Source organism: Brassica napus, chromosome A5, assembly GCF_020379485.1.
Source record: "Brassica napus cultivar Da-Ae chromosome A5, Da-Ae, whole genome shotgun sequence".
NCBI lineage: Eukaryota > Viridiplantae > Streptophyta > Magnoliopsida > Brassicales > Brassicaceae > Brassica > Brassica napus.
This window is the reverse complement of record NC_063438.1, coordinates 6,601,508-6,740,949: the sequence shown is the minus strand read 5'-3', so window position 1 is coordinate 6,740,949 and position 139,442 is coordinate 6,601,508. Positions and strand designations below refer to the sequence as shown.

Below are 139,442 nucleotides of genomic sequence, written 5' to 3'. Positions count from 1 at the left end.
TTACAAAGAGAGGCAGAGATCCTCTCGTCGTTGAGTTCTCCCTATGTGATCGGATACAGAGGATCAGAAACCAAGAGGGAGCTAAACGGCGTCGTCACGTATAACCTTGTGATGGAGTACGCGCCGTACGGAACGTTGACCGACGCGGCGGCGAAGAACGGAGGCGGGCTCGAGGAAGCTATGATCGTGAAGTACACGCGAGAGATGCTACGAGGGTTGGAGTATATTCACTCGCGGGGTGTCGCGCATTGCGATGTGAAGGGGAGTAACGTGGTTGTTGGGGAGAAGGGTGAGGCCAAGATTGTTGATTTCGGGTGTGCGAAACGGGTCGACCCGGAAGTTGAGTCGGAGCCGGTGGTGGGAACGCCGGCGTTTATGGCTCCGGAGGTGGCGCGTGGGGAGAAACAGGGGAGGGAGAGTGATATATGATGAATAAAGAAGACCGAGTCTTTCGGTGTTTGTTTCAAGTATTTCTTGTTGTTTAAGTTATTTGAATAAGTCTTCCTCTGTTATAGGAAGTGGTTTAGTTGTTAACGAGTTTGTAGGAAGTAGTTGTACGCTTTGTTATTTAAGCAACGCTTACGTTGTCTTTGTTGAATAAGAGAAAACAGAAGTTTCAGTTTATAAAGAGTTTCAAGTGGTATCAGAGCTCTGACAAAATCTGTTGTGAGTTCTAGGTGAAATCAAAGTGAGAAGAGATGACTGAAAAGGAGTCCTCGTTGAGAATTCCAAAGCTTGATGGAGATTATGAGCATTGGGCAATGCTCATGGAGAATTTGCTGAGATCCAAGGAGTGGTGGGAGCTGATCGAGACCGGGATCACTCAGCACGGAAGAAATGTGACGTTGACGGAAGATCAGAGAACCGAGCTTGCAGATCAGAAGCTCAAAGACCTCAAGGTGAAGAACTATCTCTTTGCCTCCATTGACAAAAATGTTCTGAAGACGATCGTGAAGAAGGACACGGCAAAGGACATATGGGAGTCTCTGAAGGCAAAGTATCAGGGCAACACAAGGGTGAAGAGTGCACAGCTTCAGAGGCTGAGAAGAAACTTTGAAGTGTTGGAGATGAAGGAGAGTGACTCAATCACGGACTACTTCTCCAGAGTCATGGTGGTGTCTAACGACATGCGGAATCTTGGAGAAGAGATGTCAGATGAGAAGGTAGTCGAAAAGATCTTAAGAACACTTGTGGAAAAATTCACCTATGTGGTCTGTGCGATAGAAGAGTCGAAAGATATCAAAGACTTGTCGGTGGATGAGCTGCAGAGTTCACTACTTGTCCATGAGCAGAACCTGAGTAAACACACTGGAGAGGAACAAGCACTGAAGATGGAAGGAGGAAGAGGACGAGGTGGCTATTCTAATGGACGAGGGGGATATCAGAACAGAGGTAGAGGCAGTTACAGAGGGGGTCGTGGAGGACAAGACAGAGGAAGTGGAAGCTTTGACAAAAGCAATATCGAGTGCTACAAGTGCCATAAGTTGGGACATTTCAAAAACGAATGTCCTAGCTGGGAGAAGGCGGCTAACTATGCGGAACTGGAGGAGGATATCCTGTTGATGGCTCAAGTTGAGACTGAAGAAAGACATGTGTGGTACTTGGATTCCGGATGTAGCAATCACATGTGTGGAAACAAGGGATGGTTCTTAGATTTTGACAACAAGTTCAGACAACAAGTGAAGCTTGGAGATAATAGGCGGATGCAAGTGGAAGGGAAAGGCAACTTAAGGTTGGAGATTAATGGTGTCATTCAAGTGATCACTGCAGTCTACTTCGTGCCGGGGTTGAAGAATAATCTGTTATCTGTCGGTCAGTTGCAGCAGAAAGGGTTGAGGATAATAATCGAGGAAGATACGTGTGAGATTTGGCACAAACAACAGCGCAGGCTGATCATGCACTCTGTAATGACCACAAACAGGATGTTTGTAGTAACTGCTGTCGTCAAGGAGCCCAAGGAAGCACTAGAAGCAAACCAAGTTCAGAGTATGGTGGAGACGTTGGAGGAAACTTGGCACAAACGCTTCGGACATCTGAATCACAACAGTTTGCTAACGTTAGCAGATAAGGCAATGGTGGAAGGTCTACCAAAGATCAACATCAATGGGACAGTGTGTGAAGTATGTATGAAGGGGAAGCAGATTAGAGAAAAGATACCAAAGAAGAGTCTATGGAGAGCAACACGACGACTGGAGCTGATTCACAGCGACATCTGCGGGCCTATCTCACCCACATCTGAAAGCGGCAAGAGGTACATAATTAATTTCATTGATGAGTATAGCCGAAAATGCTGGACCTTCTTTCTTGCTGAGAAATCAGAGGCGCTGAGAACCTTCAAGGAGTTCAAGAATGCTGCAGAGAGGGAAAGTGGGGAGCTGCTTGTCTGTCTCAGAACAGACAGAGGTGGAGAATACAACTCCAAGGCGTTTCAGGACTACTGCGTGGAACACGGTATCAAACGGCAACTGACAGCCGCATACACGCCCCAACAGAACGGCGTTGCGGAAAGAAAGAACAGAAGCATCATGAATATGGTGAGGTGCATGCTGTTTGGTATGAAGGTACCGCTCAGGTATTGGACAGAGGCAACACAATATGCTGTTCACATCCTCAACAGAAGCCCAACAAAGAGACTAGGAGAAGTAACGCCAAGTGAAAGGTGGAGCAATCACAAGCCGACTGTAGAACATCTTCGTGTGTTTGGCTGTGTAGCTTATGCGCTTATACCTTACGAGAAGCGTGTGAAGCTAGATGAGAAGAGCGTGAGATGCGTCATGTTTGGTGTGAGTAAGGAGTCGAAAGCTTATAGACTTTATGATCCTATTGGGAAGAGGATTATAATAAGCAAAGACGTGAGGTTTGACGAGGAGATGCAGTGGAGTTGGGAAGGTAATGACGATGAAGAAAAGTTTGTGGAATGTTTGGATGATGAAGCTGAAGAAGAGAAGAGTCAGGGTGAGAATCTGGAGGCAGAACCGGTAGCAAATGAAGAAATGGTAGAAGAAGAACATGTTCCTGCATCAGAAGCGGTAGAAGAAGAAAATGTTCCAGGAACAGGAGAGAGATCAAACACAGGCAGAGCAGGAAGGAGCAAACTCAAACCAGTCTGGATGAAAGATTACGTAGTTGATGGGAGGGGTCTGATTATGGAAGAAGATGGTGAAGAATTGATTGCCATGTTTGTCTCCGGTGATGATCCAGAGAAGTTTGAAGAAGCGGTCAGATATGACATATGGAGGAGAGCCATGGAAGCCGAGATTGAATCGATAGAAGAGAATGAGACATGGGAGTTAGTCAGTCTACCTGAGAACGCAAAGGTGATAGGCGTAAAATGGGTTTTCAAGACCAAGCTGAATGAAAAAGGAGAGGTGGATAAGTATAAAGCAAGGCTTGTGGCTAAGGGATTTCACCAAACCTATGGAGTAGACTTCCATGAAGTCTTTGCACCAGTGGCCAGATGGGACACAATCAGGTTGATACTTGGTCTTTCGGCTCAAAGGGGATGGAGCATTTACCAACTAGATGTGAAGAGCGCGTTCCTGCACGGTGAGCTGAAGGAGGATGTTTACGTGGAACAACCCAAGGGGTTTGAGTCTCAGGAAGATGGTGAGAAGGTTTACAAGTTAAAGAAGGCTCTATATGGTCTGAGACAAGCTCCTAGGGCCTGGTACAGCAGGATCGAGAGTTACTTTATGAGGGAAGGCTTTGTGAAGTGTTACTGCGAACACACATTGTTCGTAAAGACAGAAGGAGGGAACTCGTTGATCATCAGTCTGTACGTCGATGATCTCATCTACACCAGCAACTCGGAAAGCATGCTTGATAGCTTCAAAAAATCGATGCAAGAAGAGTTTTCAATGACGGACTTAGGGAAGATGAAGTACTTTCTAGGTGTGGAGGTTGTACAAGATGAAGCTGGGATCTTTATAAGTCAGAGAAAGTATGCTCTGGAGACTCTGAAGAAGTATGGGATGCAGGATTGCAATGCTGTGAGAAATCCGATGGTTCCAGGCAACAAACTGACAAAGAGAGGAGCTGGAGAAGAAGTGGATCCAACGGCTTACAAGCAACTTGTGGGAAGCTTGAGGTACCTAACAGCTACTCGACCTGATTTAATATATTCTGTGAATGTGGTCAGTAGATACATGGAGAATCCAAGAGAGGAACACATGATGGCTGTCAAGCGTATCATGAGGTATGTGAAAGGGACTGCAGGTTTCGGAATTCAGTACTTGCGTGGTGGAGAAGAAAAACTTGTGGGGTATGTGGATAGTGATTATGCAGGCGATGAAGACGATAGAAAAAGCACATCAGGTTTTACATTTATGTTTGGAGGAGGAGCTGTGTCCTGGAGCTCAAAGAAACAGCCCATCGTTACTCTTTCTACCACGGAGGCAGAGTATGTTGCTGCAGCAAATGGAGCTTGTCAAGCTGTATGGATGAGGAATATGTTAACTGAAATCGGGTTTGATCAAGGTGATGGTACGGTTCTTTTCTGCGACAACAGTTCAGCTATCAAGTTATCAAAGAATCCTGTGCTACATGGAAGAAGCAAGCATATACATGTGAGGTTCCATTTCTTAAGAGAGCTCGTGAATGAAGGTATCATTTCAATGGAGTATTGTTCAACTCATGAGCAATTAGCGGATATCATGACAAAACCGGTAAAACTTGAAGTGTTCGAGAAGTTGAGGGCAGACATTGGAGTAACAGTGAAGGAAGGTTAAACTTGAGGAAGAAGTTCAAGTTTAAGGGAGGGATTGATGAATAAAGAAGACCGAGTCTTTCGGTGTTTGTTTCAAGTATTTCTTGTTGTTTAAGTTATTTGAATAAGTCTTCCTCTGTTATAGGAAGTGGTTTAGTTGTTAACGAGTTTGTAGGAAGTAGTTGTACGCTTTGTTATTTAAGCAACGCTTACGTTGTCTTTGTTGAATAAGAGAAAACAGAAGTTTCAGTTTATAAAGAGTTTCAATATATGGGCGGTTGGGTGTACGGTGATTGAGATGGCCACTGGGTCTCCGCCGTGGACGGAGGCGAGTTCGGGTGAGAGTCCGGTTTCAGTTCTTTATCGGGTCGGGTATTCCGGTGAGGCTCCGGAGCTTCCTTGTTTGCTTACGGAAGAAGCGAAGGACTTCTTGGAGAAGTGTTTCAAGAGAGAAGCGAAAGAGAGATGGACGGCGACGCAACTCCTAAACCATCCGTTTTTGATAACTAAACCGAACACTGAACCGGTTTCCGGTTTGGTTTCGAGCTCACCGACAAGTGTGATAGATCAAACGTTTTGGACATCGGGGGGTGAAGAAGAAGAAACAGAGGAATTACAGGAGGATTCAAGAAATCTAGACCGTTTAAACTTGTGGGCTTGTCATTCGGAGAGGATCGGACGGTTGAGATGTGTTGGTGGGTTGGATGGGTCCAGATTGGATATGGAAGGTGGGGGCTGGATCACGGTGAGGGTGAGTTGTGAAGGAACAATGGTTGGTGGGTCACATGAGGAAAATATATTGGGGGATGGGGGGACTGTAAATGGATTTGGGTGTCATTTGTGTGAACTGTAGAAAGTATAGGGGGTTGATATTAGTGAAGATCTCCAATTTAGATCAATGTAGTAGCTTGTTAGTCTCCGAATATTCGACTGATCACATGTATATAATTGAAATCACCATTTTTTCAGAAACCAAATCCAATTCATCTAAGTTAGCAAAAATATGTTGATTCATATGGAGTTTCAAGGTTGGTTGGCCTGCATTGGAGAAAATGATGAACTATTGTTAGTTGTTACATTAAAATCTTGTTATCCCACGTTTTATGACTGTTTCTATTTGACTACTCAGTTTTAGTCGTGAGAATAATATACTTTAATTGTAAGCTTTTACCAATGTCTCAAATGTCTTCTTTGTCAACTATAGTTTCGAATGGTAACGTACGGAATAACTGTGGTTCTAATAATAGCGAAAACGTTTAGAGATTTTTATTATTATTAATTGTGGTGGAGGTAAAGACGTTACCATTCAGAACCTACATAACACATTAATGAGAGTTGTGGCTTATATGATACATGATGTCAGTTCTAGTAAACAGTGTGTGGATCCAAATTTAACTATTTAATACTTTGTATGGGAAAGTAAGACGTGAAGGAAAGAAGAAAGCTTCCAAACACACTTCAAATAATTGTTGTAAGCTATGTAAACTTGTATTAAGTTTCATTCAAGAATCTTCTGATCTTCTAAAGACTAAAACATTATTACAACAACAATCTTGGTGAAGATAAGGTTAAGTAATGAGATATAATAGATGAAGATAAGAATACTTTGCTTGTAAGGTAAGTTCATGTCTGAAGAGTTATCTTTTTATCTTAGAAGGTGAATAACGAATCTTCTGTTTTGTGGTTATGACTCTTTTTTGTATAAAGTCATAAATAACCATAAATAGTATGGTCACTTCCCACACGAATGCTTAACTTCGAAGACGGTGGTGAACATTCTCCTTTTGTTTTCTAATTGATTCGGCTAGCTTATATGTCTTGGTATTAACTTATTGAACTTTTTTTTTTTGAACACCATAACTTATTGAACTATTCTCGCAAATGTCTGGGTAAATACACATAACTAATTTTTAATCAGATTTTTGAATTGATTTTGTAATTTTATATTCTGATGATTCCAAATATATATATTAATTAAAAGAAACTAATTTTGATCAGATAAGTATAATTTTGGTTTATTTTAGATTATATTGTAGAATACAATTTTTTTTTTAGAAAGTATGCTCATAATCCTCCATTTTATTTTACATAGTGTGTCTTGAAGCCACACATAATTCTTTTTCTTTTTAAAAATTTGAACTGAAACTTAGGTTGTGATTGATAGTTTGTGGAGTAAAATGAAAAATAAAAGTAGAAATGAGAATAAAAATTAAGTGAGAAAGACAGAGAAAAATAATAAATTAACGCAAAATTTAGTTTACACAGTAACAAGAGTAAATGGGAAGAAACACAGTTTCACTTTCACCTCATTGGAAATTTGTAGAATAATTAAGGATAAAAGTTTTTCCACCATTAGAAGTTGGGTTAACAATGCTAAACAGTCAAAGCTTTAGAGTAATCTCAACATATGAAGGATTAGATTATTCATTTATCATGAAGCCAGTTATCCAATATGTTAGTGAAAGCAAATAAGCTATCTCAATCCCACAACAAAAACAGCAACCAAAAGGAATTCTCTTTTATAAAAAAAAGAAGAAGAAGAAAGCTAACAAAAAAAGCTTAGAACAACCTACAATTAAGAGAAATTATGAGAGATCACACTTTTTGCAATTAAAGAAACTGGAGTATTAACCTTCCTGTTAACCAACTCTAACTTCCATTGATCCATTGCACTCAGGAAAGACAAAATCTTATTGCTTGAAGGAAGGCCAAGCAAGAGGTCTATTCACAGCACCTAATAAGTTCTCTCTATTCCTTTTGATGTAATACAAATTGTTTTAAAGTAATTTTCAATTTTCTTTTTTAAAAGTTAGAAGTTTATCAATTTCATAGGTCATCCAAATTGCAATTGCGTTTCCTAATCAAATATCCCCAAATATGCTAGGCCCCTAAAGCCCAAAAATATCAATATTAAGTTTGTAACAAGGCCCATTACACAACTATTTCGAAAAACAGGTGAGACAGAGATGTGTTGCTAGCTAGTGTAGAATTGAATCACATCCACACACCCACAGAAAAGCCAAACCACACCACGACTCTGCTGTTTTCCTCATTTTATCTTACACAATGGCTCCAATCAAACACCACTTCACCCCCAAAACTCTCCACCACTTCTCACGAAACCATGCTATTAAACATCTCATCTCCCCCAATCTCTCATCGAAACCCTCACTTCCTCTCCCCTCTCAACCACCTCCCTCCCCGATCCAAAACCCACCTCTCAAAATCCCACCTTTACTCTGCTTTCCCCAACCAAACCCTCAAAAACAGAGCACCCTTCGGAAACAAGACCCCCCCGCATGGAGACCGGCTCCGTCTCAGACCAAAAGCTCTCCCCGGGATCGACTTAGGAAGCTTCGAGTCCGTCCTAGAAGCCACCGCCGTCCTCACCGCCATCATCGTCGTCCACGAGTCCGGCCACTTCCTCGCCGCCACCCTCCAAGGGATCCACGTGAGTAAGTTCGCTATCGGGTTCGGTCCGATTCTCGCTAAGTTCGATTTCAAGAACGTTGAGTATTCCCTTAGGGCGTTCCCTCTAGGTGGGTTCGTTGGCTTCCCCGACAACGATCCCGACAGCGAGATTGCAACCGACGATGAGAACTTGCTCAAGAACAGACCGGTTTTAGATAGATCGATTGTTGTCTCGGCTGGGATCATCGCTAATGTGATCTTTGCTTATGTTATAATCTTTGTGCAAGTGTTGTCCGTTGGTTTGCCTGTTCAAGAAGCCTTCCCTGGTGTTCTTGTCCCCGAAGTTAAGACCTTTTCTGCTGCTTCCCGTGATGGGTTGCTTTCTGGTGACGTTATCCTCTCTGTTGATGGTGCTGAGTTGTCTAAGACTGGTCCTGACGCTGTCTCTAAGGTTGTTGATGTTGTTAAGAGAAGTCCCGAGAGTGATGTGTTGTTTAGAATCGAGAGAGGGAATCAAGATTTGGTTGTTCGGGTTAGGCCTGATAAGAACTTCGATGGGACGGGGAAGATCGGTGTTCAGCTCTCTCCAAACGTTAGAATCACTAAGGTGAGGCCGAGGAACGTTCCCGAAGCGTTTAGGTTCGCGGGGAAGGAGTTTATGGGGCTGTCTTCGAATGTCTTGGACGGTCTGAAGCAGACGTTCTTCAACTTCTCTCAGACAGCGAGTAAAGTGGCAGGACCCGTGGCGATCATTGCGGTGGGAGCAGAGGTCGCGAGATCGAACACCGACGGGCTTTACCAGTTCGCGGCGCTGCTGAATATCAACCTGGCCGTGATTAATCTCTTGCCGCTGCCTGCTCTCGACGGCGGGACGTTGGCGTTGATACTGTTGGAGGCGGTTAGAGGAGGGAGGAAGCTTCCTGTAGAGGTGGAGCAGGGGATCATGTCTTCAGGGATCATGCTTGTGATATTCCTTGGATTGTTTCTCATTGTCAAGGACACACTTAGCCTTGATTTCATACAAGAAATGTTGTAGTTACATCTCTTTTGCCAAAAGAAAAGTGTTTCGAGTACTGTGATACTGAATATGGAAATTGATTTGTGATTGGGTGTATAACGACGGTCGGTCTTGAACTCATGGCTATTAACTCTGCGTAGATGGCGATGCTCTCTCAACACAAGGTTGCCATTGGTTTGCATAGGCATGGGTGTTAAGAGTTTTGGACTGGATATTTCGGGTCTTCACTCATATGTCCCGTCCCATTATAATATTTTAGAGTAATTCTTGGGTTCACCAACCAATAGTGTTTGAGTATTTGATATTTGATATCTTTTAAAAAAGGAAACAACATTGAATTTCCAAATAAGATCTTTTTTAAATAAAACAATAAAAATACATAAAAATAGTTACAAAAAATAAATAAATAAATATTTTTAAGTCTTCAGCAAAATACTAAACCCTATACTCTAAATCTTAAACCCTAAACTTTAAACTTTGGATAAACTCTAAACGTTTGAAAATCTTAAACCCTAAATCATACAATAAAAACTAAAATTTAATAACACTAAACCCTAAATCCTAATCACTAAACCCTAAACCCTTGGGTAAACTCTGAACCCTTGGATAAATCATAAACTCTAGAGTTTAATTTTAAATATTTTTGATTTACAGTTTATGATTTATCCAAGGGTTCAGGGTTTATCCAAGGGTTTAGGGTTTAGTGAATAGGATTTAGGGTTTCGTGTTATTAAAATTTAGTTTTTAATGCATGATTTAGGGTTTAAAATTTTCCAATGGTTTACGATTTATCCAAAATTTAAGGTTTATAATTTAGGGTTTGGAGTTTAGGATTTAGGGTATAGGATTTAGTATTTTGCTAACGGTTTAAAAATATTTATTTATTTATTTTTGTAACTATTTTTATGTATTTTTATTGTTTTCTTTTAAAAATATAATCTTATTTGAAAATTCAATGTTGTTTCCTTTTTTAAAAGATATCAAATATCAAATACTCAAACACTATTGGTTGGTGAATCTAGAGGTTCACCCTAGGGGGTGAACCCAAGAATTTCTCAATATTTTATTAGTACATGTCGAATTCAGACAATAACATTTCTGGTTTGATTTCAAATTTATATTGTATCTTAAAGTTTATAAAGTAATAATATATTGTTCGGATTTGAGTTATATCGGTTTGGTTTGGTTCGGATGTATCTGAAGTAAAAAACAAAATTTTAAAATAAAACATAAGAAAAAAGATTCTTAAACTAAATAAAAATTAATCTAACACACATCAAATTTGTAAATAACAATAAATACTAAAATCAATCGTGAAAACACATCGTCTGTAAATAATATGCATTATCTTATAGATATAATAAACTTGTTACTTCAGTCAGTAAATTATGAAATATTTATTTATAAGCAGTTGGGTGTTTAAAGTATTTATTTAAATTTTAAAACTTATTTTTATATATCATATCAAAATAAACATTAAATTGAGTATTTGATATATTATATATGTTTCAAAAATTTATATTGACTGATAATTTCAGATTTTTTTGAGTTATCCGATCCGTTCGAGTTCAGCTAAAATATGACCTTATAAAATTCATTCTTGTATTTATACATTTCAGATCAGATAACATATCAAATTTTTTGGTCCGAATCTCGGATTCCGAATTCTATGCGCCCTAGGTTTCCATCTCAAAGTTGATTAGATAGATTTTTTTTTTGTTTTGTTTTTGTTTTTGTGGGAATTGTGGTTACTGGATCTAGACCCAAATCATTTATCAGAGGTTAAAAACGACGAATAATCCAATTCCATTTTTAAATGTGGTATGTGGCATGGTTTTATTTTGACAAAACAAATGAAAGCTTAGGTTCTTGCATATATTCAGTATAATTTTCGACCTAGCAAGAGTATCCAACCTAATCTTACTGAAACTTGCTTTAACTTGTTCTTCACTCTTGAAACCGTTTAGATATTTTTTTGATATTTTTTTTATTTTTGTGGAAATTGTGGTTACTGGACCTAAACCCAAATCATTTATCAGAAGTTAAAAACTACGAGTAATCTAATTTCATATCTTTTAAATGTGGTCTATGACATGGTTTTATTTTGACAAAACAAATGAAAGCCTAGGTTCTTGCATATATTCAGTATAATTTTCGACCTAGCAAGAGCATCCAACCTAATCTTACTGAAACTCTTGATTTAACTTGTTCACATGACTCTACTTAACTTGGTATATGAATATTGGAATGTGGATTATTAAAAGTTATTAGCTTACCGGTATTTAGTTGGCGTTCTTGTTAAGGGGGAGAATCTAAGTTTTTTTTGTAACTTAACCCAAACTATATTGCAAAGTGTCATTTACAGATAAAATAATCAATTAACATAATCTCTCTCTCTCTCTCTCTCTCTCTCTCTCTCTCTCTCTCTCTCTCTCTCTCTCTCTCTCTCTCTCTCTCTCTCTCTCTCTCTCTCTCTCTCTCTCTCTCTCTCTCTCTCTCTCTCTCTCTCTCTCTCTCTCTCTCTCTCTCTCTCTCTCTCTCTCTCTCTCTCTCTCTCTCTCTCTCTCTCTCTCTCTCTCTCTCTCTCTCTCTCTCCAAATCAAGCTCTAAGGTAAGAAATAATATAATAATATGGTTAAATGAACGTGGATACATATGGGAAGTACTCCAAGGTAAGCCTTATTGATTTTACGAATTTGAATGAGTCCAAGTGTTCTAAAACGCGTTATTCACTCGTTATGCAGTAGTAGATGAACCTTCTGCGCCTGTCCGTATACGAAGACGTTTAAACAGATATATGTTTTTACATAAAGTATAAATATAATACTAATATATATACATTAATTTAGAAAAATGAATATAAATTATATTTCAAATATAATTTATATATCAGTGTATAGTTTGACATATATAAATACTTTTAAATTATGAAACAATAAATCATGTTTGAATATATAAGATGATCAATTTAGAAATTTAAAATTATTTTGAAAACAATTGATCTAATAGCTTTAATCATATATATACATAAAATAAGTAACAATTAAAATAAATAATAACATTAACAAAATAAATAATAACATTAATAATATTAACAAAGTCTGCATACACCACATAAAATCCACTTAAATGCTATTATGCGTTTGAACCATATAAATCCGTATACAAGTACGTATATGAAAACAATATAGTTGATTACCGTATAACGCCTAAATGCCGCCTAGACGAACGTCTATACCGTGTTGAATCCAACAAATGGGTTAAACCGAGAGATTTGACATTGAAATTCGTTGGTATATATCAAATTACTTCTCAAAAATCAAATCTAAAATACATTCAAAACAATCATTTTCTTGAATTATAAGCAGAGCCGTGCTTACATGAAAAAAACTAAACATTAGCCTAAGGCATCAAATATTTTTTTTCTTTTTGTAACTTGGCTTAAGGGCATCTATTTTAAAAAAAGTGTTAAAGCACTTCTTAAGATTTATTTCATTTAATTATATATTATAGAAAACAACTATAAAACATAGCCTCGTTAATAGTTTTATGTGTAAGCAAAAAGCTAAAAAACAGATATTAGAATGAAAAATGCAAACTATGGAAACAGTTGTTTTTCTCTAGAAATTGGGTAAATTATTTGTTCTATGGTTCTTTTACATTTTAGATGAAAAATGATTTGTTCTATGGTTCTGTTACACTAAGCTAGGATAGCTTTTATTATTGTAGATTCATATAAAAATATTTTCTATCGCTTTGGGCAGGTATTAGTGCTCGCACGGTGTTGATTATAAAGTGCTGATTATAAAGTGAGTTTTATGTAGTAGAACAGTATATTACCAGTGATACTGTTTAATATTTAATTTATTTTAAATAGAAAAATTAGTAAATTATAATGCTAACTTAATCAATATGTTTAGATTATCCTTTTGATGTAAAAAAAATTAATCAATATGTTAGGAAAAGCCAGACACTATAATTATTTATGTAATTTTCTCCAGACTATTTAATATCTAAATTATTTTCAAGAAAGATAATTATGTGCTTTAATAACTAGATATGTATAGAATCATCTACATGTCTTTTAATAAAATATATAATATCTTTTCCACGTAAAATCTTCAACATTGAAATAATTTCAAAACATATTCAATTCATTCTATATTTTATACAAAAGAGGTACTGTAGACATTTATATTTTGGCAACTAAGATATTTAAAATCTAAATTATTTGTAAATATAATAGTATATGCATTCAGTGATATTAGTATTTTAGAAGATAATAAAGTCAAGCATGTGTGACTAAGTAAATATGTACACTTACTTCTGTGAGTTAAAATGACTAATATTAAAATAATTAAAAATAAAATAAATTAAATATATAAAGAAAAATTAAATTAAAATTTTAAATTTATAAAAAAAAGTTGACGCTTTGAAACAAAAATTTAAGTAAATTTAAAATTTATGATAATATTTCCAGCAACATACATTCAACACTAGTTAAAAACAGATGGGTATAACTCCTGAAATATATGAATATGATTCCATCTATATTTTTAGAGTTTCAATTATTTAGTATAAATAATAGCCTTCATCGTTAATTAAATATATATATTAGAAAATAAATATCAGGTACATTGTTTTCAAAAAAAATATCAGGTACAACATTTCTAAAATAATCATTCATATTTTACCAGATAAAATATTAAAATTTAATTATTTAGCATAAATAACTAAAATGACTTAATTTTAAATAATTATATGTTTTATAAAACAATAACAAAACTTACTTCTGCAAGTTAAAATGATTAATATTAAAATGATTTCTAAATAAAATAAATTAAACGTATAAAGAAAAAATAAATTAGAATTTGAAATTTATAAAAAAAAATTGACGCTATGAAACAAAAATTTAAGTAAATTTGAAATTTATGATAATATTTCCAACAACATACATTCAACACTAGTTAAAAACAGATGGGTATAATTCCTGAAATATATGAATATTATTCCATCTATATTTTTAGAACTTCAATTATATATTATTAAAAATAAATAATAGTCTTCATCGTTAATTAAATATATATTTTAGAAAATAAATATCAGGTACATTGTTTAAAAAACAAATATCATGTACAGAATTCCTAAAATAATTATATATATTTTACCAGATAAAATATTAAAATTTAATTATTTAGCATAAATAACTAAACTTATTTAATTTTAACTAATTATATTTTTTGACAGCAACTAATTATATATTTTATAAACAAAATAACAAAACTTTTCGCTAAATATAGGTATATGTTTTATAGGTAAAATGTCTAACACTTAAAATATATATATATATATATATATATATATATGTATACCATTTGAAATTTGAAACTGTTGATGAACATAATTAGTTAAATTCGTTTAACACCAATTAATTTTGCATTTAAAAATAATATTTTGTAATTCATAAATATTTATTTATATTTTTAGTCAAATATAGATCACTAAAGCTATTTTTACCATCTGTAATTTATTAAAATTAAATTGTTTATAAATAGAATTAGTTAAGTGTGTTTAAAGCTTAATAGTTTTATAATTATAATATAATAATGAGACATATGAAATCCTTGAAATATTTATGTATTTTCAGCTAGAGTGAAAAACACTAAAATTTATAAATAAAATTATTTATGTGCATTAAATCCTATAAATCTTAATTTTTTAAAAATAATAAAAAGATACATATAAGCAACAAAATATGCATATATATCATTAGTTAAAATGTGTAAGAATAAAATTGCATATATATATATATATATATTTTTGAAAAAGGCTTTAAAATTGCATATATTAAATCCACTAGTTCAAATGTTTACAATTAAAATTAGTTGTACAGAATTAGTTAAATGAGTTTAATACTAACTAATTTTATATTTTAAAAAACAATAACGAGATAGGTGTAGTTTATTAAATATATGTATATATATATATCAAATTTTAATGAATTATATATATATGATTTTCAGATAATTTTTAAAAATTTAAATGATTTATAAATAAAATTAGTTAAAATGTGTTTAATTATACCTAATTTTATATTTTAATAAAAATTAAAAATACGGGTAAATGATACTAATTAATATGTGTATATATTCTCGAGCTAAACGTTATAACAATAACATTATATACTTTAAGTAGCTCTTTTTAAATTTAAATATTTATAAATATAATTAAATAACTGTGTTTAATGCTATTTAATTTTATATTTTTTTAAAAAGTAACGTATATTTTTAAAAAAATAACGTAAAGAAACATGTGTAACTAAACAAAATAGGTATGTATATTTATAGCTAAAATGAGTAATATTAAAATTATACCGAAACTCAAAACAAGAGAAATCAGTGTTGACTACATTTATTTTTATAAAACAAAAAAAAGTCGTGTAACTCGTGAGTTATTTATATACGACAAAATAAACGGAAAAAATCAATTAAAAATATTTTTATTACTTTTTCTTCTTTTTGTTAAGGGCTATTAATTGCTTCAAACTTATCTATTGAACATATCATCATTAACTCTTAATAGAGCTTTGATGAAAAGTTGAGAATATTCTTTAAAGAAGAGTGTTCTAACAAAATTTGACACCTTAGGGGCATTTTTTCTGTAAAAAAGAAGTATTTGCTTATAAGACTCAAACTCCTATGATGAAAATGTGCCCATATGAAATTTGATCATGCCAGCGTAATTTTGCATGAAATATCGCATAAATAACCTTTGAATTATCTTTATTATCCTCTATCCTAAAGAAAATATAATAATAAATCATTACATTATTTGTTTTGGACATTTAAAAAACGAGAAAAGGACAGAAAATGCGTGGGAGGAAAAGAAAAGGAGCAAGAGAAGAAGTAAAATAAGAGAAAATCGGGTCTTTGAAGAGAACGTCCCATTCCATAAGGCATGCAATGCGCGGCCGTGAAAGAAGCTCACTCCTCTCCTTTTTATTTATTTAATTATATTACATATCAAAAAACAAATATTACATATTTATCATTTTAATTAATGTTTCTACCATGGTTATTACTTAATTCGAGTGTTTGTCTATTGTTTCATAAGAGTTTATTAATGGTTGTAACAAGTCATTTTCCATTAGATTCTCTGTTCACATTAAATTAATGGCTTTGACTACCTAATATGGATAATTTAACATTCATTGTTTATAGAGAGCGACTTATAAACATTTAAGATTGAGACACTAAGAGGTGATATAAATTTTTTTCTTAAAAAGAACTTCTCATCATTACCACATCACAACATCTTATTTTTGATTTATCTCCAATTGGTCAAAGACAGAGAGTACTTATCCTATCTTTCTCTCAACTCCTTCTGTAATTTCTTGAAACCTCTGTCTTTTCTCTATTGAGAGACCAAAGAGACGATAGAAAGAGACAAAAGAAAGCATTAATGTTTAAATAAAGCACGTAATAACAACACATTATTACGTAATAATAATTAATACAAAAATAATATCACCTCCAAATATACACCAAACATTCTCAAAATGAAAGTTCACCCTTTCTTCCTTTCTCTATATATCTAGATTCATAACACACAGAGAAATACTTATATATACAAATATATATACACCAACACAAACATCGTATATATCAAGTCACAGAGAGAAAAAAACCTCCTCTGTTTCCTCCTTGATCGGAGGGTCTCCGTCTTCCATAAGAAAATGGACGGTGGTGGAGAGACGAGGGTGACGGAGGCGAAGGTGAGAGGGATGAAGAAAGGGCCATGGACGACGACGGAGGATGCGATCTTGACCGAGTACGTGAGGAAACACGGGGAAGGTAACTGGAACGCGGTGCAGAAGAACTCAGGCTTGTTCCGGTGTGGGAAAAGCTGCCGTCTACGGTGGGCGAATCATCTCCGGCCAAATCTGAAGAAAGGATCTTTTAGTCCTGATGAAGAGAAGATGATCATCGAGCTTCACGCTAGGTTGGGAAACAAATGGGCTCGCATGGCTTCTCAGGTTATTTTTTCTCATAAAATCTTTTTTTTTTCCTTTTTAAAAGATTATAGCTTTGCTTTAATCTTATTTATTTGTTTCTTGAATTCTACAATTAAAGAGCTTTGAATTTTTATATGCAATTAAAAATTTCTAGTTAAACACATCATTTGCATGTTGCAATGTGTTTTGAATCTCTCTTTCTTTTGGCATATGATTTTTCTTGCATCTATATTGTTTTTGTGTGATCCTTAATTAATAATATAAGATTTTTTTTTTCTTTCCATGTTGTAGTTACCTGGACGAACAGACAACGAGATCAAAAACTATTGGAACACAAGGATGAAGAGAAGACAACGCGATGGTTTGCCTCTATACCCTCAAGAGACTCAGCATCAAGGGATTAATAATGATGACGAGTTTGAGTTTAATTCATTTCAATTCCAAAACCAAGACCATGGTAACCACCAAAACATGTTTCAATACTCCTCTAATACTCCATCATCCTCGTCTTCTTTCTCTTCTTCGTCTTCTCAACCTTCAAAGAGGTTGTGTGTAGATCCCTTGATCTCTTCTAATCCTGGCCTAAACCAGATCCCTGAGTCTCCCATGAATTTTTCAATGTTCTCTCTTTACAACAATAGCCTTGAGAATGACCATAGCCTTGAGAATGACAACAACCAGTTTTTAAAATACTCATCCTCATCGTCCAATGAGTTTTGCAATCCAAACCAACTTCTTGAGCTACCATCCGAGATTTCGGACACAAACAATACGAATAAGAAAGACATTGATGCTATGAGTTATAGTTCATTGCTTATGGGAGATCATGAGACAAGACCGAGTTGTTTCCCTTTCGGACTAGACAATGCCGTCTTAGAGCTGCCTTCATCATCCAAAACACCGACCCATTGGTTCACTTCGAATACTATACTTGACGATGGTGTCCCCCTTGATCCACCTGCGGGTAACAGTGGACTGCTTGATGCTGTCTTAGAGGAGTCTCAAGCCTTGTCTCGCCGTGGAAACTACAATGACTTTACAGTTTCTTCGAATGATCTAGGTGAGGATCAAGACAAGAGAGTGAAAATGGATTGTGCGAATCGGTTGATAAATCATAATCCTTCTCATCTATCATCATTCGGTAAGAACTTATATATGAATTTAAAACCATTTTTACTTATACATATTTTGGTATACCCATTAATTGATACTGCACATGAGCCTAGTAGATATGTTTAGTCAGGATAATCAGTTTGGATTTTTTGGTTTTATAAAAGAGTAACCATAGTTAAACAGAAACAAGTATAGATCTTGAATATTAGATAATATGGAAAACATGTATTACTTTTTTTCTTTTGTAATTGATGTATTCATCTTAACTAATGTTCAATGTTGAATGAACAGGAACATACCCTAATTTTTACAAGAGATACAATGAGCCAACAATGGAGAAGGCAATAGTGGATGATGACGACGACATATTGATGAGCCTTCTCAACAACTTCCCTTCAACCACACTGTTGCCTGATGATTGGTATGGGACGAAAGATATCCAAACGGGAGTCTCACAAAGCGGAAACCATCAAGATAACAAAAGAGTGGAACTACACAAGGCACCGCCTTCCCCCAATACTGTAGATCCTCTGGCCTCGTTGGGTTCATGCTACTGGGACAACATGCCTAGTATCTTCTAATTTGGAGCTCATGAGCAAAATCATTTATTTGGTATTCGTAAAAAAGGGGAAAACTAATTGTGAGATTTGTTTCCGTTTGTGTAAAATATTTTGAAGTTATTCAGTTTGGGAATTGCTCTGGATTTTATGTTAACATATTTTCAAGTGGCTAAAAAAACAAAAGCAAGATTTAAAAGATATGGGTTTGAGCTTATATATTTTTCTTTGTTAACTCATATTATTCTTTTACTTAGTTCATTTTTCGGGCGAATCCTAATTTTGGATTTGATCATCTAGATTTATCAAACTTCTTTTATAAAACAATAAAGTTTACCATTTTACAATCAATTAACATTAGTGATTAGTCCATAATTTTTCTATACTACAAATTATATTTGTCTTTTGAACACAAAAATCAGCCTTTTGAATACAAAGCCCAATAACCCAAAAACTTATGGATTATTAAATACTATATTTGTACGTCTTGATTTTTAAAGAAATTAGAATTCTTTATCTCTAATCAAACTTTTTGTGATCCACTATTAGTTTTAGAAGATTATTGTCAAATTAATCGACAAATAAATTCATTATTTTCGGCCAAAAGCTCATGCTTTAACATAGCTTCTTGCCAATGTTTGACTACAAAAAGAACAATATCTCTTGAATTCAAACGTGACATTTTAACAATGTTACTACCATAAACCCAAGTAGTGTACAACCTTAAAACCTACATCATGAGGATCACAAACTAGAATAAACAGGGACGATTAATGCCATTTGTCAGATTATATATAATTTGAGTTGTAATAAGGACAAGAATTATTACCCACGTTAGGAAGAGATATTACGTCTCATGAGTAATGTAATTGGTTGCGAGACGACTTCGCTAGTTGCATACACTGCCATTTGCTTATGTCATCTGCAAATTATTCCACACTCTTCCCATAAATAACCTCCTTAGATTTCGGCAACTCAAGAAAGAAAAAATAAAAGTGAAGATAGATAATAATGTACAAGTAGTGAATGTATATTGTTCCTGATGTTTATATACTTGCACCTTACCTGAGTTCTTACATCACACTATACTATAGTTCTTAGGTCAGAGGTCTCTTTAATTCCTTCTACATTTCACTTTACTTTATTTATTTTATATGTCACCCCAGATGACCATAAAGCAAAGAAAATGAAACATTATCCTGAGATTATACAGTGAAATCTCTATAAATAAATTAATAATGTTGAAACTATACCAAAACTATAATTTTTTTTATTAATTTATAGAGATATTAATTTATCGATATACTAATTGAATCAAAAACTCAATTTGAAACTATAAAATTATATTATTTTATAAAAATTTATAATGTATATTAATTTATAGAGTATTAGTTTAAAGATGTTATACCGTAGTTCTTTTTCCGGAGGTATAGTTTTTTCTCAAAATTTAGTTACACTTCTGTAAATGCCATGTCATATGACAGTGAGTCAGTATCATGCGAAAAAGACTATTTTTAAAAACTAAAAATGCTCCATTTCCGAGATCAAGTATTAATATGCAAACTACAGATTCTAGATTTTTCTCTGGTCTAATTTCTGACATAGCTGGACTTGTATAAAATGATTTTTTTTAAAGGTATTTGGTAGTTTTGAAGCTTGGCCAGGCCTACAAATGAAGAAAGTTTATACGACCATTGAAAAAATCGTATAAATCTAAAGAGAATATTTCATTTAAATTAATATAATAATAAAAAAGATGTAAGAGAAGAGAGTGTGATTTTAATCTTAAAACTTTTTAGAATCTAATTAAACCCCCCCCCCCCCCCCCCCCCCCCCCCAAACAACTATGTGGCATTTGTTAAGTAAGTCAAAATTTTGTTGCATAATTAAAAATATATAATTTTTTTGAACTTTTTAAAAAACTCAATGGAGTTTACCCGTTTTTTTTTTTTTTTTTTTTTTTTTTTTTTTATTTATTTTGGACATGACCCGAAGTCATGTAGTTTTTTGGTAACCGATTACAGAATTAATGGAGCATATAAAATGAACCATAACAACAATAGGAGAACACTTTCCTATTGAGTAAAACGATCATAACTAGAAAATCTAGCTACGTCTACCACGGTTCCCACGACCCCGATTACCCCGTCCACGGCTTGTGGGTTGAAAATGCATCTCCCTAGCCTTTGTACTTGGTTTAACCGGCCTTTCTCGAAGGATTCTTTTCCCAAGTGGTGTCAAGTAATCCATTGACTCTGTTTCATCAGATTCCACTGTATCTTCTCCTTCCTCCTCCACATTAATCAAGGAGGCAAATTTGTTAGAACCTAAATCAGGTTCAAAGATACAAGCACCATCTCTGGCGCCTGTAAAGATTTTTTGAGAAGTTGAAGCGGTTGATATCTTTTGGGCAAGCTCCGGAGTTGGAGTCTCAACTGTGTCATTGATGCAGATAATTGAAGGAGAGTTACACATGTTCTCAAGTTCTGTGATTGACGCTAGTGAAAACACGTCAATTGTCGGGGAAGAAGATGAAACTACTGTTGTGTTAAGATCTGTGACTACTGGTGAAAGTTCCTCAATCGCAGCAGAGTTGACAAAAGAATCCACTTGGCAGCGATTTAGCTCATCCTCATTAGCAGCAGTTTTGACCAGAGATCCACCTTGGCTTATGGTAGTATTCGTAGCTGAGACAACAACCTCATTAGAGATTGTATTGTTTTGCACTGAAAATACCTGAACCTTCGACGGATTAGTGGTAGGAGTTTCCATTAGAGAAGGAGCATCAACAATTGTAGGAGATGCCAAAACATCGACAACCACCGTTCCATGATCCTTAGCTGGAGTAATTTGTTGAGATATGGACAAACATCTCTTCGCCTTGTGACCAAGATGACCACATTTCTCACACTTGGAAGGAAGCCAAGTGTATTCAACATCGATCATGGAGTAGTTCCCTTGCTTATCCCATGCTGCGATTTTTTGAGGAAAAGGCTTATCAAGCTCAATCTCCACCAAGACTTTTGCTTCTCCTAGCATAGTAGGATCTAGCCATGGCTTGTGAGACAACATCGGTTCTCCTAAACCTGAAGCAATCCACTCTAATGCAAAGATAGAATATAGCTGAGCAGGAATGTTTTTAAGTGTTACCCACAGAGGAATGGAGGTGATTTCTGGAAGAGATAAAGATTCATTAGAATTCCATGCCGCTACAAACATTAAGCAGTCATCAACATGCCACAGACCACGCTCCAGAACCCATTTCCGTGTATTTTCATCCGGAATGTGGAAGATATAGGAAGAATCACTTATCTTCTTGACAAAGATGTAGCATTTTCTACCCCAAATCTTATTTAAAACCGCATGAACCAACCCACCAGATGGTACTAGACAGCGAGTGAACTGACCAACCACATACTCTTTCTGATTTTGCAACCCATTAAGAAGTACATGATTTGGAATTGTTACCTTCGGGGTACCATCTTCCATGTACTCTGGGATAGTCACTCGATGAAGGTTTCTTGACTTCGGATTCAAACGAGCAGTCCAAGGAAAGCGTTTTTTATCAGTTGGAATTGCTTTAGTAGGTGGCGGTATAGCATTGGTTGAAGTATTCCCCGCATTCTCATTACTATAGACCTGTTTTCCCACAGGCTTTGATGACAGAGCAGGCCAATTGACTGGTTCTGGAGGCACGTCGAACTGAGCAATTGATTTCCTAACCCAAGCTAATGGTTTGGCCCAGGCTCCAAGAGGAGCAGCAGGAGAACCAGTCAGCGGGTGTAAATCTGCAGGAGGTTGCAACGAAACATCTGAAGAGGCTTGGAGTGTCGGGGATTCTAGTTCCTTCTGCTGGGTCGGGGATGAAGTAACGGCCATGTCGGTATCTAGAGTTGGAGAACTTTCGGAGTCGGGTCTGTCGATTTGAGTTTGCGCCTCCTTCGCAGTGTCGACGTCAATATCGCCGCCGCCAACATCCTCGTGTTCAGACTGAACCACAGTCTCGACCATGACGAAAGGGCTCAGTGGAAAAGAAAAAGGAGAGAACAGGAGAGGATCCCACCGGCTGTTACTCGATGAGTCACCGGAAGGTGAAGACGGAGACGGCTGAGCCGTCGAGTTTGGGATCGAGATTTTGTTTTCGCTCTCTAGGTCGCCGAAAGAGGGGCGCGTGTTAACAATTCTATTTCTTCGAGTTTACCCGTTGGAAGTGCTCTAATAGTAATAAAATAACAAAAAGTTATAAAATTTATTTCATTCACAAAGATTTTTCAGGACAAATAATGAGAACGAAAGCTGATTCTTGGATTTGAGGATAGATTCTCAAAATGAGGTAGTAAAATATGGTGCGTCCACTTCGTTTTACTTTTAGCAATATGCATGGTCTTCATTGGAACATGTTGGTAAAATTGACTTAGGCATCTCATATAATGCTACGTAAAAATACTTTGTTTTCTCACAGGAAAAGGAACGAAGTAGATATGTTAACTTTGCATGGAAGATGAAATTACGGAGAAGAAGATCAGACCAGCTCAGAAGAGTTGGTTCTTGGAATAACCTTCCCATCGGATAGAACTTGATCTCATTGTATGAGTAGTTGACAAAATTAAAAAGCTAATATAATTCATGACAAAGATGTTGCCTTGTGGCTCTATAAAGGAGGCATAATACATGATGCAATTCTCCTCAAAAAGCTACCTGGATGCTCTTATGAGATGAGAAGCCAGTATGTAACTGGAGTAGAGGGGTTCGGTTCATTCATGCAACCCCAAAGTAACCTCAACACATTACCACACATTGAGAACGAAGACAGCATTTAACATAACCAACTAAAAGCTCCACCACCTCTCCTCGCGGAGAAAATCTCAGAACAGTGGACTCCAAGACCTGAGTGACTATTGTTTGAATATTACAGACTTTAAAAACCTTTTGTCCCGTCTTATCATATGATTTATTTTTAAAAATTGTTCACACTTCTTATATAAAGAGATTGATTGATAGTTTTACATTTGGCTCTAGATTCTTAAATGTGTTTGATTTGGTTTGTTCTCTTCGGCATTGAATCGCATCAGAATTAGTCAAATTAGAAAGTATACACAACGTCAGTCACATGTATCAATCAAATAATACCATTGTATCTAAGATAAGATGAAAACCATGGTAGACAACTGAGAATATTCATTCCGAGAACTGAAACCTAATAACAAAAATACAAAAGCAGTAGAAAGATAAGGGGCTTTAATCAAGACCACATGATATACAAGACAAGAACTTAAGAGCCAGCATCCGCTACAAAGTCCTAAAATCATTGCATAAGCTTCACGTCCTCAACATGGTTCAGAAATATGCGAACTCCAGAAGCCTTCTCAAACGCTCCCATTCCTTGGATTTCAACTCTCTTTATAGCTTCATTGACGAAATTGTAGTAGTGAATATAGAAAGGTTCAGATGAACAGAAGGGCTTAAATACAAATTCATTTGTATCAGTCACTCCAACAAAGTATAAAATCTTCCTTGGAGCTGCGTCCGTCCAGAGAGGAGGTAAATTGAAAATACGTTTGGACCATTCATGTTTTTCAGGGTCTTCTAGAATCCACATCTCAAAACTTCTACTTGTTCCACTAACAACAAAAGACTCTAAGGACCTTACTGAAGCCAATTTACCTTGGAAGTTTATCAGAGTTTCAAAACGCATTCCTCTTTCCATAGATTTAACAAAGCTGAACTTCTCAGATCTGAGATCAAAGCAAATTATCATATCATCAACATTGGAAGCCCCCCTATCAAAGTAATAAAGAACACCATTGATGCATACATATACTCGCCCCGGAGAAGAATGGGGTACGTCGCATTCAATCAATCTCCATGTCATATTAATGTAAGAACCTGATGGTCCACAACGCTGTTAGCATCTAGTATTGTCACTGACAACACCTTGTATTGACGAGATCGATAGGGATATTCAGTAGTAATACGTCAGAAGTAAGTTGTGAGCTGCGTCTGGTTTGAGTATCCTCCGAGACCATGTGCCGCAGTAAATCCATGGTGGAGGGAGACGCTTGCTTCTTCAATCGTATGATTGATTAACCCATCCCACTGTAAATAAATATGAAAGGTACACTTCGTGCCGTTTTGGTTTTATTGAAACGACACACATGATATCAGTTTGCGTGTCGTTTGTACATGACAAAACGGTGCAGCGTTTTTGACTTCAAAAGTTGAGGGTTTTTTTCTTTAGTTTGGCTTTGGAAATATCTCTGGACTCTGGAGTAGAGGGGTTCGGTTCGGTTCATTCATGCGAATACCATGCATTATTATTATACATTATGATCTTATGTTAAATCACTTCGTAAAAGGAGTGTGAATGTGAATACATCATTGATCTTATGTTTATACCACAATGGAGATACAGAATCATCATTTGTTATTCACATGTCAATTTTCTGCTAAGATATGACAAGATCTTGCGCAAGGGATAATGAAAAGAGATATATATATATACTGATGACTGGAAATCCATAAAACAATTTGATACATATATTTTTAGTAAACATAATCAAACCAAACCGGTTTGGATTGAGTTCAAAGAGAAGCAAGCAGCTTATACATTTGGTAAGGGACCTACTAGTTTGAAGATGATTTTACAGCGCCGTTTTGGTGATTCTTGCCAAGCAATTATCCTTGGGTCTGGTGTGAGGCAAAAACATCACCGGACAACCAGGATTGCTCCTCTCCACCCTGCATTTGGAAAACAAAACATTATGAATCTGCAGCTTATAGTGAAGAGTTTTAGAAATATAAAGCTAAGCTATATGCAAACATAGAGAGAGAGAGAGAGAGTTACCGGTATTTGAGGAGGAAGTGATGAAGAAAAATGGAAATCTCGAGCTTGGCAAGATCGTTTCCTGGACAGAGATGGCTTCCTAAACCAAAAGGAAGGAATGTGCCTGCCTTTGGTGTGTATCCCTGTACAAAGAACCAGACCATGTTTCAGTTTCTTTCGACGAGAGTTTTGTAATTGTCCAACGTACGACAACTCTGTTTATCTTTACATACCTCCCATCTTGAAGGATCAAATTTTTTTGGATCAGGGTAGATCTCAGGATCCAGGTGAACGTCCCTGAACCATGTCAGAACCTTCCAGCCTTTTGGTATGATATAGCCTAAATACAAAAAGAAAACATGAGAAAATGAATATACAAAAAAGGTCTTAAAGATAAATTAACAGTGTTCCATGTAGGTGATGAGTATATACTATGTACTGACCATTCATTTGGACATCACTCTTTGCTTCCCGGAAGGCCGTTAAAGAGAATGTTATTACTCGAAGTGTCTCATCAATAACCTGTTTAAAAATGTAATGTGTAACGAATCATACAATCTTATAAAACCAAAAAAATTGTGTTGCAATGAGGCACCTGAGAAAGATACTCCATCTCACGTGTCTCTTTAAGAGTCAAACTCTGTCCCGGTGCTCTCTTTTTAACAATCCTCTCTTGTTCTTCCTATGATAAAACCAATATCACAAACTCAAGATTGTAAAATGAAATGGAAAAGAGGTATAAAAACATAACTTCTCATATTACCTTTGCCTTTTGTAGAATCTCAGGGTGTTCCTGAAGGAAAATGGTAGCCCACATAATGGTGTGTCCAGAAGATTCATGACCGGCATTAAGATACATTAGCAAAACGTCTATAATCTCCTCATCCTCTAGAGTTCTCCCGTTTTCATCTTTAGCCTCTATTAGATTATCCAACATGTCTTTCTTATTGGTTGATACATTCTGCTTCCTTTGGTTTCTTCTGTTAGTCACTGAGGATTGAAAGGCAGCTACAAGTTTTTTCCTCGCCTGTATAAATTAAAAAACACTAATCCTTTAAGTCCCTAAAACTATGCACAAGAGTTATCAATGTGTAAACTTGTTTGTTTACCTTAAGTGCTTTATGATAAGCAAAGCCAGGAATATTAATAGCCATTGCTCTAACTCCATAGTTAAGGTTAGTATACTCCCTTTCCAATGCATCCATAACATGCTCACTCTCTGTGCTCATAAATATGTACATGATGATCCTAAACGTTAGCTTGCGCACATGAGTCAAGAACTCGATTTCTCCCATCTTGGACCAGTTTTCTAGAGCGGTAACAACAGTTTCTTCAATGTACTTTATGTAGACAGAGAGAGCTTCATGTCCATTGACAGGAGCAGCGGTCAAACGCCTGAGCCGCTTGTGTTCTTCAAAGGAGATACCGATAAATGACTTCTTGCCAATGAGTTCCATGGTGGATTTGGGCCAGCCTGGCTGGAAGCAGTCATCATCTGTTAGAACTTTCCGACAAGTCTCCGGTGTTGTTACTATTACACTTGGGTTCCCAAACATGTGTACTTTATAAACACCGTTATGTCCATACCTGCATCATTGAGCAAACATAGACATGTCTTAGTTAATATGGAGAAGCAAGAAAGAAAAAATAATCTCAACTTTAACCTAGCAATTAATATGGAGAAGCAAGAGGTACCTTGTGATGTAGGTTCTGATGAAGGAATCAGGATCAGATGTTTTGAAAGCTCTAAGAAAGGGCAACATGTTGCCTATGAAAGGCCATCCCAAATCTCCTGGTGGTAGATAGTGTCTCTTCTCCCCAAGTTTGGACTCATAAATCCAAACATTCACTCTCTTCAACAACCATTTAAGAACAAACAATCCCATTACTACCAAAGGTAACCACATCATGATCCAAACCGTTTCAGTCATAGCTTCCCCGTTACAAAGATTCACTCTTTTTCACCTATTGTATCCTCTGGATGTTATATCATTATTCTGAAGATAGATAGATATATAAACACATGGAAAGAGCAAGAAGATATTAAACAACGTTTACCTTGTAGTAAGAGAGTTATTTTCTCTAGAAAAGGAGTTTTCTCTCAGTTTACAAAGAGAGTAAACGGACAAAACCAAGACATCAATGGAACAGTGTTGTTGAGACAAAGACATCACCTAGAACAGTGTTGTTGAGTCTATCAAGGGAATGATACTTATCTAGACTTTAAAACTTAAGAAACTCTGACCGCTTGTTTCTATCTACTTTGTTTGGTTGTTGTTCACATGTATAGTGCAAATTGACCATACTTCCATTTTCCCATTTTAGCTCTATATATCCTTCTCTAAGTATATTACTTTTTTAAGAAAGCAAGTTATTTACCAAAAATATACAAGTTTATACATATTCTTTATCACAACAATCACATTAAAACTTTTATAAAACTAAACAACATACCTCTCAAAATCGTAGTAATTCACAGATACAGAGCCACTGAATTCAAACGCAGACCAAAACTTTGCATGGAAAACTAGTGGAGTAGGAAAGGTGATTGTGGTGGAGAAGAGAGACTGAAAAGTAAATGTTCAGAGGAATACAAAAGCCCCTAAATTGCGGTGAAGAAAACAAAGAGCCACATTCCCAACACAATACATCAAAAGCAAATAATTTAACAGAAGAATCCAAAAAATGGAACAAGGACACATTAACTCCAATGAATATCTCGTGAATGAATCACTAAAAGACGGAAACAACTTTATTTCTTGTGGTTCAGTTTTGCTTTCAAGCGTTACTTTTATTTTCTCTTGTTGCAACTCTTTTGTTTAGCTTCCAAGCAGAATAAATATGGAACCAGCGACAGAGACTAAGTGGCACATACAGAATAAAATAGCATTCATGTTTTAATACTTTGATCAGAAAAAATAAAAAAATAAAATATGAATGGTATTTTATTCATATTTATTTATTTGTAATAAAGATATAAAACATTTAATTCTTGAAGATAAAGTCTGAGGTAGAAGACTTTAAAACTTAAAATCTTTTTTCTTGTTATTCAAAATCGTAGCTCCATAAGTCAAATCAATAACAGTTTGTAAATTGTACTAAAACCCACAAGCTACTTCACTCCAAAACAATAACATATAAAAAAAAACAGAAAGAAATAAGTGCGTTTGCTGTAGCTGTTGCGGCTGTGACTGCGACAGGTTTTCTTCTACTCTATCGGAAACTCTTATCGCAAAACGCTAAACTTTCAAGAGGTTCATATCCTTATCTTTCTCTCACTATAGTCCTCCCTTATGTAAGTAAGTAACTATGATACAATTATTACAAAAGTAGATAAATCTCAAAGAATATTGCAGAAGGAGAATTATTTTCTGCATGACCATTTCTTTATATGTTGTGGAAAGGCCTCAAAATGTAGCTTTCCAAATAGCGTTCTCCGGTTCACCACATCTCCTGTGAACCTCCTTTATGCGATCAGCGGATCTGCAGATACCGCTACATGTCCAGTCAAATGAAGCAACACATATGTTCCCTGCTTGTGCCTTCCATTCACAATCTGCAATTCCCTCTCAAGAATAAGATTCAAATGTTACAATGAGGTAAAGGTTTAGTGTCACTACAGATTTTTGATAGTCTTTTGGTCTCCTTTTAGCTTTAACTTAAAGGAAACATTCTAGTTAAGTGCATAGAGCTAGCTTTTCACTACTCTACAATCATCTGAAACGTATTGAACTGAGTGTAGAAACCAAGAAGGTACCAGGAGGAGTGCCGCAACATAGTCTTCTGTCATCGATATGGGTGACATCAAGACCGATAAACCAAGCACCCAATGTAACATCCTCATTTGCGTATTTGTGCAGAACATGCCTGGAGAAGCATTATATCAACACCAATGAGTTAAAATGAGGTACAAAATACAAGACACACAAAAGAGAAGTTCCAAGTCTTACTGATTAATGGAAATATAAGAAGCCAAGTCTCTTGAAATGGCGTATAGCTGTCCAGTAGCGTGACGGAAGTACTTGTTCCCGTTCTCACCAAACTTCCAATACTCTGGCTCGTGGTATCTAACTCCTCTGCTCCAGAGACAAATACAAAGGTCAGTTAAACCAAAACTGAGAAACTGATTCAAGAAGAAGGAGGCTGAGAGAAGTTGGATATTTACTTTTGAGATAGTACTGGACCAGACTTCATGCAGCCGATATAGACTCGAGGTTTTTTCCTGTGTCTAACAAGAGTTTCTCCAAGAGTTGCTGTTGATATTCCAACAAAAAAAAACTTATTAAAATGGGGAAACTGCTGACTGAATCTTTAACATTTTTTTCTGCTAGAAGGTTTTTGTAGAGCTTACCGATATTTACATGAACATCATCATCTACTTTGATATAGAAATCTGCATCCCACATTGAGAAGGCTGTAGAAAAATATGTTTTTGTTTTGCCTGATAACTCTAAGTATCCTTCAACATGGTCCTGTTAAAAGCATCAGGAATATCACAAATGAAGATAAGAATAACAGCTTTGGCCATCAAAAACTCATGTTAATTTAAGAAAAGAGAAAAATACCAATCTCATGAAATCTCCATGCTTCTTGTCCTCTGCTTCAATGGATCGGTCTAGGATTCCCCCAGCTGTGGCACTAAAGAAGCAAATAACAAACAACACTGGATATAAGGAAACTCATCTCAGAAACTAAGAAAGAACATAGTGATTGATTACATATCTGACATTTATACTAAAATGTTTAAAACTCTTACCTATGACCAATCACAAACCGGATAATAATTCCCTTTTCTTCCTCCAATTTCTTTCTTTTTTCACCTAAACAACCATCAAGTAACATATTTGATATGAGCAAGTTGAAAGATAAAAAGGGAAGCTAGAAAGTGAGTGGTGTTGCCGTGTTGGAACCTTGAGGCATCCAAGTAGTTCGAATAGAATCTCTTCTCTTTCGGCTACTAAAAGCAGTGTTAATCCCCACAACCATCAAATATCTTCTTTTCTTCCCTGGTGATTGGTTCTTCTCCACATCATTAGAAACAGGAGCACCGTTCGTTAAAGACTCCTGAGCTGATCTAGCTGCGGCCAACTCCATCTCTAAGCTTGAAATGGTCTTATCCAATGTCCTGTAAATGAAACAAAAGAAAAAAAGTTTTTAAAACACAGAGACAATTAAGTCTTGTAAGAATCTGTAATTTGATTACTAATATATTTTTTAATCTTACTGTATAGCGTTATGAGTCTTGGAGACTTCTCCAAACAAAACCTGGGGGTCGCGTTTTACTTCTTTCTGGTAAAGCTAAAAAGGATTAAAACCAATCAGGTCATTTTTAAGAAGTCTTCTAACTAACTGAACCAAAAGGAACACATGACCTGACATGACACTTACTGTTTTAGGACCACAGCCTTCGGAGATAAGCTTCAATCTTTCAGCTTCTGTCACGGATGGTCGAGCCATGTCGTTAGACTCTGGAATATTCCACATCCTGTAAAAATTCACACCAAAATGTTTTGAGACAAAAAGATTTGATATAATCTCATGTTAGCTTAAACCAGAGTTATTAAACCATAATCATATAAAGAGATCAGAGTTTGAATTTTTTCCATATCAAGAAACTTCAAATCCGTAGACTAAGGTATGAATTACGTAACGTTATGTTCAAAGAAATAGACTAGAACTGGCTTATAATCGCTTCTTAAGACTTATGGATTGATTTGAAACTATGAGAAACAGAGTATAATACAGATTTAAAAATAAAAGAACTTGAATTTTCAAAAAAAATTAAAGTAATAATACCTATCGGTGAAAAATATCCCGAAGCAGAAACTTGCAAAACAGAGTAGAAACGTCCATTTTCTTGATACGAAGCTTCTAGAGTAAAGATTCTCTCCTTTGATCTTTGGAGACATTGTTTTTTTTTTCCTTCAACAAGACCAGAAGAAGAAGAAGAAGAACAGGGTTCCAAGAAACCAAAAAATATCTATTCCATAAGATGAATCAAGCTCATAAACCAGCTACACACACAAAGGGAGCAGCTCAATCTTCAGAGCTTCCGAAACAAGAATCTGCGATTTCAGAATTAGTACTCTGTAATTTTTTCCATAAGAGATTGTGCTAAAGAGATTTTGGTTCTCTCTCTCTCTCTCTAGGAACAGGTGGCTCTTTAAATTCGCAGGGACGTGAAGTGGAAGAGAAGGGGACGTTGAAGAGAAGGAAGAAGAAGCAATAAGAAGACGACCTCTTAACCGTCCGGTTTACTTATAACTAATTCACGGCTGAAGTTGCCCGAATTTACCCAACTATCCCTATCATACCGTTCTTTATTTATTTCCCAATAAACGAATTGCTCTTTTAATCGCTTTCTTTGAAGAATATATATAAATTAATTAATTTCAGAGAGCTTTTTATTTGCAAAAATTACAAGTAAATAGTGTGTTTTCTGGTGAAAAAGTTATACTAGTAGTTTACTAAAAAACTTTAAAACTAAATCTTGACCCGAATCATGCGTATGAGATTGATGTAGTTGTTAATTATTTATTGAACATAACGTATACAAATAAGTTATTTATATTAAGAAATATATCTTTTTGTGTCTATAGAATTAACAAATATGATCACCACTATATCAGATAGTGTATACGAATTAGTGGTGCTATAAATCTATAATATTTCCAAAATCTGTCTTTCGCCCTTTTGTGTGTGTTTATATTTATATTTAAATCTGTCTTTCGCCTTTTTGTGTGTTTTTGTGTTTATATTTTAAGTGTTTCTAATATTAGATATATCTATATATAATCTGATCATCATAACTTGAATATAGATTTGAGTATATAAATCAATTTTTGGGGATTTTGTTTTGTTTCGGTGTGTAACGTCGGTCGAGGTTGAAAGAATAAAGGCAAAGATGAAAGGAAGCGGTTGATGCAAAAGGTAAGGTGGTCCTCAGCTTTTTCAGCAGATAACACATGATCTTACACGGCACACACATTGATAGGATTCGTTATTTAACTACCTTTCTTTAATTGATGATGAAAATATTAGTTACACCATGAATATCATTTCCATTTACAGCCAAGAAGTCTCTGAGTTGGGGTTTGGATATACCTAATTCCAATAGTAAAGAAAAAGTAAGGGACCATATTCGATCAAAAGTTGGTTCTTTTTCTAAAGTAATCATCATTTGACTTTTGCAAGCTTCTACGGTACTAAAATAAATCTACTTGCTCTCTTGTTGACAAAATAAATGACGTGAGACGATTGGCTTGTCTTGTTTCTTATACTATATGACTTTGCACGTCGGCAGATTGTAGCTAATACTATTATGGTTACAACTTCAAAAGCTCGCAACTATGTAAAAATGATTTGAAATTCACATAAGCCAAATCGACAAAAAAAAATGAATGGGGGAAAAATGAAGTAGAAGAAATGACAAAAATGTCTCGTTCGCTTATGCTTATGTTTATTTTTATTTTCCCCGTTTTAGTTCTATGCTCTTATTTTTTTTCTTGCCAACATTATTAAAATATTTTCTAAATACTTTGAAAAAATCTAGTTTAAATGCTAGCAAATTTTAATTTTACAATTTTCTTTTCACACATTTTTTTGATATAGACCGAGTTACTAGAACCGGCTAGGTAGTATTGAAAAGTAAAGTCCGGTTGGAACGTGTTTATTACAACTGGTTGGAACTTGGTATAGTAGAACTGAGTGGTGATACAAAAGAGTGAGAATGTTGTAGGCTTGTAGCAGAAATAGAATACAATAAATGATACCATAATAGCTATATTAAATAAAAATATCAGTAAGAGAGAGTGGTTACAAAAAAAACTGATTGGTGACAATCATTGTTGTAAACTCTTAACACTCTTTAATTATAAACTTTCTAAAATTAGTTAAACAAAAGAAAAACATTACAATATTTGAGTGGTATGTGTCATCACTAGAATGACTTTTAAAATATTTAGAGAAATAAATTGGTTCATTTAAATATATATTATACTTTTTACTAAACTAACCATAAAATTAATTTGTAATATATATAAATATTATTCTTTCTTTCCTTAAACAAAAAACTAGGGAATTACATTATATGACTAAAATATATATTCCAATTGATTTTGAATAATAAAGATTTGATATAAATTTGTGTATCCTCTTCTTTTTGTTTAATTTATATTATGAAAATAAATTTAACTATTAAATAAATCAAATTTAGATTTTTGTGCATAAAATATTTTAAATTTTTAAAAATGAATATAAATTTTTTTAAAAATAAACTTTCACATTGAAATATTTTGTGGTCAATGGCTTTTTTGAGCAACTGTGGTCAATGACTTAAATGTTTTATAACAAAATACAAATGATCATAAAATCATATGATTATGAAATTTCATTTAATAGATATTTATAATAAAAATATATGTTTTTAATATTGTTTAAATTAAACTATATAATATTTTAAAATATATAAATAATTTGATTTCAAAACTTAAGAAATATGTATTATACTTGAGCTGATGATAAATACATATATTTTTACAATTTTAATTTGATCCAATCATTAAAATATATTTTACATAATTTTACATATGTTTTTGTTACTACATATATATATATATATATAAAATATATATATATATATATATGAAATATCTCTCTCCGCGCATGGCACCGATTATTACCTAGTTTGATATTATAATAGACGCGAGTGAACTGGAAATGGTGATTACTAAACTCATAATAAAGTCGACTTAGGAAATAAAGCTATACACTGTCTCTCTATCAGTTAAGAGCTTAAGATGCACACATAGATGCACACATAGATACAGTGCGGCCCGGTTAGATTTGAAGTCGTACACAAAAATAATCATTGAGGTAGCATGAAATGATTTATCCCATCTATTTGACTAAAACAATTAATTTCTTACTGAGAAGAATAATAGTATAAACATGTGACACATGACTTAAAGCGTCCAAGCCAATGAAACTTATGAGTGATTAGCAACTACTCCCACATGCATTCCCAAGTCGTTTGCATTGCTTTGGTTGGTTAATGAACGACAGTTTTCATTTATATATCACCAAATCATGACTATAGATCATAATTAAATTTAAAAAACGCTATACTCCTCACTTGTTTTTGTGTACCAAGAAATTCACATTTTATTAAATTCTTATACATGCATTTCATTTGCTATAGAAAAGTATATACGAATATTAACTTAGCAATTATTCATCATAATTTTAGAGAAATACCTTTAAACCATATTAACCTTCAGAATATCTTACGATTATCAGTTGAAAGAAAATATATAAAGTGTTAACAATTACAGAATTACTAATATATGTTTATTCGAGCTCTTGTTCAATGATATGATGATTAGAATTTATAATCAAAATAAACTATAATATGGCTTACTTAATTAAGTTTTACCGAGAAGAGCACTTCATCTGACCATGTTTGTTACATAGTATATTTACAATATTGCTCAAACACCTAAACAAGAAGAATCATGTAGGCTTAACATTTCGACCAAAAAAAAGAGGAAGAATCATGTACTTGACGGAGTGACGGGAGGGGTACTTGGTCAAAAATATAACTCCTTTAAATTATAGAAGAAAAAATGCGCTACTGACGGAGTGACGGGAGGGGCACTTGCGAGAGGGGACGGTCGGAATAAAGTACACGTGATGGGGTCTGTCACTTGACATGTGTCGTTATCTAATTGGGAAGTCAGTTGATTAGATATTGCTCAATCATGTGATGCTTTTCCGTTTTCCATCACGTGTCAAGCGTAAAGTAAGAGCACGTGGATGGTTCCGACATCACGAGTTCATGCCACGTGTCATATGATGATGTTAGAACTATTATTTTTGGTCACTTTGTGTGTAAACTTGTATTCCATCTGTTTTTGAACGTAGGATGTTTTAAATTTTTTTAATATTTCAATATATAAGATATTTTCATTTTTTTAGGTAATTTTTACTTTATTAAAAACTATGCAATCAATCATATTTAATAATATATTTTGTAATTTGTTGAATATTATTAATTTATAGTTTTAATGTTGTATTCTAGATAAAAATTAGTTTTTCTTAATATGTGTGTTTTTAATATCATATATTTTAGAACAGAGGGAGTATTCAAAAACAATACCACATGACCTGAGCTCATAAAATCAAAATAGTTCGGTTTCTGCACTTTTTGTTCTATTTTATAGTAACTAGAATTCTTGTCCGCGCTACGCGCGGATTGTACCTTATAAACTTAATTTTACATCTTTATTATTATTATTTTTGAAACTCATTTTACATCTTTATATATTTGAATATTTTATACCATTTTACTTTTCAAAAAATTAAAATGTCTAAGGTAATGTGTAACATATGGTGATCAATTTGAGTTTTCGTTGTGATTTTTTTGAACTGATAAATTTCACTTTGTTTTTTATTTTACATTTATGTAATTTCTCAGCTGTTATTTTTTTGATCTGGTGTTAATTATAAATATATTGAATATTTTAAAATAGGAGAAATAGTATATAATAGTGTTTGGTAAATGTTTCATCCAAAAAATTGTATATCCATCAAATATAAAATATTTAAATTTTTGTTTTAATCCAAATTTTTAATGCTCTTATACTTTGAAAAATAAACTGTTTTAAATTAATAGTTTGATTTGTTTTTTTTAATTTATTCATATCACCATACTACTGAAAACAAATATATAAGTTTAGTTTTATTATATATTTTATGTTATCTCTTCGCTAAGATTTTACTATTTATTTTATAACATTTTTGGAATAAATTATTTGTATATGTTTATACATTATTTGATTTTTAAAAACTATTTGTTTCATCATTGTTTTGTGCCAATTTGAATAAATGATTCATTAAACTTTTTTAATTATATAAGATTTATGAGGACTATTGATTTTTCTTTAAACTGTAGAGAAAGGATTCATGAGGACTATTGATTTTTCTTTAAACTGTAGAGAAAGGATAGAGAAAAGGTATGGGAAGGTGAGGAAAAATATTGGCTGAATAAATGTGGATCATATTTAATCTCTTGAAAATTTGTTGTTTAAAGAAAATAGATTTCGTTGTAATATGATTAGAGAACGGATTTCGACTAAGGTTGGATTTTATTTAAGCTTGTTAAATGTGTAACTTTGATTGGATACAAATATTTTTGCTGATGTGGCATAGCTTAGGAGTCTTTAAATTAGTTTCTTTTATATAGTAGAGATGCCAGTACCACGCTATCCATTTACCATTATTCATCTTTGTTTTTTTCTTTTGGGTTTTAAACTTTTATAGAATTTATTTTGTTTTCAGTGTCATATTTGCTTGCTAGTTTGATTAGCTATTCAGTAAAAGGTTCTCAATCTAGCTTCAGCCAGTTAGCCAAATGTATAAGCATTAATTACTATTTTAATATAAATCCGAGATTCATTTGCGACCTGAAAAAAATAAAGAATGAAGTAAAACCTCCAAGATTGATGGTACTTTAATTTGGTACTCTTTTGGATACATGTTAATGGGACTTATGTCCTAGGGAACACACAAACGTTTTACGAGATGATACATGACAGTCATTAGATGTCATACTCATTTATTTCTGGACCCCTTTTAATAAGTAATTCTTTAATAAAGACTAGAATTCTTGTCCGCGCTACACGCGGATTGTACCTTATAAACTTAATTTTACATCTTTATTATTATTATTTTTGAAACTCATTTTACATCTTTATATATTTGAATATTTTATACCATTTTACTTTTCAAAAAATTAAAATGTCTAAGGTAATGTGTAACATATGGTGATCGATTTGAGTTTTCGTTGTGATTTTTTTGAACTGATAAATTTCACTTTGTTTTTTATTTTACATTTATGTAATTTCTCAGCTGTTATTTTTTTGATCTGGTGTTAATTATAAATATATTGAATATTTTAAAATAGGAGAAATAGTATATAATAGTGTTTGGTAAATGTTTCATCCAAAAAATTGTATATCCATCAAATATAAAATATTTAAATTTTTGTTTTAATCCAAATTTTTAATGCTCTTATACTTTGAAAAATAAACTGTTTTAAATTAATAGTTTGATTTGTTTTTTTAATTTATTCATATCACCATACTACTGAAAACAAATATATAAGTTTAGTTTTATTATATATTTTAAGTTATCTTCTTCGCTAAGATTTTACTATTTATTTTATAACATTTTTGGAATAAATTATTTGTATATGTTTATACATTATTTGATTTTTAAAAACTATTTGTTTCATCATTGTTTTGTGCCAATTTGAATAAATGATTCATTAAACTTTTTTAATTATATAAGATTTATGAGGACTATTGATTTTTCTTTAAACTGTAGAGAAAGGATTCATGAGGACTATTGATTTTTCTTTAAACTGTAGAGAAAGGATAGAGAAAAGGTATTGGAAGGTGAAGAAAAATATTGGCTGAATAAATGTGGATCATATTTAATCTCTTGAAAATTTGTTGTTTAAAGAAAATAGATTTCGTTGTAATATGATTAGAGAACGGATTTCGACTAAAGTTGGATTTTATTTAAGCTTGTTAAATGTGTAACTTTGATTGGATACAAATATTTTTGCTGATGTGGCATAGCTTAGGAGTCTTTAAATTAGTTTCTTTTATATAGTAGAGATACTCTCATGGACATTTCTGAAGTTAAAAAAATTCATGTTAGTAAAATATTACACTGATGCATGTGCCCATTAGTCATAGCATCTGTTCACTGGAGTTCAATCAAAATTTACTTAGATAAACAAACTGACTGGAAAAATTGAATTTGATTGGATCAATGCTATCCAAATTTATTTTAGGGTTTCTTTATTTTATTCCACTTCAGATCTCTCCTTGATAAGTGTTCTCCGGAGCCCGTGGAATCCTAAAATATTTATATGTTTTTTTCGTCTTTCATGGATGCACTACTATTCATTTGTATAATTATCTTAAATTTTATTTATTAATACAAAACAATTTTGAGTTACCATAAACCAATCAGTTCGTATATGCAGATAATATATATAATTTTAAGTATTACGAGCAAGTCAAACGAATCAAATTGAAATCGCATACCAAAAAGTGAAGTAGAAAGCTACGTTACATATGCATAAACATGTGCATGCACATCATACATGTATTTTATATGTATACTATTATTCATACACATGCTCCAATAATTCAGGTGATGTAGAGTGTCATTTAAGTATGTACAACGTACATATGCACCAACGTATGCACAGACTGTCAATTTGTTAAAATCATTCATGAAAGGTACGCCTTGTTCTTTTATGTGTTTTTATTTTATTCTTTTATCCTGATAACCCGGTTACGCTTAATTGATAATGTTATGGAATGTCCATTCTCACCATTCACTAACCAATAATAATGTGTTAACCGGTTTGGTTGTTCAAGTTATTGGCGAGTGAACATAATCAGTTACCTCGTTTACTACACAAACCATGGTAGGTAGTTGAAATTGGTGTTAGTGAATCCCAATATCGAGAAGAACCAAAATTTGTATCAAATTTGGATTATTAAAGCTGTCAAAATAGGTTTACTACGGTAGGTGAGAGTCTAAGAGCACCATTAACGCCATCTCTTAGCGGCGTGTCTTAGGGTAATTAATAATAAAAAAAAGAGGAAAAATGCATTAAACCGAAAGCACGTCTCCTAATTTGGAGCTGGAAGGGACGGTTCCAACGTGTGACGTGGCACAACGCTATTGGCTAGAGGAAAGCGGGAGGAGAATTATTTTCTTTCTTTCTCTCCGTTCTCTTTTCTTTTCGTTTCCTCTGGCGATAAAAATGGTGATTTCTTTGGTTGACGTCTCTATGGGTGTTTCTGGTCGACGATGAAAAACGGCGAGCTCTCAACCGGTGGTGATCCTCGACGAAGGAAACGGCGATTTCTCTCCCGTGGTGGCTATCTCAGACGAGGGAGAGTCGGCGATTGTTTCTCAAGGGAATCGAAAGGTAAAGCGTGTCTTTGATTCTCTCCTCTATGCATGCCTTCGATTGATTCAACTATGCATGTCTTTGATTGTGCCGGTTCTTGTTCGTGAACCGTTAAAAATTGAAAAACTAATTTTTTTTTTTGTTTATGTCTTTGTGTGAGCATGATCGTGGATCGTATCAAGGTACAACAAAGGCATACGACTGTTCAGACAGGTAAAACTTTCATCTTTACTCTGATCCTGTTAAATAAAGCGTTGTCTGTATTCATTGGTTGTTTGCGGTTGATTATGTTGTTATTGATTCTTGTTTGTATTCGTTGGTGGTATTGAATCGTTGGTAATATGGATGGTGTAGTGTGATGATTGCGTTCAGTTAAGCTAATACTTTGTCAACAATGGTTTTATAGATATGGATTGTTTGAATAAAACCTTTTTCTTTCCTATGTTTGAATAAAAACTCTGTTTGCGTTAGGTAATGGTTCTGTTAAGATAATAAATAGAAGTTATGGTTTGATAGATATGGATGGCTTGATGATAATAAATTGTGTTAGGTTATGGTTGTGTTTAATGTTTTAGATATATGTCCACTCAGATAGAAAGCAAAGGTTGGTTTGTGATCAATGCATTGCTACCTTCTTCAGTGTATAAAAAAAATGTTTCCTTCTCATCTGTCCTCTATCCGTTTTCTTCTCTTCTCACTTCTTCATCATTGTGCTTTTCTTTTCTCTCTTGTTTGAGCATCCTGTCGAGATGGATTCTAATCCATTTATACAGAGTTCAAACTTTGTTGAGCTTCTTAGCCAACAAAGTATTTCATTTGCTAACTATGAAGATAGTACACCATCTTCATCTCGAGTTCCTCCTCTACGCACTGATGATGTCGGGAACGTAGGGAACGATGTTGGCGAACGTCGGGAACGAAGGACGTGGACACCGACTGATGATGTTGTGTTGATCAGCTCGTGGCTTAACACGAGTAAGGATCCAGTGGTGGGTAACGAGCAAAAATCAGGCGCCTTCTGGAAGAGAGTCGCAGCTTACTTTGGGGCAAGTCCGAAGCTTGCTGGCTGCGAGCAGAGAGAGCCTAGCCACTGTAAGCAAAGGTGGCACAAGATTAACGACGTGGTGAGCAAGTTCTGTGGGTGTTATGAAGCCGCAACGAGAGAGAAGGCTAGCGGATGCAATGAGAATGATGTCCTGAAGCGAGCCCATGAAATTTTCTACAATAACCAGAAGAAGAAATTCACCCTTGAGCATGCTTGGAAGGAGTTAAGGAACGATCAGAAGTGGTGTGACCTTGCCACTGCGAAAACTGATGGAAGCTCTAAGAAGAGGAAGTGTGATGATAGTGAAGATTCATCAAGCTCGCAAGCTACTGGATCCAAGCGTCCAGCGGGTATGAAGGCTGCAAAGGCCGGTGGTAAGAAGACTATGGCAGAGGAGGAGCAAACAAACAAATAGTCTTGTCGTGGACCGTGTCAAAGGCAAGGCAAGTAGTGGAGTTGTCGTCTTGTGTCACGGAGTGGAAGAGTTGTGGAGCAAACAGAGTTGTCGTCTTGTGTCACGGAGTCTCGTTCATGCATGAGTCTTGTTTATTTTTTCACGCTGCTTCTGTAATCATGCTGTAGTATTGTTGTAATTTGGTGTCACGGGATGAAGTTTGTGTCACGGGATTTTTTTTTAATGGTTTGACGTTTGTGTTTGTGTTTCAATATAAAGTCTCCTTCTGTGTTTGTGTTTGCTCATTCTCTCTTGCTCAGAACGGTCATTTCTCAATCGCAATCTCTTTTTTTTTTAAACACCAATTTGAGTGTTTGATCACAAACTCAATTTCTCATTTCTTTTCCATTTTTAAACACCAATTTGAGCGTTTGATCACAAACTCAATCCCTCATCCTCGTAAAAACAAAGATCATTTGTTTTTTTTTACTTTCCAAAAATGGCATCCTCTTCTCATAATACTTTTGATGGATCAAATGATGATGCTTTTGATCAATATTTCGATCAACGCTTTGATCAATATTTCGATCAATATTTTGAGCAAACGTTTGAGAATTTATCCATTCAAAATGGTGTTCAAGAAGAAAAGAGGAAAAAAATAAAAAAACGAGTTTATATCGAGCGAAATCGTGAAGAAGGCGACGTGCGTTTATGGAATGATTATTTCAGTGAAACTCCAACCTACCCTCACAATCTATTCCGACGACGATTTAGAATGAACAAGTCACTGTTCACGCGTATTGTTGATCGACTCTCCAATGAAGTTCAATTCTTTCAAGAAAAGAGAGATGCTCTTGGAAGACGGAGTCTTTCTCCACTTCAAAAGTGTACAGCAGCCATTCGTGTCTTAGCCTGTGGCAATGCGGCTGATGCGGTCGACGAATACCTCCGACTCGGTGAAACAACTACACGGTCATGTTTGGAAAATTTTGTGGAAGGAATAATAAATTTATTCGGCAATGAGTACCTCAGAAAACCAACACCGGCTGATCTTCAACGTCTACTTGATATTGGAGAGTATCGAGGATTTCCCGGGATGATAGGAAGCATCGACTGTATGTACTGGGAATGGAAGAATTGTCCCACCGCTTGGAAAGGTCAATATTCACGTGGTTCGGGAAAACCAACAATCGTTTTAGAGGCGGTTGCTTCGTATGATCTATGGATATGGCATGCGTTTTTTGGACCTCCAGGTACCTTAAATGATATCAATGTTCTTGATCGCTCACCTGTTTTTGATGACATAATTAATGGTCAAGCTCCGCAAGTCACCTACACTGTGAATGGAAGAGAGTATCATATGGCTTACTATCTCACCGATGGTATTTATCCGAGATGGGCAACTTTTATCCAATCCATTCCAATACCACAAGGTCCGAAAGCGGTTTTATTTGCTCAACATCAAGAAGCTGCCCGAAAAGATGTCGAGCAGGCTTTTGGAGTCTTGCAAGCTCGCTTTGCCATTATTAAAAATCCCGCACTTTTTTGGGATAAAGTCAAAATTGGAAAGATTATGCGAGCATGTGTCATCCTCCATAATATGATAGTGGAAGATGAACGAGATGGATACACTCATTTTGATGTTTCAGAGTTCCAACAAGCCGAGGACAACGGAAGTTCACATGTGGATCTCGCGTATTCTACAGATATCCCTACAAATATCGCCAATATGATGGGTGTTCGAACTAGAATTCGTGATAGACAAATGCATCAACAACTCAAACATGATTTGGTTGAACATATATGGCGAAAATTTGGAGACAACAACTGAGCTCAAATGTTTCGTTAAATTATCCTACTTTATTTTTAATCTATGTTTTAATGTTTTTATTTTTAAATATATGTTTAAAATGTAATATTTTCCTATATTTTATGTAATAAATTTTTTTAAATAAAATAAAACAATGTTTAATAATTTTTTTTTTTAAGAACCCGTACTTAAGAGATTACCATTGCAACCCAAAAAAGAGGGTGCCTCTTAACAATGTCTCTTAACTAACAATTAATATTAAAAAAATCATTAAGAGACCTTAAGTGGGTATATGCGTTAATGTTGCTCTAAGGCGATTAGGTTAGGTGCTTTGCTTGTAAGAGAGGAGACTTTGTGCTTTTAGAAACACCTAATTTAAATGGTTGGTTTGGTCTCCATAATGTTCAAACGAACCCCAGAGACTTTCATCTCCAAATATAATACCTTTTTTTGTTATATCGTATAATACATTTATACATATCCGGTTTTTGTTAGTACGGGAATAATAAAAATTCAAAACCATAAACTTGATATAAAAAAGTCAAGCAATGTTGTCCGTGATTTGCTCTACAACTGAAACAAAGGTAGGCGCTTTAAAATGCCTCCTACGTTGTCTCGGATATTAGTGTTGAAACGTAAAGATGAAACAAAGTTGTTAAAAGATTTGATTCTTATTAGATGTACGTGCCAGTGCCACGCTTTTAGAAAACCAAAAAACGATCACCAAATAAATTCGATGTTTATATCGAGCTCCCTTTGCTATCGATCACCATACGGTGTTTTAATATTTTTATATAAATTAATACCTCAATTAAATTGCTCGTAAATAATAAATACTAAGCTAAGATCTGTATTTTGCGCGGAATAATCATATTATATATCAATTTAATTTTATGTATTATGTATTTTTTTACATATTATGAAATAATAAATATATATTAAATAATTAAAAATCAGTAACTATTATATATATAATTAAATTAATGTGAACATATAAATCAATTTTATTAATCAAAACAATATTTTTTTTTATTTGATAGGATATACTCCCTCCGTTTTTTAATATAAGTCGTTTTACAGCTATGCACGTAGATTAAGAAAACCATTAATTTCATATATTTTCTAAACAAAAACATCATTAATTATTTACCTAACCACAATTCAACCAATAGAAAAATATAAGATATATTACCATTGGTCATACAACATTAATTATTAATAAATTTTACATAGAAAACCGAAAACGACATATAATTTGGAACAAAAAAGTTTCTCTAAAACGACTTATAATAAAAAACGGAGGGAGTATAAATAATTTTAAATGATATTAACATACATAATATATTTTTAATATTAGTGTCTATTAAATGATGCTTTCTACTCATATGATTTTTTGATCATTTGTATCTTTTATAGCAAACATTTTAAATTAGTGACAACAAAAAATTTATTGTGAAATTAATAGTTTTAGTAATTTATAATTTTCTAAAAATTAAGTTGTCAATGTTTGTTCAAAGCTTTTATCAAAAACAATTGTTTAAAGTAAATTTCAAAATTAAAATATTTATGTGTTTTACATGGTATAAATTTTTATTTTTATTATATATATATATATATATATATATATTCGAATCTTAATATTTAATTAAATTAGATTTTTTACTTATATGATTTTGTAATCATTTGTATTTTGTGTTAACAAAAATTTTAAACCATGGAACACAAAATTTGAATGTGAAACTTTTAACAGTTTTATTAATTTATAATCGTTTTAAAAAATCTAAAATATAACATATACAGAAAAATCTAAATTTTTATTATATGGTTAATGTGCTTGTTTAATCTATATTAATAGTTTAAAATTAAACAAATATGATAGAAGATACTCTAATTTTTTATCAAATCTTTATTATTCAAAATTATTAATTAATATATATACTTTAGCCATATTAGGCAACTTCGTACCTTTTGTTTAAGAAAGTAATAAAAAACATTAATAATAAATTTATGGTTAGTTTAATAAAAACTTATTATATAACTAAATGAATCAATATATTTTTCTAATGATTATAAGAATCATTCTATTGATGACACGTGACTACAAAAAAAAATTTGTAATGTTTCTCAATTAATATACAAGGGATCGCTGACCAAAAGTTTGGACATACTATACCTTTCTAAGAATAGGGAAAGTTTGAAAATTTATAAATAGCGAAATTTATATAAGTAGTGGGTTGTTGATAAATACAACATGAGAGTAGAGCATTATTCATTATCTCCGATTCAATACTGTGACTTTTATTTATAGCAATTTAATGTACAGTTATAGGGGTGAGCACTTTATCCGATATCCGAAGCCGCACCCGAACCCAATCCAAAAAACCCGAACCGAAATTCGAATCGAAATAGCAAAATATCCGAATGGATATTGAATTAGGAGAGATTGGATATCCGAACCCGAATGGGTATTATCCGAACCCGAGTGGATATCCAAAGATAACCGAACATATGTATAATTAACCATATATTTCTAGTTTACATCTCTCAATTTATATAAAATATTTATATTGATACTACACATAACTTTAAGTTCATATGATATATATAGAATTACGGAGAAATGATTTGCTACTCACTTAAAATGCATGTCAAACTTTTTATTTCAAGAATTAACAAAAAGTTACATCCAAAATTCAAAAACAATAACCAAATTAATGTATTTTTAGTTTCAAAATATTACGTCCAAATATATTAACCATTCAATCTATTAAAAATAAAAAAATTAGTTAAGTGAAAGTTATATTTTTAAATACAAGAAATTTGAGAAATAAAAAATTTAATTTTTTTTTCAAAATCTAAATATCCGAACCCGATCCAAAATAACCGAACCCGAACTAAAAATACCCGAACCGAAGTACAGAAATACCCGAACGGTTTTTATACCTCTATACCGAGATATCCGAAAATCTAAAATATCCGACTCGAACCCGAGGTCCACCCCTATTAACAGTTCAATACATTTTCTCTTGGATGTCGATGTCTTTATATTTCTGATATGACAATAAATATGAAACCTAACAGGTATGGAGTCCATTGATATAAATAAATAATAACAAGTGAAGGCCCATAAACTAACCATAAACACTCACCTCTCAGTGTCAATGGCCCCGAATTCCTTCAACTCTATTTTTAATGCTTGATTTGTCGTATTTAACATATTTCCATATCTGCGTCAACATGTTGATAGTGTAAGATGATTATTAAAGAATTATACACATTAATATCGTCTGTCGATTCAAGTGTTTCAGAAAGAGCTTCATCGTAGAATTCTTATCCATGAAACTGTTCATCAAAATTGCATATATTGCAGATAGTTAATCATCATATGTAATAGAATTATAGATTATATGATGATGTAAGATGTTACCCAATATTAAAAAAAGAGTTATAGACATTTGGCATTCACATACTTATTTTATTTATTTTGGACCCATCTGGATTGGATATTACTTTTAGTTACTAATGGTGTTCCATGAGATGTCCATTTCATTTGTGTAAAGACTAAAGAGAGCTTAGCACTAAACTTCAAAATGTATGGTTGAATCTATAGATGGACTTATTGTGGCAATATAAGTTAAACATCAATGAATCTCACTCTTATATTTATTTTTAACGTTAATTAATTACGTTATTACTGAATACATAAACAATCATATAATTTAACATTTTATAAGAATTCTCGTCTACTTACACCACCACTTACACCACCGCAAACCATTTTTATAAAGATATACACATAACATTTTTCTTACAATTGAAGGTTTTTTAAAAACATTTTTCTATTAGTTTATATAATTCATCTTTTTCGATTAAATACAAATTTCCTTATGGAAAAATATTAATAAACCATCAGTTAAACCACCAGATCAAGAAGCTTTCACGCTATATCATATACTTCTCTCTGCTATATTCTTCTATCTGCTATATAATACATAGCGATTCCCTATTAGGGAGGGGATACAACAGTGTTTGTCGTTGAATTCATTAACTTCTAAGATTTTTGGGCCAACCAAACACATGTGGGTTCAGTTTTAATGGGCCTGTGCTTAATTTATAACCCAAGAAACGTGTCAGATCTGCACGGGTCTAAGATTGAAACACGTGTCAAGATCTCAACGTACATCTTCCGCCATTGTCTGACAATGAGAGATTGAAAGTACAAAAAGGCTTTAAGACCGAACTGGTTTGCTCTAAACAAACAGTAACGAACAGTTTGAGATTCGAAGATACATGCATGGAGGTCAATGAAAAGGTCAAAATCGTAATTACTGTAGCCTCTCTTGTGGCGGCGACAGTTCTGCTCGTGGCGGAGTATCGGCGGCGCCGCCACGGTAGGAAGCAGACATCTTCTCCGAGCTCGTGTTATCTGCACTCGGAGACCAAACCGCAGTTCGGTTTCAAACGAGTACTTGCGGATAACTCTTACTCTGGATTCAAACACATGAAGAAGCTCGACGATGTGTTTTCTTCCTCCATAGGTTGGATTTGATATAATATCTCAAGTTTATTGCATGTGTGTCTTTGATTTGTAATGTTTTGAGTTCGTAACCAATGCAGAGAAACCTAACAACTCTCATCCGTACGAAACTGAGATCGCTGTCTTGTTAGAGAATCCTCGTCTTGATGAAGTTGAGTTCTTGAGGGGAGAATGTTCACTGGAGATGAGTGGTTCTTATGTGTGGGTTGAGACGGAGTATGAGTTGAAGAAGCTTGCGGAAACATTGGCTAAAGAAAAAGTCTTTGGAGTTGATACTGAGCAACATAGTTTGCGATCGTTTCTTGGTTTCACTGCTTTAGTTCAGGTAAGTGCTAAAGATACGTTTTAAAAAAAAATAATGTTAGGATTATTTAATATATTTCTTTTGCAGATTTCTACAGAAGAGGAGGATTTTTTGGTGGACACGATTGCATTACATGATGCAATGAGTATACTCCGTCCTGTTTTCTCCAATCCTGATATTTGCAAGGTACATTTTCATCATTAGAATCTCTTCGCTTGAATTGTTTCAGATTTATATAATTTTGAAATAATTTTGTTGTAAGCTTTTTTGTGTGCTTTTTAGGTGTTTCATGGGGCTGACAATGATGTTCTCTGGCTTCAAAGAGACTTCCATATATATGTTGTTAACATGTTTGATACCGCCAAGGTACAGCTTTCTATGTCCTCCTGCACTAATTAGGATTAAGTTTGTTGTTGTTGTTGTTTGGTGAAAGTAAAATGTTTTTTGTTAATATAATAAACCAGGCGTGTGAGGTGTTGTCAAAGCCTCAAAGGTCACTGGCATACTTACTTGAGACAGTCTGTGGAGTGGCTACTAACAAATTGCTTCAGGTTAATTCTTTTAACATTAAGGATTAGTATGTACTATGTGTGTATATTTTCATTATCTATTCTTATATTTGCTTAACTTCTTAAATTCATGAAGCGTGAAGATTGGAGACAGCGTCCACTGTCTGAAGAGATGGTGCAATACGCCAGAACAGATGCACACTATCTACTCTATATTGCCGATAGGTTGACTGCTGAGCTCACACAGCGAGGCACTGGTGAGCACCTTTCACTATAGATCACCATTTTTTTGTATATTCTTGCAAATAAGTTCTAAAATATTAGTGTATCAGAAGATTCATCTAGCCCGGATGACAAGTTCAGTTTTCTTCTCGAGGCTAGTAGACGATCAAACATGATTTGTTTACAGTTGTACACTAAAGAAACATAAGATTTTCCTGGGAACGCTGCTGCTTCCTCGTTAATTTATCGTCATTTAAACAGCCATGGAGATAACTCTTCCATCTCCTTGGATGCAAAGGTACCTACTTCACTCTCACTTCATTATGTGTATTAGATATCAAAGCATGGGGTTGATGATGTTCGCCTTTCAGTTTCAGGAGCTTGTAAGGGAACTATGTGCATGGAGAGACTTAATGGTAAGTTAAAGGTGTTGTAGCTGATAAATCATATGTTTGGTATAATTTCACAATATTTAAAAGTATAAGACACCCATTACAAACTATGTACCATCAAAAAACTATTAAAATCCTTACAAATCTATACTATTAAATTAGTCCAAAATCTGCTAGATAAATCTCATGTTTCACCGACTCAACTAATGTAACTCTTATAAAATGCGCACAAAAAACGTTAGTAACATAAAAGTTTTTATGTACATATATAAAAAATCTCAAATAAACTAATGGATGAGAGTACTTGTTGGAGCGAAGTTCGCCCTAGAGACACTGCTCTCTCTGGCACGAAGACCAAGACGGCCGCATCTACAGGATGAGATCCCCCTCCGACGTCTTTTCCGGTGACAGCTCTTTCCTCTGAAGCTTCCGTCTCCTCTTCTTCTTCCGTGCCGTTCCAGAGTCTTGCTCCGATGGTCATCTCCCCACCTTCTCTCCCAACACCGATGACTCAACGTTTGCAGCTCCAACCAGGGTCTTCTCCTCGGCGAACCTCTCTTCTCCGAGACCTCAATCCCCGTCCACCTCCGGAACCTCCGGATCCACCGGATCGAGTACCTCCGCATCGTTGTTGCTCAGTGTTCCTCCGTTCAAGTCCAAACTTTATGTCCATCGGAACTCCGGTGGTCCTCTCTGGGTTGAAGGTCTCTTCCACTGTTTTGTTCTCCTGGGAATCCCAGACAATAAAGCTAGTTGCTTTCCATGCTCGCTGTATCACCCTTGCCGGCCCGCTTCCTCTACGTTTCAGATCCGTGAGTCAAACTCTCAGATCTGTACATCTCAACCTTTCGTCCTCAGTGGTTCTCCGGCTAGAAGATCCATGCCATCAACCACCGCAAATATACCTTCTCTCACAACTGTTGGCGTCCGATGTAGGTGGGAATCCACTCCGGCGTCCAGCTCTGAGCCATATGTTTCTAAATCTGGCGACCGATGTAGGTGGGAATCCACTCCGGCGTCCAGTTCTGAGCCATCAAAAGCTAGTAAGGTCATGTTGTCGGCGCACAACTCTCACCTCCTCCTCTGTTGTGGAGAGTACTTCACTGCCATGTCTCCTTTCTATGAATGGAGAAAATTTCTCGGATTTTTTTCCGAGCTTTAGTTTCAGTTTACTCACCGGTTTGTTACCTTGTGGAGCGGTCTGTACGGGGCCTGAAGGTGCAATCGAGATTGCTTCGGTTTCTCTCGTTGGTGAGAACTGTTTCTCAACGTCACTTGTGACTATCTCTCTGCTATCCGACTTTGTCGTGAAAGCTTTATCGACGCATTCAAGCTTGGCTTTGAATTCGCTGTCAACTTCATATGAAGATTTATCATGCTTAGTTCTATTTACTATTGTAGTTCATGAATTGTTTTCAAGAGGATGTTTAATTCCCTCTTGGCTTTGTAGTCTTTAAATTTGAATCTAATGAAAGTTCGTGTTTCAAAAAAAAAAAAAAAAACTAATGGATAAATTATATAATTGTAAACAAAAAATAATTTCATTTTTTCGATATAATGCGACTTTGTAACATAATAATAATAATAATGTTCAACAAAACCAAAACACTCATTTATATCAAATATTGTTCTTAACTGGAAAAAAACCGTGCTTTGAAAGCGCAAATCAAAATCTAGTGGCAAGTTAAAGATGTTGTAGCTGCAAGACATTTTCCCTCCTTGTAATTCGAATCAACATATCTCTTCTTTTGTTCAGGCAAGAATTCATGATGAAAGCACGCGATATGTTCTGTCAGACCAAGCTATTATTGCTCTTGCCTGTAAGAATCCAACAACAGCTGAGGAAGTACATCATTCGATAGCTCAAGCTGATTTGGCTACAGAGTCTTCACCAAGCTTGAGTTTATCAAATCAATCTCCATCTGATGTTATCTGTAGTCATTTGAATGATATCTATCAAATGACTCGGGACAACAAGTTACCTAAACTGGATGCTCTTTTACCACTAGTTCTCGAGAAATGTTTGGGGACAGATGGAACATGTCCAGTTTCTGTCTTCAACTACTCACTTTTGATAAACTTCAAGACAAAGCTCGCTGTCCACTCAGCTCCCAAGCAAAACGAACACAAGAAGAACTGCAAGGAGTTCACTCGGAAGTCATCAAGAGATCTTTTCGTCAAGAAGTTCTCATGCAAGGCTCCTGTTTATCACAACTGTAGAATATACGCAAACGATGGACGGTTGCTATGTTACTGCGACAGAAAAAAACTCGAATGGTATATGAACCGTGGTCTTGCGAAGCTAGTTGAAGACGAACCACCCGCGATAATGCTTTTGTTCGAACCTAAAGGACGTCCTGAGGACGAAGGGAATGACTTCTATATTCAGACCAAGAAGAACATATGTGTTGGATGTGGAGAAGGGAATCACTATCTGCGTTACAGGATTATACCTTCTTGCTATAGAGTTCATTTTCCGGAGCATTTGAAAAGTCACAGGTCTCATGATATAGTTCTGCTCTGTGTGGATTGTCATGAAGTTGCGCATGCTGCTGCTGAGAGGTACAAGAAACAAGTGGCTTCAGAGTTTGGGATCCCTCTTTTTGTTCGGAGAGTGGTGGATTCAAAAGAAGCAGCATCTTCTGTGGAGTGTGATGAATCAAGGGGTGACGTTAAGGATGTTGGTGTCTCTCCTTTGCATCTTAGGACAGCTGCAATGGCGCTGTTGCGACATGGGAACAGAATGCCATCTAGTCGCCGTGAGGAGTTGTTGCAGGTAATAAAATGGATCATTATCTTATCCTTGCAGGTAACTGATATAAACAAAACATTCTGATTTGTAGACTGTAAAGATGTATTATGGGGGACGGGACATATCTGAGGAAGATTTGGAGAGAGCTTTACTCATTGGGTTGAGCCCTCACGAGAGACGAAAACTGGAAAGAAAGAAAGGTGTCCCTCTCAAATATTCTGCAGAGGTTGCTCATATGAACAAACAAGAAAACAGTAGCAATGGTAATAATCATATGATATATATTGTTGTCATGGTTTTGTTTGATAAAGGCTAATGCATATGATCTATTGTTGTATTGCCCACAGATACTGATGCAAACAGTTTTGTATCTTCGTCAGTTGGAGAACATGGTGAGGAAGCTCCTGGAGATTCTGAGAAATATATGAATGAAGAAAGTAGTATAGTTGCAGATGATAGTGGAGGAGATGGAAATACATCGCATCAACAGAATTCGAAACTCTCCTTGCTGGGACATGGACCGCACGGGAAACAGGTAGTGGAGTATCTCTTAAGGGAACATGGAGAGGATGGTGTTCGGGATTTCTGCCAAAGATGGAGACAAGTGTTTGTTGATACTGTTCATCCTCGCCATTTGCCTGGTGGCTGGAATGTTAGTCACAGGTAAGTAGCAACACTTAACCCACAGTTGTCTGGTTAACTTTAAGACAGACAACTTTGGTGTCAAAAGCAAATATTGTTTGGACCTTGGTTCTTTACAAAGGTTTGATTGTTTTGTTGCCAGTAGAAGTGTCAACTGGGCGGGCTGACCATGGGCTAGCCCAGTCCAATTCATTTTGGGCGGGCTATGGACATGCCCAATTAATAAATGGTCCAACTGGACAAAAGACCAATTGATACACGGTCCAATTGGGCGAAGACCAAATGGACAATGGGTGTCCATGGGCTTCTTAAAATATAATTTCATGAGTTTAATAAAAGAAAACATAACTTTACAATTTAACCAAAAAAACAGTTTTATCGTTAAAATAAAAAATTAATGATTTTGACGGAAAACGTAATTCACAGTTTTGACGGAAAAATGTATTTCATAAATTTGGCGGGAAAATTTAATTTTTCGGTTTTGGCGGAAACACACACAATTTCTCGGTTTTGGCGAAAAAACGCAATTTCTCAGATTTTGGCGGAAAAACATAATTTCTCGGTTTTAGCGGAAAAATGCAAATTTGCAGTTTTAGCGAGAAAACACAATTTTTCGATTTTGGCGGAAAACGCAATTTCTTGGATTTTGACAGGAAAATACAATTTTTCGGTTTTGGCGGAAAAATGTAATTTCTCAGATTTTGGCGGGAAAATACAATTTCTCGGTTTTGGCGGGAAAACACAATTTCTCGGTTTTGGCAGGAAAACGCAATTTCTCGGTTTTGGCGGGAAAACGCAATTTCCCGGTTTTGGCGGGAAAACGCAATTTCTTGGTTTTGGCGAAAAAACACAATTTCTCGGTTTTGGCGGAAAAAAACACAATTTCTCGGTTTTGGCGGAAAAATGTAATTTCTCGGGTTTGGCAGGAAAACGTAATTTTTTTGATTTTGGCAGAAAAACGTAATTTCTCGGTTTTGACGGAAAAATAAAAAAATATCGGTTTTGGCAGAAAAACGCGATTTCTTGGTTTTTGCGGAAAAATGAAACTTTTTCGATTTTGAGAGGAAAACATAGTTTTACAGTTTTGATAAGATTAAAATTACTTTTATAATTTTGGAAAGTAAACATAATTTCAAAATTTTAAAAATAAAATCTAAACTAATAATTAAAAAAAAATTATAAATATTATTGGGTGTCCATGGGCATGCCCATTTGGACATGGTCTCTATTGGTCTTGGACATTTGTTGGACCATTGTCCAATATGGACCACCCATTACTGCCCAAAATTGAAATGGTTCAAATGGTCATGCCCAATAGGGCCATGGACGGACCATTTGACAGCTCTAGTTGCCAGTGGCCGGAGAGACTTTGGCGAATTCAGCGTTTATAATCCCTCAAAGAGACACTCAGCCTAGTAACTCAAAACCTGTCTGTTTTGGTTACGTCTCTGTTCTTTTGCCAATTTTGTTATCAACCACAAGACAAGTCCAGTCAGTTGCTTGTTGTATTCTTTTGTAAACCTCTGCACTTTGTTTACGTTAACAATCTGGTCTTTTGACCTTACTTTGGAGACTATAGCATATGATTTAGCGTTACCAATCAGTAAGAAGTAAGGCTAATATGTAACACGAGCTCTTCGGTTTTGAAACCGCGGCTCAAGAATCAAAACATACATTTCATCAGGAATTCCAAATTGTTATATGGAGAAATGAGAGCTCTAATCAGTCTGGTGCAATGGCACAAATGAAAACTCCAAACTGTATTTTAAAGTACCATTTTACAACTCGAGTTGAGGATAAAAGTGAAGTTGGAGTTGTCAGTAGCCACCAGTAGTCTCTAATAAGAATCTTCTATAATGTCAATGACTGAGAATTGTGATCAATGCCGTTGAAAACGAAAGTTCCCAACATTGGTACAAACTGCTTCGTGATGAGCTGCAAAACATTTGGAAAAAAAAACATAAAAAGGTAAGACGTCTAGCTTCAAAATCACACATCTTGCGAGGCAGGGATATAAACCGAACCTTGATTACTTCTTGAGATGCGATTCCTCCGATGAAAGCAGCGACCACATGAAGCTCTGCAGCGCCAAATCTGCACATCTCATTGCAAAGTTCTTCCGGAAGTTCATAGCCGTCACAACTCATTTCATTAATAAGACTCACGGCAATAGCTCTTAACCGAGATGCGTCCTCTTCTCTATCTCCACTGTAAAATCAATATGTTAATAATAGTCTCACAACGCCAAATTTGCTCAGGATACAAAATCAAATTTTGCCAGAATGTGTTCTCTTACCCATCAAACTGTCCAGGAAAGTTCTTATAAGTCGCAGCAAATCTATCAACAGCTCTAAGAAGAATATAAAATCCAATTGCGCTACTGCGAGAAGTAAACACAAAAAGTTGTTAGAGCCTTCAGGGCTAACAACAACATACTGAAAAGATTAATTTCGACAAAGACATTCGCACCTGTAATCCTCACTAGCCAAACACTTTTGTAGTTCTGCTGCAGAAGGGTTGCTGAACTCATCCTCTATCGTACGATATCTGCATACCTACAAAGTTTCATATCCCAATGTGTTTTTTACTCTATCCAATCGGTTTTAATCATACAACAGCAGTACAAGAAGTTCCAGCATTCTCACCTTCAGTTTTCTTGCATTCTTGCAAAAGCTCTTGATAGTTTGTTTTGAGATACTACTTGGATCACGACCAACTTTAGCTAGAATGTCTTTCACTCTTTGCTCCATGGATAGACAATCATCTTCAGCTTTTGTATGGTAGATTTTCTGCAAATTGATGTAGTGCCTGCAAAAGATAAATACAGCTAGAGATTATTATCAGCCCTCCTCTGAAACGAAAGAACAGGAGAACTAACTCTGTGGAAGATGTCATATCGGGCATGGAACCTTCAAGTGGTGCCTCACCATCACCTTCATTTGAAATGAACTCCTGCAGGTGATCCATACAATCAATAGCGTAAGTATTCATATCCATGAGAAGCAAAAGAAACCAACATATATCAAAGAATTAATCTAATAAACTAAAATCCCAACACACGCTCTCAACTATTTTCCAGTTACTAACCTTGAGAGCTGCTACCATTACCCAAAAAGCTGAGGAGTTTGAGCCAACTTCAGCATAACGATCATCAATAATATCTTGGATCTCTTTGCCTGGATTATTAAAAAACAACAAGGTTGGTTCGATGTGAGAAATATAGAAAAGGGATTCGGAAACCTTTTTCTGGTAACTACTACAACACTGAGTCACTGACTTCACATATTAACTCTAATGCTAAATGCTATAAGAGGTATATGGAATGATTAGCAATCAATCATGGTCATGAAGATAGTTGAAAGTTTTCCACTTGGTTTTTCTTGGTTGTCATACCAGTTTCATTATAATTTATAACCAACATATATTCTTTGATCAAAAAAAAAAAAAAAAGCCAACATATATTGTATAGAAACGGTAGATTTAATGGCAAGGAAGATGTATACACTCACTGATTCCTCGAGGAGCAAAAACTTTGAAAGTGGCTTCAACAGCTTCTTTGTAGTTATCTTCATCCATCGATACCATCTTGGACTTAACTAAATCCTAAGATTTAATAGGGAAAAAGGAATAGATTAGGACAGGGACTCACAAGACAAGTAAGTCTTTGCTAACTGTTTGCTTAGTTACAGGAAGTACGGATACCTTAAACTCCCTTTTCTCTTCCCTGGTCGAGGGAAGGTTGCTGCTATGAGTTTTAGCCCATTCATCAGCCATCTTGACAAGAATGACCACGTAAGGAATGTGCTTATGAGCGATGGGATCTGGTGTTTTTAGATCAATGGTCTCCACAAACCTGCCGGTCATTGAATCATTAAGTTTCCATATCATCGCCATCAATTCACAATTTGGGTAAAAGCGAAACTCCATATTACGTACAAATCACTTCACAAGGTTAAAGGATGCCAAAAAACAACAAAATGACCGAGTACACTGAAGCAGTGTACCTCTTGAGTTCAGGCCAGGGATTATTCAAGCGGAGATCATCAAGAAAATGATCAGGCTTCGAATCGATGATGGTGTGCTCCTGATAAGCGAGTAAAGATATGACTTAGCAGACTAACCATGAAAAATGCTCAACAGTCAACACTTGACCACAAGAGAGCAATACATTTTTTTCAGACACATAAGCTTACCTTTACGCTGATACGAACAAGACCAGTAAGACCATAGGAGCGAGCAAAAACCAGCATGACTTTTGCTCCTCGGCAGATTCTATCTAGTTTCACCATTGAGTCTTCAACTAGCTACACTCAACACACGGCCAACTAATAAGGAAAGCTGTTTCAATCTAAAAACAAAATCTCGACGTAGAAACTACCATGCATACTAATCCTAAAGATAGGACCTGTGACTCATCATAGATGGACAATGCAAAGACAAAAAGTATACTTCAGTGCGGTCTCTGATTTAGAATATAAACTCTCAAGCTGAGAGATCCCAAAAACTAAAACTTTGCAGTCTAAAGTACACACACTTTCTTGTAAGAGAGGTCAAACATGCTGAAAGAATACAAACCATTATCAAACTATCAAGCTGAAAGACCCCAAAGGACCATAAAAACTAAAACTTTCTTGTAAGAGAAGAGTAAACAAGCTTAAGGAGGAGCAAGAACACATCTTTTCTTTAGTTACCTGAGTGGCGACAACGAGAGTGAACTGAGAGAAGAAAGACGGGTCTGTGAGTATCAAAGAATCCGGATTCTCCTGAACAAAGTTAGCCCTCACAGCGTCGTTAAGCTCCTGAAGAAAGGCACAGACAGTCTTGGCTTTTGACTCACCAACACTCTTCTTATCCACTTTCAATCATCAAATACGCCAAAGTAAGTTTCTCAACACATTGCGATGTGAAGGAGAGAGAGAGTCAAGTAAATACCCATGAAGTTGTTGCCAAGGTCTCCAATTTCAACTTTGGATCCGTCGACGACGGTGACGCTTCCGATTCCACCGAGGACGAGATTCTTGAGGGCCTCGGAGCCAGTAGGGCCGCAATTGAGCAAACAGATGCTCGCGTTCTCCAGAGCCGCTTGGCCTACTTCTCCCCAGATCCTAAGAAACAATCACAAGAATTAGACTTGGAGCGATCGGAAACGGAGGGGAAGTCAAGAGCTGGAGGGTTACCTGAGTTGACGATCGTACTTGGTTTTCGTGGGCTCAGACATTGTTGGTTCCCTTTCCATCAAGGTTCTTCAGTGGTTCGCGTCTCAGCTACACAGAAAGACTCGAAGAGAAGAGAGAGAGAGAGAGAGAGGTGTAGAGGGAGGAACAAAAAGGTTGAGGCTTTATGAGAATCTTTGCCAACTTGCCTCTTTTCTTTTCTTAATTCCCTAATATAACAATATTTAGAGAAATTGATTAAAATTATAGTTAACATACTCAATTATTCACTTCTCTACTAATAAAAGGGAGCTTTTAAGGCTCCATAGGGCGTCCACATCAGCGGAAAAAATTTCTCCCGAAAGATGACACGTGGCATAAAATATAGTTTTACATTTTAATATTACTTATTTTCGAAAATTGTAAAAAAATATGTAAACATACAGCATAAAAAAATGGAAAAACTACATTAAACATATGTAAGATTACTATTTTTCACTTAAAAAAAAGATGGTTTATTTCCATAATGTAACATTACCGTTTTATAAAAAACATTATATATAATTTCGAAAATAATATATATATGTAAAACATACAACATAAAAATGGAAATACTACATTAAACATATGTAGACGCCATTTTACATTTAAAAATAAAAATAATATGTAAATATACAACATAAAAAAATGGAAAATTTACATTTAACATATGTAAGATTACCATTGTTCACTAAAAAACGGTTTATCTTCATAATGTAACATTACCATTTTATATAAAAAAAAGAAAAAAAAGACATAATATAACTATTTGACTATTTGTCCAAGTTCTTCTATTAAACATTGCCGTTTTACATTAAAAATGGAAAAATACGTAAAGATTTAAACATCTATCTTAAAATATTAAATAAAGACATTAACTAAATATAAAGTATAAGAAAGCAAAATACTCAATATATAGAAAAATAAATAATAATTAAATATTATAAATATATAAATATACGAATTATATATACAATAATAAGTAAATGAACAATTTTTAAAAAATGGAAAGAGTACATTAAATATTAAACATCTATCTTAAAATGTAAAATATATATATTAAGTAAATAGAAAGTATAAGAAAAAGTACATTAGTATTTAAACATCTATCTTAAAATGTAAATCAATCTTAAAATATAAAATTATTAGTAAATAGAAAGTATAAGAAATAGAAATACACAATATAAAGAAAAATAAATAATAGGTAAATATATAATATAAGTAAATACCAAATTTAAAAAATGGGAAATTACATTAAGATTTAAAAATATATATTAAAATTTAAAATATAGATATTACGTAAATAGAAAGTATAACAAATGGAAATATACAATTTAAAAAAAAATGGAAAACGTACATTAAGATTTAAACATCTATCTTAAAATGTAAAATAGAGATATTAAGTAAATGAAAGTACAATAAATGGAAATACATATACACGAAAATAAATAATAAGTAAATAATGTAAATATATAATATATGAATTATATATGTAAGAATAAGTAAATACACAATTTTTTTAAATATGGAAAAAGTTCATCAAGCATTAAGCATCTATCTTAAAATGTAAAATATATAATATAAGTAAATACACAATTTAAAAAATGGAAAAAAGTACATTAATATTTAAATATCTATTTGAAAATATAAAATATAGATATTACGTAAATAAAAATATAAGAAATAGAAATAAACATTTTAAAAAATGGAAAAAGTATATTAAGATTTAAGCATCTATCTTAAAATGTATTTCTATCTTAAAATGGTAGTAAATTATATAAAAAATGGAAATACCACATTAAACAAAAAAAAATGTATAGTGTTACATCAAGAAAGTCCCTATAAAATTTATTATTCCATCCACATCAACCTCACACTATTAAGGAAAATTTCAAAAAACTCGAGCAAAAAAATGGTTTCACCAACAACTCTTGCCGTCCCAGAAACCTTTAATGACCTTGAATGATATTTTTTTATAACAACAAACTTTTTGTAAGGTGGATTCATTGTTGGGAAACCCGCAACTTCCAAAAGTCAAACTTATTCATGGGAATTGAATTACTTTTCATAGACTCAAAGGTATTCTTACAAATTTAAATTAATCTAATCCATAATTTTATTGTTAATATTCATACTAACTCTTTCATGATCAAACCATTTCAGTTAATAACCATTCAAGCGTTTATTCCGAAACACTTCCTTCCTCGCCGAATCAGGTATTGGTTCATGTTGGTTTAATATCGTTTTTGGTTTACTAACCGGTTTAGGATGGTCCTATTGTAAATATAATTTAAGTTGGTTTAGCATATATTATGTTTAAAATAACTTAAATTAAATAATAATAATATTATGCTTAAAATATAATTTTAGAGAGTTTTCAAATATAGTTTACAGAACATTATAGGTGATGAATTTAATTTATTAAATTCGTTTATTACTTAAAACTAAGTTTTTTAAAAAACATACTGAGTTATAAATATCAATGATGGATTGGTGAGTATAACATGAAAACAAAAATATAAATATCTGATTTTCAAGATAAGAAATTTAGCTTTTATTCAGATACTCAATATATAATATCTTAAACAATTTTTTGAAAAATATACATAATTTATATATGTAGATTAATCTTCCAAACTTAAACTATTATATTATATATGAATAATGTTTTTAAATAAAAATAATTTCTGATTTAAAATAAAAATAAAAACAACAAATGGTTATTTTCAAATAATGGATGTAATTTACATTATACTATCATTTAACAAGTATTCGATGCGTTTTGATATAGCATTATTTTCTATTTTCAGAAAACAATAAATTGTTAAACATCAATATCATCTAGGTTAAGTATACGAACAACACAAATTCAAACATCACAAAAAATATTTACATAACCATTATAATACAATAATTTAATCAAAAAATACAATAAAAAAATATTAAAAAGAATAGTTATATACTTAATATTTGAAAATAAAAGATATTTTTGCTAAATCTGTACTTACCTGACCAAGGAGATCGACCATCCTTTTAAGGATCGATCGAATGTTGAGCATGTGGTCGATCCGAAAATACTCTGCAGTTTAATAAAATCTCTAAAACATTTATTCCAACACTCAAAAGATAGTTTTGCTAAATATGATAACTAGATAGCCAATAAAATTACAAAAAAATATTTAAATAGTAAAAAATATGTTAATTTAACGTGTTAAAATTTAAAAATAAATTTTAATTATGACAGGCATTTTAACATTTATATAAATATATATCATAGCCTAAATATAAATAATTTAACAACTTAAATTAGAAAAAAATAAAAATTCCGGGCGTAGCCCGGGTTAATCCCTAGTATCTACTAATAATAGCAATCCCAATCAATTCCAAAGGTTGTGTGTTTCTATAAGAATTTTAATTTTTGTTAAAGGTTATGTCTTTTCATTATATATTAAGATGTGTCTTTTCATTATTTGTTTCAAGAGTTGCGTATTAATTAGTGCAAAGAGTCATGTTTTCCTTTGTAAAAGATTTTTTTTTTAAATTCATATGGTTGTGTCTTTTTATTATAACTTTACTCATACCTGTTTATTGTATCTTCTCATTTATAACCGTTTGCGGTTACTACAGATGTTTCTTTTCGTTATAAAGTTGCATCTTATCGTTATAAAGTTGTGTCTTTTCCCTTTATGTCTTTTGAACTCTATATAATTGTGCTGTTCACAATTTTTTGCACCATCAAATTATCATAATCTCACTCTCACTAATATGCATATCTTCACTCTCAAGAGATTATCTTCAAGCGACTATTAAATAATTTTATTTTTATTTTCAGCCGAAGTTGACCCCAACGCTGATTGTTTTCTCTTTTTATTTACTCTGATTTTAATACATTTAGATCTCTGATTACTACCATTAAAATCAGTGGAAGAGACTTATAATTCACGTGGTTTATCTTCATAATGTAACTGTAACGCTCCGACCCGCCCACGGCTAATGGGCCACCCACGCCCGCTCTTTCGGCCCGTGGGCCCCATCCCGTCTGACGGTCGGTCCGTTAAATTTTCCAAAGGCTCGAAATCATTGTTTACTGACCCTGCAATCACCACCCGACCTTTCCCCGTGCTTTGGCCTCACTCGCACGCTATCGCGAATCCTTCCCGATAGGTCACCAATCCTTCCACTACTCCAGCTCAAGCACGCTTAACTCTGGAGTTCTTTCAGGATGTGCTCCGGAAAAGGTAAGTCAACTTTGGTGACATAGGTAGCCAAATCAATTCTCTTAAGCCTTTTCACATATCACAACTCGGGATGTTACAATTCACCCCCTCTCAAAGAACGCAACGTCCTCGTTGCGCTCCACGACAGGTCTCAAGACGCCTCTCAGGTCAGAACTGAGACGACTAACCAAGGAGGTTCAGGAGCTGACTGGCACAATTGCTAGTCTCAGATTGTGTGCAATCACTTCGGATGGGGAGACAGCTGGTCTTGATGTTTTGGAACAAGCAGATTTACTATGGAGGATACGCAGAGTTCAGGATGATGATGAGGCTTTGGTTAAGCAAATTGAAATCGAGAGTATTGGATATCACACAACTTTGAGCGGGATGTACATGTACCGAAACCGAGTTTGTGTGCCAGATGATAAACTGCTACGGAAGGAAATTTTACAGCAAGCACACAACTCACGTTTTTCTATCCACCCAGGGAATACCAAGATGTACAGAGATTTGAAGCGTTATTACCATTGGACTGGTATGAAGAAAGATGTTGCTACGTTTGTATCGCAGTGCCAGACATGTCAGATGGTTAAGGCTGAACATCAAGTGCCTAGTGGATTATTGCAGAACTTGCCATTGCCAGAATGGAAATGGGACATGGTTACTATGGATTTTGTGACTGGACTCCCGACAACCTTAGGAGGGAGGAATGCTATTTGGGTGATTGTGGATAGACTCACCAAGTCTGCTCATTTCATAGCGATTAAGAAAACAGATGGAGCTGATCAGTTGGCGCAGATTTACCTTAGAGAGATTGTGAGATTGCACGGAGTTCCTGTGAGCATTGTATCGGATCGAGATACAAAGTTTACATCTGCTTTTTGGAGGGCCTTTCAGAAGGCTCTTGGGACAAAAGTCCATATGAGTACAGCTTATCATCCGCAGACAGATGGGCAGTCAGAGAGGACTATTCAGACTTTGGAAGATATGCTCAGGGCTTGTGTTTTGGATTGGGAAGGAAATTGGGGAAAGTATCTACCTCTAGCGGAGTTTGCATACAACAACAGCTATCATTCGAGTATTGAAATGGCACCATATGAGGCGCTTTATGGTAGGCCTTGTCGTACACCACTTTGCTGGACAGAAGTGGGGGAGAGACGAGATTTAGAACCTGCAATGGTTCAGGAGACAGTAGAACAGGTGGAGATGCTCAAGTCTCGGCTTAGGGAAGCTCATGACCGACAGAAGAGTTATGCGGATAAGCGCCGTAAGGATTTAGAATTTCAGGTGGGCGACCTGGTATATCTAAAAATGAGAACATTTCAGGGAGGATCTAAGACTCGAAAGCTAAAGAAGCTTAAACCGAGATTCATGGGCCCGTACCCTATTTTGGAGCGGATAGGAGCAGTTGCCTACAGATTGGGACTATCAGCAGAGTTATCAGACTTTCATGATGTGTTTCATGTGTCAGTTTTGAGAAAAGTCGTGAGAGAGCCAGAGCTCATTCTGCAACAGCCACCAAGTGACCTTGGTAAAAACTTGTCTGCACTTTGTCAGCCAGTACAGATTTTGGACCGGCAAGTGAAAGCGGTTCAGGGCATGATGACTAGTTTTGTCAGAGTTCGTTGGGAGAGAGATGGGATCCATGAGGAGACATGGGAGACCGAGACTCAGATGAGGATTGATTACCCAGAACTTTTTGAGGATGGTATTGGACAGTTAGTTCAGGAGCCGAATTCGGGGTCGAATTCTTTACTAGTGGGGGAGAATTGTAACGACCCAATTCCCAGCCCAATCACTTTGGCCCGTCAGAGTCCGTTAGTGTTGCAGGAAACCCTTGGTGAGTCCAATATATAAACCATTATTGCCATTATTTTATTCTCCAGAAACCCTAAGCGTTGTAACTCTACAGAGATTGAGCCGTCACTCACATCTGAGATCGTACCGCCGCCACCACCACGCCCAGAGCCGAGATCGACCAGTTCACCGCCGATCCCAGCCGAAGGTAACCGGAAATCGCCCTTTCCGATTTGTTTTTAAAACGGCCGTTCATTCAATCGATCATAACTCACTAACCATTTGGAATCTCGTGATTTCAAGACCACCATCGTGATCGTGACGTCGAGACGAGTCCGGAGCAGGAAGATCAGCCGGAGATTCGCCCAGACGCGCCGTCACGCGCATCTTTTGTGCCGCGGCGTTCCGCGCGTGTATCCCACGCGCCACCGCAACCCGCCGTCGTCCATCGCCGCCGTTGATTCCGGTAAGCCGCCGTCCTTTTACCGCCGCGCGTGACCGCCGCCGGTGACTCGGCCGGTGACTCGGCAACTCGGCCGAGTCGACTCGGTGAGTCAACGCGGATCCGGTCAACCGGTTAGGTTAATTGATTTCGTTTTGGTTTAGGTTAACCGGTTATTTATTAAATCGATTTCTAGTTAAAATTGATTTAATTTCGGTTACGGAAAACCGATTTGGTCTAATTGAAATTGATTTTGGTTTGGGTAAACCGATTGGTTCAATTCGATTTCATTTGGTCAATGGTTGACCGGCTTGGGTCAGAGTTGACCGGGTTGACCTTTGACCAGCGGGTTGACTGTTTGACCAAGTCGCCAGTTATCCGTTTTTAACCGTTCGAAGGGCGTTCTGACTCGATTTTTCGCCCCGATTTCAGATTTGGAGTCTGTTTGAGCAGTTGGAGTTCATAGCTACTACTTTTCCACGTTGCTAAGGTGAGGGTCTTTTCCCGAGCTTCTCTTACACGGCTTAGGACCTCGAATAAGTATAATTTATTTCTAATGTGTTTCCGTTTGCGTGAAATTGAGTCTGTCATTATTTTGCTTAGTTTTAGGTTCTTTGCTTAACCGGAACTAGGGTGTTAGATGATTCAACAATGTTTGTTCATTTGTAATTGATAATATATATATATATATAGTATATTGATGTGATTTGGTTGATAGCCGACTATGGATATTTCGGCTGGAGACAGTACATTGGGTGTGGTGTTTGCTGCGGCACAGCGTAGTCGACCTGTTGTGCCAAGGCGTGGAGGTCGATAAATCGTCTACGGGCGTGTGTTACCGAGCACATATTCGGTGGTGTTTTGGCCTGTTAGTGGGCAGCTTGTTAGATCTCTGGGTACTTTAGGTACCGTGTTTTGCAACGTGTTAGGATTAAATTATATTTATTCGGAGTGCTCTGTCCGGGTCCATGGACTTCGGGTTTAGTATCCCATACCTCACTGGGTAACTCCCCTGTTACTCACCCCTCATTTGCCCCATGAAGGTGAGACTGACGACTAGGAGATTGATCGGACAGCTGGTGCTTTTAGGCGTTTTCCTTTATTTTATTTCTCAGACTTATATCTATTATTTCGACGATTATTTCAGTATTTCGACTATGGGATTTATGGATTTATTTCGGTATTTATATGAAAGTCGACTTTCAGACTTTTTTTACGGATTTGAGATATAAGTTGTTGATTAGTAGCACGCCGGGCTCGAGTGTTAAAGAGACGGGTGACAGCTTGTCCTGTGGGAATGCTGTTAAAGGGTGAGGTCCTGGGTTCGAGGCTCACCAACAACCTAATTATGGAGTTAGAGAGAACTCATAATAGAGGGGTTGGGGTCGGTGCGCTGCAGCGCTGTGAGCCTGGGGCCCATGGGCGGGTAGTCCCACGGGGCGGGTTGTCACAAAAAAAGTCGACTTTCTTGTAACGCTCCGACCCGCCCACGGCTAATGGGCCACCCACGCCCGCTCTTTCGGCCCGTGGGCCCCATCCCGTCTGACGGTCGGTCCGTTAAATTTTTCAAAGGCTCGAAATCATTGTTTACTGACCCTGCAATCACCACCCGACCTTTCCCCGTGCTTTGGCCTCACTCGCACGCTATCGCGAATCACTTCCCGATAGGTCACCCATCCTTCCACTACTCCAGCTCAAGCACGCTTAACTCTGGAGTTCTTTCAGGATGTGCTCCGGAAAAGGTAAGTCAACTTTGGTGACATAGGTAGCCAAATCAATTCTCTTAAGCCTTTTCACATATCACAACTCGGGATGTTACAATTCACCCCCTCTCAAAGAACGCAACGTCCTCGTTGCGCTCCACGACAGGTCTCAAGACGCCTCTCAGGTCAGAACTGAGACGACTAAACAGCTCTGATACCACTTGTAACGCTCCGACCCGCCCACGGCTAATGGGCCACCCACGCCCGCTCTTTTGGCCCGTGGGCCCCATCCCGTCTGACGGTCGGTCCGTTAAATTTTCCAAAGGCTCGAAATCATTGTTTACTGACCCTGCAATCACCACCCGACCTTTCCCCGTGCTTTGGCCTCACTCGCACGCTATCGCGAATCACTTCCCGATAGGTCACCCATCCTTCCACTACTCCAGCTCAAGCACGCTTAACTCTGGAGTTCTTTCAGGATGTGCTCCGGAAAAGGTAAGTCAACTTTGGTGACATAGGTAGCCAAATCAATTCTCTTAAGCCTTTTCACATATCACAACTCGGGATGTTACAGTAACATTACCATTTTATATAAAAAAAAGAAAAAAAAGACATAATATAACTATTTGACTATTTGTCCAAGTTCTTCTATTAAACATTGCCGTTTTACATTAAAAATGGAAAAATACGTAAAGATTTAAACATCTATCTTAAAATATTAAATAAAGACATTAACTAAATATAAAGTATAAGAAAGCAAAATACTCAATATATAGAAAAATAAATAATAATTAAATATTATAAATATATAAATATACGAATTATATATACAATAATAAGTAAATGAACAATTTTTAAAAAATGGAAAGAGTACATTAAATATTAAACATCTATCTTAAAATGTAAAATATAGATATTAAGTAAATAGAAAGTATAAGAAAAAGTACATTAGTATTTAAACATCTATCTTAAAATGTAAATCAATCTTAAAATATAAAATTATTAGTAAATAGAAAGTATAAGAAATAGAAATACACAATATAAAGAAAAATAAATAATAGGTAAATATATAATATAAGTAAATACCAAATTTAAAAAATGGGAAATTACATTAAGATTTAAAAATATATATTAAAATTTAAAATATAGATATTACGTAAATAGAAAGTATAACAAATGGAAATATACAATTTAAAAAAAAATGGAAAACGTACATTAAGATTTAAACATCTATCTTAAAATGTAAAATAGAGATATTAAGTAAATGAAAGTACAATAAATGGAAATACATATACATGAAAATAAATAATAAGTAAATAATGTAAATATATAATATATGAATTATATATGTAATAATAAGTAAATACACAATTTTTTTAAAAATGGAAAAAATTCATCAAGCATTAAGCATCTATCTTAAAATGTAAAATATATAATATAAGTAAATACACAATTTAAAAAATGGAAAAAAGTACATTAATATTTAAATATCTATTTGAAAATATAAAATATAGATATTACGTAAATAAAAATATAAGAAATAGAAATAAACATTTTAAAAAATGGAAAAAGTATATTAAGATTTAAGCATCTATCTTAAAATGTATTTCTATCTTAAAATGGTAGTAAATTATATAAAAAATGGAAATACCACATTAAACAAAAAAAAATGTATAGTGTTACATCAAGAAAGTCCCTATAAAATTTATTATTCCATCCACATCAACCTCACACTATTAAGGAAAATTTCAAAGCACTCGAGCAAAAAAATGGTTTCACCATCAACTCTTGCCGTCCCAGAAACCTTTAATGACCTTGAATGATATTTTTTTATAACAACAAACTTTTTGTAAGGTGGATTCATTGTTGGGAAACCCGCAACTTCCAAAAGTCAAACTTATTCATGGGAATTGAATTGCTTTTCGTAGACTCAAAGGTATTCTTACAAATTTAAATTAATCTAATCCATAATTTTATTGTTAATATTCATACTAACTCTTTCATGATCAAACCATTTCAGTTAATAACCATTCAAGCGTTTATTCCGAAACACTTCCTTCCTCGCCGAATCAGATATTGGTTCATGTTGGTTTAATATCGTTTTTGGTTTACTAACCGGTTTAGGATGGTCCTATTGTAAATATAATTTAAGTTGGTTTAGCATATATTATGTTTAAAATAACTTAAATTAAATAATAATAATATTATGCTTAAAATATAATTTTAGAGAGTTTTCAAATATAGTTTACAGAACATTATAGGTGATGAATTTAATTTATTAAATTCGTTTATTACTTAAAACTAAGTTTTTTAAAAAACATACTGAGTTATAAATATCAATGATGGATTGGTGAGTATAACATGAAAACAAAAATATAAATATCTGATTTTCAAGATAAGAAATTTAGCTTTTATTCAGATACTCAATATATAATATCTTAAACAATTTTTTGAAAAATATACATAATTTATATATGTAGATTAATCTTCCAAACTTAAACTATTATATTATATATGAATAATGTTTTTAAATAAAAATAATTTCTGATTTAAAATAAAAATAAAAACAACAAATGGTTATTTTCAAATAATGGATGTAATTTACATTATACTATCATTTAACAAGTATTCGATGCGTTTTGATATAGCATTATTTTCTATTTTCAGAAAACAATAAATTGTTAAACATCAATATCATCTAGGTTAAGTATACGAACAACACAAATTCAAACATCACAAAAAATATTTACATAACCATTATAATACAATAATTTAATCAAAAAATACAATAAAAAAATATTAAAAAGAATAGTTATATACTTAATATTTGAAAATAAAAGATATTTTTGCTAAATCTGTACTTACCTGACCAAGGAGATCGACCATCCTTTTAAGGATCGATCGAATGTTGAGCATGTGGTCGATCCGAAAATACTCTGCAGTTTAATAAAATCTCTAAAACATTTATTCCAACACTCAAAAGATAGTTTTGCTAAATATGATAACTAGATAGCCAATAAAATTACAAAAAAAATATTTAAATAGTAAAAAATATGTTAATTTAACGTGTTAAAATTTAAAAATAAATTTTAATTATGACAGGCATTTTAACATTTATATAAATATATATCATAGCCTAAATATAAATAATTTAACAACTTAAATTAGAAAAAAATAAAAATTCCGGGCGTAGCCCGGGTTAATCCCTAGTATCTACTAATAATAGCAATCCCAATCAATTCCAAAGGTTGAGTGTTTCTATAAGAATTTTAATTTTTGTTAAAGGTTATGTCTTTTCATTATATATTAAGATGTGTCTTTTCATTATTTGTTTCAAGAGTTGCGTATTAATTAGTGCAAAGAGTCATGTTTTCCTTTGTAAAAGATTTTTTTTTTTAAATTCATATGGTTGTGTCTTTTTATTATAACTTTACTCATACCTGTTTATTGTATCTTCTCATTTATAACCGTTTGCGGTTACTACAGATGTTTCTTTTCGTTATAAAGTTGCATCTTATCGTTATAAAGTTGTGTCTTTTCCCTTTATGTCTTTTGAACTCTATATAATTGTGCTGTTCACAATTTTTTGCACCATCAAATTATCATAATCTCACTCTCACTAATATGCATATCTTCACTCTCAAGAGATTATCTTCAAGCGACTATTAAATAATTTTATTTTTATTTTCAGCCGAAGTTGACCCCAACGCTGATTGTTTTCTCTTTTTATTTACTCTGATTTTAATACATTTAGATCTCTGATTACTACCATTAAAATCAGTGGAAGAGACTTATAATTGAAAAGACGATTCAGAACGGTGGAGTCATCTTTACCCGCATCTTCATATTTCTTCATGTGTTGTTTCCAGAGATTAAGAACTACGACTACACGGTTTTTAGATTTTCAGATTTCGTCACGGCGTTGAGTACTCTCCAATAATTCACGTGGTTACTTTTAGTACTTGTCTTTGATGAACACATGCATGGTTTATCATTATGGTTATTCGCGGGTTTTGTCCGGTAAATGCAGTGGGTGGTGACTTTAAGTTCTACAAAACTGTTCTCCGGTGTTTTCCCATTTTCCAATCTTGACAAAGGGATTTGGAATGGAGTTTCCATTGTTTTTATTATTTCTGGAGAATTCACTGGTTATATGGTTCAAAAGATCGTATCAAAGTTTGCTTATGAGGCAGAGGAAATGAAAAAAAGGTTCGAGATCGGAGGTGGCATGTTCCTTCATGCATTTGGAGGACCAACTATAAGATATACTTTTATGATTTTAGTTATGAAATCTACCCAAGACCAAACTAGATTTATCTTAATTCAACCCTAATAGTTCTATGAGAAGGAGAAAGAAACACTAACCTTGATCATGCTTGATTAGACTTAATATAAATGCAATTTTCATCAATTGATCTTCTCCTTTCTTTGGCCTTCAATCCTTTATGATTCCCTTTGATGAACCAAGGAATCTAAACCCTTCTATTCACGTTTATTACGGTGGCTTATACGTTTCGTAATGGTTTTATTACCGACAAAAACGTAACTCTTATTGCATATAAGAAAAGTCCGTTTTCTCTCTATATTAACCACCAACACATGCGAGCATATACTATATGTGTTGTTGTGCCTTTTCGATAATCACACCTTTTCCTTTATACTCTTTCAAGCACAAACAATACTTTCTATGTGATTATCATACGCACACACACTCACAAACACACACATATATATATAGCACCATTATAGAAGAAGTCATTAATATCGTTTTTAATATTAGAATCTATAACTTTAATGTGAACTTGAACTTTATAAGAATATACAATATAGGTCATATACGAATATAAAATATTCTTACACCAACTTCCAATTCTCTATAATCTGAGCCTTGTGAGAATGAAGATGCATGCTTTGACAAACCTTGCTTACTAATGTTAGGAGAAGTCGCAAGTGACACAAGATCTTTCAGGTTTACATCAAAGCAGTTCAGGATTTTGATGTCAGGATGATGTTAAAAATGTTTACGCCTTTTTCGGAATCACGTCGAGTACGACATGATAGATTGTGTTTTGAGTCAAAAATTAATTTCACCGGAAGGGTTACTTTATCACCAAATACATTGGTACAGACTAATTGGCAGGGGAGAATCCAGAATATATTATTAGTGGTTGCACATTTTAGTAGATAGATAAATTAGAAGGACATCGTAAGTGTATAGTACTAAGTGGGGCATAAAATATTTTCAATGGGTGCATAACTCTGTTTTGGTTAAAATTATGGCAAAATTTAAACAAAATATATAATTTTTAAAAGAGAGGATACCCTTGCACCCATAATTCTTCACCACTGCTAATTGGTATCAATATACTTTCACGGAACCAAAATTAGAAGCAATGGGATCAGTTATGCGATTTTGAGTTTAAAAAACGTATGAAAAAGAAGGTATGGTAGCAAAATGTATATTATCCTCAATAAAAGAATAAAAGGGGATGATAACAGCTTATATAAAAAATCATTTATATGGTTTTGTTAATAACCTTGGTAATCTTGATTAGTATAAACGAAGGTTTAAGATGTCAAAAAAATTCATCATAATTTTTCAAAGCCCCAAACTATTACAAAAGATAAGTTTTAAAAAACATTCTGTTAGCAAATTATAACAAACTCATTGTTCATTTTCAAATATCACACTAAAATAAACTATATTGTCTTATTTAATGATTAAATATTTTATAAATTTTCTCTAATATACTAATTTTATTTTAAATTTAATGAATTTTTTTTGTTAAATTTTTTTCATTGAACTGTAATTTCTTAGGAATTAGATATATGATTTATTAGTTTAATTACAGAAAACATATAATAGCAAATGCATGTGAATTTTAAAACTGAAAAATAAAAGAAAATAAAACATTGTTATTAGAGACTTTTTGACGATTTAATATTACAAACAAAATGTTTTGAAGAGTTGTATCACTTTTAAAAACGACTTTTCTTTTGCTATATATATATATATATATACATTTATTCATACTCTTTAGTAATATTAAACCAAAATATATTAGTTGCGCAAAAAAAAACCAAAATATATTTAAGACATTGCATCGTTTTATCATATTTTATGCTTATTTAATTTTTAATAATTTAAAACTATTTTGAAAATATATTTTTATTTTAACTATATTAATTATAAAAATATTTTTTTAACTTTATTTTTATTTTATTTTATATTATCATTAATATAGATTTTTCTGTAACTTTTGATATTAACCATTACAACTGTTAGCTAACCATTGCAATGTTTAGCTATCAAACAGTGTAACTTTTGTCATTTATATAAGAAGTTGTAGGCACTGACAAATCATCAACACACTAAAAATGTAGAAACTCACTAATAAACAATTTTAAAAAATCTTTGAAGAAACACATATAAACATCAAAAACTTTTTTTTGTTGTTCTTCTATTGTAGCTTAAGATAGGAAAATTTGATTGAAAAACAAATAAACTTTTAAAGTATTTATATTTCAATACCACATCGAGTTCAAAAATACTATTTCCTGATTTAACAAAAGTCAGCATGATTTCAATAGTGAAATCCATAATTATCAATTTAATTGATTTTGTTTAATTATTGTGTTAGTTTTTTTTTTCTAACAGCAACTTTATTATTAAAATCAACCTTGTACATAATCTTCATGTAGAAGATTTGTTATACACGTAGGAACATAATAAAATCATCTTATTGTGTTAGTTTAATATAATAAGTGTTAGTGTTTTATAAGAACTCTCTTAGAAATTCAAGATGATATTATAAATGAAAAGGTCATATATATCACCGTGAGTCACCATATATTTTTTCTCTAGAAATAAAGCCGGTAAATAAGTATGTATAAATAATAACTGTTTTACTAACATACAAATAATAATTTTTAAAAAGAGTATAAACTAATAATTTTAATATTATCTCTTAGATAGCAATTTTATAAAACATTCATGCGAAAATAATTGAATTTTTTCAAGAATTGGTTGGAGCTAAATATCATGTTAAAATTGTAAGAAATCTTTTTAAAAGATAGAAACGAATTGTATATATATATTTAATACTTTGCAAATCATATTTTAATTATTAAGATTAATTTAATTATTTATATATTTTGATTATTTATTAAGCATATAGATTTATAAATTATAGATTGTATCATATTAATGAGTTCCCGTGCGATATCGCACGGGTTCCTTACCTAGTATATATATATACAAACTAAAAAATCCATGATATAAATCATAGTTTTACATTTGCTAGATTAAGATGTTTCACTAATTGCAAAACCACCATGTGTCCAATTTACATGAAACCCATCATAAAAATATTCTACTAACATAGGTTCAAAAATAAAATTATACTTTATATTTATATCAAAGTGTGTTTAAATATGGCATTTAGTAAAAGAATACACATCACCAAATTAAATATTATTGGAGTGATAAAATCTCATCAGTTGTAACTAGGCGTGGAACTTTTATCCGAGATCCGGATTCGATCCGAATCCGATCCGAAAATCCGGATATCCGGAAGGGCCAAATCCGGATCCGGATAGTAAGATGTTGGATCCGTCAAAGCCGGATCCGGATCCAGATATTTTAATTTTTTAGTCCGGATAGAAATAATTAAAAACATTATATATACTTTTATTTTTAAATAATTGTTAATATTTTATATATATATTGATATTATTTGTTATTTATTTTAAGGATCCAAATCCGGATTCAGATATTACAATTTTTAGAAGGATATTTGACATCGGATATCCGAAAACCTCGGATCCGGATAAAAATAGTAAAATTATGGATCATCCGGATACCTTAAAATTGCTCGGATATCCGATCCGTCTCAGGCCTAGTCGTAACAATAATTGATTTTACTTGGATATTTTTTAAATCAAAGAATTTATGGGATTTCCACAGCATTTTTTTGCCTTGCCAAGTGACATCTTATCTGCCTAATTACAAAAAAATAGCACAAAATAAAAATAAAGAGAAATACCTTAGGATAATATTAAAAAAAGTCATAAATATAGACTTTAAAGATCAAATGATCAAAATATTTCATTAAAGAAGTAAATATACACTTATACCCCTAATTTAACAATATTCAAACCTTAGGGTTTAGAGTTAAGAAGTGAAAATATGAGATTAAGTTTTAAAATTTTATAAAATAAAAAAATTATTAAGATTTTGAAAATAAAAAAAAGAAAAAATAGTTTCAAAAAGTATTTCGAATTACAAAAAGAAAATTAAAAAAAAAAGAAATTCAAAAAAAATAAAATTTATAAAAAGTTTGAATTTGAAACATTTTGGTCATTTGATCTTTTGAGTATTAAGTTCTAGGGTATTAAGGTATTTTTACCTATTAAATAAAATATTTTTATTTATTTATTTATTTATATTTATATATCTAGGATATTAAGATCTTTTTACCAGCTAAATGAAACATTTAGGGTATATTTTGTGATAAAAATTTGAAAATGGTCTATCTAGAAGCATTTCCCCAAAATAATATTTAGGAATATATTAACAATTGAGTCGATGATACGACAAATTCTCTAGGATAGCTGTAATTTTTTTTTTGTCATAAATATAGTCTCTAAAATTAAAATGACCAAAATACTTATTAAATAGGTAAATATATCACATATGGTTAATTAATATAGATTTTGGATTTAGAGTTAAGGGGTATTGTTTTGGGAGTGATGTTTAAATTTTGAAAAATAAAAAATAAATATTAAAAATTTCAAAATATATTTTTGAAAATGGTTTCAAAAACTATATTAGAATTTCAAAAAAAATTCAATTTTTATATAAAACTTCAAATTTGAAAACATATAACTCGAAACTATAAAAAAATTAATTAATTAATTAATTATTTGTATTTAATATCTAGGATATAAAGACTTTTTGCCTTTAAAAAAATGTTTTGGTTATTTTGATATTGAGACTTTTTGCGAAAAAAACACTTAAAAACGTGAATCTGAGAGAATTGCTCCGATGATATTGATTAAAATTCAAAATAGATTAAGAAAACACTGAAAGAAAAGAATGATTAACACATGTCAATTAGATTTTATCTATGGGGTAATCTTAATCAAAGCTTAATAATTGGGCCGTTAGATGTGGGCCTACAGAAATGGGGCCCGCCAATTACAAACGGCTGCGTTGACTGTACACTACGGATAGGACTTCACAGAGTCTCTAACCAAAACAAGAAGCTCTCTAGTCACACGTTTTTCTTCTATTCGATCTGTTACGACAAGCAGAAGAAGAAGATGACTTTCTGGGTGTGATTCGGTCTCTTTTTTCTTCTCTCTCTTTAGGAATCTGGCTCTTGTCCAATTATGGGAATTTTTTAAACATTTCCTGTTAAGTAATTCGTTGCTTTTGTCGTAAAATTTCCACTTTTTCCAGCATATATGCCTGCAAAGTGTTTGCATATATTCCCCAGAGAATCTCAAGCTTGCTAGAGAAGATAAATCCTCACTGCTGAAATGATTCTTGTCGGGTAAAAGCTTTGTCTTTTATTCTTACTCTTTACCGTCTCTGTTTCGCTTTGCTTCTTAGCTTTTTCTTAGTTAATTCCTCATCTTGATTCAGTTTTCTCCTTCTCAGTAATAAAAGTGATTCTATAGGTTAATATTGGGAACCTTACTTTGATTATTTGATCTCTCTCTCTGTTTTTTTTTTTTGACTAGGTTGGTGGATTGGTCCCTATACATTGAATCAGTAGAGATGGTTATAGTTTTTACACAAAACTAGCTGAACTGTTCCTTAGTTTGATTGCATTGCCTCAATGGGATTTGGCATTGATTCATCTGTTGCTATAACGGTACTGATTGTGGCCATTCTGGTGGTTCCAATGGGTTGCCAAAGACCTCAAGTGGTGAACCTCGGTGCTGTTTTTACTTTTGATTCGGTTATCGGAAGAGCTGCAAAAGTAGCTCTCGAGGCAGCTGTCTCCGATGTGAACGCTGACACAAGTGTCCTCAAAGATACGGAGCTGAGGTTACTCATGAAGGACTCTTCCTGCAATGTCTTTCATGGGTCCTTTGGAGGTACAATGACTTTTCTTCTAGCTTTTTTTTTTTGTGTTTACAGACTTGTGACCCTCATCCATGGTCCCATTAGAATCTTTCCAATTTAGGATAAACCGTCTTTTTGGCTTTGCTTGGTGTAGAGTTTTTGTTCCGATTTCCGAAGTAGATTACTCCTCATTTTATCGTCTCAAAGGCGATTCATACAAATTTCTACATGCCAGTAGGATCTAATAGAGTTAGTGGAAGAAGAGCACCATTAAAGTGACCTTTTGATTATCTCACACAAGAAAATATTACAATCATGTTTTAAATCAGTTCTTGTCGGTACATATTTTGGGTTTGAAATGCTATTAATGCATAGACCTCAGGCCCAATAAAGGCGGTTCCTTACCTGTGTTTAAAATAGCGACGCCTAGGCGAGCCTAGGCGTGAGGCGAGGTCAAAACTGGGTTTCTCGCCTTGAGGACCTGAGGCGAGGCTAATTCATGAGGCGCACGCCTCTTCACGCCTTGCACGCCTTGCACGCCTCAACGTCTCAACGCCTCAACGACTTGTAGTTAACGGTAAGATTATTATTTCTAATTTATTTGCCTACTTAAAACAAGCAATTATGATTAATATAAAATATTTAGTTTCTTTTTATGTTTCCAAAAAAACATTCACCTAAAATCTAATTTAATGACTTAACATTTTGATATATGGTCACGCTTGACGCTTCTCTTTCTTTTACGTCTGTCTTGTTCTGAGACAAGAGTCTCTAAATCTTCTGCTTCTTCTTTCTGCTCTCTTTCTCCTAATCTCCCACTCTTCTCTTATCACCATGTCAACTCCTTCTAAACAACTTGATCCAGCACACAAATATGCAACACCTGATCCTAAGAAGTATGGCTGTTTTCATTGTAACTTTTGTGGTAAAATCACAAATGGTGGAGTCTCACGTGCTAAACATCATCTGGCTGGAGGCTACAATGACGTAACTCTCTGTCCCAAGGTTCCAGATCACGTGAATGAAGAAGTTAAAACTTTCTTGAAAGGCAAGCAAGATGCAGTGAAAGCCAAAGCCAGTGTCCGAATGATGGAACCAGCCTTTGGTTATGATGATGAAGAAGATGACGTTTACCCAACTCAGCCTAACTTGAAGAAGCGTAAGGGTCCTATGGACAGGTTTGTTGCTCCAACTCCCCCTGATGTCTTGAAAGGAAGAAAAGATAGAAAAGAAGTTTTTGGAGGAGTATCTGATAAAGAAAGTAGAGACAAAGCTTGTAGAGCTATTGAGAGATGGTTCATAGATGCTGGAATTCCTTTCTATGCTATTACTTATGACAGTTTCAAAGAGGTGTGTGAGCTTATAGGGCAATATGGTTCTGGTTTTAAACCACCAAGCATGTATGAACTGCGAGTGCCTCTCTTGAAAAAAGAAGTGGAAGAAGCTGAGAAACAGTTGGTGGAATACAAAGCTGATTGGGTTGCTAAAGGTTGTTCAATCATGTCGGACGGATGGCGCGATTCAGTGGTTCAAAAAGACATCATCAACTTCCTTGTCAACTCTCCAAAAGGATCTGTTTTTCTGAAATCAGTTGATGTTTCAGAGGTTGTGAAAGATGCAAATCTGCTCTTTAACATGCTTGACAATGTGGTGGATGAAGTTGGAGAGTCTAACGTCGTCCAACTTGTTACTGACAATGCCTCAAATTATATTAAAGCTGGTATGTTTTTATTTCTATTCAATCTTATAGTTTCTGTTTTTTAGTTCTCTTGTTGCTAATCTGATAATATTTTGCTTATTCGCAGGGAAACTTCTAATGGCTAAGAGACCACATCTATATTGGTCTCCTTGTGCAGCACACTGCCTTGATCTCATGCTAGAAGATATAGGTCAGATTCCTTCAATTAAATTGGAGCGTGTTTCAGCATCTCCATACTAAGAAAAGGAATCGTTTGACTCAAGAACGGTTGAACAGCATGGTCTTTGTTAAGTACAACCGAGCTCTGAAACGCCGTTACGATTTGAAAGACACGATTGATCCTGTCCTTTTAGATGAAATTGATGACTGTAACGAGTGGCTAGTAGGAAGAATGGAAGGAGATGATTCTGATGAGCATGTTGATCTAGTGTATGGAGATGATGATCTCACATGGGAAATGGTTAGCAGAGCTTCTGGAGCTGAGGAGCCTAGTTACCCTACTAGAGGATCTTTAAGTAGGAGTGAAAAAGGAAAGAATTCAGCTGCAAGCTCAACTCCAAGCCAAAGAGCTTCCCAAAGGCCATCATCATCATCATCTCCATTGGTGTTGATTGATGAGGATGATGAGAATGAAATTGAAGAAGATGTTGGAGATGTGGGGAATGTGTTAGCGGAAGAGGATCAGTACAATCAGTACGAGAACTTTCAGGAGTTGGACTTTCAGATTTGAAGTTTGTTTCTGAGTTTATTTGTTTCTGAGTTTATTTTTATGACTTTGTTTTGAAGACTGAAGTTCTGTTTGTTTCTGTTTGTTTCTGAGTTTTATGATGACGTTTTTTTTTACTCAGTTATTTTTTCTATAAGATTTGAACGTTTAATTGCATGTTTTATGTTTAGTTTTATACAGATATGATTATTTTTAATTTTAATGGTTTAGGATAAACATGAATGTATAAATATGAACAGATAACTACTAATCTTGCTTGTATTGTGTAGGTGGTGCGTCAAATCCTCAAGGCGAGCCTAGGCGATCGCTATAGCTAGAGGCGAGATTGACCTCTTCCTCGCCTCATGCTCTGAGGCGCTATTTTAACCACAGTTCCTTACTAGAAAATGTGTTTCATTCTTGTGACTGGAAGCACAACTTTGGGTTTTACCAGTAACGGCCTGGTCTAAGTTCAAGTGGTTGTTGTTTACAGCTTTTGAAGTGCTTGAGAAAGAAGTGGTGGCTATGGTCGGTCCACTTTCATCCTCCGTCGCTCACACATTGTCAGATATTGCCAAAGGGCTCCAGTTTCCTCTCGTCTCATTTGCAGCAACTGATCCAACTCTCTCTGCCCTCCAGTTTCCCTTCTTTCTCCGGACTACACCTAATGATGCCCACCAAATGTCTGCCATTGTGGATCTTATCAGTTTTCATGGATGGAAAGAGGTGATATCAGTGTACTCAGATGACGAGCTCGGAAGAAATGGAGTTTCTGCACTAGACGATGAGCTGTACAAGAAAAGATCCAGAATCTCCTATAAAGTGCCGCTCTCAGTCCATTCTGATGATACATCCATTGCTAATGCGTTGAACAAATCCAAGTCCCTCGGTCCTCGAGTCTACATTCTCCATTTTGGTCCCGACCCTTCGCTCAGAATATTTAGTATAGCGCAAAAGCTGCAGATGATGACCAATGAATATGTGTGGCTCGCCACAGACTGGCTCGCAGTTACCTTAGATTCTTCTGTGAGTGACAATAGTACTTTAAAACGCCTTGAAGGAGTAGTGGGGCTTCGTCAACACATCCCAGAATCGGTAAAGATGCACCAGTTCACACATAAAATGAACAGCAATAAATCAATGAATGCCTACGCGTTCCATGCCTATGATACAGTGTGGATGATTGCATACGGCATCGAGAAAATGCTGAATGACGGAGTCAATATAACATTCTCTTACTCCGAGAAGTTAATTCAAGCACAAGGAGCTAAACTGCACCTGGAGAGAGTCAAAATTTTCAACAGCGGGAAGCTGCTACTTGAGAAGCTTCTGCAGGTGAACTTCACTGGCATAGCCGGCCAAGTTCAGTTTGGTTCTGGTCGAAATGTCATCGGCTGTGACTACGATATCATCAATGTAGACAGAACAGGTGTTCATACTGTGGGTTTCTGGTCGAAACATGGAGGCTTTTCGGTCGTAGCCCCAGAAACTCGACATACACGGAAGAAGTCTGGTTTTGCTTTTGAAGAAAAACTTGGAAACATAACCTGGCCTGGTGGTGGGCGTGAAAAGCCGCGTGGTTGGGTCATTGCAGATGTTGCCAATCCATTGAAGATTGTTATCCCAAAAAGAGTGAGCTTTGTCGAGTTTGTGACCGAGGAAAATAACAGTAGCCATCGTATCAAAGGATTATGCATCGACATCTTCACTGAAGCATTGAAGTTCGTCCCCTACAGTGTTCCTTACATATTTGAGTCTTTCGGGGATGGCCGTTCAAGTCCTAATTACAATCAGATGATTCAAATGGTCGCGGATGGTGTAAGTATCCACTTAAAAAGTGTACAAAACTGATTTGAAAAACCTCAGAGATCACTGTTTTTGATTCCTCTGTTTTTCAGGTATATGATGCTGCTGTTGGGGATATTGCAATAGTCCCAACCCGGTCCAAATTAGTAGATTTCTCGCAGCCATATGCGTCCACAGGCCTTGTGGTGGTGACTCCGGCTAACGACGACAATGCCACTTGGATCTTTCTAAGACCCTTCACCATCGGGTTATGGTGCGTTGTTATAGCTTCATTCTTCTGTATTGCCATAGTCATCTGGATCCTTGAACATCGGATCAATGAGGATTTCAGAGGGCCACCCCGGAGACAACTCATCACAATGATCTTGTAAGATTTCAGCTCGTAATATTCACTGAACTTGATAGCTCATTATTGGAGTTTTCTCTGACTTTTCTACTTTGGTTTGTCCCTGCAGGTTCAGCTTCTCAACTCTTTTCAAGAGAAATCGTGAGTAGAGTTACATTTCTGGATCTGCCTGATACATAATTGACTCTAGATTTATTTTCTCTATCAACTAATATCTGCGATCTTGCTGTTAATGTCAACAGAGGAAGATACGATAAGCAATTTAGCGAGACTAGTGATGATTGTATGGCTCTTTCTGTTAATGGTTCTAACCGCAAGCTACACAGCGAACCTCACTTCAATCCTCACAGTTCAACAGCTTCCTTCTGCCATTACCGGCATTGACAGCTTGCGGGCAAGTGAGGTGCCTGTCGGTTACCAGTCTGGGACGTTCACTTTAGAGTACTTAACCTACAGTCTTGGCATGGCTCGGTCTAGGCTGGTCCCACTTGAATCGACTGAGGAGTATGAAAGGGCTCTAAAACTAGGACCAACCGCTTTTGGAGGCGTAGCTGCCATTGTTGACGAGCTCCCTTACATTGAACTGTTTTTAGCGGAACGGCCGGGTTTCAAGATTGTCGGAGAGCCCTTTATGCACCGTGGTTGGGGATTTGTAAGTATTTTTCTTAATCAAAAGAGCTAAAGTAATCACAAAAAGAGTTGAGAGTTTTCTTTCTGTTTATCAGGCGTTTAAGAGAGATTCTCCACTGGCTATAGACATGTCAACAGCGATCTTAAAACTCGCCGAGACGAGAAAACTGCAAGAGATTCGGGAGAGATGGTTATGCAATACGAGTTGCGCAGAGAAATCAAACTGGAACCCAGAGCCAAACCAGCTCCATCTCAAGAGCTTTAAAGGGCTGTACCTTGTCTGTATTGCAATCACGGTCTCTGCCTTTTTGGTGTTTGTTCTCAGGATGATACGTCAGTTCGTGCGGTACAGACGGATGGAGAGGACAAGCTCGCTGCCGCTCGCGTCTTGGTCTTCTTCTCCTTCGATGCGGTTAAGGGAATTGGTGTTTGGTTTCGTGGAGTTTGTGGACGAGAAAGAAGAAGCTATCAAGAGAATGTTCAGAAGGAGTGATGACTCTAGCAACAACCCATCCCATGTTGTGGAAGTTCAAGCTGATTCTGAGGTACGACAAATTTGATTAAGTAAATTCCACTTTATAGGAAGAAGATTGTATTGTAATTAGATATGAGCTAAGATGTAAGTCAATCAATATTTTAATCTTTGTTCATTAGATATGATTGTAACTAAGCAACACAAAAAATGGTAAGATCCAATGATTATTACCATGATTATAAAGCTATATATATATAGATTTTCGAGTTGAGTAGCTTTGTTGTTCATTTAAGAAACAAACAGTGTTTATCATCTTCAATACTCGCATGAAAAAATCTATAGTTAGTATCTTCTGGACTTTGTGGGTTTATCTGACAGGGGTTGGTACTAAAAATGAACTCCCAAAATTTCAAAAAGTCAACATTCCACATCTGGATATTTGTTTTTTATTTTATATGAAAAGCTTGTATCTTTATGTGCGTATGGGTATATGTACCCATTAGATTCTATAATAATTGCCACGTTCTGTGAAGTATGAACTCATGAACTTTTTTCTTTTATCCAACTTGGAGCTTTATCTTATTATTGTTTTGTTTGGTATGCTAATTTGTTCCCTAACCAACTCTTTGCTATTTTATTGATTTATTCCCATCATTCATGGAGTTTTGCTCAATGAACTGACTTATTAATTCATAGTTTCATGTTTATTTAATCCCTTTCTCTGAACCACCATCTCTATGATGTTGTCAGTTTTGTTTCTTATGTGGGCACTGATCTATTGGGTACCGAATCCAAGATACATACATGTCAAATCCAAGTCTTTGTCTCTTGGTTCGATCCAATGTTCAGCTATATTTTACGACACTTTTGTCTTTTTATTTGACTAATATTTCCGCTCGAGGTTGATTGTTCATGAGCCCGTAAAAACCATTCCTTTGGGTTCGAAAATCTACTTAAAAGATGGAACTTTTGGTCGTGATTAGAGCTGTTTCCATGGGATTTGTGCTCCTATGTGTATCTGGTTTGTGGTTTTTGCCAACGGAAGGTGCTGGTAGAGAAAGTTTTTCAAGAAACTCTTCTTCTTCCTCTCGGCCACGCTCTGTCAACGTCGGTGCTCTCTTTACTTATGATTCTTTCATTGGAAGAGCAGCTAAACCGGCGTTGATGGCGGCCATTGACGATGTTAATGCTGATCAGAGTATTCTCAGCTATGTTGCACCGGGACGGATACGGGGACGGATACGGGGGCGGGGACGGGGACGGGAAACGGCCAAATCTAAAATTTATGGATACGGGTACGGCATGGGTACGTCTATATATATATATATATATAAATAAATATGTATATATAAATATTAAAACCAAAGCATAAATCTCATATAAAATAAAACACCATAATAATATCTTAAATAAAATAAAACATCACTATAACTGAATAAGAAGTTGAAATCACAGATACGTACGTGGTGAAACAAACCATAGCAAACCAATACTATCTAATACTATCTACTTTTACGTGAGAATTGACAAACCAAAAAACAGGATTTGTAATCATACTTAATGTGTTTCCTTTGACGTGAATCAATTGAGAGAAAGAAGATGAAGTGAATAACTGAATAAGAAGTTGTTTAAGTTTAAGAGATGATGATAAACTTTGTAACCCTAATTGTTTATATAAGTACGTGTTTCCTTTTTTCAATTGTTTTACAAAACTAAAAAACATCAAAAAAAAGTAAATAATCAATTTTTTACAAAACTATACGGACTTTACATAAGAAACGTTTAGGAAACGTCCCCGGAACCTAACCAAGCCGTCCCCAAAAATCTCTGCCGTCCCCACCTCTTCTGAAACGTTTTGGAAACGTCCCCACGCCGTCCCCGCGCCGTCCCCGTCCCGGAAACGCAGCTGGTACGGGAGACGTCAAGCATATGCCGTCCCGGTGCTTCATAGATTCTCAGGAGAACCAAGCTCAATATTGTTTTCCATGACTCAAACTGCAGTGGATTTGTTGGCACCATGGGAGGTACTTTTGACTTTTCATATACTTTGTAGCCAATAGGAACAGCGTCTTAGATATGCCTCAAAGTTCCTTGTCAAAATGCCCCAACAAAGCTGTGGGTTTAGTAGTATTTGGATATGAGGAAGGAGATTGGTGATATGTTCTCTTATTGTGTAGCTTTGCAGGTAATGGAGAACAAGGTGGTTGCAGCCATAGGTCCACAATCTTCAGGAATTGGTCACATAATCTCCCATGTAGCTAATGAGCTCCATGTACCTCTCTTGTCATTCGCAGCAACTGACCCGACGCTTTCTTCGCTACAGTTCCCTTATTTCCTTCGAACCACACAGAACGACTACTTCCAGATGAATGCTATCGCGGATTTTGTATCTTATTTCCGGTGGAGAGAAGTTGTTGCGATCTTTGTTGATGATGAGTATGGTAGGAACGGGATATCTGTATTAGGCGATGCTTTAGCCAAGAAACGTGCCAAGATCTCTTACAAGGCTGCATTTACACCTGGTGCAGATAACAGCTCGATCACTGACTTATTGGCTTCTGTTAATCTGATGGAATCACGCATCTTTGTTGCTCACGTGAATCCTGATTCGGGTTTAAACATATTCTCTGCTGCCAAGTCTCTTGGAATGATGGGCAGTGGCTATGTCTGGATCGCTACTGATTGGCTTCTTACAGCTTTGGATTCTGCGGAAACAATGGACCCAGAAACTATGGATCTCTTGCAAGGAGTGGTTGCTTTTCGCCATTACACACCTGAGAGTAACAAGAAGAGACGGTTTAAAGAAAGATGGAAAAGCCTTAGATCCAAAGAGAGTTCAGGAGGTGCTGATGGCTTCAATTCTTATGCAATGTATGCTTATGATACCGTTTGGTTGGTAGCTCGTGCTCTTGAAGTTTTCTTCAGTAAAGGCAATACAGTGACTTTCTCCAATGATCCGAATCTGAGAAAAACCAACGATAGCAACATTAAGTTATCAGCACTCAACGTTTTCAATGAAGGCGAGAGATTCCTGCAAGTCATTCATGAGATGAATTACACAGGTCTGACCGGACAAATCGAGTTTGATTCAGAGAAAAACCGGAAAAATCCAGCATACGACATCCTAAACATAAACAGCAGAGGTCCGCAAAGAGTCGGCTACTGGTCGAATCATACAGGCTTCTCAGCTGAGCCTCCGGAGACATTATACTCTAAGCCTCCAAACACATCTGCAGAACATCAACGTCTTAAGGAGATCATATGGCTAGGGGAAGTAACAAAGCCACCTCGGGGTTGGGTTTTCCCTGACAACGGAGAGCCGCTCAAAATCGGTGTGCCTGACCGTGTGAGCTACAAAAACTATGTGTCCAAGGATAACAACTCGCTTGGTGTTAAAGGCTACTGCATTGACATCTTTGAAGCTGCTATTCAATTGCTTCCATACCCTGTCCCACGTACTTATATAGTTTATGGAGATGGGAAGAGAAATCCTTCTTATGACAATCTCATAAGTGAAGTTGCTGCCAATGTGAGTACTTTCATATACTCAATCAAGTACAAAGATGCTTATACCAAACTGACTTTTTTTCCTTTTTGTTTTATGTCTCTAGAATTTTGATGTAGCTGTTGGGGATGTTACTATAGTTACAAACAGAACTAAGTTTGTAGATTTCACGCAGCCATTTATGGAATCAGGGCTTGTGGTGGTAGCTCCAGTGAAGGGGGCCAAGTCTAGTCCTTGGTCATTCTTAAAACCATTCACTGTAGAGATGTGGGCTGTGACCGGAGCTTTCTTTCTCTTTGTGGGAGCCATCATTTGGATTCTCGAACACCGCTTTAATGAAGAGTTTCGTGGACCTCCTAGGCGTCAGATCATCACCGTTTTCTGGTTAGTTCCCAGTTCCTTGACCTTCCTGACATAAGATGTGACAGACAAAGTATGTACTAAGGCACTAAAGCTTTGCCCCCTTCCTTTTTGGTCTTTAACGTTGCAGGTTTAGCTTCTCAACGATGTTCTTCTCTCAGAGTATGTACTTGGAGCCTACAAAACATCAAAGTTTTCTCTCTTTTAAATGTTATTTACAAGCTTTCTTTCTTGATCTTCAGGGGAGAACACGGTGAGTACGCTGGGGAGGTTTGTGCTACTCATATGGTTGTTTGTGGTTCTGATCATCAACTCAAGCTACACGGCCAGTCTCACTTCGATACTCACCGTTCAACAGCTAACATCTCGGATAGAAGGAATGGACAGTCTAATAGCAAGCAACGAACCCATCGGAGTGCAAGACGGTGCATTTGCGTACAAATATCTGGTCAATGAACTTAACATACCTCCATCAAGAATCATTTCTCTGAAAGATGAAGAAGAATATCTCTCTGCTCTTCAACTTGGTCCCAGAGCTGGTGGCGTGGAAGCCATAGTCGACGAGCTTCCTTACATCAAAGCTCTGTTGTCAAACAGCAACTGCAAGTTCCGTACTGTTGGACCGGAGTTCACCCGGACAGGCTGGGGATTTGTATGTAAAATAACGGTTTCAATCAATTCTTCTTCTCGGTTAAAACATTACTTACCGGATCTTGATTGTTGCAGGCGTTCCAGAGAGACTCTCCACTAGCAGTGGACATGTCAACAGCGATCCTGCAGCTGTCTGAAGAAGGAAAACTGGAGAATATCCGCAAGAAATGGCTTACCTACAGCCACGAATGCTTAATGCAAATTGCAGACAAAGAGAACTATCAAATCTCGGTACAGAGTTTCTGGGGGCTGTTCTTAATCTGTGGCATCGTGTGGTTCATTGTACTCACCCTCTTCTGCTGGAAAGTTTTCTGGCAATGCCAACGGTTAAGAACAGAAGAAGAGGGCGATGAAGTAAGAGTGAGTGAAGAAGCCAGTTCTTCTAGATCAGGGAGAAGTTTGAGGGCGGCGAGTTTCAAGGATTTGATCAAAGTTGTGGATAAGAGAGAAGCAGAGATCAAGGAGATGCTTAAGCAGAAGAGCAGTAAGAAACTCAAAACTAGCCAAAGCTTAGGTGAAACTCCATAAGAGAAGAGTTTAGATACATAGATGATGAGAAGAGTTTACACAGTTGGTTTTAAATGACTACAGATGTAACATTACTTACAAAATGTAAATAGATTTATTCATAAGATTTTGTAACGGTACCATAACCCAAATAAAACAATGGAATTGTTTATTCTTCCCACATGAAATGCAAAAACCATCAGCAAATGAACTGAATTATCATGAGAGAGATATTTGAGTGTTTACTATGTTACCAGGTGCTTGAAGATGAGGTTACTACTATTAAGCAACACTAACAGCTCACCTTACCAAACATTCTACCTTGGTTCTAGGCGAATCACAACACTAGAAAGATTAGCAGCTTCTACCCTTTTTGCCTGGTTGGGTTTGGACCAAACCGTTTGTTTAGTACAAAACCATAGCCAAGGCAACAGCTAAAAAAGCTCGTTGCAATCTCTCTTGAAAAACAGAGAAGACTTGCGAAAGAAAAGCTTTGAAACTTTCTAAGAAACCAAACTTCCAAGATAGACAGCGAAAGAAAATAAAAAAAGATAGAATATCCAGACCACAAAAGAGATTGAAAGCTACCAGAAACAAAAACCAAATTTGAAACACAAATAGTTTAAAAGAGAGTATTCAAATATTTTTTGTCAACATGAAACACAAAGAGAAATGAGTTGAGAAAGTTCCAACATTCAGAATGAAACAAAGTACTTAAAACATAAATGACGGAAAGTTTTTAGCAAAAGTTAACAAGGAAGTCAATACCCGAACCTCATTAAGAAAACCATTCAAGAACTGAACTGTTTCTTGTCAGGTTCGTTCTTGACTCCTCCCCTTTTGAAGCTTTCTTGAAAATAAAATAAAAACACACTCTCTCTTGATTCCTCCGCATCCCCTTACACTTACTTTCCTGCAAAACATAACATAAAAGTCATTAGCACACCAACGCGTTGAAAGTAACAATGTTTTTAAGTATCTTTACTGAAATGGATTCAGTGATGTTACCTGTTCAAGGAGTCTGCTGAGTAAAGCAAGCTTTGATCTTATTCGCGGCTGCTAGAATCAGACTCTCAATGGTTGAAACCGAGCTAAAAGTCAGCGAACCCGAAGGGTATGAGTCAACCAGCATCTGAAACGCAACGTTCACGAGTGACCCTCCTGCTTTTCCAGGCTGAGCCGTACCATCTGGTAGTATAGCAAAACCTGATGGAAGTAATGGCACATACTTAGGGTCACCTCCATTGAGAACTTTCTCCATTGACGGAACACTAACAGGCGCATAGACCAGGAACGAAGCTGCTGGCTCAGTAGAGCTCTTTTCAATCATCATCATCTCGCTTTGGCTAGTGTTTGGGCTCTAGTAACCAAAAAAAAACAAAACACATGTAGCATATTAAAAATCGAAAAGAATGCAATATAAACATAACCTCATGTAATAGATGTAAAAAAGAAAACAATAAAGTTATGTTATATATACCCGGAGTAAAGATACACAGTTCCTATTGTCCCTCCCATTAAATATATGTGTCAGCTTCTGAGGATTCCCTCCAAGGAAGAGAACATCCCACTGCAAATAACATTTCAAAACATGTTAGGCAAAACAAAGATAAGCTATTGTCCCAAAAAAAAAAAGAAGGTACGAACATTGACTCGGTTGTTCTCATCTCTGAGGTAGTCAAAGACAGTGGTAGGAGGAGCCGGGACCCAAAACGAATGGGCTGCACAGAGAATGAGTCCTTCAGGTCTTCCTGGATCATTCAAGCTCGTCCGAGTCGTCACTTTCACACTATCTCCTGTATAACCACCCAAGTTCATCCATATATCTGCATTAGAAGTTGTCACTCCATCAAAGAAACCTCTAGACATCCGCTCAACTAACTCCAGCAGGCTCTGCTTGGCATTGTTCGTTACCGCTGCACCATTCAACAAAACTCACAAATTAATGGTTAAGGAAAAAACAAGAGGGAGCGTTTTTATTTTGTGATTAATTTGAGATCATAAGGAGTAGTAAATACTTATTTGACCACCAGGTTCTATGGATGGAATGTTTGGAGCCATCATGATGGCTAACCGCTCGCACTGGCGGTCCAATGCAGAAAGCCAGCGGTTAGCACCTAAAGCTTGACCAGAATTGAGCAAGTGCTTAAACATGGCATGAAGTTCACCTCCGTCATCTACCTCCACATGCTCAACCCAAGTAACCTTTTTTCAAAACAAACAAAACATAACTAACTAGAATATTCCTACACAAAACCATAAGAAGACTATTAAACATAAAGTTTTAGTTTATACCCTGGAGACTCTATTTGGCATGTCTTGAATCAGACATCCAGATGGTCTTCGCAGACACTTAGGTTCCAGGTTTGGAATGAGATGGTCGATGGATATATCGACCACCCCCCATAAACCTTCACCGTGCTGCTTACAGTAGCGGACGAAGTAGCATTCACGGTTTGAGACTAGCGGCGATAGAACTTGGAATTCAGCAGTCATCTAATGAAGTAATAACAACAACAATCTTGGTTATATTCAATGTTAAAAGGATTTAGGCTCTAAGCAACGGTGACACATCGCTTAGAACCTAGAACAATATTAGTTCTTTATATTAATAATATTTGTTTCATATCAAAATGATATTGTTGTTGTTTTGTTATAAACTCCTCTTGCATATATTATATAGAAAAACAAAGTGGAAAATTTACCAGATGGATAGTTCCGTCCAAGTTTCCTTGGCGTCCAGTCAAGAGGGTGTCATGAGTTATGGCTCTACCAACCATTCCAGCAAACATGGTCGACCATAGATTCTACAAATACCACGTTAATTAATTACAAAACCTTACAAAAAGGCTTATACAATTTTTATCATAATTAGAATGATTAAATTAACTTACCACATCCATTAGCCTGTGAACAATCTCCATATGGCGCATGAACACAATCGCGGTTTCTCTTGATGCCTCGGTTCTAAACCCGACTGGTTTAGGCCCGAGTCCGTTTTGTAAATTTCTTGTGTATTCATTCAAATCTAATATCATGCCATGAACTCCTTCCTTCCACAGCGGTTCATTCATTTGAGCCAACGCTATAAGCTCCGACATGGCTCCAACTGCTAACTCTATGAGCAATGGCTTATCGGCCTCTTTCACTGATCCGAGACTTCCATTAGTTATCATCGGGGGCTCGAAAGGTGGAGCTTGATTAGGAGTAGGCAGAACAGGATATCTCATTACAGCTTTGCCTGTATACTTCGCCACCTCAGATAATTGACGGATCTTGAAACCCAAAGAGAAATACAAAAAAAAAATAGTAAGTAAATTTGAAGTAACTGCAATATGTAGTAGTGTCTTTCCTTTTAAATCCATATAATGTATGTTGTTGGTTGAAAAAATGTTGTGAGGTGTTATTGAAATGGTTATGAACTTATGAGACCAATCGTATATGTGTGTTTGTCTTACGTTTGACATTAAACAAAACATTATAAAGGTGCATTGTTCACTTATTCATCATCTAGTACACACATCAAGTACGTACCTCTTCGGTTAACTTAGCATTTTCGAGGAGAAGATGATGTTCTTCGAAAGACATTTCGCCAACTGCGGTAGGACCTCCGCAATTAGGACATGAGGCATTAGCGAGACCTTCACGAAAGTGGTGGTTATCAGCTCTAAGCCTAGTGTTCTCCTCACGAAGTTGTAAGTTCTCATGGCGCTCTTGATGATTCTGCAAGAAAAAAAGAAAGAAAAAATACATCTTAAGAAAGTTGTAAACGAATTGAAAAATCAACTTGGTGGTTATTGGTTTCTTTGGAGAGTGTATGAATAACAAAGACGGCGATGTTTTTGGTTCAGACGTGATTAAAGAATTTACTAAAAGAAGTAATGAATATTAATAATTGCGTTTCATACAACATTGCTTAGACGTTGTTGTTACATACCATGATCAAAATCAGCTAATGTTCGTCACAAACGTTAAATAAATAAATATATATATATGAAGTATTATGTTTATACCTTGTTCTGGGTGCGTTTGTTCTGGAACCAGAATTTGATCTGAAGATGGTCTAGTCCCAGTTGACGGCTAAGTTCTTTCCTCTGATTGTCATCAGGATGAGGACACTCTTTGAAGAAGCTGCTCAATAAATAAACAATTAATTAAAGATGTGAAAGTATTCCATATATTTTTACTGATATATAATATATATATATATATATATATACAATTATAAAATGGAAAGCTAAGAAAGAACTAATTACTTTTCCATCTCCTGGATTTGCTGTTGAGTGTGACGATGATATCGCTTTCTCTTAGCAGCACGAGGATCTTGAGTGTTTCCATATTCTTGATTCTCACTGTCGAATTCCTCATCCCCAAAACTAGCACCACCATTCATGTTGTTGTTATTTTCGTTTTCGTTGTTATCGGTCTCTCCATTGTTGTTGTTGTTCACATCATCCACTGGTTCCATGTAATTTGGCAGAGACATATTTGCTATTCTGGGAGATCTTGAGAGTTAACAAACTAAAGTGAGTTGCTAGAAATTGAATTCAAATAAGTAATATGATCATTCTTACACATAATATCTAGAAATTAGGGTTTACAAGATTGTGCTTTTTCTTTTCTTGTTTTCCTTAGTATCTAGACAACACACGCGCACACACACACTCTCTCTCAGAGAGAGAGAGAGAGAGAGAGAGAGAGAGAGAGAGAGAAGAGAGAGAGAGAGTCTCTCGAGAGAGAGACTCGAGAGAGAGAGAGAGAGAGAGAGAGAGAGAGAGGAGCTCTCTCGAGAGAGAGAGAGAGAGAGAGAGAGAGAGCTCTCTCTCTCTCTCTCTCTCTCTCTCTCTCTCTCTCTCTCTCTCTCTCTCTCTCTCTCTCTCTCTCTCTCTCTCTCTCTCTCTCTCTCTCTCTCTCTCTCTCTCTCTCTCTCTCTCTCTCTCTCTCTCTCTCTCTCTCTCTCTACCCACAAAATTCACTACAGCAAAAAGTTAGCTTTTCCAAGTCAACTACTTTTTCCTTTCTTTGATCTCTTTTTTTTTTGAAGATCTTGAAAATAAAAGAGAAACCGACAACAGTGAGCTGACAACCTAGAAAATGAAACTGAGGTAATCAAAGGACCCACCAGTTGAAAATAAATACCCGACAACGCATAACATCACAATCAGAATATCAACAAACAATCAACACATATTGAATTTCATATAGACTCATGAAACAAGTTAATTTACCCAATTTTTTTTTTGTAAAAGAAAATGAACTAAGATTATAAACAAACCTTCTAAGAAGCTGACTGATGGTCATTGTATCAATCCAAGCAGAAACGAAAAAAAGGAACAGGTTTTACTTTGAAGTTTATTTGGGTTTCTAGTTTATTTCGGTTTCTCCGTTTGCAATGAAAAAATGGAATGAAGATCGAGGCTAAATAAGTATTTGAGTTATTGGTGGATTAGCGAATCTCGTTCATTCCACTCATCTAATTACATTTGTCACTCACTCATCTATGTTCGTGACGTGGAATAAAAAGAAAAAAAAATTGAAATAATATTTATTTTTTTTATAAGGGAACTAAAGGAATGATGCATTATAAATATTTTTTTTTGAAAAAAAATATCACCGTTGTAGCTAAAATGGAATAAGAACAGAGAAAAAGAAAGGAATACCGAAAAACAATTTAGTAGATTCTTTTGTCTATGGCACACAAAATAAGCATATATAGATCAAATATGATATTGTGTTATGAAATGTTCTAAAACTGGCTATATAAATTTTTAAATAAAAATATTATGGTTTAAACGTCTAATTAAGCGATCTAGGTAATATATTAACCCGTTATAATTATTATTATATATATGAATGAAAATTCTGTCATGTATTATTTTAGATTAAATACATATATAAGATATAATATAAGAAATATAATTACAGGTTAGAAAAATAAAATTAAAAATAAGTACATGTTAATCATCCAGAATATACGTGTTAGGTTACTGGATTAGGACTAAACAAATATTCCTGATCCATGATCCGGTCCAAATAATAGAATATATAAAATCATGGTAACTAGAGGTATATATTAAAATATAGACGTCTAATTGAGTGTATAGATTAAAATATAGACGTCTAAATAAAATTATAAATTATGGTTTAGACGTCTAATTGAGTGTATATCATGATATTTTTTCAAATATATTTTAAAATATAGATTAAATTCAGTTTTCACAGAATAAATAAAATTCATATAAAATAAAATATTAAAATTATCACCAAACTAAAATTTATTACTAAAATTTGGAATATTAATTTACATATATCATACCGATAGGTTTAAAAATAATTAGAAAAAACAATTTTCTAAAAAATATTATACGTTCTTAGTTTTTATTTAATATTCAATATAACACCATTAATATTTTGTAATTTTATTTTAAATTATTTTGATTTTTATAAAATCTTGATCAAATTCAAATATCGGGATCTATGTAATATATTTTTGGAACTGTATATGCCACCAAAACTCTATAGAATAATTTATATAAGTGCATATCATGCAAAAATTTAAATAAGAAAAATACTTATGTTGGTTAACTTATTGAAATTATGATGAATCAATGTTTAGCGCGCGGAGATTTGAACACTGAAAATAATAGTTTTGAACAATCTATATACAAATTTTAAATATGAAAGCACCTATACTGAAAAATTATCTTTTTCTTTCACAAATATTATATAAGCATAAGGGAAGGAGAAAAAAATTTGGTATCATATGTGGCTATGCAGGGATATCTATGTAAATATATAAAATTGTGTGATATATAACTCCCCTCCTCCACCCCACCCCCCCCCCCCCCCCCCCCCCCCCCCCCCCCCCCCCCCCACCCCCCCAAAAAAAAACAACCAGAAAAAAAAATATATATATATAAACCAGAAAAATTTGAAATGGAATTTATTTTTTATAAGGGAACTAATGGAATGATGCATTATAAATAATTTTTTTGAAAAAAATATTACCGTTGCAGCTAAAATGGAATAAGAACAGCGAAAAAGAAGGGAATACGAAAAACAATTTAGTAGATTCTTTTGTCTGTGGCACACAAAATAAGCATATATAGATCAAATATGATATTGGGTTATGAAATGTTCTAAAACTGGCTATATAAATTTTTTTAATAAAAATTTTATGGTTTAGACGTCTAATTAAGCGATCTAGGTAATCTATTAATCCGTTTTAATTATATATATATGAATGAAAATTCTGTCATGTATTATTTTATGTTAAATACATATATAAGATATAATATTAGAAATAGAATTACAGGTTAGCAAAATAAAATTAAAAAGTAAGTACATGTTAATCATCCAGAATATACATGTTAGGTTACTGGATTAGGGCTAAACAAATATTCATGATCCATGATCTGGTCCAAATAATAGAATATATAAAATCATGGTAACTAGAGGTATATATCAAGAATTTGGGTGTATATCATGATCCTTTTTCAAATATATTTTAAAATATAGATTAAATTCAGTTTTTCACAGAATAAATAAAATTCATATAAAATAAAATATTAAAATTGTCACCAAACTAAATATTTATTATTAAAATTTTGAATATTAATTTAAATATATCATACCGATAGGTTTAAAAATAGTTAGAGAAAAACACAATTTTCTACAAAATATTATATGTTTTTAGCTTTTATTTAATAGTATTTAATATAACACCATTAATATTTTATATTTTTATTTTAAATTAATTTAATATTTATAAAATCTTGATCAGATTCAAATATCGGGATCTATGTAATATATTTTTTGGAACTGCATATGCTACCAAAACTCTATAGTATAATTTATATATGAATTAGTGCATATCATGCAAAAATTTAAATAAGAAAAATATTTATGTCGGTTAACTTATTGAAATTTTGATGAATCATTGTTTAGTGCGCGAAGATTTAAACATTGAAAATAATAGTTTTGAACAATCTATATACAAATCTTAACTATGAAAGCACTTATACTGAAAACTTATCTTTTTCTTTCACAAATATTATATAAGCATAAGGGAAGGAGAAAAAAATTGGTATCATATGTGGCTATGCTTGGATATCAGAAGAACCAGATATATGTACATATATAAAATTGTGTGATATATAACTCCCCCTCCCCAAAAAAAATCCTCCAATATATATGTTTAGAATTTAATAAACATATATATATATGTATATACAAAAAGGCAAAATAAAAAATGGTAAGAAATATAATCTAGTGATACCTGTTTAGATTGTCTCCGTGAACCAGAACTCAGAAGAATCAAATGTTATTTTCCTTCTGATTTATTGTTCCCCCATACAATTTGTCTCACTCCTCTTTCTATAAACCAGAAGTAAATAAAAGTAATTTAAATATGTGAACAAAAAATGGTCCGAAATAGTTATGCAAATATATACGGTCTCAATAGCAACATAAATAAGAATCATAAAGATGTTAATCATAATTCTGTGTATTTACCATAAAATGGAATGGTACAATAAATCTACTGAAATTAAAAAAGAATAAAATCTAAGATATGTTTATTATTAATGAGAAAAATAAATAAATGCTACAGATATACGTTGTCGATGAAAAATAGGACAAGCCCTTGATTTATATCGAAGCCAGTGAGTTATGTCGGAAAGCCGGGGATGATTTTACGAAGCGGTTATGAAACGTACTGTTCAAGGAAGAGAGCTAGTGAAAGTTTTGAAGAGATATAATTGCAGTGAGGATGAGTGTGCTATTGAATTTAATGGTGATATATATTGAGAGACATAGATACTTAATTTACCCTACACGCTCGAAGAAAACAGAAGAAAGGAGAGACAAGTAGTTGATGATTTTCTTTCACAAATTCTATCTCTTTATCCATGTGGCAAAATAAAATTGGTTTCTATTTACGGTTACATATTATTATAAGCAATTAATTATATAAGTAAATAACTAAATTTAGTTTTTGACATTAAAAGAGACATATAATCAAATTTGGTCCTCTTTTTTTGTCATCTCAAATTTAGTCATCTTATACATTTAATATCTTTTCATATCGAGAAACAAAATTTTCTATAAAAGCATATATGGTAGGTGCCTACGACTATGCATATATTTTGTTAAGAACATGTAAAAGTATTTAAAATTTAAGATCTAAATTTTATATTGAAAATACACAATGAATTTTATTCATAAATATATTATCATATTATTTTCTAATTATAATAATATGTGAGATTTTATGACCATTTTAGATTATTTTCATGATTATTGGTTCTCAGACAAATTTTATATATTTAATTTGATTAATATTTTTATTTAATATGTTTAATAATTTATTTGCTAATAAAAGTATTGATAATGATATAAAGTCCACGAAAATTGAAATACCTATTATACTATTTTGACTAGATTAAACTTTCTTTCAAATAAAGTAATTAAGATATTAATAACGGAAAAGTAAATCATACAATCATTTAATTTTAAAAATATAAAAAAGTTCAATAGATTACATACACAAAAGCTTATTTAAAAAATAAAACAACTTATTTATTAATCAAAATGCAGTTAAAATGCATTCTTCGGTCAATGTTTTATTACCAGGTTACTAAAAATGAGTTTGACTGAAAAAAAGAAATCACCATTTACCAAAATAAGAGTTAAAATAGTTATTTATTTAAAATAGCCTAAATAAGTTTTTTAGAATAGTGCATATACTACCAAAAAAATCGTTTATAATTACAAAACTATCTGTAGCTATTGCCAAAAGTTTGTGGTTATTTGACCAATATTTACATAAGTCACAAGAAAATTTGTATCTACTTTTTCTCTTTTAAATCGTCTTTAAAAAATTGAACAAAAAATTACATAATAATTTTTTAATTTGATTTGTGTTTGATAAGAAAATTATAAATACAAATTTCAGTTTATATGTTAATTGAAAGAATTATGAAGCAACTGAACTATGTACATGAAATGATGCAGCAGCTAATATACTGGAAATTACCACCGTAAACGTTGTATACAGTGGCGGATACATAAATTTATTTAACAGGAATCATATATATATATTTTTAAAAATTAGGATGAAAGGGTGTCAATGGGGAATTAGACCCTAGGTGATGGATGGGGTTGTCAACGAAAACAAAACAACCATTTTTACAATAGACTTGTTATAAATATATTTTATACAATTTAATATATTTGCTTATTTTAGGGGTATCAAATTACCTCATATGATTTTAGTGGGTCTGCCTCTATACACACACATATATACATATATATATATAGATATATATAGTAAATTTATGTTTTGATTGGTTTGCTAAAGTTCTTATTTTATCTATATACAAATAATATAGATAAAATAAGAACTTAGGCACATAAAAAATATAGATTAAAAATCTGTATACAAATAATAGTATTTCTCATTTTATTGGCAACGATATTGTCATACTTCAAAAGAAAGTATACCTTAGTTTTTTTTTTCGAAACTAAGTATACCTTAGACAAGGAGCTAAGGTTCATATTCATCACATAAGGGGATACATTTATCTGCCAATTGAGTTTGTCATTTGTCCTGGGTTATTTTTATAAAATAATTAGTTTAATAGGTCGTGACATAAATAAAACTGATTAGCAATTATGAATAGAAAGATCCTAAGATCGCATATATTATATTCACTCTGTTCCTTAATAATAGATTTTTTAGAAAACAAATTTGTTTTTAGAAATATGTATTTTTGTGTTTTCTATGAAAAAATTGTAAATTTCAAGAAAATTAATTAACTTTATTGAATTACTATTGGTTAAAAGTGATTGAAATTAAAAATTATAAAAAACGATACATTTATTATGATAGTTTAATGTGTTTTCTTAATATGTGTGAAAATATTAAAAAAGTCTATCTTTGTGGAACGGAGAGAGTACTATTTATGAAAAATTAGTTCATGATAAACTGATAAACAACTAAATAACTAAATGTTTTTTCTATAAGGTTTAAAAGTCTCTTATTATTTCTTTCTTTTTTCCCTGTCAAAGGTTTAAAAGTCTCTTTGCTTTTAAAAATTCACTAGATTTTGACCCGCGCTTGAAAGCGCGGGTTCTTTTGTTATAACAAATTTTGATATAAATTAGTATTTTGGGATTTTTTTATATTATTATGTTACAAAGTCGAATTATATAAAAGAACTAATTTTTAAAAAAATTATATAATTCATGAATTACTTTATTTGAAATTCTGTAAAATCTTATGTAATTCTCTCGTACACATGGGTATTTTACATGGACTCTAAAAACCAAACCAAAATCAACTCGAAAATACTGGTTCACGTCGGTCCAGATAAAAATACGTATTTTTGGGGAAATGCGGGTCTCTTTTAGCGTCTGAGACCTATCCGAAACCCGTTTGAGAGCAAAAGTACCCAAAATGTTTGTGTATATTAGATATATTTGTGTATTTTAGATATCTTTTTGGTATACATATATTTTTAAGTTTTTGGTTTGAATTTGCGGTTATAGTTTTGGATTTCGAGTAAAAATTCAAATTTTAAAAATATATTTTTGGGTATTCAGATACAATTTTGGGTATTTTTTTTGGTTCCTCGGTCAAATTTCGAGTACAATTTTAGGTCTTTTGAGTATTTTCTGATTTTTCGGGTATTTGTTTAGATTTTGGATATTTTTCGTGTTTCGAGTATTTTTATGTTTATCGAATTTTATTTGAGTCCTAAATATCTGAACGGATCCATACCCGTTACATACAAAAAATACATATATTTTATAGGTATTTGAATTATGGAGTTGAAACCATCCATATCCGAAAGAAACCGATCCAAACCCAAATAATTTTTTTTCTAAATACCTAATTATGTCCAAAAACCTCAGATCTAGCAAAATTCATTGATTCGTTTTATAAAGTTTTGGGTGGAAAATACTTTTCAGGTTTGATCAATAATGTTTAATAGGACATGACTCATTTATATTTCAAAAGTTGATCTCGTAAGAAAATTTTGATCTAATGGAGGAGGATGATATATATGACAATGATCCCTACATATTGAAATTTCGGTGCCGTTTATATGTATATATGTTAAATTGAAGAAAGTTGATTTAACTAAAATAACCATTTGAAACATTCCATATATGTTGTTATTGATCTTATTAAAGTGGAGTAGATTTATTTAAATGTTAGAAGATATTATTTGGTTGCTACATAACAGAGGATAGTTATTAATATTTAGTTGTATACAATAGGTTAGACTAAAAAATAAATAGGTGCAACAACCTTGTATAAGTAGATTTTTTTAGGACTTCTTCTCTTTTAATAGTATTGATTAGTGTAACCAACACCAAAAGGCCCAAGAGTAACTGAAAGTTTATTAACCGTTATTTCTTATGGGCGCTACAGTTTTAATATTCCTTTTTTTTTTTTTTTTTTTTTTTAGAAAGAGGCAAAGAGCCTTCAATTGTTAAAGCTATTTTAATACCACCATTTAAAGAAAACTGACAGCCTGTAATTTCCTTCGTTGTATAATGCATCCATGGGCTAAACATGCATGCCTGTACACGTCTAATTTGTATTACGTTTCAGTTTTCAACTTATTTATATTTATCAAATAAATGTAACAGTTCTTGTATTTATTAATTTTGTTTCTTATATAAATGTTTTCTTTGTAACTGTCTAAATGTATTGTTTGACCCAGAAACTATAATATAACTTTTTACCAAAAAAAAACTATAATATAACTTAACATGACGTGGATTGTTGATGAAAGTGCAAAAGTGAAACTGTGAAATTATTTCGTCTGCATCCTCGAAGTTACTCTCGCACCACCAAAAAAAAATCTATGAACGAACAATGAGAGCAGCAATATATACTTTAGCTTCGACAACTCATGCACGAAAGTGCAAAAGATCTTACTTAAGTCAAAATATATTAAAAATCTCGTTGCACAATATCCTCAACTAAACTTTAATGAAACAATATAACAAAAACTATAAAATCAAACAACATTAGATATTGAATTATAAATGAAAATCGCATGCTCTGTGTTTGGTTAGTTCATGTTTTTTCATACAAAACAAAATCTTGAGAAAAAAAGAGAGTAGGGTGGATAAATAACAAAAGTGAAACAAAAATTAAGAAACGTAAGAAATGAATCTTTGTCTTAATAATCAAAATCACAAGATTTGGCACAGAGACATAAAGCAATGAAGGTAAGTGTGGAGATAATAACGGGGACATTTGTCGATTTGGAGGTGAATGAGAATGTGATATTGGAATATATCGTAATCATCACAGCCAACGCCTGAAGCGCATGCTGCTCAAACTGTTGCGACTCCAGCTTACACGATGCTTCCACAAGCGCTTGCTTCAGCATTCAACACAATGAGCATCCAGGCTCCTTCAGCGTCTCCTTGGTACATGGACAGCGGCGCTACTAATCACATCACGGCGGATAACGGTACACTCTCGTCTGTTTTTAGCAAGGGCATAACTCGTTCTGTTCTTGTAGGTGACGGTTCTCTTGCTCCTGTTGCAAACATGGGACATTCTACTCTCCTTTCCACTATCAAAAAGTTTTTTCTTAACAATATTTTTGTTTGCCCATCAATTATTAAAAATCTCATTTCAGTACTCCAATTGCTACTGAGAATAAATGTTCTGTTGAATTTGACCTGTTTGTTTTTTCTGTTAAGGATCTCCTCAATAAGAGGACTCTGCTCCGATGTGACAGTCCTGATACTCTCTACTCGGTGACACCATCGTCCACCTCAACTCGTCCTCTTGCTCTCACCCCAGTTGTCTCTTTTTGGCATCAGCGTTTTGGTCACCTGGGTAGTTTTATTAACTGGTCTTTGTTTTTTTTGGGTTTTTCAAATATTATTGCCGACTTGACAACCATGTGTCATGCGTGCAAAGTGGGTAAAAACACTCGTCTTCCTTTTCTCTCTTCTTCTACAATTGTTTCTGCACCATTTCAGATTATTCATTCCGATATTTGGACATTTCCTGTGTCTAGTACTTCTGGTTTTAAATATTATCTTCTATTTTTGGATCATTATACTCACTACACTTGGGTCTATCCATTACACAGAAAAAGTGACACATTTTCCAAATACTTACACTTCTCAGCCTATGTGCGCACACAATTCAAATGCTCTATCAAAGCACTTCAGTGTGATAACGGTGGCGAGTACACAAGTCGAGCTTTTCTCGATCACTTGGCAGCCACTGGAACGGATATTTGCTTCTCCTGCCCTCATACATCCCAACAAAATGGATGGGCAGAGCGCATGCTTCGTACCATCAACAATCTTGTGCGCACACTTCTTATTCAAGCTAGCATGCCGATTTCTTTTTGGGTTGAAGCTCTCCACACGGCTGTCTACACTCTTAATCTTCTTCCCTCCTCTGCTATTCAAAATAATATACCTTTTACATGATTTTTTAATCGCCATGTGTCTTGCTCTCACCTTCGTGTGTTGGCTCTTTGTGCTATCCGGATACAGCTTCCACATCACCTCACAAACTGGCACCTCGATCCATGGCATGCATGTTTTTAGGATATCCTTTGAACCATCGAGGGTATAGGTGCTTGGTGCTGTCTACTCGAAAGATAGTCATCTCGTGCCATGTCACGTTTGTTAAAGATGTGTTCCCTTTCTCTGCTGTTCCAGCTCATAAAAGCTTACCTTCTTCTCCTTCTCCTGTGCCACCTATACGTGTTCCACCTACAAATGTTCCACTGGCGGCTACACCTTCCCCGCCAGCTCCTCAACCTAGCCAAAACACCCACTCTATGGTCATTCGGAGAAAAACCGAGATCTCTAAACCTCACGTTCCTCTTTATCTTCATACCGAAATTGTCTCTACTCTTCCTTTGTCTCATGTACAGGCTGCAAAGGACCGTTACTGGAATGGAGCAATGCACGAGGAATACGATGCTCATGTTAAACGCGGTACGTGGGTTATGGTACCTCGACCTTCTAATGTTAACATCATACGTTCTATGTTGTTGTTTTAGCATAAGTTTAATACATATGGAACACACAAGTGCCATAAGGCACGTCTAGTCGGAAATAGGAAATCACAACGACCAGGGATCGATTGTTTGGATACCTTCACTCCGGTGGTTAAACCTGCATCCATTCGCTCTGTTCTACATGTGGCTCTCGCTCGCAATTAGCCTCTTCGATAACTTGACGTCAAGAACGCCTTTCTTCACGGCGACCTTGAAGAAACAGTCTACATGCACCCACCCGGGTTTGTTGACAAATCTAAACCAAATCATGTGTGCTTGCTCCGACGATCGCTATCTGGCCTCAAACAAGCCCCTAGAACTTGGTACACGAAGTTCGCTACAGGCGCCAAACAGATCGGATTTGTTCAAAGCAGATGCGATGCCTCTCTGTTTATTATCAACAAAGGCGCTGACACGGCGTATTTGTTGCTTTACGTCGATGACTTTATCCTTACAGCAACTACACCAACTCTCCTTGATCGAATAGTCTCTGGACTCTCATCTGCGTTCGACCTCACCGACCTTGGACAACTTCATCATTTTCTGGGCATCGGTGTCACATACAATGCCAAAGGGATGTTTCTTAGTCAACAGAACTACATTGCTGACATACTACACCATGCATCAATGACCAATTGCAACCCATGCAATACTCCAGTCGACACCAAGCCCAAACTTGCCGCCGATGAAAGTCCACCAGTCTCTGATCCATCGCTTTATCGAAGTCTAGTTGGTGCACTGCAGTACCTTACACTCACACGACCAGAAATTGCTTTTGCCGTCCAACATGACCCACGAGAACCATACCTCACAGCTCTGAAGGACATTATGCACTATCTCAAGGGCACCATCTCACACGATCTTCAGCTAAACAAATCGTCCATCACTGATCGTGTTGCATATTCCGACGCCGATTAGGCGGGTTGTCCATCAACAAGACGATCCACCTTCGGCTATTGCGTGTTCCTTGGTGACAGCTTGATCTCTTGGTCATCCAAGCGCCAAGACACAGTGTCCCGCTCTAGCGCAGAGGCGGAATATCGGGGCGTTGCTAATGCAGTTGCATAGACGATATGGATTCGAAACTTACTTCTGGAACTCGTATGTCCCCTTAAGAAGGCTACTCTTGTCTACTGCGACAACATCTCTGCTGTATATCTCTCTTCCAATCCTGTTCAGCAACAGAGAACAAAACATATTGAGATTGATCTCCATTTTGTGCGCGAAAGAGTCTCAATGGGTCACATTCGCGTCCTTCATGTTCTGACACATCTTCAATATGCAGACATATTTACCAAGGGTCTCCCTTCACAGCTGTTCACAAACTTTTGCACCAGTCTCAGCGTTCGACCAGCTCCACTTCCACTGAGGGAGAGTGTTAGTTAGGACATGATAACATCCAATTGTTAGAGAATACGTATATTCTGTAAAGATAAGGATCGACAATTACGGATACGTTGTATATATACTTATTCATGTGATCAATGTAAATCATTAAGTCTTACACTTTCAAAATGAAAGGAAACTAAACTCGATTGTGGGTTCTTCAAAAACGTTTTATTGATCAGTATGTGATAACAAACGTGATTATAAAGAGATTAAAGAAAAGAAACGAGGTCGAAACTTTGTTGAAAGCACCGACGACAATACAAAGAAATTGATAGTAAAATTCTAAACTTTGTATTTAGTGTTTTAGTGTCTGTTTTTGGATTCCCTTCTCTTTCTTCCCCCTTCCTCTTTTATAACTTAGATCAATTTGTCCCTCGTTTGCTGTAGGTCTTGTTCGCCCTAAAACCCAAACCTTTAGACCATGCTTGATGGGCTTTAAAGTCAAGCACGAGAAAGGAGGGGGGGGGGGGGTTCATCGAGCCAGTAAGCCCGATTTGAACTGAGCTTTCGGATCGATCTCTCCGGGTGGATTCTCGAGCCGATGTACTTATTATGAGCAGAATCATGTTATCCGATGGGCCTTGTAGAGCAATATAAAACTCCTCTCCAACATCAAGGTAATTAGAATCAGCGGCCAGTGAAGAAATTGAAGGAGAAGATTGCGACGAAGGTGAAGTTATCGGTGAAGCGTTTGATACTTGTGCTCCTCGATGAAGAGGAGAGAAGAATGGTGACAGATGATGAAGATGAAATGAAGTTGAAATATTTAGGAGTGAGAACAGATCCCAAGGAAGAGGAAATGATACTTCTATGAAGGTGATTTTGTCGGAAACAAACGAAGAAGAAGAGGTGAAGGTGAAGGTGAAAACAGAAGATAAAGCGGTGAAGAATGAAGAACAAAATAAAGATGTTAAATTAGAAGAGAAGATGAATGGAGAAGAAACAATGGATGATGTTGAAAATGGAAAGGAGAAAGCAAGAGAAGGTGGATAAGGAGAAAGTAAAATGGATAGAGTTTCATGAATTTATTTTTTTAACTATTCCTTTTGTGACATGTTGTCATATTCCACATGTAAACAACTTAAAATGAATCATTATGATCTGTTTAGTTATTTTTCCTTTCTTCTTCCTCTTTCTCTTCCTCTTCCTCTTCTCTGTACTAAACAGATCAAAAGCTTCTTTGTGAGAGAGGAACCTTCACAACTCTACTTGGCTAGCCATTTCCGGCTAACGGAATAACCGAATGTTCAGGAGTTGATTAAGATTTGTTATGGGAACTAGTTATTCTCCAACAACATTATTTGATTAAGAAAAGATTAAATAACTAATGCATTGCATATCTGTTAATAGTTTACTGTTTTTGAATATACTTGCCTTGATGAAAAATAAAAGATTATATATTTGCCTTAATTTTTGAAACGTAGTAATAATATTAGTGATAATATTTGATAATATTAGTGATAATATTGTGTTTGACTATGACTATGACATGTAGCCTAATCGTTTTAGCGTACGTTGTAAGAGCATCTGCAACGGGAAAACGTTGCAAGTCCTTAGCGGTGAAACCTAGAGGAATTAGAGTAGAATAATATTATTTAGGGTAAATAAGCTAAGGATCAATACGTAAATAAGGATTTATCGTGGTTGATCCTTAGAGACGTGGCGTGGTGTGATTCGTTGCTCGAGTTTTTGTGTTTGGTTTTGTCAAAAAAAAAAAACATTTTCGACGGAAGACGCGCAAGAAAAAATAGAGCTCTCTCCTCCAGGCGATTCGATCGGTTTCAGAACGAAGGTAAATCGAAGCCCTCTCTTCGAGTTTTTGGGATTTAGATTAGGTTCGATGTTATTTTTCTCTCGATTTAGGGTTGGGTTCTCGGTTAGGGTTTCAAAACATTTGTGTTTTCAATCGATTTGGGGATTTTTCGGATGAAGTTAGGGTATCAAAAGTTTTGGGTTTCGAATTGATTTGGGGATCTTTTCGTGTGTAGTTAGGGTTTATAGAACCGAGTTACAATCGACTGAAACGATTTGGGGAGCTTGTGGTTTCTTCTTAATCTTTGGTAACTCGATCGTTTGTTCTCGTTGATGTTTTGTTCTCATTTGTTCTCGTTTTGTTCTCGTTTTGTTCAGGTTAACCAAGCATGGGACAAGATTATTCGTACAGCCAGCCATCTTCATCTGACGAGTTCGACATAACTTCCCTGCTTGAAGCAGAAGCTGCAAATGTACGCGGATGAAGGCGAGAGTAGCTACAATGCGGCAGAGCCGTTTAAGTACTCACCTCCGGAGCCGAGAGTAGCTGATGATGGAATCCCGATGCCTTGCTGTGGTGGTGGTGGTGATCTTGTTGTCGCAACATCAGAGATGAGTGACTTTCAGAGACAGCTTACAGAGCTTAAGGATGAAGGTCATGTGAATGCGTCGAAGCTGGATAAGCTAGAGAGGACCGTTGGGGAGTTATCTAAGAAGGAAGTAGAGGTTATACATGGCTTCGCATTGGAAGTTTACGTAATGGTCTATGGGTTAGTTCTAATAGGTTTGGCGGTCATGTATCTTCATGGTTAGTTTCTCTCTTGAGTTTTTCACTGAATCTTATGTTAGAGTTAAAAACGTTTGACTGTTTCATATGTTATTTTTTCAGGCAGAGCTTGAAAGGATTACAAGGACCGTCTCTGACCTTCAGAGTGTATGTATAAAGGTGCGTACTCTCTTTTCTTAGAAACCGATTGTGTTGTTTGGTAACTCTATAGCGTATTTAAATTTAAAAATAGCTAAATTTGTGTTAAATGCTAGTTGTTGCTTTCTACCTTCCTAACCCCTTAGATTTGATAGTTTTAAATGTTTTAGCTATGTAGAATACGGTGTTAGTCTGATTTGATAGGTGTTAAATGCTATTTGTGTGCTTTCTACCTTCTCATCTACTCTGATTTAATTGCCTTTGAATGTTTGGTAGTTAAAGCTCATTTACTTAACCCTCTGTGTTGCTAATAGAGCGACACTGACCATTCTCTATCCATGGAGAACACAAGTAGTTATGTTAACCTTTTGAACAGTCAAAGTTCTGTTGACCTTGAATCACCCGAACCATTTTGGTTCGGTAGCCAAGGTCCTGAAGAATCTGTTGTAGAATCCGCCGTCAAGGAGAGGAGGAAGTGGTCTCTAAAAGAGGACAAGATCCTTATTGGTGCTTGGCTTAACACCAGTAAAGATGCGGTGGTGAGCAATGAGCAGAAAGCCGGTGCGTTCTGGAAGAGGATCGTCGAGTACTACAATGCAAGCCCTCACCTGGTGGGAACAACACCTAGAGAGCTTGGTCAGTGCAAGCAGAGGTGGGCTAGGATTAACGAGCAAGTGTGCAAGTTCGTAGGATGCTACGACGCGGCTTTGAGGGAGCAGAGAAGTGGACAAAATGATGATGATGTGATGAAAGCTGCACTGGACCTTTTCTACAATCATTACTCGGTCAAGTTTAGCATGGAACATGCCTGGAGGGAGCTGAGGCATGACCAGAAATGGTCGTCCACCTATGTGGCTAAGGACGGTGGGAAGGAAAAGCGCAAAGTCTTGGAGGTTGATACAGCAGATGAAGTGGGAGAACCACAGGGTAGACCTATGGGGGTTAAGGCTGCTAAAGCTGCTATGAAGAAGAAAAAGAATGGTAAAGAGGAGTCATTGGCAGCGATACACGCCATCATGGAAGTCAAAAAAACAGTCTCTAAACAGAAACTGCTTGAACGTCTACTGGCCAAAAAAGAGCCACTCACTGAGATTGAAACATCTCTTAAACTCAAACTTATGTCTGAGATGATATGAGTTTAGGTATTGGCATATTTGCGTAGTTAGTGGTCTATTTGGATTTGGCATATTTGCGTAGTTAGGTCTCTTTGGAATTGAGATGTTGCGTAGTTAGTGGTCTCTTTGGAATTGAGATGTTCCGTAGTTAGCTATCTTGTTTGTAGTTAGCTATCTTGTTTGTATTGCGATGTTGAGTTGTACTAACCAAGTCACGGGTCTTTGTTTCATCTTTCTTGCAGGTGCAGCAGTAGTTGTACTAACCAAGTCACAGATGCTTATGGAGTTGTTGACTAACCAAGTCACGGGTTTTGGTCTTTGCCGCATGTGAAGACTGTCACGGGTTTAGCTTATGTACTATAAGTAGTTGTAGTGTTTGTAGCTCCTTCATCAGACTTGTTTCCTCTTGTTTCCTCCTCTGTTTCTCGGAGAGGTTGTAATATTCTCAACTATCAACTATCACTTTGTCTATCAAACTTTGTGTTCTTCATCAAACGTGGTTCTTCTCTTTCTCAACTATCACTTTGTCTATCTCAAGTTCTCCTCTTCTGTTTAGGTAATTCAACTATCACAAGTCGTATGCATATAGATAAACAAAATTAACTTATGCAACTATCACTTTGTCTATCTTATGTTGTTGTGTTTCTCAAGTTCTTTCTCTTTTTAATCTCAATTCAATTTATACATTATACAATATTTATACATGTGTTGCGAGATTAAAGAAAATTAACTTATACATTATACAATATTTATACATGTGTTGCGAGATTAAAGAAAATAAACTTATACATTCTTCAAAAAAAAAGAATAATTTATGCATGTGTATTTAGGTTTAAAAAATTAACTTATACATTATTCATAAAAAAAAAGAATAATTTATGCATGTGTATTAAGGTTTAAAAAATTAACTTATACATTATTCATAAAAAAAAGAATAATTTATGCATGTGTATTAAGGTTTAAAAAATTAACTTATACATTATACATAAAAAAACAGAATAACTTATACATGTGTATTGAGATAAAAAAAAAACTTATACATATGTTTCTAAACCAGGATGTCATCATCTTCATCCAATGATTTGGAAGAAAGATTGGACGAAATTTTTGACGAAATCTGCGAAGATACTTTCAACAACATTGAGGCCCAAACCAATAAGCAACGGAAACGTACTTATATAGAACGAAACCGTGAAGCAGGACACAACCGTCTATGGAATGACTACTTCAGCGACAATCCCGCATTTGAACCACATTTATTCAGACGCCGTTTCCGTATGAACAAGGAATTATTCTTGCATATTGTCCATAGCCTCTCAGTGAACGTTCCATTCTTTCAACAAAGAAGAGATGCTACCGGGAGGTCTGGTCTTTCTCCACTACAAAAATGTACGGCAGCAATTCGTATGCTTGCTTATGGTTCTGCGGCTGACGCGGTGGACGAATATCTCCGACTTGGTGAGAGCACGGCACTTTCGTGTTTACATAATTTCACTGACAGAATAATACGGTTATTTGGAAATGAGTATCTACGAAGACCTATGCCAGAAGATCTTCAACGACTACTCGATATTGGAGAGAAACGCGGGTTTCCTGGGATGGTTGGGAGCATTGACTGTATGCATTGGGAGTGAAAAAATTGCCCAACCTCTTGGAAAGGACAGTACGCACGTGGATCAAGAAAACCGACAATTGTTTTAGAGGCTGTAGCTTCACAAGATCTTTGGATATGACACGCTTTTTTTGGTCCTCCAGGTACGTTAAACGATATTAATGTCCTTGATCGGTCTCCTGTTTTTGAGGACATTACAGAAGGTCGAGCACCAAGGTTAGAATACGTGGTCAACGGACACAAGTATAAGTTCGCTTACTACCTCACAGACGGTATATATCCAAAATGGTCAACATTTATCCAATCTATCTCACTTACTTAAGGTCCTAAAGCAGAGTTATTTGTTAAAACTCAAGAAGCAGCCCGAAAATATGTGGAGCGGACTTTTGGAGTATTGCAAGCTCGATTTGCGATTGTCAAAAACCCGGCTCTTACTTGGGACAAAGAAAAGACAGGGAAGATTATGCGAGCATGTATCATAATACATAATATGATAGTCGAAAATGAACACAATGGATACACTCGTATCGACATATCGGAATTGGAAGAAGGAAGCGTCACCAGAAGTTCACAGGTGGAAACCGAAACCGACAGGCCTACAAATCTCAATAACATGTTTGTCAATCAGAATCAGAAAGATCTTCGGGATAGGCGTATACATGAACAATTGAAAAAAGATTTAATTGAGCATATTTGAAATAAATTTGGTGGTGAGTATTAATAATTAAGAATATCTTTAAGTTTAATTATTGTATTTTTATTTTTATTCATGCAATAAATAAAATTTTAATTTCACTTTAAAAAAAAAATATTTTTTATTTCTAAGAACTCCTAATTGGGGAACACCATTGAACACACTATTTTGATTAGAGTCCTTAACAATTCAAAAAAAAAAATATTAAACTAATCATAAGGACTCTTTCATCTAATCCACCATTGTGGATGCTCTAACGTTGCCCAAACTGGATTGTAACTTGTATCGTTTTAGTTACAGGCTTACAGCTTTGAAAATACCCGAAGACTTGTTCCGAAACCTAGGTAATCAATAGTATATCATTTTGAAGAGTCCTTTAGTCGCACATTCAGTTAAAAAATAATATTTATAAGGTCTCTTTTGAATATATTTATTCGATTATGTCCAGATATGTAGTCCTGTTAATTAGTCGTACTATCATTTATACAATTATGAGTTATATATATATATATATATATATATATATATATATATATATATATATTTTAAAGATTATGTGTTTGCCTAACTTTTGAAATGTAATGATACAGTTGTGTGTAACCAGGATATGTAGTATAATCGGTGTATTTTGTTTCCCAACGAATAAAATAATAACAAAAAGAAATTATTTTTTTCAAATTAAAATTTAAAATTTTATAAAAAAAATTAAAAGTAAAAAAAAATTGTAACGTTTGTGTCAATATATGAAAATTGCATAATGTCATTCTTGAGGGAGATTTTTTTATCAAAGAAACTCGAATATGAATCTTAATTATGGAAGTCTCAGTAACTTCCACGACTAACAGATCCTTTAAACACAAAAAGAGTGTCGCCATTTTCAACACCATGCCACCGAAGACTACAATTCTCTCGCATAATCCGTTGCTTGTGTACGAATATATACTCGTCTCTTGGCAAAGTCTTGTTAGCTTGTAATCCTTCTCTCATCTCTGAGATGGTACACGAGTCCTTAATCTCTACGGGGATACTTGCGCCGTTGAATAAACTCGATGACGTCTGCACCAAGAAACATAGTTTCTTCACCGGGGCAACGTCTTTGGCTCGATTGATTGACTTGAGAAACACGACAATCTCCGAGAACTCTCCGATTCCGTATTCGTTTAGGTTTCGAAAATCATCAGCTAGCTCGATTCCGGAGAAGTATAACTGCATTCGCTTTATCGGTGTATTCTCCACGATGTAAATCTTGTCCTTCAAGCTACTTACCTAGAACAAAATGAACTTGTGAATCAAGAAACTGTAATGAGATGTGAGATGTAACATTAAGTTACCGTTTCGGTTTTGTCTACTTCGATGGAGAACTGTTTTGATGGGAACTTGACGGTGACGTGGATTTTTTTAACGGCGGGGTTGGTAAAAGAAGGTGAGGTGAAAAGGGGAGTGACGGTGAGGTCGATTCTGGTGCCGTGTGAGATGATTGGGTAATCATCGATGTCGAGACCGTCGAGGAGCTCCCAACAAGAGACAAAGAGTGTTAAAGATGATGTTGGGATCTGAAGGAATTGTTCTAAACGTTTCTTAATGTCCAACACAGGTTCTTGTTCGTTGATTTCCATGGTGAATTCTTGGGTGTATGAGACTATTGTCACAATCATATTTACAAATAAAAAAATGTTTTGGTATGTTTATGGGAAACAAAAGTATTGTGATTTCACAATGCGTAACGTGTATATATATAGAGTAAAGAGTGCAAGTTGCTGAAATGCATGTAAAAAAGACTTAAGGGAAACAAGAAATTCATGATAGTAACTTGATGTGTAGTTGGGTCTTGTGTGTGTGTCACTGTGTGTGTGTGTCTGTTAGGTAGTTAGTGGAATAACGGAAGAATGGAAAAAACTAGAAGAAAAGAAGACAATAATATAAATGGAAAATAAGTACAAGTTATATGAACTATAAGTCATCACATAAGTTATATGAATCATTAAGTCATCACATATGTGACATAACAATACAGAGAAGACGCAAACTAATATAGTTGGCAGACATATGCAAGTTATGATATAAATTACATAACATTGTCCATCATATAGTTCATCATGTGGTTTGTGATACATTACTTTTAGGTGTTGGTAATTTGATGGTTTGTAATTCATGGCAATATTTTTTCTTATATATAATTAACGTAAGAACATCAGTAAAGAAGAATTCTTTAGAGTCTAAAGAAAATTAAAATAAGTAAGCCACTAGGAAAATGATATGCGGAGAATTAGTCTCTCATACAATACAAGTGTATAAACTACGAGAGACCATATGATCCCCCCCCCCCCCCCCCCCCCCCCCCCACTAATGATGCTTTAAGGTTTGAGACATGATGGGAGTCATGGGACTAAAAACGATCTAGTGTAAAGAAATTTGAGATGTTTTCTGAAAGGAAATAGTAGTTGAGTAAAGACCTGGGAGGGGAAAGATTTTTTATTTTGTATAAACTGTTATAAAATTATTCAACCAATAAACCAAAGATAAGTAAAAATCATGTCAACAAAGAATAGAACAGTTGCTGAAGATCAATGTTAACCATCTGTTATTTAAGCCTAACTTTTACTGTCCTCATGAGAAACTCTCCCTGCCATGAGATTCTTTAACTTCTGCCTACAAGGTATATGCGGGAAACTATGGCTGCCCCAATGACTAAAACTGCCAGAGATTTCAGAACATTCTTTACAGTAAAAACTGATTTATTCGTCGGTATCTCCAACAGATCCTTCATCTGTAATACCATTAGCACAGTAGTGATTAGCTCAGCTCTTTTCTTATGCATAATGATTTCAAGATTAAAAAGTTTGTGACTTACATTTATAGGCTGGTCCCAGTTCTTTTTGATCCCTTGAAGATGCCCTCTACCAACAACTGCCACCACCGAGCTATGCTCACATGCAACTCTTGACAACATACATGACATGTACCTGAGTTACATAATGCAAAAAAAAAAAATAACACAAGTTTTAGAGAAAGCAATCAACTAATCTTGATGAACTTTATATACATAGAGAGAGAGGAATACAATACTAACTTATCTCGCTCATGCACAAGTGTATCCATGAGAGATGGAAACTCCTTGCTCATTTGTTGGATCACCAATGTCAGCATATCCACATCGTTCATAGCTTTCAGCTAATAACTCATACAAAATAAATTAACACTTGACTGAATCACATAACCTTTAAATAAAAAGGAAGCAAAAGATTTGTTTACCATCTTTTCAAGTTCCTCAGGGCTCGGTAAAAAGACAGCTTGAAACACTAAGCCATACAAAAACTTTACTTTATGCCATATAGGCATTTTAGCCCATGTTCTCTTTAACGTGATCTGCTTCCAACAAACACCAGTGCATAAGATTCCCTAAAAGCAAAATTTTAAGACTAAGAACCACCAAAAGTCACCTGCACTGGACGATCACCCAGAATCACCTGGCCACCATATTTGACTGCCTCTTCATACGCCACACGAAACTCAGCACCAGGTAAAACATCAAGCTTGCTTGCGATCTAACATAAGAAAAAAAAAACTAAATTAATTGTAAAAATAAATCAAAAACAGAGGAAACATGCCTTTGCAAGAAACCATCCGTAGGCTATTCCGAATGGGTTGTGTTTCTTCTTCCACATGTCTATCATTTCCCACACGGTCGGAATCTGAAACACACGAAAAAAAACATCGCAACTTTCAAGAAAGAGCATGGATACTAAATAGAAAAAGAGATAGAACAACCTTCACAGCCTGAGGAGTGAGAATAGACAACCGGCTTGCACACAACTCCACGAACACGACCTGCAACACACATCAGCCACATACTTAGAGAGAGATAAAGACATAAAACAAAAGAGTTCACTGTAAAGGACAAAAAACCTCTGGTTTCATGTAGCTGACTATAGCTTCAACTTCTCGACATGATTCCTATAAAAACCAAAAAAAAAACGAGAAGATTGAAACAACAATCGAATCAATGTTCCTGACGTAAAGATCGAATGTTTAAAAAAAAAAAAAAAGAAGACAACCTCTGAGACATGAGCAGTGCCAATCAAATACACATCGCAAGATCCACCTTCAGCTTTGGAACCGCACGTCAGAACCATAACGCTATTCGCGTATTCCTCAGGCAGCTCCATGTTCGTCCTCTCCACAACACATTCCGCTCCAATACTGATATCATCGTCGCCAGCAACAAAGATCAAATCGACTCCGGTTATTGCTGAACCGGAATCGCTATGTTCTTCCTCCTCCTCCTCTGTTTTCTCCACATTCACTATGTTATCTCTTAAAGAGATGTCTCCGGATTGAGCCTCCGGCTCCGGTGGTGCTACCGTCGGTTCCATTGACGATCAGGGAAGCTATTACAATGGCAGAACACAGAGTGCCTTCACTTTTTGTTTTGTTTTAGTGAATTTAGTTTTCAAATGTTGTCTAAAAGAAATTTAATTTAATTGCGAAAAAGGAGCAAAGGAGAAACATATTTAGCTTCTTGCCCTATAGTTAAAGTAAAATCTAATTCCAAAAAGTTTCTTTCTTCTTTAAAAATTTAAATCTCATAGATTCTGTTACTGGTTTATGAACTTTCTTTTAATGAATGGAGAATCTATCATTTTATTTATTGACTATTGTAATTAATTTTACATATTATGTTGATTATTAAAACATAATATTTTGAGGAAAAAAGAATAAAATTTTTAGTCACACAAATTGAAACAGTCATATCATATAGCCATGAAGGTATGCAAAATCATGAACTTGGTACCATTTTATTTTATTGATTATTCTTATATTTATCTTAGTCACACTATTTTTAGAGTGTTACCTTGTAAAAAACAAATAACATTCTTTCTCCTGTCAGTCAAAGACAATCTAATGATAATTTTGTTCAATATATTAATAAGTCATTTACATCTTCAGAGCAAAATGGATGAGAAAGGATATGGTTGAATTAAATCTAGAGTTTATCATAGATTAGACTTAGCTCATTTCTCACTCAAGTGTGAGGTTCCATCCATTTTATATTAATTTGACACTAAAAGAATGATTGGTTACCCCGCAGTTTTTGTATGGCTGGTATCGATTCTTTGGTGTTTTGCAACAATCACTCAAATTGTTTTAAACTGCTTCAAACTATTATAAACCTCATAAATTCAAAAGTTGCTTTCAGTTAGCGTTTGCGGACGGTTGTGAGAGGATAAATATTTTTTTTTCTTTTAAGAAAAACTAAAATAAATACAAAAATACAAATATTCAATAAAAATATTTTATATAATTTTTAAAATTTAAAACTATAATTTTCTAAATATAATTTTTATCTTTATTATAATATTATGATTTTGATATTTTTTATAATTATATAAAATATAAATATTGTTAATTTATTATTTAAGCGCTGCTGCATTTGGTAATTAACCAGTCATAAGTATCCCGTAAACGCACTAATTTCTAACTGTAGAACCAGTCGTAGAAATCTCTTAAAACCGCTAGAAACCGCAACCATGCGCATTCGTAAACTCCCGTAACCGTTGTGTTTGAACCAGTGAGACCCTTATTTTTTCAATGAACCATCTCAACATAATCTTGTTTATAGCCTTCAAAAAACTGAAATAAAATAGGATACCAAATGTAATATTATTTTTTTAATTAATCACATAACTATTTAGTCAATGAACCTAAAAAGGGCGAGCATTGCTTCAACAGAAAAAAAAAACATATAACTTGGGATTGAGTTATTTTTTTTTATTTTTCAAACTTAACAAGAATACTATATAAAAACATGTACTATAACGATTATATATGATGTGGCTCTGTAAGACAGAACAAAAATGGCTGAGCAGTGCATCCAACTCCATCTCACGAGACTATTTGATATCAAGGTTCTATCTCACAAGACAAGACAAGTTAAGTGCATAGAGAATTTAGTTTGACATGGACTGTCTTTTCTGAAGTTGGTGAATTTGGAGCAAGCTCTGAAACTTTTGAATTCATCAGCTCCATTAATAAGTTACATTTGAAACATATAGTACATTAGTAATCACTCAAGCAATAGGCAGGCGCTTGTTTGCTAAAGCACTCAACTCCTGTTCTTATATTTTATATTTATACAAGTTTCCCAAATTTTATCTCTCTGCATGTGATCCTACATCACTACCAAAAAAAAAGAAAAGCAATGGCAGTAGCAATAGCAGCAGAAAATAAATATATCATTCGTTGTATAGCTGAATGTATATTCCTGTGTTAGAGAGTCTAAAACTACCATGCAAGACACATTGTCTAAAAATGCTAAAAAGCATATCCCATGTGAAAGTGGTAGCCATCAATCCTAACCACTTCACAACCCAAGTTAAAAGGCAAGTAGTTAGTTCTCAAATTGAAACGACTTAACATAATCTTAAAGATGGCTAGAGAGAGAGAGAGAGATAAATCGTAAGAAAGATCTAGAATCCTCGTAGTTTTCAGCTGGATCATATAGTCAGATTGGTCACCGTCTTTGTCTTTTCCTCGGTTGTTGTTGATTAGAATCCGCAGAAGCACAAGTATCAACTGAAGAGCCATCATGCATGAAGTGGATAGACTCTGATGGAGCTGTGAATAAGGCCTACATGCCCGGAAAATACATCAAGGGTCCATTAACATCAAGAGTGGCAGATTATATCAGAAGATAGATTATATATTACCTGAGATGGAGAACGTCCAGTTTGAATAGTTGGATTGATACTTCTTGTACTTTTTTCAGCCATGTAGCATTGATTTAGAATTGAGCTGAACAATTGTTGAGTTGGATCAACAGCAATAGTACGCTTGTTGGATCCGAATAGTAGAGACTGATCTTCTGTGTATACTGTATCTGTTCCGAAGAGTTGATCAAGGTTCTCTAAAAATCTTGCTGCATCATACGTTTGTGCCTGTTGTGGTGGTGGTGCTTGTTTCTACGAAAAAAAGATCATTTTACAACTTTGTTTTGCGGATAAGAACCAAAAAAAAAAAAGCAGAAAAAAGAGAAAAAGAGTACCTGAGGTTGGAGAAGAGCGTTGATATTCCATGCATCCGTTGTTTCTGCAACTGCAGCTTCTTCTGATAATGATAGACTCTATTGCCAATGATGTTGAGAGTGCAATTAGACGTACAGATGATTGTGGAATGTTAATTAGATTATAATATTACCCTAGTTGTTCGAAAAAGTTCTGGAGAAATTCATCCGCATCATCTCTGTTTACTTCCATCCCAAGGAATCTGTTCTTGAAACAGAGTCAAGACTCTGTTTTACAGTAACAGCGAGGAAGAGCTGAGTCTGTTCATTCTAGGGATTACTCGAGACTAGAAGAGATATTCTATCTAATTCTTAATGTTACGAGACATGATTTAGTAAGGAATCTGGAGAAAGTTACCTTAAGAGCGAGATTGAATGACGAATCTTGATCCTAAACCTTCACGAGAAACCTACTCTGTTTCTTCTCTTCTGCAGAAAGTTAGCAAGAGAGAGAGAGAGAGAGAGAGGCTACTAAGCTCTTTATCTTAAATATTCGCGAGATTTTACGAAACTTACTCTGTTTCTTCTCTTTTGCTACTGTGAAAGATGATGTGGCTTCGAGTGAGGGTTATATAGGGTTCTTGGGGATAAAGATAGCTTTTTGTTGACTGTAGACTAACTGAAATAACCACCTTAGATAGTGACACTATTGTTAAATCATTATTTCTTTACCGCTGCGGTAAATCCTTTTTTTTTTTTTTTGAAACTTGGCGGTAAGTCCTTTCAATCGAGTCTTTTGTATTTTGTACGTTGACAAAACCATAGTTTCCGAAAATACATGCATTCTAATATTAAAAAAACAAAAAAAACTAGTGACGTCCGGTAATTCTCTTAAATAATCAGTTTTAAGTTTTTGTCACAAAAATAGTTTTCGAAAAAGAAAAATGACCAAAATCGTTTTTTTTTTATTTTGAAAATTTTAATATTTCTTTTTTACTTTTTAAAATTTGAAACTCTATTCTCAAAACGTCACCTCTTGACTCTAAACTATAAGTCTAGATTAGTTAATATAGGGTATAAATGTATTTTTATTCTTTAATAAAAAAATTTTTGGTCATTTTTTTCTAAAGGTTATTTTTGTGAAGAAAAATTCAAAATGACTATCTTATGGAATTTCTCTTGATGTTATGATAATAAAAATGATAGATTAACATCATCTCACAGATTTTCTTGACTTTGTGCTGAGGTCCATTACGTGTACACAGACTGGCTCTTGTATACAGAAAGTTGTGTAACTTTTATGGACCGGACTCTTTGAATTGCATATAGGCTTTGCCTGTTTTTTGTAAACTCAAAAAGAAGTAAAGGAACTTGCTTTAGGTGCACCTAAACTGTTTATCCCTGGACAAGTGTAAGCACCAAGAACGTTATCTGGTTATTAATGGATTAGGTAAAACAAAAAAAATATTATTGCTCCATTATTAGTTCTTTACTTGTTCCAACATAAATACTAACTCTCAACATTATTTACCAACACTACTCACAAAAGATTCTTTTCAATCTATCCTTCTTCTTAAACTACTATATATACACGCATTTGACACCAAATATGAAGCACCAAACATCATCATCATCATCTCTTTGATCCATCTTTCAATATTCTTGTTGATTTCCCCATCAAATAAAAATGGCATGCAGAGAAATGCAGATCATAATCTTGGTTCTCGCCACTACCCTCATCGGTTTAGCAGTAGCTACAGACCATACCATTGGTGGTCCTAGTGGTTGGACTGTTGGAGCTAATCTTGGAACGTGGGCTGCAGGACAAACATTTGCTGTTGGAGACAATCTTGGTAACTAATCACACATCTTTATGTTAAACTTTGTTTCAAAATTCAACAAGAACTAAAAAGAGACTATACAACAAAACTTTTTTCTTGCTCCAAACAGTTTTCTCTTACCCTTCTGCATTCCACGACGTTGTTGAAGTCACAAAGCCTGAGTTCGACAGCTGCCAAGCGGTTAAACCGCTTATAACGTTCGCTAATGGAAACTCCATTGTTCCCCTCACTACTCCTGGAAAAAGGTGACAAGTTAAGACATTACATAAATACTTTAGAAATATTTATAACTCTTGATCAATTTTGTTTAGGTACTTCATTTGTGGAATGCCGGGACATTGTACCCAAGGGATGAAACTCGAAGTAAACGTTCTTCCAAACGCAAACGCAGCACCAACCGCACCGCTTCAAAACTCTGTCCCATCTCTAAACGCGCCTTCACCTTCTTCTGTTCTACCAGTACAACCTCTGTTGCCTCTTAATCCCATCGCTCCTTCTTCTTCAACTCCGGTTCCTCCCTCCTCTCTGCCTATTCTGCCGGCACAAGCACCGGCGCTTTCTCCAGGGTCTGCAGCGGGGACTTCTCTGCCGTTGTTCCCAGGCTCACCTGCAGCTAGCTCAAGCAGCACCACCACCAAAACCGTCGGGAGCTTCCCTTCTAGTACTACCGGCACGACGGCTGATCTTTCCGGCGCAGGAGCTCCTCCGGTTGACTCCTCCTCATCTTCCACTAAGAGCTTTGTTTTGGGATTCGGATTCATGGTAACTATGATGCTTCATTTGTTCTAAGTGTTTTAAGTAGAGAGAGTTTTGTTTGCTGAGGCTAATGTGTCTGCCTTTACTTTATTTTGGTTTTATATGAGAATATGTGTTTTGTTGTACAAGATTAAATATGCTGTTTTTTGTTTGTGTTCTCTTCTGTATCTCAGTATCTACCATTGTATATCCGCGTTTTTTTTCAAACCATTGTATATCCGTTTATTTCTCGAATATTATCTATTGTCACGATTTATATACAGAGGGGAACACGTATTAATCAACTACATAGCAACTCTTAATTTTTTTTTTGGTAATCTAAAGTTAATTTGCAAGGGAGACTATAGGGGTTTATTCAATTGAAAGTTTTATGTGATTTGTGTCAAAATGACAAATTCACTGTTATTGAAACATGAATATTTAAAACTCATTTAAAATCCAGTGTTATTGAACTTGACATTTTATAAAATACTCTGAAATCCACTGTTATTGAATATATTTTAAGTGGTGGAGTTTTACAGTTTTCAATTGATTTTGGAGTGTTTGAAAGAGTTTCTTAGTTAAAAAAAAATAAAACTCAAATCTCATAGTTTTAGGTGATATTTTAGAGTGGTTTAACAAAAATCATTTTATTTTTTACAATTCCTTAAAATCATCTAAAATCTTGTTAAAAATTAAATCACCTCAAATTTTAGATTGAATACATCCCCTTAGACAAAGGTTTATTAATATCTTACATCCGTAGATTTAAGTTTCGAGTCAAAAAAACGACAAATTATGCATGATATCGAAGAAAATATTTATAAGAGATTTTCATCCTAATGCATTGAGTACCTTAAAACAAGATTGTTGGCAGCAAAATTTTCATTTAGAAAATAGGTTTAATTTTTTTAATTCTTTAGCTTTAATTTTTTTTTGCTGTGAATTTATTTTCAAAGCATTTAATAAAAGTGGTAGAAAAATTTATTTCAAGGGTTAACATATTTATTATCTAACTTTTTATTGTATTTTATAAAAATAAAGCATGATTGCTTTATAAAAAAATTTCAATAATTTTATGTATATAATTTTGACCCTGGTAGATTTTGTTTATACCTCCGCCACTGGATGTAAATTATACGAAAAATATTGGTACAAGATTTGTAAACCTATAAGGTCATAACTCAAAACAATATAAGCAAAAGAAAACTCTAATATCATAAAGATTATATACGTAAATGATCATTCATTCCTCTGTTTTTCTTTTCATGGAAATTTAAAAAAGCAGGAAAAGAAACGTGACTGTACAAAAAAACAAAAATAATTGGGCAATAAAATTATGGCCACGTTTTGTTGATAACATACGTATGACGGAAAGGAAAAAACGACAGAAACAAAAAAAAAAAACTGGACTTAATGATCCAGTAAAGCTTAATACTTTGCAAGTTTCTTGAAGCACAAGGTACCATGACAACCGTATTGAGGATGATGAGCCCTAACCTGATCAACGGAAGAAATCTCTACAAAGGATCTCAGATACTAGTCAGAGGTGAAGAAAGCAAAAGTCGATCCCACTGGAGATTCTCAACCAAAGTATCCTCAAGAACGCCACAAGCCACTGCTTCTTCTGGAGTGTCTTCAACTACAACAGAACCAAAGGTTAGTGACGACAAGAATCTTTGACATCTTCTGAACCGTCTCTGGTTTTGGGGTAAGTTTGAATCTTATTAGACCATCGCAGGGGAGAGAGTTCGATACGACGACGTATGACGACAAAATGTGAGCCAACTATGTTCCTGTCTACGTCATGCTTCAGCTCGGAGTCATAACCAACGACAACGTTCTTGAAAACGCAGAGAAGCTCACGAAACAGCTCAAGAAACTGAAACAGAGTCAAGTCGATGGTGTAATGGTCGATGTATGGTGGGGAATCGTGGAATCAAACGGTCCGAAGCAATACCAATGGAGTGCTTACAGAAACTTGTTCGAGATCGTGCAAAGCTGCGGACTCAAACTACAAGCTATAATGTCGTTTCATAGATGCGGAGGCAACATAGGAGACGATGTTAACATCCCTTTACCGAAATGGGTGCTAGAAATAGGGGAGACGAATCCAGATATCTTCTATACGAACAAGAGTGGTAATAGAAACGAAGAGTGCTTGTCTCTCTCTGTAGATAACTTGTCTTTATTCAGTGGAAGAACAGCTGTTGAGGTATGAAAACTAAAAAAAAAAACTAAATATTGCTTTCTATTGTATAACTGTTCTACCAGAACCAGATCTAGGCACAACCTAATGAAACATTGGTCTCGACTAAAAAACTTTTGGAGATTATATTTCCAAAATATGAAGGAAATTTTTTTATTAAAGTTCTTAGTAAGTATTTATTGTCTCCAAATTCTCAGATCCGGCCTTGCGTGCTATGTTTGTAGATGTACAGAGACTACATGAAGAGCTTTAGAGAGAACATGGAAGATTTTATTAGCTCTGGAGTTATAATAGACATTGAAGTAGGGCTTGGTCCTGCTGGAGAGCTTAGATATCCTTCTTACAGTGAGACTCAAGGATGGATTTTCCCGGGAATCGGAGAGTTTCAAGTAAGAAAATGGAAAGGGGCAGCTCTTAATCTTTTTAGGGTTCGAAAAAAACAGAGCTTTTATAACTTTTTGTTGCTATGTTCTTTCATTTTCACAGTGCTATGACAAGTATTTAAGATCAGATTATGAGGAAGAAGTTACAAGAGTGGGCCATCCGGAATGGAACCTTCCAGAAAATGCAGGCAAGTATAACGATGTTCCAGAAGCAACCGGGTTTTTCGAGGACTCTAGTGGGACTTACCTTGTGGAAGAAGGAAGGTTCTTCTTGTCATGGTACGCAAGAAAGTTAATTCTCCATGGTGATCAGATTCTTGATGAAGCTAATAAAGTTTTTCTTGGATGTAAACTCAAGTTAGCAGCAAAAGTGAGTTTCTATAAGACACAAATTACATTAGAAACATGATCAAGATTTTATGGTTTCTTGATTTTTATTTCTAGGTCTCTGGGATCCATTGGTGGTACAAAACTGAAAGTCATGCAGCAGAACTTACGGCTGGTTATTACAATCTCAAGAACAGAGATGGTTACGCTGCGATTGCGAAAATGATGCGTAGGCATCACGCTATATTGAATTTCACTTGTCTAGAGATGAGGAACACTGAGCAGCCAGCAAAAGCTAAGAGCGGACCTCAAGAACTTGTTCAGCAAGTAAGCAAATTGATCATTGTAACAATATGCTACTGAAACTGATTTTATAAATGGTTGGTTTTTTGAAGGTGTTGAGCTGTGGATGGAGAGAAGGGATTGAAGTTGCTGGCGAAAACGCGCTTCCGAGATTCGATAGAGATGGATACAACCAGGTTATACTAAATGCAAGGCCTAATGGAATTAACCGAGATGGTAAACCGAGGATGTTCGGGTTCACGTATCTCCGGTTATCTGATAGACTTCTCAGCGAACCGAACTTCACAACGTTTAAGACATTCGTAAAACGAATGCACGCAAACCAAGTAAGCAATAAATAAAAACCTTTTTTAAGAACTGTCTTTGCTTAAAGATTCAATTTAGCATTTTTAATGTTTTGCTTCATAATTTAGGAGTATTGTTCAGAACCTGAAAGGTACAACCATGAGCTACTTCCATTGGAAAGATCGATAAACGATGAATCATTTGAGAAGTTAATGGAAGAAACAGAACCAGTTGATCCACTTCCATGGCTGGAAGAGACAAACATGAGTATTAGACCCTTTGAGAGTGTACTGTCTCTCTTGAAAAGCACATTCTTGAGGAACAAGTCTTAGGTTATCGTCTATGGATAAACATGTAATGTGTACATACAGATATATGTATATACAAGTAAATAATTAATCCTTATGATATTCATTTGAAGCATTAGTTTCGTATAAACGATACATGTGAACATGTCATTTCTCCACTGCTTAGTGTCAAATTTTTTTTCACTTTTATGTATTTGTATTTTCTAGAATTTAGGGTTTTACAATTTTCAAAAATGCCCGTGACCAAGGAATATAATAGTATCTGAACAGAGAGAGAGAGCAGTACTGGATTATAAGTTCAGGAACCAAAGCAAAGACAAGATTCCATTAAAACGTCATTATCATCAGTGCATTGATTCTAACCCCACATGCGACAACAGAGCGTGACATAAAGGGCAAAGCTTTCATATTTTTCAAAATGACACGACTTTCCAAATTACAAAAGAGACTTCGAAATAAATAAAAACAAATTAAAAATGGGAGGAAAAAATATTATACTATGTTATTGTTAATAGATATGAAATTGTTACACAATTACCATTGGAATATATAGTCAAGTACAAGGACCACCCACCTGTGTTCACCCATCCTTATCATGGCTTTGTCACTTAGCAGCTGCGTCTTTAGCCGCTGTGGCAGAAACGTAATAAGCGACACAAAAGAGGGCATGTAGAAAACACAAGATCCCTCCAATGGAGAGAAAATGGTGATGTGTGAATCCACAAGAGGATCTTGACTTGTTGTTGGACATCGTCCCAATCACTAAAGCCCCAAATCCAACGGCGAATACGATCCTGTGGTTACCATCGTCCAATCAACACACACCATGTGTCGTTCATTTCGGGTCGACAATTTTTAACACCAAGAATATTGTATTTAGAGTAACTCAAAGAACGTACCAAGTGAGAACGAGACAAGCCATTGAGATTTGCTTTGTGGAAGAAGATCTTTGAAACTCGTCTTGAGAGCAAATACAGAGACAGCCTCCGACCAAATTGATGAGTACATGAGCCATTACCAATACCGCGGCTGCACCTAGACCTAACCTGTACGCGTCCTGGCTTGGCTCTCTGCACTCAAATAGCCAAAGCCTCATGTGCTTCACCTATATTCACACATTTGCAACAAGACCGTCTTTTAGCATGCATGTGCATTTTGGAGTAGGAACTATCATCATCATGATGGAATGCGATACAATATTTAATTTCGAGAGAGGATATATATATAGAATACCTGATTCTGAGCGACTTCTGCTTGGATTCCGAGGATTGCAGCAGCCACATCTAATCCCACGATGACTAAACAAACAAGAATACCTCCTATCTTTGTCATTTTTAATAACTTGGATTTGGTTTTGTTGGAGATAGTTTGAGAAGGTTAAAGTTCAAAATGTGAATCAAGAAGAGGAGATGCTTTCCCTCTGAGGGAGAGAATGTTGTCTGATTTGGGAAATGGGAATGTGTAGTAGAAAAGTCTAATGAGTAATTATCTTTTGTGACCAAATGGGTAGATATATAAAGGAGTGGTAAGTAAAGTTATGAGTGCGTTTGAAAAAAAAGAGAGAAAAGGAGAGAAACTTAAATAACAAAAAGTTAGAAAATGAAACAAAAAGATATTTCTTGTCGGTGACCATGACATGCAACTTTGTTGATAATGTAGTTTATGGGTTGTGTTAGTATAATTCATATTTAATCATCTGAGTATATATAATCTCTATAATATACAAAATCATAACATATTTACCAATATTAGAATTCATATTAGTATACATAACCTCTGCAATAAAAAATATATTTAAAATTTCGGTGAGCTAAGCGATCCGAGTTCGAACAACCTTACATGTGACCATGATTTGGAATTCATTTGAATATTCATTTGACAAAGGGTTCATTAGTAGATTACATCTCTCATTGGAGAATTAGTCTGGATTCTTCCGTAGATTTTTGATACTCTCATATTAATAAAAAATATATTAAAAGTTTAGCATAATGTATCTCCAAATACATTATATCTCCAAGTACTACACTACTCTTGATTGATTTTGGTGAAAATACATAAAAGGTATTTTGCAATTTACATATTTGAGACAAAGTCTTAAAGAAGTTGGAAATTTTCTTAAATAATATATAAAAACATGGATCAATTAATACTTGATTTTAAATTGGAAGTTATATAACTTAAATATTGTGTGAGAACCCAATTCATATATTCCAATGCGATTTACATCATTCTAGTCCAAAATTGATTCATCGTTCTTTGTTCTTGAAGATTTTTAAAGTAATGCTCAAAGAACCAATATTTCAAAAATGTGTATTAGAAATAAAAGTCTGTAAAAACAAATAAAATTTTGTTTTTTGAATAACAAAATTAATAATAATATATAAAAAATGGGTCAGGCAGTTAGGTTGAAAATTTCGTGTAACTTAATATTACAATTCATGGGATCCTATACTACACAAATAAGCTATTTCTTGTTTTAAATTTTAAAGTTATAGCTTGTGGAAATTTTTTTGAGAAAATTAGCTCAATATACTTAAAAGGGTGGGATACCATACAAATGGGAGAAAATAGTAATGATAGAGGGAAGAAAATTGAAGGGATATAGGGTATAGAATGCAAATAGGGAATATTTAGAATGTAGAGAGTATAAATTCTCAATTTTTTTTCGATATTACTGTAATTAGAATCTAGTAGAACTCCCGAAAAATTTTACGAGCACCGAAAGGATTATGTAAAACAATAAATTACCAATAAAGTATATGGAGAAGAAACAGGGAATAGGATTAGCTGGGATATGCATGTGGCTCTTTGGCACCCAAGCCAATAAAGCTTCTTTTTGTCCATATGGGATGGCGAATTTTCTGTAGTTAAACTTATAGGTTTGCTAATTAAGCTTTTCCCAAGTTGATAATAATACAATAGTAGTTATCTTCTTTGATATGTTTATTACGGTTGATCTAATCGGTCCATGAAAATCACATTTAATACTACGGAATAAATTAATTACCATATTGTCTTTAATTACCACATTTTTTTTACCTAAAAAAAACAATTGTTTTGAACTAAATAGTCAAATGTACTAGATTACCATGTAAATTGCCCGAATCAATATTTAAATTTAGATTGATCATATAGTAATAATTTTGTTTCCACAGAAAATTAAACAGTAAAAAAAAACAGCTTTACACCATGCTCCCAGGGTCGGCTTAACTTTTTCTTGGGCTCAAGGACAATTTTGTTTTTATGAATTATAGATGATAAAAAACATTTATGAGCTTTGTTTGAAAAAAAAAACCATTCGAGACCCATTTTATTACTAATTTTTTTTTCATTTTATTATTAAATTTAATTGTTTTAAGATGCACCCCAGCGGATGCACTGTTCACCTTCCTTCGTGAGCCGGCCCTGCATATTGAGATAAGGATATAGAGTTATATATTTCCTATTCTAGTTATTTCCATTATTCCGATTAGGTTTAGGAGATATCACAAAGGTTGTATAAATATCGGCTTAAAGCCTTCTTAATACAGAGGTTAATATTCAGCAACTCATAAACTTGTCATGGTATCAGAGCATTGATCCGTTTTTTTCAAATTCATCGTTCTTGAGCTGCCTTTGTTTTCATTCACGAAAACAGAGCCGCTTGATTCACGGAGTTTTTTCTCAACTTCCTTAAAGATTTTTTCGGCTGTGCACGATGGGAGACACAACCGGAGTACCTAAAAGACGCACCATCTCACCTTATGACCTCACGTCCGGCGACAACCCGGGTGCGGTGATTTCATCCCCGTTACTTAACGGTACGAACTATGATGAGTGGGCAATTAACTTGCGTATGGCGCTGAGTTCACGCAAGAAGTTTGGATTTATTGATGGAAGTATTCCAAAACCACCTGCCGATTCCTCAAACCTTGAAGACTGGATCGCGAATAATCACTTGTTGGTCGGATGGATAAAACAAACCATTGAACCAAAACTCCGATCTTCGATATCCACTCGAGAGGTAGCTAAGGAACTGTGGGATATAATTAAGAAGAGATTCTCGGTGAAGACTGGAGCACGGCTACAACAGCTTCGCAACTCTCTTGCCACTTGTAAACAGAACGGAGCGTCTGTTGATGATTACTTTGGTAGGCTTACCAAAATTTGGGATGGCATTCGGGAATGTATGAATTCTAAACAATGTAACTGCGGAAAGTGCGAGTGCGATCTAAATACAGCACATGAAGCGGAGAGAGAAATACTTCGTGTTCATGATTTTCTGGCAGGACTTGATGATTCAGCTCATGGTGTTATTCGGTCTCAAATTTGTGCTGTGATGCCACTTCCGGATCTTGATAGCGTGTATCAGACGATTCTTCAGAATGAGACAATAAGGTCGACTGTAGCTCAAGAAAATCAAGTCATGAGTTTTGCCTCACAACTCAACTCCAGTCGGGAACAGCCCCTACGCTCAAACAACAACTTTCACTCATCGTCATATCCTACAAATCGAGATCCATCGAGGAAGTGTACGGTGTGTGGAAAAACGGGCCATGAGGCAAGCTCTTGTTTTCGAGTGGTTGGATTTCCTGAGTGGTATGGCACGAATGGTCGTGGGCGTGGTGGTCCGGGTCGTGGGCGTGGTACCACACCGCTAGCAAACAGCACACAGATAGTAGCTTCCAACGCGAGCAACTCGATTGTATAAATATCGGCTTAAAGCCTTCTTAATACAGAGGTTAATATTCAGCAACTCATAAACTTGTCACTGCATGCCCCAAATCAATTCTCACCACTAAGCTATCGCTACTTAGTTTTTTTTTACAATTGTAGTTGTAATTGTTGCAATTATTTATTTGGTTACGTCGTAAAAAATGGTTGGATTCTTTGTGTTGGGGAGGAAGAAAAGTAGGGCATAATACAACCCACCAAGCGTGGCCAGTGTCTTCACTTCTCTTATAAAGAATCAAATTTTATCTTCTTTAGATGTATGGCAGCATGGGTTATGAAAATTTTATAGTATATTATAAGTATTTTTCTTATACAATGTTATAAGAAAACATAAAATAGCAAATTGGACGTGCCGAAAGTGAAACTCGCAAAATCAATTCTACATAAATGTCTAAGTATGTGGGGCAGGCATACAAAAACAATCGCAACGTATACAAATACAGGTAAAGTTAAGGAGTGACGTGTTTAACTGAATCAAACCGAGTTTGGAGAATGGAACCACTTCCAAGTTATGGTATGATAATTGGTCCTTAAATGTCTTCTGTCTAATTCTTAATTTCAATGAGAAGCCAAAACCATCCTCGAATTTGTAATTATTAAAATTCCCCAATTTATGTGGTTACCCTTTCAATCTCTTCATCTGCATCGACTACATCGAATTGTCGAGGGATTTCCTAACTCAATTCCTGGCTCATAGAAATATTTTAATTGCCAGTTTTGACTATTTATTGGTCTGTGCCTATATCAATTTTATTTGTTGGTTATGATAATGTAGCTTGTTGGCCCATAAAACTATAGTTCAGTGAGCTTTTAATTTATTTTTTCTCCAGCATTTAATATGGAAGCTCTTCTCTCAAATTGTTTTACACAAATACACCCTTTTCTTTCCAGAATCCTCGTCACTAAAACTGAACCATAACAGGCTGACTCAGTAATCGAACACCCCATATGAGGAAAAATGTCCTACTGGCACCAGGTTTGAATTTAGATTTTTGGTGGTGTGGCAACAAAGACGGAGTAGCATTGACCCACTTGTTCCTTTCCACACGAATACATTTACTGACTTATAATCATTTAATCTGGGTGTCAAAATGGATCATGATCCATGGGTTGACCCAACCCAAGTTGACCCATTAAACTGTTTATTTTTGATCCAATGAGTTAATGGGTTAATAGGTTAATGGTTTAACAAGTTAATGGATTAGCAAGTTAATGGGTTTATTGGGTTGAGTCAACTCTGACCCATTTTGTTTTCAATTAAGAAAACCATGAGTAAACCACTGAATTCTAAGGTTTGATATAATTGGAAAATCATGAGTTTCTCAAAAGTTCAATCATTTATTCGGTGGTAAAATGCATTTCCCGCTAAAACCGCAAAAATAAAATTTTCCGCTAAAACCGCGAAAATACATTTTTTCGCCAAAACCGCAAAAACGCATTTTCCCGCCAAAACGCGTTTTCTCGCCAAAACCGCAAAAACGCGTTTTTCCGCCAAAACCGCAAAACGCGTTTTCCCGTAAAAATTACAAAAACTCGTTTTCCCGCAAAACCACGTTTTCCCGCCAAAACCACCAAACGCAATTTCCCGCCAAAACTGAAAAACCAGTTTTCCCGCAAAAATGCGTTTTCCCGCCAAAACCGCAAAAACGCATTTTTCCGCCAAAACGCAATTTTCCGCCAAAACTGTAAAAATCAGTTTTCCCGCGAAAACGCGTTTTCCCACCAAAACCACAAAACACGTTTTCCCGCCAAAACCGCAAAAACGCATTTTCCGCCAAAACCGCAAAAACACAATTTCCCGCAAAAACATAATTTCCCGCAAAAACGTGTTTTCCGCAAAAACGCGTTTTCCCGCCAAAACCGCAAAAACACATTTTCCTCTAAAACCACAAAACGCGTTTTCCCGCCAAAACTGCAAAAACTCGTTTTTCCACAAAAACGTGATTTCCTGCCTAAATCGCAAAAACTTGTTTTCCACAAAAACCACAAAACGCGTTCTCCCGCCGAAACTGCAAAAACTCATTTTTCCGCAAAATTGCGTTTTTCCGCCAAAACCACAAAAAACGTTTTCTCATTTCGATCAATTTGGTCTTAACTTAAAAATAATTCATTATAAAGATGTTGGATTGATGAGTCAATCATTAACATATCTAACTTATTTAATATAATGGGTCATTGGGCAACCCAACCCATTTATTAAATAGGTTGGACTGATCCATAACCCATTAACAGTAAATCCATTTGGTTTATGGATTGGGTTGACCCATTTGACCTATTTTGACACCTCTAAATACACTACGTAAACTTGGGCGCATCAAGGCTACTTGCAAACACTACTAAATAATATCACATATTAGACTTCAATATCCGAAATGCAAATAGAAATTACTTTGGGCTGTGCTCTAAACATCACTGTGAAATTCCTACCTAACAAACAAATTTAAGGCCATTTCATGGACAAAAACCATAAGCATAATACATTTCTAAGAGAGGAGATCCCACTTCAAATGTACAAAAAATTCAAGTATTATAATTTATAATATAACTAAAAATTGAAAAGATATAATTTTTAAAATTTTAACATTTAACTAGCGAAATTTCTTCAATATCCGTTTGAAAGTAGTTTTTATTTTTGATTTTGATTTTACAGACTTAACATGGTGTTCAATACTGGTTTCACCATCTTCCAATATCGGTGGTAAAGGTGGTCTCCATCTTGTGGATGCTTCTTCATCAATCGCGGTGGTTTTGGAGCTGCAACACCGATGGAATAGAAAAAAACCCATTTAATATTATCTTTAATTTTTTAAAAATGTTATAATGGAAAGAGATCTGGGTTTTCTGTTTATGTATTGTTAGTGTATATATACAAAAGGTACACTTGTTTTTAGGTGTCATTTATTGTGTATTGTATCTTTTATATAGTGACTAGGGAAGTTCCGCGCTACGCGCAGAATTTGATGAATCGATTTTTATTAATATATAATTTTGTATAAATTTTCTTATATGTTAAGATGGGTGTGAGTATGATTATTTTGTCTACACCAAATTCCAATTATATGAATAAAATGACTGAATTCTTACTATTATCGCTGTTTTAATTGAGAGTTGTAAGATTTTATAGTATTTTAAGTATTATAACACTATAATAGTGTGGATTTGGGGTTTTGATTTAGAAATTAGGATAACAAGAATTTTTTTGTTTATAGATGAGAATTTTTTTTAGATTTTTTGATAAATAGGTGTATTTTTTTTTTAAATAATTCTCAAAAATTATATTTTAGGAAAGTTTTCATTTTCTATAGAATTATTATAGATTGGGGGTTGTGGTTTAGAAACTAGGAAAACAAGAACTTTTTCGGATAGATGAGTATTTTTTTTTGATTTTTTGATCAATAAGTTTTATATTTTAGATAAAATTCTCAAAAATTCTATTTTAGGAAAGTTTTCATTTTTGTGAATAATAGTGTGGATTTGGGGTTTTGATTTAGAAATTAGGATAACAAGAATTTTTTGTTTATAGATGAGTATTCTTTTAGATTTTTTGATCAATAGTTGTATTTTTAAAAAAATAATTCTCAAAAATTCTATTTTAGGAAAGTTTTCATTTTTTATAGAAATATTGTAGATTTGGGGTTGTGATTTATAAATTAGGATAACAAGAATTTTTGTTGATAGATGAGTATTTTTTTAGATTTTTTGATCAATAGGTTTATATATTTTAGATAAAATTCTCAAAAATTCTATTTTAGGAAAATTTTCATTTTTGTGAATAATAGTGTGGATTTGGGGTTTTGATTTAGAAATTAGGATAACAAGAATTTTTTTTGTTTATAGATGAGAATTTGTTTTAGATTTTTTGATCAATAGTTGTATTTTTTTCAAAATAATTCTCAAAAATTCTATTTTAGGAAAGTTTTCATTTTCTAAAGAATTATTGTAGATTGGGGGTTGTGATTTAGAAACTAGGAAAACAAGAACTTTTGCGGATAAATGAGTATTTCTTTTTAATTTTTTGATCAATAGGTTTTATATTTTAGATAAAATTCTCGAAAATTCTATTTTATGAAAGTTTTCATTTTTGTGAGTAATAGTGTGGATTTGGGGTTTTGATTTAGAAATTAGGATAACAAGAATTTTTTTTATTTATAGATGAGTATTCTTTTTGATTTTTTGATCAATAGTTGTATTTTTTAAAAATAATTCTCAGAAATTCTATTTTAGGAAAGTTTTCATTTTTTTAGAAATATTGTAGATTGGGGGTTGTGATTTAGAAACTACGATAACAAGAATTTTTGTGGATAGATGAGTATTTTATTAGATTTTTTTATCAATAGGTTTTATATTTTAGATAAAATTCTTAAAAATTCTATTTTAGGAAAGTTTTCATTTTTGTGAATAATAGTGTGGATTTGGGGTTTTTATTTAGAAATTAGGATAACAATAATTTTTTTGTTTATAGACGAGTATTCTTTTAGATTTTTTGATCAATAGTTGTAGTTTTTTAAAAATAATTCTCAAAAATTATATTTTAGGAAAGTTTTCATTTTTATAGAAATATTGTAGATTTGAAGTTGTGATTTAGAAATTAGGATAACAAGAATTTTTGTTGATAGATGAGTATTTTGTTTTTTAGATTTTTTGATCAATAAGTTGTATATTTTACATAAAATTCTTAAAAATTCTATTTTAGGAAAGTTTTAGTTTTTCGGAATAATAGTGTGGATTTGGGGTTTTGATTTAGAAATTAAGATAACAAGAAATGTTTTGTTTATAGATGAGTATTCTTTTAGATTTTTTGAGCAATAGTTGTATTTTTGAAAAATAATTCTCAAAAGTTCTATTTTAGGAAAGTTTTCATTTTTATAAAAATAATGTACATTTGAGATTGTGATTTAGAAATTAGGATAACAAGAATTTTTGTAGATAGATGAGTATTCTTTTTTTTTTGTTAAAGGGTTTTCATTAATAAAGAAGGTAGGAGATACATAAGGCAAGCAAGCACCATATTACAAAATATAAGAAGCAGAGAGAAGGATCAGATACATCACTAATAGATAGATGAGTATTCTTTTAGATTTTTTGATCAATAGGATGTATATTTTAGATAAAATTGTCAAAAATTCTATTTTAGGAAAATTTGTATTTTTGTAAATAAAAGTGTGGATTTGGGGTTTTAATTTAAAAATTAGGATAACAAGAATTTTTTGTTTATAGATGAGTATTCTTTTAGATTTTTGGTCAATATTTTTATTTTAAAAAAATAATTTTCAAAAATTCTATTTTAGGAAAGTTTTCATTTTTTATAGAAATATTGTAGATTTGGGTTGTGATTTAGAAATTCAGATTACAAGAATTTTTATTGATAGATGAGTATTCTTTTAGATATTTTGATCAATAGGTTTTATATTTTAGATAAAATTCTCAAAAATATTATTTTTTGAAAATTTTCATTTTTATAGAGAAATATTATAGATTTGAGGTTGTGATTTGTAAATTAGGATACAAGAATTGCTGTAGATAGATGAGTATTCTTTTAGATTTTTTGATCAATAGGTTGTATATTTTTGATAAAATTCTCAAAAATTCTACTTTAGGAAAGTTTTCATTTTTCTGAATAATAGTGTGGGTTTGGGGTTTTGATTTAGAAATTAGGATAATAAGAATTTTTTTTTGTTTATAGAAGAGTATTCTTTTGGATTTTTTTGATCAATAGTTGTATTTTTTAAAAATAATTCTAAAAAATTCTATTCTAGGAAAGTTTTTATTTTTTATAGAAATATTGTAGATTTGGGGTTTTTATTTAGAAATTAGAATAACAAGAATTGTTTTTGATAGATGAGTATTTTTTTAAGATTTTTTTATCAATAGGTTGTATATTTTAGATAAAATTCCATGAAATTCTATTTTAGGAAAGTTTTCATTTTTGTGAATAATAGTGTGGATTTGGGGTTTTAATTTAGAAATTAGGATATCAAGAATTTTTTGTTTATAGATGAGTATTCTTTTAGATTTTTGATCAATATTTTTATTTTTAAAGAATAATTCCCAAAAATTATATTTTAGGAAAGTTTTCATTTTTTATATAAATATTGTAGATTTGGGTTGTGATTTAGAAATTTGGATAACAAGAATTTTTGTTGATAGATGAATATTCTTTTAGATATTTTGATCAATAGGTTTTATATTTTAGATAAAATTCTCAAATAATTTATTTTTTGAAATTTTTTATTTTTATAGAGAAATATTGTAGATTTGAGGTTGTGATTTATATATTTGGATAACAAGAATTTCTGTAGATAGATGAGTATTCTTTTAGATTTTTTGATCAATAGGTTGTATATTTGAGATAAAATTCTCAAAAATTCTACTTTAGGAAAGTTTTCATTTTTGTGAATAATAGTGTGGGTTTGGGATTTTGATTTAGAAATTAGGATAACAAGTATTTTTTTGTTTATAGATGAGTATTCTTTTAGATTTTTTGATCAATAGTTGTATTTTTTAAAAATAATTCTAAAAAATTCTATTCTTGGAAAGTTTTAATTTCTTATAGAAATATTGTAGATTTTGGGTTTTGATTTAAAAATTAGGACAACAAGAATTTTTGTTGATAGATGAGTATTTTTTATGATTTGTTTTATCAATAGGTTGTATATTTTAGATAAAATTCTCAAAACTTCTATTTAAGGAAAATTTTCATTTTTGTGAATAATAGTGTGGATTTGGGGTTTTGATTTAGAAATTAGGATAACAAGAATTGTTTTGTTTATAGATGAGTATTCTTTTAGATTTTTTGATCAATAGTTGTATTTTTTTTAAATAATTCTAAAAAAATCTATTCTAGGAAAGTTTTCATTTTTTATAGAATTGTTGTAGATTTGGGGTTTTGATTTAGAAATTAGGATAACAAGAATTTTTGCTGATAGATGAGTTTTTTTTAAGATTTTTTTATCAATAGATTGTATATTTTAGATAAAATTCTCAAAAATTCTATTTAAGGAAAGTTTTCATTTTTGTGAATAATAGTGTGGATTTGGGGTTTTGATTTAGAAATTAGGATAACAAGAATTTTTTTTTTATAGATGAGAATTTTTTTTAGATTTTTTGATCAATAGGTGTATTTTTTTTTAAATAATTCTCAAAAATTCTATTTTAGAAAAATTTTCATTTTCTATAGAATTATTGTAGACTGGAGGTTGTGGTTTAGAAACTAGGAAAACAAGAACTTTTGCAAATAGATGAGTATTTTTTTTTATCAATAAATTTTATATTTTAGATAAAATTCTCAAAAATTCTATTTTAGGAAAGTTTTCATTTTTATAGAGAAATATTATAGATTTGAGGCTGTGATTTATAAATTAGCATAACAAGAATTTTTGTAGATTGATGAGTATTCTTTTAGATTTTTTGATCAATAGGTTGTATATTTTAGATAAAATTCTCAAAAATTCTATTTTAGGAATGTTTTCATTTTTGTGAATAATAGTGTTAATTTGGGGTTTTGATTTAGAAATTAGGATAACAAGAATTTTTTTGTTTATAGATGAGTATTCTTTTAGATTTTTTGATCAATAGTTGTATTTTTTAAAAATAATTCTCAAAAATTCTATTTTAGGAAAGTTTTCATTTTTTATAGAAATAGTGTAGATTGGGGGTTGTGATTTAGAAACTAGGATAACAAGAATTTTTGTGGATAGATGAGTATTTTTTTTTAGATTTTTTTATCAATACGTTTTATATTTTAGATAAAATTCTCAAAAATTCTCTTTTAGGAAAATTTTCATTTTTGTGAATAATAGTGTGGATTTGCGGTTTTTATTTAGAAATTAGGATAACAAGAATTTTTTTGTTTATAGATGAGAATTTCTTTTAGATTTTTTTTATCAATAGTTGTATTTTTTAAAAAATAATTCTCAAAAATTCTATTTTTGGAAAGTTTTCATTTTCTATAGAATTATTGTAGATTGGGGGTTGTGGTTTATAAACTATGAAAACAAGAACTTTTGCGGATAGATAATTTTTTTTTTTTGTTTTTTTGATCAATAGATTTTATATTTTTGATAAAATTCTCAAAAATTCTATTTTAGGAAAGTTATCATTTTTGTGAATGATAGTGTGGATTTGGGGTTTTGATTTAGAAATTAGGATAACAAGAATTTTTTGTTTATAGATGAGTATTCTTTTAGATTTTTCGATCAATAGTTGTATTTTTTAAAGATAATTCTTAAAAAAATTATTTTAGTAAAGTTTTCATTTTTTATAGAAATATTGTAGATTTGGGGTTGTGATTTAGAAACTAGGAAAACAAGAACTTTTGTGGATAAATGAGTATTTTTTTTATATTTTTTTTATCAATAGGTTTTATATTTTAGATAAAATTCTCAAAAATTTTATTTTAGGAAAGTTTTCATTTTTGTGAGTAATGGTGTGGATTCGGGGTTTTGATTTAGAAATTAGGATAACAAGAATTTTTTTGTTTATAGATGAGAATTCGTTTTAGATTTTTTGATCAATAGTTGTATTTTTGAAAATAATTCTCAAAAATTCTATTTTTGGAAATTTTTCATTTTTTATAGAATTATTGTAGATTGGGGGTTATGATTTAGAAACTAGGAAAATAAGATCTTTTGCGGATAAATGAGTATTTTTTTTTAATTTTTTGATCAATTGGTTTTATATTTTAGATAAAATTCTCAAATATTCTATTTTAGGAAAGTTTTCATTTTTGTGAGTAATAGTGTGGATTTGGAGTTTTGATTTAGAAATTAGGATAACAAGAATTTTTTTGTTTATAGATGAGTATTCTTTTAGATTTTTTGATCAATAGTTGTATTTTTTTAAAAATAATTCTCAAAAACTCTATTTTAAGAAAGTTTTCATTTTTTTAGAAATATTGTAGATTGGGGGTTGTGATTTAGAAACTACGATAACAAGAATTTTTGTATATAGATGAATATTTTATTAGATTATTTGATCAATAGGTTTTATATTTTAGATAAAATTCTCAAAAATTCTATTTTAGGAAATTTTTCATTTTTGTGAATAATAGTGTGGATTTGGGGTTTTTATTTAGAAATTAGGATAACAAGAATTTTTTTGTTTATAGATGAGTATTCTTTTAGATTTTTTGATCAATAGTTGTATTTTTAAAAAATAATTCTCAAAAATTCTATTTTAGGAAAGTTTTCATTTTTTATAGAAATATTACAGATTGGGGGTTGTGATTTAGAAACTAGGATAACAAGAACTTTTGTGGATAGATGAGTATTTTTTTTTAGATTTTTTGATCAATAGGTTTTATATTTTAAATAAAATTCTCAAAAGTTCTATTTTAGGAAAGTTTTCATTTTTGTGAATAATAGTGTGGATTTGAGGTTTTTATTTAGAAATTAGGATAACAAGAATTTTTTTGTTTATAGGTGAGTATTCTTTTAGATTTTTTGATCAATAGTTGTATTTTAAAAAAATAATTCTCAAGATTTCTATTTTTAGAAAATTTTCATTTTATAGAGAAATATTGTATATTTGAGTTTATGATTTATAAATTAGGATAAAATGAATATTTGTTGATAGATGAGTATTCTTTTAGATTTTTAGATCAATAGGTTGTATATTTTAGATAAAATTCTCAAAAATTCTATTTTAGGAAAGTTTTCATTTTTGTGAGTAATAGTGTGGATTTGGGGTTTTGATTTAGAAATTAGGATAACAAGAAATTTTTTATTTATAGATGAGTGTTCTTTTAGATTTTTTGATCAATAGTTGTATTGTTTTAAAATAATTCTCAAAAATTCTATTTTAGGAAAGTTTTCATTTTTATAGAAATATTGTAGATTCGGGGTTGAGATTTAGAAATTAGGATAACAAGAATTTTTGTTGATAGATGAGTATTTTTTTAGATTTTTTGATCTATAGGTTTTATATTTTAGATAAAATTCTCAAATATTCCATTTTAGGAAAGTTTTCATTTTTGTGAATAATAGTGTGGATTTGGGGTTTTGATTTAGAAATTAGGATAACAAGAATTTTTTTGTTTATAGATGAGAATTTCTTTTAGATTTTTTGATCAATAGTTGTATTTTTATAAAAATATTTTTCAAAAATTCTATTTTAGGAATGTTTTCATTTTCTATAGAATTATTGTAGATTGGGAGTTGTGGTTTAGAAACTAGGAAAACAAGAACTTTTGCGGATAGATGAGTATTTTTTTTTGATTTTTTGATCAATAGGTTTTATATTTTTGATAAAATTCTCAAAAATTCTATTTTAGGAAAGTTTTCATTTTTGTGAATGATAGTGTGGGTTTGGGGTTTTGATTTAGAAATTAGGATAACAAGAATTTTTTGTTTATAGATGAGTATTCTTTTAGATTTTTCGTCAATAGTTGTATTTTTTAAAAATAATTCTCAAAAACTCTATTTTAGGAAAGTTTTCATTTTTTATAGAAATATTGTAGATTTGGGGTTGTGATTTATAAATTGGGATAACAAGAATTTTGTTGATAGATGAGTATTTTTTTAGATTTTTTGATCAATAGGTTTATATATTTTAGATAAAATTCTCAAAAATTCTATTTTAGGAAAGTTTTCATTTTTGTGAATAATAGTGTGGATTTGGGGTTTTGATTTAGAAATTAGGACAACAAGAATTTTTTTGTTTATAGATGAGAATTTGTTTTAGATTTTTTGATCAATAGTTGTATTTTTTCAAAATAATTCTCAAAAATTATATTTTAGGAAAGTTTTCATTTTCTATAGAATTATTGTAGATTGGAGGTTGTGATTTAGAAACTAGGAAAACAAGAACTTTTGCGGATAAATGAGTATTTTTTTTTTAATTTTTTGATCAATAGGTTTTAAATTTTAGATAAAATTCTCAAAATTTATATTTTAGGAAAGTTTTCATTTTTGTGAATAATAGTGTGGATTTGGGGTTTTGATTTAGAAATTAGGATAACAAAAAATTTGTTTATAGATGAGTATTCTTTTAGATTTTTTGATCAATAGTTGTATTTTTTAAAAATAATTCTCAAAAATTCTATTTTAGGAAAGTTTTCATTTTTTATAGAAATATTGTAGATTTGGGGTTGTGATTTAGAAATTAGGATAACAAGAATTTTGTTGATAGATGAGTACTTTTTTACATTTTTTGATCAATAGGTTTATATATTTTAGATAAAATGCTTAAAAATTCTATTTTAGGAAAGTTTTTATTTTTGTGAATAATAGTGTGGATTTGGGGTTTTGATTTAGAAATTAGGATAACAATAATTTTTTTGTTTATAGATGAGTATTCTTTTAGATTTTTTGATCAATAGTTGTATTTTTTTAAAATAATTCTCAAAATATCTATTTTAGAAAAGTTTTCATTTTTATAGAAAGCTGATAAACTTGATCTATAGGTTTTCATTTTTATAGAAAGCTGATAAAAGTTTTCATTTTTAGGAGTCAAGAGGAGAAATGGCCACGGAATTATGAAGTTATGATCCAATCTCCAAAACCGGTCAAACCAGTTCTACACTTGCCTCAATTGGAAGCTAACCGGTTTAATCAGCTTCAAACCAGACATTGACAACCAGGAAATCATTTCAACCAATCAGGAAATATTTTAGGAGTCGAGGAGGAGTTCTGCAAGTTCATACCATGCACCAGCAACCATTGGATCAGGAGGATCTTCAATTACTTCAACTTGCCTTATTTGGAGTCAACATTAAAACTCCAACAGCTCTTTTTCCTTCAGATTAGGCACGACCTCAGCACATTCCAAACTATCAAGAAGGTTCCCAGGAAGCTTAGTTATCCCTTCAAACCGTCCAGATACAAGGAGAACACCATCTACATTCATTTGGCCAAGATTCTCACCATAAAGCCTCCAACGGCTAGTTTTCATGGAGCCATCAATTCCTTTGCTTCCAAGTTTATTATTTCGATTTTTATTTCATTCCTTATGTCATTTTATGACTGTTAGAGAGTCCCAGTAGTCGAGCCTATAAAGCTCAATTAGTTTGTCTTTGTAAATCACCCTTGAACTTTTATGAATGAAAACACAGTTTTTCTAGTTTCTCAAAACTATTGTTCTAAGTCTTAGAATATTGTGAGAAGCAGCTCTTGAGCATCCAGACTTATCAAAGCCTCCTTTCACAGAGCTTTGTGGCGTCCATCATCCCATTTCCATCCACCAATCGATCTTGAGAGTGATACACATCCAGCAAGACCGGTTCCATCTTCATTCATCTTCCATCCATCGACCCTTGTTGAGAGCGATATACATCCAGCAACAAAGATCCCATCTTCATCAATCTATCCTTTTTCTATTTGTTTTAATTCATATTATCATTTTGATTCATATTCATATTTGTTTCTGTTTGCATCATAAAAACTCTAAACTCATAAAAATCGGTTCTCTTTGTTTTCAGATTTTAAACCTTGGTTCCACCTTAA

At 34.1% G+C, this 139,442-nt stretch overlaps 20 protein-coding genes and 1 long non-coding RNA gene across 31 annotated transcripts in view; 12 read left to right on the top strand and 9 right to left on the bottom strand.

Annotated features, from left to right (window-relative positions):
* LOC106454820 (mitogen-activated protein kinase kinase kinase 3-like) overlaps positions 1-5,875 on the top strand; it is a 6,584-nt gene extending 709 nt beyond the window's left edge. Inside the window, exons 1-2 of one of the 2 annotated variants that reach the window (XM_048778925.1) lie at positions 1-423; positions 4,974-5,875. The exon at positions 1-423 is cut by the window's left edge and continues 709 nt beyond it. In XM_048778925.1, coding sequence (XP_048634882.1) covers positions 1-423; positions 4,974-5,558 — 1,008 coding nt within the window. In that variant the 3' untranslated portion in view covers positions 5,559-5,875. 2 annotated transcript variants of the gene reach the window in all.
* A 1,847-nt stretch (positions 5,876-7,722) lies between these two features.
* LOC106451320 (membrane metalloprotease ARASP, chloroplastic) lies at positions 7,723-9,230 on the top strand. The gene has a single exon (XM_013893239.3). It carries the CDS (start codon positions 7,830-7,832, stop codon positions 9,150-9,152), a length of 1,323 nt encoding a protein of 440 aa, XP_013748693.2. The 5' UTR covers positions 7,723-7,829; the 3' UTR covers positions 9,153-9,230.
* Positions 9,231-15,266: 6,036 nt separating this feature from the next.
* On the bottom strand, positions 15,267-16,930 carry LOC111215597. The gene is made up of 3 exons (XR_002664475.2): positions 16,822-16,930; positions 16,665-16,727; positions 15,267-16,547 (listed from the first exon to the last, which is right to left on the bottom strand). It is a non-coding gene; the product is annotated as an uncharacterized LOC111215597 (long non-coding RNA).
* LOC106454819 (transcription factor MYB101) lies at positions 16,870-19,019 on the top strand. The gene is made up of 3 exons (XM_013896911.3): positions 16,870-17,169; positions 17,440-18,289; positions 18,553-19,019. The coding sequence occupies exons 1-3, from the start codon at positions 16,870-16,872 to the stop codon at positions 18,840-18,842; spliced, it is 1,440 nt and encodes a 479-aa protein (XP_013752365.2). The 3' UTR covers positions 18,843-19,019.
* A 6,275-nt stretch (positions 19,020-25,294) lies between these two features.
* LOC106451319 (ent-kaurenoic acid oxidase 2) lies at positions 25,295-28,261 on the bottom strand. 3 transcript variants are annotated; one of them, XM_022719310.2, is made up of 10 exons: positions 28,096-28,231; positions 27,700-27,815; positions 27,337-27,606; positions 26,751-27,228; positions 26,405-26,668; positions 26,237-26,323; positions 26,085-26,163; positions 25,875-25,981; positions 25,663-25,784; positions 25,295-25,556 (listed from the first exon to the last, which is right to left on the bottom strand). In XM_022719310.2, the coding sequence occupies exons 3-10, from the start codon at positions 27,570-27,572 to the stop codon at positions 25,460-25,462; spliced, it is 1,470 nt and encodes a 489-aa protein (XP_022575031.2). In that variant the 5' UTR covers positions 27,573-27,606; positions 27,700-27,815; positions 28,096-28,231; the 3' UTR covers positions 25,295-25,459. The 3 variants fall into 3 exon arrangements, with proteins under 3 accessions (XP_022575031.2, XP_013748690.2, XP_013748692.2); XM_013893236.3 differs by lacking the exon at positions 27,700-27,815 and having other exon boundaries at positions 27,337-27,638; positions 28,096-28,261; XM_013893238.3 differs by lacking the exon at positions 27,700-27,815 and having other exon boundaries at positions 28,096-28,230.
* A 399-nt stretch (positions 28,262-28,660) lies between these two features.
* On the bottom strand, positions 28,661-31,907 carry LOC106451318 (probable beta-1,3-galactosyltransferase 3). Of its 2 annotated transcripts, none has more exons than XM_013893234.3 (11): positions 31,438-31,907; positions 31,030-31,126; positions 30,866-30,939; positions 30,552-30,766; positions 30,398-30,461; positions 30,207-30,279; positions 29,993-30,113; positions 29,807-29,894; positions 29,592-29,717; positions 29,399-29,508; positions 28,661-29,197 (listed from the first exon to the last, which is right to left on the bottom strand). In XM_013893234.3, exons 1-11 carry the CDS (start codon positions 31,548-31,550, stop codon positions 29,049-29,051), a joined length of 1,230 nt encoding a protein of 409 aa, XP_013748688.1. In that variant the 5' UTR covers positions 31,551-31,907; the 3' UTR covers positions 28,661-29,048. The 2 variants fall into 2 exon arrangements, with proteins under 2 accessions (XP_013748688.1, XP_013748689.1); XM_013893235.3 differs by having other exon boundaries at positions 30,866-30,930.
* An 8,479-nt stretch (positions 31,908-40,386) lies between these two features.
* On the top strand, positions 40,387-41,097 carry LOC125609619 (glutathione S-transferase T3-like). The gene has a single exon (XM_048781150.1). It carries the CDS (start codon positions 40,387-40,389, stop codon positions 41,095-41,097), a length of 711 nt encoding a protein of 236 aa, XP_048637107.1.
* Positions 41,098-41,575: 478 nt separating this feature from the next.
* LOC125609618 (putative nuclease HARBI1) lies at positions 41,576-43,051 on the top strand. The gene has a single exon (XM_048781149.1). It carries the CDS (start codon positions 41,576-41,578, stop codon positions 42,905-42,907), a length of 1,332 nt encoding a protein of 443 aa, XP_048637106.1. The 3' UTR covers positions 42,908-43,051.
* A 3,322-nt stretch (positions 43,052-46,373) lies between these two features.
* LOC106453576 (protein RRP6-like 3) lies at positions 46,374-53,337 on the top strand. Its single transcript, XM_048780777.1, is given in 11 exon segments — positions 46,374-47,424; positions 47,504-47,748; positions 47,815-47,913; positions 48,010-48,093; positions 48,192-48,278; positions 48,373-48,493; positions 48,569-48,756; positions 48,830-48,874; positions 50,607-51,626; positions 51,694-51,865; positions 51,950-53,337. Coding segments are annotated over 11 exon segments (2,625 nt in total). The 5' UTR covers positions 46,374-47,180; the 3' UTR covers positions 52,270-53,337.
* Positions 53,338-53,844: 507 nt separating this feature from the next.
* On the bottom strand, positions 53,845-57,616 carry LOC106451315 (NEDD8-activating enzyme E1 regulatory subunit AXL). Of its 2 annotated transcripts, XM_013893233.3 has the most exons (14): positions 57,422-57,616; positions 57,177-57,349; positions 56,936-57,099; positions 56,438-56,548; positions 56,249-56,328; positions 55,947-56,097; positions 55,754-55,847; positions 55,332-55,420; positions 55,123-55,196; positions 54,890-55,052; positions 54,714-54,799; positions 54,541-54,624; positions 54,269-54,452; positions 53,845-54,179 (listed from the first exon to the last, which is right to left on the bottom strand). In XM_013893233.3, exons 1-14 carry the CDS (start codon positions 57,478-57,480, stop codon positions 54,096-54,098), a joined length of 1,596 nt encoding a protein of 531 aa, XP_013748687.2. In that variant the 5' UTR covers positions 57,481-57,616; the 3' UTR covers positions 53,845-54,095. The 2 variants fall into 2 exon arrangements, with proteins under 2 accessions (XP_013748687.2, XP_048636735.1); XM_048780778.1 differs by lacking the exon at positions 56,438-56,548.
* Positions 57,617-74,835: 17,219 nt separating this feature from the next.
* LOC106451314 (glutamate receptor 3.7-like) lies at positions 74,836-81,606 on the top strand. 2 transcript variants are annotated; one of them, XM_048780771.1, is made up of 8 exons: positions 74,836-74,941; positions 75,059-75,152; positions 75,343-75,702; positions 78,569-79,893; positions 79,974-80,248; positions 80,337-80,368; positions 80,470-80,879; positions 80,953-81,606. In XM_048780771.1, the coding sequence occupies exons 3-8, from the start codon at positions 75,441-75,443 to the stop codon at positions 81,415-81,417; spliced, it is 2,769 nt and encodes a 922-aa protein (XP_048636728.1). In that variant the 5' UTR covers positions 74,836-74,941; positions 75,059-75,152; positions 75,343-75,440; the 3' UTR covers positions 81,418-81,606. The 2 variants fall into 2 exon arrangements, with proteins under 2 accessions (XP_048636728.1, XP_048636727.1); XM_048780770.1 differs by having other exon boundaries at positions 74,850-74,931.
* LOC125609377 lies at positions 75,760-78,252 on the top strand. Of its 2 annotated transcripts, XM_048780776.1 has the most exons (3): positions 75,760-76,247; positions 76,536-77,390; positions 77,476-78,252. In XM_048780776.1, exons 2-3 carry the CDS (start codon positions 76,757-76,759, stop codon positions 77,607-77,609), a joined length of 768 nt encoding a protein of 255 aa, XP_048636733.1. In that variant the 5' UTR covers positions 75,760-76,247; positions 76,536-76,756; the 3' UTR covers positions 77,610-78,252. The 2 variants fall into 2 exon arrangements, with proteins under 2 accessions (XP_048636733.1, XP_048636732.1); XM_048780775.1 differs by having other exon boundaries at positions 75,778-77,390.
* Positions 81,607-81,842: 236 nt separating the features above from the next.
* On the top strand, positions 81,843-87,228 carry LOC106451312 (glutamate receptor 3.5). 2 transcript variants are annotated; one of them, XM_048780773.1, is made up of 8 exons: positions 81,843-82,530; positions 83,251-83,252; positions 83,284-83,356; positions 83,510-84,861; positions 84,944-85,221; positions 85,328-85,359; positions 85,440-85,849; positions 85,924-87,228. In XM_048780773.1, exons 1-8 carry the CDS (start codon positions 82,293-82,295, stop codon positions 86,374-86,376), a joined length of 2,838 nt encoding a protein of 945 aa, XP_048636730.1. In that variant the 5' UTR covers positions 81,843-82,292; the 3' UTR covers positions 86,377-87,228. The 2 variants fall into 2 exon arrangements, with proteins under 2 accessions (XP_048636730.1, XP_048636729.1); XM_048780772.1 differs by lacking the exons at positions 81,843-82,530; positions 83,251-83,252; positions 83,284-83,356 and having other exon boundaries at positions 83,372-84,861.
* LOC106451311 (homeobox-leucine zipper protein HDG2-like) lies at positions 86,961-95,208 on the bottom strand. Of its 3 annotated transcripts, none has more exons than XM_022719308.2 (13): positions 94,973-95,208; positions 94,634-94,731; positions 90,612-90,860; positions 90,369-90,486; positions 89,890-90,078; positions 89,250-89,630; positions 89,061-89,162; positions 88,651-88,851; positions 88,374-88,560; positions 88,003-88,271; positions 87,836-87,925; positions 87,364-87,715; positions 86,961-87,268 (listed from the first exon to the last, which is right to left on the bottom strand). In XM_022719308.2, exons 3-12 carry the CDS (start codon positions 90,839-90,841, stop codon positions 87,368-87,370), a joined length of 2,115 nt encoding a protein of 704 aa, XP_022575029.2. In that variant the 5' UTR covers positions 90,842-90,860; positions 94,634-94,731; positions 94,973-95,208; the 3' UTR covers positions 86,961-87,268; positions 87,364-87,367. The 3 variants fall into 3 exon arrangements, with proteins under 3 accessions (XP_022575029.2, XP_048636731.1, XP_013748684.2); XM_048780774.1 differs by having other exon boundaries at positions 95,073-95,115; XM_013893230.3 differs by lacking the exons at positions 94,634-94,731; positions 94,973-95,208 and adding an exon at positions 91,631-91,781.
* Positions 95,209-107,650: 12,442 nt separating this feature from the next.
* LOC125609617 lies at positions 107,651-108,901 on the top strand. The gene is made up of 3 exons (XM_048781148.1): positions 107,651-108,050; positions 108,348-108,476; positions 108,528-108,901. Exons 1-3 carry the CDS (start codon positions 107,651-107,653, stop codon positions 108,899-108,901), a joined length of 903 nt encoding a protein of 300 aa, XP_048637105.1.
* Positions 108,902-109,618: 717 nt separating this feature from the next.
* Positions 109,619-111,208, bottom strand: BNAA05G10810D. The gene is made up of 2 exons (XM_013878219.3): positions 110,230-111,208; positions 109,619-110,164 (listed from the first exon to the last, which is right to left on the bottom strand). Exons 1-2 carry the CDS (start codon positions 110,551-110,553, stop codon positions 109,721-109,723), a joined length of 768 nt encoding a protein of 255 aa, XP_013733673.3. The 5' UTR covers positions 110,554-111,208; the 3' UTR covers positions 109,619-109,720.
* A 146-nt stretch (positions 111,209-111,354) lies between these two features.
* LOC106437312 (traB domain-containing protein) lies at positions 111,355-113,630 on the bottom strand. The gene is made up of 9 exons (XM_022715046.2): positions 112,954-113,630; positions 112,805-112,852; positions 112,667-112,726; positions 112,507-112,590; positions 112,339-112,443; positions 112,151-112,264; positions 111,969-112,069; positions 111,750-111,861; positions 111,355-111,665 (listed from the first exon to the last, which is right to left on the bottom strand). Exons 1-9 carry the CDS (start codon positions 113,269-113,271, stop codon positions 111,537-111,539), a joined length of 1,071 nt encoding a protein of 356 aa, XP_022570767.2. The 5' UTR covers positions 113,272-113,630; the 3' UTR covers positions 111,355-111,536.
* A 3,706-nt stretch (positions 113,631-117,336) lies between these two features.
* On the top strand, positions 117,337-118,692 carry LOC106453571 (uclacyanin 1-like). The gene is made up of 3 exons (XM_048780769.1): positions 117,337-117,751; positions 117,849-117,984; positions 118,051-118,692. Exons 1-3 carry the CDS (start codon positions 117,586-117,588, stop codon positions 118,526-118,528), a joined length of 780 nt encoding a protein of 259 aa, XP_048636726.1. The 5' UTR covers positions 117,337-117,585; the 3' UTR covers positions 118,529-118,692.
* A 1,150-nt stretch (positions 118,693-119,842) lies between these two features.
* On the top strand, positions 119,843-122,447 carry LOC106451309 (beta-amylase 6). The gene is made up of 7 exons (XM_013893228.3): positions 119,843-120,133; positions 120,216-120,689; positions 120,908-121,072; positions 121,170-121,436; positions 121,511-121,720; positions 121,789-122,022; positions 122,110-122,447. Exons 2-7 carry the CDS (start codon positions 120,282-120,284, stop codon positions 122,311-122,313), a joined length of 1,488 nt encoding a protein of 495 aa, XP_013748682.2. The 5' UTR covers positions 119,843-120,133; positions 120,216-120,281; the 3' UTR covers positions 122,314-122,447.
* Positions 122,448-122,673: 226 nt separating this feature from the next.
* On the bottom strand, positions 122,674-123,791 carry BNAA05G10770D (protein DESIGUAL 3). The gene is made up of 3 exons (XM_013893229.3): positions 123,523-123,791; positions 123,189-123,394; positions 122,674-123,083 (listed from the first exon to the last, which is right to left on the bottom strand). The coding sequence occupies exons 1-3, from the start codon at positions 123,619-123,621 to the stop codon at positions 122,894-122,896; spliced, it is 495 nt and encodes a 164-aa protein (XP_013748683.1). The 5' UTR covers positions 123,622-123,791; the 3' UTR covers positions 122,674-122,893.
* Positions 123,792-138,281: 14,490 nt separating this feature from the next.
* The window catches only part of LOC106454817 (zinc transporter 3), a 9,239-nt gene continuing 8,078 nt past the window's right edge, over positions 138,282-139,442 (bottom strand). The window contains exon 3 of the mRNA XM_022720277.2: positions 138,282-139,442. This exon is cut by the window's right edge and continues 2,762 nt beyond it. The gene's annotated coding sequence lies outside the window, so the exon portion shown is untranslated.

Excerpts from the sequence above, each read along its gene's own strand:
- LOC106454819 (XM_013896911.3), top strand. The coding sequence starts at position 16,870 with ATGGACGGTGGTGGAGAGACGAGGGTGACGGAGGCGAAGGTGAGAGGG. Across the intron at positions 17,170-17,439 it reads GGGCTCGCATGGCTTCTCAG|TTACCTGGACGAACAGACAA; the intron begins GTTATTTTTTCT and ends TCCATGTTGTAG. Across the intron at positions 18,290-18,552 it reads TTCTCATCTATCATCATTCG|GAACATACCCTAATTTTTAC; the intron begins GTAAGAACTTAT and ends TTGAATGAACAG.
- LOC106451315 (XM_013893233.3), bottom strand. The coding sequence starts at position 57,480 with ATGGAAAGGGAACCAACAATGTCTGAGCCCACGAAAACCAAGTACGAT. Across the intron at positions 57,100-57,176 it reads CCTTGGCAACAACTTCATGG|TGGATAAGAAGAGTGTTGGT; the intron begins GTATTTACTTGA and ends GATGATTGAAAG. Across the intron at positions 55,848-55,946 it reads AAGAGAAAAGGGAGTTTAAG|GATTTAGTTAAGTCCAAGAT; the intron begins GTATCCGTACTT and ends ATTAAATCTTAG.
- LOC106451312 (XM_048780773.1), top strand. The coding sequence starts at position 82,293 with ATGGAACTTTTGGTCGTGATTAGAGCTGTTTCCATGGGATTTGTGCTC. Across the intron at positions 83,357-83,509 it reads ATTTGTTGGCACCATGGGAG|CTTTGCAGGTAATGGAGAAC; the intron begins GTACTTTTGACT and ends CTTATTGTGTAG. Across the intron at positions 84,862-84,943 it reads TAAGTGAAGTTGCTGCCAAT|AATTTTGATGTAGCTGTTGG; the intron begins GTGAGTACTTTC and ends TTATGTCTCTAG.
- LOC125609618 (XM_048781149.1), top strand. The coding sequence starts at position 41,576 with ATGGCATCCTCTTCTCATAATACTTTTGATGGATCAAATGATGATGCT.
- BNAA05G10770D (XM_013893229.3), bottom strand. The coding sequence starts at position 123,621 with ATGACAAAGATAGGAGGTATTCTTGTTTGTTTAGTCATCGTGGGATTA. Across the intron at positions 123,395-123,522 it reads CAGAAGTCGCTCAGAATCAG|GTGAAGCACATGAGGCTTTG; the intron begins GTATTCTATATA and ends GTGTGAATATAG. Across the intron at positions 123,084-123,188 it reads GCTTGTCTCGTTCTCACTTG|GATCGTATTCGCCGTTGGAT; the intron begins GTACGTTCTTTG and ends TGGTAACCACAG.
- LOC106437312 (XM_022715046.2), bottom strand. The coding sequence starts at position 113,271 with ATGGAACCGACGGTAGCACCACCGGAGCCGGAGGCTCAATCCGGAGAC. Across the intron at positions 112,727-112,804 it reads TCAGCTACATGAAACCAGAG|GTCGTGTTCGTGGAGTTGTG; the intron begins GTTTTTTGTCCT and ends TGTGTGTTGCAG. Across the intron at positions 111,862-111,968 it reads CTTGTGCATGAGCGAGATAA|GTACATGTCATGTATGTTGT; the intron begins GTTAGTATTGTA and ends TATGTAACTCAG.
- LOC125609377 (XM_048780775.1), top strand. The coding sequence starts at position 76,505 with ATGTCAACTCCTTCTAAACAACTTGATCCAGCACACAAATATGCAACA. Across the intron at positions 77,391-77,475 it reads CTCAAATTATATTAAAGCTG|GGAAACTTCTAATGGCTAAG; the intron begins GTATGTTTTTAT and ends GCTTATTCGCAG.
- LOC106451309 (XM_013893228.3), top strand. The coding sequence starts at position 120,282 with ATGCTTCAGCTCGGAGTCATAACCAACGACAACGTTCTTGAAAACGCA. Across the intron at positions 120,690-120,907 it reads GTGGAAGAACAGCTGTTGAG|ATGTACAGAGACTACATGAA; the intron begins GTATGAAAACTA and ends CTATGTTTGTAG. Across the intron at positions 122,023-122,109 it reads AACGAATGCACGCAAACCAA|GAGTATTGTTCAGAACCTGA; the intron begins GTAAGCAATAAA and ends TTCATAATTTAG.
- LOC125609617 (XM_048781148.1), top strand. The coding sequence starts at position 107,651 with ATGTCATCATCTTCATCCAATGATTTGGAAGAAAGATTGGACGAAATT. Across the intron at positions 108,051-108,347 it reads GGACGAATATCTCCGACTTG|GTACGTTAAACGATATTAAT; the intron begins GTGAGAGCACGG and ends TTGGTCCTCCAG. Across the intron at positions 108,477-108,527 it reads CGCTTACTACCTCACAGACG|GTCCTAAAGCAGAGTTATTT; the intron begins GTATATATCCAA and ends CACTTACTTAAG.
- BNAA05G10810D (XM_013878219.3), bottom strand. The coding sequence starts at position 110,553 with ATGATTGTGACAATAGTCTCATACACCCAAGAATTCACCATGGAAATC. Across the intron at positions 110,165-110,229 it reads AAGTAGACAAAACCGAAACG|GTAAGTAGCTTGAAGGACAA; the intron begins GTAACTTAATGT and ends ATTTTGTTCTAG.
- LOC106451319 (XM_013893236.3), bottom strand. The coding sequence starts at position 27,572 with ATGACTGAAACGGTTTGGATCATGATGTGGTTACCTTTGGTAGTAATG. Across the intron at positions 25,982-26,084 it reads GAGTGATGTCCAAATGAATG|GCTATATCATACCAAAAGGC; the intron begins GTCAGTACATAG and ends TTTTGTATTTAG. Across the intron at positions 25,785-25,874 it reads TTGATCCTTCAAGATGGGAG|GGATACACACCAAAGGCAGG; the intron begins GTATGTAAAGAT and ends TTCTTTGTACAG.
- LOC106451314 (XM_048780771.1), top strand. The coding sequence starts at position 75,441 with ATGGGATTTGGCATTGATTCATCTGTTGCTATAACGGTACTGATTGTG. Across the intron at positions 75,703-78,568 it reads CTTTCATGGGTCCTTTGGAG|CTTTTGAAGTGCTTGAGAAA; the intron begins GTACAATGACTT and ends TGTTGTTTACAG. Across the intron at positions 80,249-80,336 it reads CAACTCATCACAATGATCTT|GTTCAGCTTCTCAACTCTTT; the intron begins GTAAGATTTCAG and ends TTGTCCCTGCAG.
- LOC125609619 (XM_048781150.1), top strand. The coding sequence starts at position 40,387 with ATGGATTCTAATCCATTTATACAGAGTTCAAACTTTGTTGAGCTTCTT.
- LOC106451318 (XM_013893234.3), bottom strand. The coding sequence starts at position 31,550 with ATGTCTCCAAAGATCAAAGGAGAGAATCTTTACTCTAGAAGCTTCGTA. Across the intron at positions 30,280-30,397 it reads CGGTTTGTGATTGGTCATAG|TGCCACAGCTGGGGGAATCC; the intron begins GTAAGAGTTTTA and ends TTGCTTCTTTAG. Across the intron at positions 29,895-29,992 it reads TGATGTTCATGTAAATATCG|CAACTCTTGGAGAAACTCTT; the intron begins GTAAGCTCTACA and ends GAATATCAACAG.
- LOC106453571 (XM_048780769.1), top strand. The coding sequence starts at position 117,586 with ATGGCATGCAGAGAAATGCAGATCATAATCTTGGTTCTCGCCACTACC. Across the intron at positions 117,752-117,848 it reads TGCTGTTGGAGACAATCTTG|TTTTCTCTTACCCTTCTGCA; the intron begins GTAACTAATCAC and ends TGCTCCAAACAG. Across the intron at positions 117,985-118,050 it reads CTCACTACTCCTGGAAAAAG|GTACTTCATTTGTGGAATGC; the intron begins GTGACAAGTTAA and ends AATTTTGTTTAG.
- LOC106451320 (XM_013893239.3), top strand. The coding sequence starts at position 7,830 with ATGCTATTAAACATCTCATCTCCCCCAATCTCTCATCGAAACCCTCAC.
- LOC106451311 (XM_013893230.3), bottom strand. The coding sequence starts at position 91,656 with ATGACCATCAGTCAGCTTCTTAGAAG. Across the intron at positions 90,487-90,611 it reads CAAATCCAGGAGATGGAAAA|CTTCTTCAAAGAGTGTCCTC; the intron begins GTAATTAGTTCT and ends TTTATTGAGCAG. Across the intron at positions 87,926-88,002 it reads ATGAGAACAACCGAGTCAAT|TGGGATGTTCTCTTCCTTGG; the intron begins GTTCGTACCTTC and ends TGTTATTTGCAG.